We start from the raw sequence: 144,179 nt of genomic DNA on the forward strand, positions 1-144,179 counted from the left end.
CATATTTTCCTACAAATATTTTCTTTACTATTATAGTATATTTAATACACCGCTAGCACAATATTATTTTGACAATCGCATGTAAAAAGGAAAAATTTTAATTTCCAAAGCAGCAAATACATTATGGTTAATAACTGTAGTTAGTCTCCTACCTTCTCTAAATTCCTGGTTCTTTTCACTGCTGGAAACAGAACACCATGATGTGGTGAGTGGAGCATGGACTTTCAGGTAGAGCTGAGCTTCTGGATTTAAGAGCTGTGAAGCCCTTGGTAAATTATGTAACTTCTCTGAGCTCCTGTTTCCTCATTGAAATATAGGATGATAATGTCTATCTACCCTCCAGGGATTTTAAAGGCAAGTGCCTAGTACAGGAGAAGTGCTCAATAAATAATTGCTATTGAGCCAGACAGTCCACTGGTGCTTATTTCTACAAGTCTATTTGGGCTGACACTGTTTGCTACTCCACTTCCAATGTATACATATCTTTCTCCCAAACTGGATGGTGAATTCCTTAAGGGGCACCTCCTCTGGAGTTAGCCCTAGGATGAAGCCCACAGGACATACTCCATAAATATCAGGTGAATGATGGATAGATATCCATTGAGCCCACTGTTAATCGTTTGAAGGGGCAAAAATAAAGGCTGGAAACATCCGAACATTCAGGAAGAGGTTGATGAAATCTATGATCTCCCACAAGAAGAGATTCAGGATGAGAAATAATGACACTACGCTCCCTCCAAAGGCTCTCCAGCTCATTCCAAAAATAGAACAAACACAGGACCCAGGAATGAAGCCTCCCCTCCCCAGACCCCACCCAAGGACCTCGCCTGGAAGGAGAAAATTCTGAGTAGTGGGTCCACTGCTGAGGTGGGTACACTGCTGAGGAAGGGCTGTCAGCCCCACGTGGTACTTCTAGCCCATTTCTGAAAACTTGAGGGATTACAGGTAAACATGGAGAAAATGAAGGAAGAAAAAATGCTAACCTTTCATCACACTCAATCTTCAGCTCCAAAGATGCCCTCAACTCCTTACTTTGAAAACTGGTCATGAAAAGCAAAGAATCTAGTATTTACCCCATCTTTTCAGAAGGCATTGTATTTTAGGGTAATCAGATAGTCCCACGCAATGAGGGAGAATTTTTTTTACAGAGTCTAGGTAATAAATGTAGAAGGAACACACAAAAAAATCAAGAAATCACCTTTTGCAACACCAATGACATAGCTGGTTCAGGCAGGGATGGTCAATGGATGCACAGGTTTGGGGGGGACTAGACAGCATTCAACATGGGACCCAAGTCTCACCTCACAAATTGTTTGCTGGCAGCAAACTCCCACTGCCCCCTGGTCTTTACTCCTAGTTAGACCTCTCATCTTTCAAAAAGCCAACAGGAGGGCAAAGCAATTTTTTTTTTTAAAAAAATATCCTCCTCTCTTCATTAAAAGCAAACTTCCAGGATGAATCCCTTTCTGAACCTCCACAGAATCCGGCTCAGAGTAGAGGGGAGAAGGGCGGTTCTAGACAGACCCAGTGCCTGATGAGAGAAGAGAAAGAGATTCAGAGCTGGAGGCCAAAGAAGCCCTGCCTGGAGTGTCCACCACTGCTGGGCTCTGATTCTGTGAGGTCAGCATCGTTCTCCACTCACAGAGAGGGAAACAGTCTCAGCGACTGTCAAGTAACTTGCCCAGAGCAGCTCAGCTGATGTGCAATAGACTTTAAACAGGCATTTCAGAAAGCAGAGTCTGAGTTCACCAGGTGTGGAAGCTAATCTGCCTCTCCCCTAAAAAGACTGCGGGGCTGTCATCTCTAAGTACATCAGCCCCACGCCCACTCCTGCTACAGGGCTCAAGGTGGGTTGGTCAGTTTAGAAGCACTGACCCCACACTTACCAGGAACTCTAAACTGGGCTAGGCTCTTGCAAGGCTCAGAGGCAGAAACCTGGCCTCTGTCTTAAAGGCACTTAAATCCCTTTGTGGAGACAACACTGAGAAACGTGAAGGAGTAACCAATCTCATTGCAAGGCTCCTTCCCCAACACCAGCTTTTGCACTTGGTTCTTCTTGCTACTGTGCATGTGATGAAGTATTTAGAGGATCTTTATCTCAGCAGTTGATGGCTATGGGCTCCTTAAGCTCAGGATCTTGTCTTATCTCTATACATTTAACACCTGCAATCCTGGGAGGTGTGGGCAATACTGAATGTGATGGGAAAGAGTGTGACAGATGTGCAGAGATGGTCCCAATTCCCCACCTTATCTGTCCTGCTTGGGTCTTAGCCCCCACATCCCAATCATTCCAGAATCCCTCCAAGGAGCCAGGTTCCCTGGATTTTCTCCCCAGATGGAGGGGGGTGCTGTCACTGCTACCAGAGCCATACACAGATGCTAAGGACCTTGCAGAAATCTTTTCTCACTGAAGGTCAACCCCAGGCGCTAAGCTTTGGGGACTGTTCTGTCCTTAAGTAGGTGGGTACCTTTTCAGTGCTGGTCCCCATTTTCCCCAGCCCCTGGCTGCTAGGCCATCCAATTCTCCTTGAGGGATGGGAACTCACCAGGCAGATGGGATCAGCTACCTCCCATCCAGCCCAGAGACCTGAGAAAGGGGGCAGAGAGAGCAACAGAAGCCCCCACTCCCACCCTAATTGGGAGAAAGCCCTGTTTGTGTGCAGAGCAACGCTGTTAAGACCATTTCCTGGGTCAGGCCTGCCCACCTCAGCATGTTCTCTGGGATCTGGTGGGAGAAGAGTGACACACAGCTTCTCGGTGCTCAGGCTCCAAGGACATGGGCTCCCCAAGTGCCCCTAAGCAGGCAAATAACCCCTCCCAGACCTGGAGCCACTGGCTTTCTGTTGGAGGCGGTGGGTGAGCAAATGAAAATCTCAGAAACAACAGTTTCTCCCAAGAAAAGCTTCCTCCCTCCACATCCGTGCCTCTGTAGGCTGGCATTTCATTCAGTGCCACATTTTCCTCCCTCCTTCCCAATATGGCACTGAAAACACACAGTCTCCAGGCTCCCACGTGCTGTAATGATTCTGGTTTTCCTCACCATAGGCTATTCACTGACACAGTTTCTAGATCCTACAGTACACACATACTGCCAAGTACAGTCTTGCCTTCCAAAGCCTTTTTTCATTTTGGTCCATCACGTCAAAATTATTAGTGTTACTGGCCAAATTTCAAGGCAGAAGAAAATCTGGAAAAGCACAAACCTGGAATTCTGTCCTTGTTGGTATTTAAAGTCATACTCCAACTTTCTGAAACACATACTCAAATTTGAGATGCAACAATTCTGACGTTATGTATTTATACTCAAAGATATTCAAACGAAGAGATTCAGTTCAAAATAGTAAACACTTGAAGCTGCATCCTAGCCCAAGATGCCAACACTCAGTGAAGCCTCATTAGTCCTACTTCCTGTTGTGACAAATTCATATAAAACCGTTCTGACAAGGCTCCTTCCAGGACCTGCCCCCATCCTGCCCTGCTCCCAACACTAGTATTTTTGCAAAGCTAGTTGTTTAAATACCACTGAACAAGGGCACTTTTCACAACTTCATTTTGCCCTGTTAACTATAATTGTTCTGTCTTTAAACCCTCCTAGCCAGAAAGCTTTTGTGAATGCTTCCTAATGTGCTGCATGATTGTTTGGGGCATGTTCTGGCTTCTGACCAGGGCTGGAACTTCAGCTCCACTTTCCCTGATCTATGGCTTTGGGCAAGCAACTCAACATTTCTCTGCCTGAGGTTCTTCTCCTGGAAACTAGAGATGTTAACAGGCCTCAGGCTCCAAACGTGGTTCACTACCAGTTTTGTTCTGTTCTTGTCCTGACTTGGCAGTTTTCCCTGCTTGCAATCCCATGCTGCCGAGGTGACAGATAGGGAATACGTGTGGGCAACAAGTAGGCAGGTGGTCTGCATGACCTTGAGGGCCAAGTTCCCCGGTGACCCAGGGGATGCTATTTTAGCATCATGACCCCCAGTCTGGAATAGACCCTAGGAAGGGACCGTAGGAAGGGAAGGAAGACTCCTCCTGTTCTTTCAAGCTCTCAAAAGTCTCCATTTCACTGCCCTTGGCAAACCACCACCCTACAAGCCACATCATCCTGGATTACCCTCGGTTTCCACAACTAATGCCTCACTGCTCTGGGGAGGGCCTGCTTGGCCCTTGACCTCCTCCTGCAGGGTCACCCTGTGTTTTCTTCAATGTGCCTTGGGCACAGTCCACCCTGTGAGGGTCCAGCTCTCTCTGAGAAACCAGTCTCTTTCCCTTCAAAGCAGAGGTAAAAGATGCTGAGCTCAGCTGGGCAGATTCAAACCAGCCAACCCCTTGCCCTTTCAGCCCAAATCCCAATATTTGGGATGTTTCCACAACATTGCCTGAGTTGGGGAGGCGAGGGATGGGAATTCGGACACAATCTAAATATTCAATAACAGGAAATGATTAAAGTAAATTATGAAACAATCAGGTGATGGAATACGACCCACATTTAAAATGATATGACACCAGGCAATGACATGAGATGCTCAGGATAGGCTAAAACTAAAAGCAGGCTAAAAAGAGTTCAACCTGCAGAGTCAAGCAGGTTTAAAGTTGTTCAAAAACCTTTCTCATGCCTGTGTGTTTATGCATCCCACGTCTAGATACATATGAAAGAACCAAAAACATACTGGAAAAAGATGAACCAAAATGTTCTCAGGGCAGTCACTGTGTGGTGGAATTGGGGGAAATAATTTTCTTCCTCTTTTTGCTTATCAACAGTATTTTCAATAACGGTCATGCACTACTTTTGGTAAGAGGAGGAAATTAACTTCAAAAGAACGTTTAGAATTGCCTCACCTCTAGTCTCTGTGGCTGAGTCACATCTTACAGAGAGAAGAGACGAAGCCTGGGCGGAGCTCCCCAAACACGCCTTCCCCTCCAGCGTGTGTCACTGGCGTTCCTTCCCAGGGGCAGAGAATGAGTTTCTCGACAGCAGAGCTGGCCCATCTCAGGGCCAGGATGGTGCTGGCAGGAGTCACTTTCTAACACGTCCCGACATGTGTTTCCAGTAACGCTGTTTGTGGCCGCTTTCTTCTCTTATCGCTCCTCCCGTGACCTTTACTGGTTACAGACTTACTGGCTGGAGCCAGGTGGATTTGTTTGATTTTTGTTGATGGTTATTAGGAAGAGGAAGTGCCAGAAGGGATTACCTCAAGTTTAAACCTATTTCCAGCAGAGTCCCGGGCCTTTAATTACACATCTCAGGTCTGTTTGGTAAAGAGGTGGTCAAAGATGTGCTTTTTATCTCCCTCGGAATCTCCTGTGACTGGCAGCGTTCCATGTGCGCCTGGTGTTCCTGTAAACTCCAGCCACGGGCTCCTGCGGAGAGGAGGGCGGCGGCGGAAGATGGAGGCCAGTGAGAGGCATTTTTTACATCTCTGTACCTGGGACTCCTTGGTCAGGCTGTGCCATTTTGGGGCACAGTCAGCAGAGGAACTGTACCCCTGGAGAGCTAGAATTTTGTTTGCGGAATTGGAGCTATGGCAGCTTCCAGAGAAGAACCCCGAGTCAGCTACTGCCGAACTACAAGGATGAAGACAGTCAGGATGCAAAATGCCCAGGCCCAGTCCAAAAGCAGACTTCTTTTTTCTTCGTTTTCTTGCAGGTTCGTTTTCACATCTTGACACTGAAATATTAACAGCCTGTCTGACCTTGGGCAGGCTGTAACTGTCTGGAAGGTACCACATCACCTGTGGCGCAGAGACCAACGTCACTTCCGGTACAGGTGCCTCTAGTCTGAGAGACTGGAACCAACTGGTCCCCAAAAAGAACCTTTCCCACTATGACTTCTCCAGGCCGGTGAAAGAAGATAAGACTCCCAGAATCCACCACCCTTCACCCACTGCAGGCCCACTTTTGTTTTACTTGCCCGTTGAAGGGATTGCCAAATGACAAAGTTGCTAAAAATCCAAGACCGGGAAGTTTAACACATAAACGGCAAGTTTATTGGAGGGAGGCGGGGGACAGAAATGGGAATGCTCCATTACTGAGGGTCTTAGCACACTTTTGGCACAACAGTCAAGTCAGGAAATGAAGAATTACTCTTTAGCTGCTTGTATTAAAGACACAACATTGTAGGTGAAATGCACACAGAATATCAGAAATAGGACTACAAAATTCCCTTTAATTTATGGCCCAGAGGGTTGGAATTTGGGGAGGGACATTTGGTTAGAATGGAAATGGGAACAAATGGGGTTTGGTTAGAGGCTTCTTTCATCTGAGTCTGGGACCCCTTACCACCCAAATTCTGCCCCTGGCAAGGCTATTTCTTCCATAATCCCCAGGATCCCAACGGTTTACTTTCAGCAGGAGCACATAGTGTTGAGTAGATTCTTGCCTCAGTCTCTGGAATCTTGCAACTCCCTCAAGGCAAGCTAAGTATAATATGTTTTTTCTTGGCACACCTGCCTCACTAGAGCAATGAAAACAGGCCCTGAAAGACACAGAAGAGCATCTTCCCTGGAGTCAACTCAGCCACTTCTGAGGCTCCCAGCACCATGCTCCAAGAGGTGGGCCTGGGCGGGAAAGGCTGCCTGGGGTGGGAGTGGAAAGGCTATTTTAGTTCAGTGGAAAGTTTAGGTTAGTGGAAAGGCTAGTTTAGTTTAGCAATTCTGCAGCAACAGAGACACACAGCCTTGACATCTTACATCAGGATTATTTCAAGGTAGGACCCATACCTTAAGGGTACCTTAAATGATGTGAGGTGGGGCATAACATGTTTCATTTTAATGGTTATGTATTTATTTTAGTGTGAATTTGAGAAAAATGAAATTAGTACATCAGTGGTTATTTCATGAATGTTGCTTAGGATGAGGCTAAGTGATAACAAAGTGAGTAATAATAAAAAAAAATTAAACTACTAATTTAACAATATAGGTGATATAGAAATAAGACAAAAATCCCATGAAACCGATTTTCAAATGACCAAAGTTTGGGACCATTCCGTGCCAGCTGACAAATTAACCAAAGTATATGAAAAGCTCAGACTAGAAACAGCTTTCCGTGATGCTAAGAGCTATGGAATCAGAAAGCCAAGGTTCAGATGCTAGCTCTATCGTTAGGTTAGCTCTGTGACCTTGGACTAATTCCAACTCTTTAAGCTCTTTAAGCAACAGTTTCTTCATCTGTAAAGCAGAAATGAACATTCCTTTCTCATTAGATTGTTCTGAGCATTAAATGAGGTAATACTAGTAAAGTCTTTAGCACAGCACCTGGCATATAGCAAGAACTTCAAAAGTAGGAGTAAGGATTATAAATGTAAAGTACTCATTGCTAAAGCAGGCTACTCATCAATCTGTCCTGAAGAGTTCCTTCCAGGAAGATGCAACACAAATAGTACAGGAACATTTAGCCCTTTGGGTCATGGATCTGCTCCCAGAGAAATATGCATGCAGACACACATGCAAATGCCCAAACTGCATAAATTCTAAGGTATTCACGGCTGACACCTCCTTTAGCCATTTCCTGAGCTGACTGCAGACCTGGTCAGCTAAGATGGAGAGCTGGATTACAAGAGCTACCACCACTACTTCTGCCCCAGGTAGGCCTGGCATCATCCTGTTAAGGGAAGCACACTGATTGAAACCACCCACCCTGGCCAGGCACCATAGTAACCATTTGCATGAGTTGTTTTATGACAGGTGATCCTGATAAGGAATACAGAACTAATAAGCCACCACCAACCGGAAGAGTTCGGGAAAGGTCTAAAGGAGACACTGTGTGTCCGTTCACTTCCCAGAATCCCTCTCGCTAGCATCCATCTTGGCTGAGTGATGCGTGCGCCACCAGGAAAGACTCTGAATTAGAATGATTGGCCAAAGACCACCCGGAAACTAATCGCATAAAACCCGAGACTGCGAGCCACGCGGCAGAGCAGTTCTCCTGGGTTCCCTTACCCTACTGCTCTCCACCTGGGTGCCCTTTCCCAATAAAATCTCTTGCTTTGTCAGCACATGTGTCTCCTCAGACAATTCATTTCCGAGTGTTAGACAAGAGCCCAGTTACGGGCCCTGGAAGGGGTCTGCCTTCCTGTAACAATCCCATTTTCTGGATGCATTCCTAAACAGGATTTTGGTTCTCTCTGACTGCCTCTTAACACAAAGGCTACCACAGGTTTACTCTCTCCATGGGCAGAATGCAAATAAGATCTCAAGGACCTACACACCCCTCTACACTTAGTAACTGGCTTGTTCTCCCCACCCTATCTCAGTGCAGTACAGCCTGGCCTTGCAATTTTTAACTTGGTGCTAATGGAGCTGGGTAAACTCAAGAGACCAGCAAATGTACATGGAAAACCAGGGGCCCTGATAAGCTGCTGATATAGTGTGCCTGTGCTTCCGCCAGTTCTATTTAAACACTGATAGACCCCTGCGCAAACAAGAAACCCTTTGTGCTCTGAGCATCTGCAACTGCCATCCGGAGTCCATTCTGGACATGGCCAAGGCTCGGAGTAGGCGGAGTGGGGGTGGGAGAGAGGCAAAGCTTTTCCTGCTCTTTATCAGACAAGTGCACACGGGGAGGACCAAGCTGATCTTCAATCCTGGGGCTCCAAATCTTTCCCCTGCCCCTCTCACAGCCATTCCTGAATAACTGAGATTGAGAAAATATTTTCTAGAAAATTCACTGCAGATCCTTCAAGCAGGACATATGATGAGCTGGTTCAAGCCATGACTTACCCACATCACACCAGGGGGTAAGAGATGACTGACTTATCTCACAAAGAAGCAAGGAGTGGGAAGCTGGTGAGTTTCCCCAAGTGCCCTAATATCAATCAAAAAAGGAGTCAAGGTTAAGCCCAGAGAAACTCCAAGAAAGTCAGATGCTATGGAGCTAAAGGATAGCAGCTGTTTCTCACAGCTGTTTGAATTTTGGTTTATTTAGCAAAAAAAGCTTGTAAATTTACATTCGGAGTTTGAATTTCTTTCTTGAATATTAAGACGATAAGAGCCTCACTCCTCAAAGTAGGGTTCTTCTGGATGGGTAGTTTGGGCATCATCTGGGAGCTTGTTATAAATGCAGAAGCTTGAGCCTCAGACCCAAACTTCTAAGTCAGAATCTGCACTTTAACAAGATCCCCAGGCAATGCAGATGCCAGTTACAGTTTGATAAGCATTGGTTAGAGTATTTATAAAGCTCTTGGAAAAGTCTGTTAAAGGAAAATAAAATATTATGGATTGTTTCTTTTCAAGTTTGCAACAGATTTTAACCTAAATATCAGTATAAAAAATAAAGTTCAATGTAAAAGAATGAGACTAATAACAGAAGACTTGTTGATATAATTTGTTTTCAGTAATCAGTTCTCAAATCTAAATGAAGACATTTGTTGTTGTTCAGTCATTAAGTTGCGTCTGATTCTTCACGACTCCATGAACTACAACTTCTCACAAATAGCTCAATATATATATCAGTTGGGCAGCTTCAAACACCCTTCTCTGACATGAAAACAGGATTATTCTTAGCAGTCCAAAGATTATATGCTCTTCCCATGAAGGTTCACACCTGTACACATTTGAATTAGTGGCATTTTAAGAAGCTAAAAATGTACCTCAGATTTAGTATTAATGACAGAAGGCAAATTTTACAATGTCAGATTGGAAATGTTTCCATAATCAACATAGATTACTTTCAGAAAAAAACGAAGCAGAGGAGGTTGAAGATGTATTGATTAGCGGCCAAGAGTGGCTGGGTTTGATGTGGAATCTAAATTTAAAAAAATGATACAAATGAACTTATTTAAAAAACAGAAATAGACTCAAAACATAATAAATGAATTTATGGTTACCAAAGGGGAAAGAGGGGAGGAAGGGATAAATTAGGAATTTGGGATTAACATATACACACTGCTGCTGCCAAGTCGCATCAGTCATGTCCGACTCTGTGCGACCCCATAGACAGAAGCCCACCAGGCTCCTCTGTCCCTGGGATTCTCCAGGCAAGAACACTGGAGTGGGTTGCCATTTCCTTCTCCAAAGCATGAAAGTGAAAAGTGAAAGTGAAGTCCCTCAGTGGTGTCCGACTCTTAGCGGCCCCATGGACTGTAGCCTACCAGGCTCCTCCGTCTATGGGATTTCCCAGGCAAGAGTATTGGAGTGGGGTGCCATTGCCTTCTCCGCATATACACACTACTGTATATAAAATAGATAAACAACGAGGACCTATGTATATAGCATATGGAACTACACTCAATATTTTGTAGTAACCTATAAGGGAAAAGAATTTGAAAAAGAATATATATGTAATATATATATTATATGCTATACATATATAGAATATATATATATAATTGAATCACTTTGCTGTACACCTGAAACTAATACAACATTGTAAACCAACTATACTTCAACAAACAAGAACAAAAACAAAACTTGTAAGCCAAAAAAAAAAAGAGTGCCTAGGTTTGGATCCTTGCTTTGTGTGATGTGTGACATTACCTAAGTTATTCAACCTCTCTGAGCCACCTCCCTCAGCATAAGATGGGGATAATAGAACTTTTACTACTGAATTATTGTAGGATTAAAAGATTATTATGCATGAAAAGTGCTATAACAGCACTTAGATACACAAAGTGCTGAATAAATGTAAGCCATTAAGAAGAAATTAGTATTGAAATACTGTCTTAAGATGTCCTTCTGTGTAATCTGAGAGACAGAGTGAAGGGCTTGTCCTGTCTCTGCCTGGCATTAGCTCTAAGAGCCTGCAGGAATCACTTCACTTGAGTAGTAACTAGAAAGACCCACATCATTGGTCAGGTCTGCCTCACTGGCTTAGAGGGGGGATTACAGACTCCTGGGAAATGAGGTGGGGAGCCTGAGGTTAAGGTCAGCCACTGTTCTGTACCTTCAGGCCAGAATCCACCCCCACTCCAGCAAAGGGGAGTTGGCTCGGCTGGGAGCCTGGGGGCACTGGAACAGTAAGTGTAGATCACACAAGGGCAAGGGAATAAAAAGAGGGAATACGGCAGGCGCACTCCCAGGACAGGGGCTTCATCTTTGTCAGCAGTTCACACTCTTACCACCACCAACCCAATCAACCTCGGCCTCACCGCTTTGGAGCTCTAAGGTGGAAGGAAGTCTGTTAACCTCCCTGGTTAAAAAGGGCCTCCGTTTTTTAAAGTATAACGTGAGAATAATAGTACTACCCACCTCAAAGATTTGGGATGATTAAATGAGGTAATATGTATAAAGAATGAAGCAGGGTACTTAGCACATGGTAAATGCTCCATAAATAGTACCCATGACTATGTATCTATGATAGGCGTCTGTAACATAGCAATCTTACAGTAGGTTCTATCCTTAGGGCCAAGGAGTTGGATGTGAATATTGGGTGAACAAAGAACTGGAAATGTTTTGGTCACACTATGAGTGAAAGACTAAGATTATGGGAAGTCTTTGTTAAAATTGTTGCAAAATCCTAGTCAGTCTCTTTAGGAATGAAACACTGGAAAGAAGAGGCATTAGAAGTTGGCTTTAAAGACATTATGTTTTAGGATCCATCAGAACTAGCTGAAAACCAGGAAAAGGCAAGATAATCTCCACTGCAGCGAGACTGTAAAAAGAATTTTTTTTCATTGCTAACAAGCAGAATGGCTTAATAAGAGACCTCATCTCACCAGACTATCCTGGTGGCTAGTACTATACTATGTGAAAATGACAAAGCCACAAAAACAAGGCTGAATAACAAAAACCAAAACCAAACAGTTGCCTTTAGGGGGTAGTGGGATTAGAGCTGAATTTTCGATTTGTTGGTTATTTTTGCAAAATCAGGGTATCTTCTGAAGCCCTGTAAGATCAGGGTGGGGAAATGTATGATGGTCTGATAGTTTCAGGCACAGTGAGAGATGATTTGCTGCGGGGGGAGGGGGTGGTGGTGTGGGGTGTGCAGTGGTTTTCAAGCCCCCTTCCTTTTTTAAGATATGCAACATTTTTGTAAACAAAATCTTATTGAGATCCCATCTACAAAGCAGACAGAATACTGCTTTTATCGAATAAATCCATTTATAGGTTCAGTTTTTCCTTATTCCACTTAGGTGTAAATGAGAGCACAAATGTGTATTGGTTGCGTACACGTTTCAACAGTCATTTTATTTGATTTTTTAATGGTTAGATAAATTTTTAGAAGATAAAATTCCAAATAAAAACACAGAATCCTAGTATTTGTTGGAAGATGGTTCAGGAACATTGAGAGGACTGTGAAGATAAGGGCCAGGCAACTGCCAGGAGCTTTTCCATCTAGACCACGTCTTCCAGAGATGCATGCGTAAGTCATTTGTGTCCATGCAGAGAGGGGAGGAACAGTGACCAGAGGACACCCCAATGTCTTCTGTTTCATGACCAAACCAAGCTAACCCAGAGGGGCATGGAGAGATGAGCCCATAAAGGCCTCATCTGTGCAAAGTTCCCCAGGCCCCACATGAAAGGAGAAAACAGGCAGACATATGGGGTGGGAGTGGATTGGCTGGAAGCATCTACCTGGGGACATTCAGGGATGTTAACTGGTGGGATTCAGGAAAGAAAATAAAGTATGTGATCTGGTTGGGTGGGGCTCAGCAGGAAGGTGAAGAAGGCAGAGAGTAACTAGACACCATGGCCCAGGCAAGATGAGGAGGAAGGCAAGGAGATGGCCCTCACTACAGTGGGAGAGAAGAGACTTGTAGGGTTTGGGACAGGCAAACGTAAAGCCAGGGAGAGTGATCCACAAAGTACTGGAAGCCTTGTTAGGGGGAGGTGCAGAGCGGCAGGTAAAGAAGATCTGGTGAAGAGCTGGGAAAGTAGCAAAGAATTTAAGGCAAGTGCAGAAAGAAATAAGGCAAAGGATAAGGAGTTCAAAGGATGCTTTGAAGACTTAAATCCACACAAAGACAGTGTATGGCAAATCTTGTCACATAATACAAATGGCCCAAGAAAAAAGGAGGCCAGAATTTCAGCCTACAGAACTCAGGAAAGGAAATGAGAATCAGAGTTTATTGGATTTATAGAGTGTTTTGATGTGACTGAGTGTTGAAAAATCATTTGCCAAGGGGAGGGAGACTTTGGTGGCTTGGCAGTAAGGAACGTGCAATGATCCCTTTTATAGTAATCTGTGAGGATCAAATGAACATGGATATAAATATAAGGGCCTACAGAAACACATGATGGTATTACCAGAGAAGCAAGGGTAAGTCATACTCTCATCTGGGCAGCAGGAGTCTAGGCGGAAAAGAGCAATCTGATTTATCAGGGATGGTCTAATGACAGCCTTGACAAAGTGAAGGAAAGAGGAAAGGCAGAGTATACGAAAGCTATGTCCTCAAAAGGAAATGAATGCCCAGGTTTGAACAACAGGTTTGGGCTTTTAACGTCCTGCCCTTGGATCCAGTGCTGTAGCTAGCTGGGGAGCTGTAAAGAGCTGTCTTCTGGTGACTGGCTCTTTAACTACATTATCTTGTTTAGGACTAAAGTGGCCTTGTGAGAAAAGTTTCTGGAACACAGACTAGGAAACCGAACTTTGAATAGGGCAAGCAAATGACCTAAGACCACAACAGCTGGCAAGTGGGGAGCAAGTGGACTCATGAGCGCTTCTCCCCTGGTAGTGGTTTTCCAGGTCCTGCTTCACAAGAGCCCGGAGATGCTTTCTCGCCCACCTTTTTTGGCTCCTCCAGTGGTAAGAGTCTCTCTCTGCTTGGAGGGTATTTGGCTTTAAGAAAATCTTTAGTGCTCCTCTGGTGAAAACTAAGTTAGGAGCAGGTCATCATAGCTTGGAAAGTATAATAAACTTCTTACACCTCTATGCAAATAAGGCAGAGAAGATGCTGGTGTATCATGATTTCTTGCACAGGAAAGCACTTTGTCTTATGTGCTGCCTTCTCCCTCATCAGAACCTCCTTGTGCCCAGGGCTCCCTTGCCCAAATTATGGGTACACCATAGCCAACACAAGGTCATACACATCAAGAAATGAGTATTTATCAGATGATAGCCTGAAACATCTGCATTCAAGAAACCGGAGCGTTTCCATTATACAGCAGTCCCAGCAATCTGCTGTACAGCATAGTGCCCATAGTTAACAACACTATTGTGTACTTTAAAATCTGCCAAGAGGGTAGATCTTCTGCTAAGTGTTATCACCAAAAAAAAGATAATAAAGAGGCAGGAAGAAACTTCTGGAGGTGATGGAAATGTTCATGGCACAGATTGTGGTGGTAACAGTTTCATAGATGTAAACCATTCTCCAAACTCATCAAGTTGTATACATTTAATATGTACTGCTTTTTGTATGTCAATCATATCTCGATAAAGTTGTTTACAAGAAATACAAATTTAAAATCCAGATCAGAAGTATATATAATACATAGAAACCATATTTCTCAGAAAGTGGACTTTATCACTTCTAACACACAGGTGGTTATCTAAATTTCATCTGTGATTCTTTCCAAGGGGAATAAAATACGCAGATGGAGGTGAAGCCAAAGCCACTTGGTATGTGAGGATGCAGGAAAGTGTCTTGGCTTCCCTTCGGGTGTCTGATGTCACCAAAGCAGTGCTGTAGAAGGCCAGCCTGGGTAAACTCATGACCTCTGCTTTGCCCTTGTGTTCCTAAAAGTTTTATGGGAAGTTCACTAATAAACTAAGTGTGTAAATGCTCCATCATCAAATTAAAAAATAATAACTACTACTGAAGCTGACTTGCACTACATATTTTCTGCAAAACACATTTATTTACCTTTCCTTCTAATAAAATACACGCGGCAATAAATAACAGGCAGTAAAAGTATCCATGACTTGCTATTAAAACTTGATATGTTTTTAATGACAATTTTTAGTATACTGTTTTTGGATGGATCTGGTACTATCTGAAAATAAGCACCCAACAAGGACACAATTGAGATTGGCACCAAAGTAAAAAACACAATAATTTGTCCTAAGTACAGTGTGTATACTCAGAGAATTTAAGTGTCTCCCCCAAAAGATCAAACTGCACTTTAAAATGGTCATCATACTTCTACCAGTGAGCAACCACTATAAAACACACTAGTCTCTTTTTTTCTTAAACTACAGCCTAATGAATTTAGTTCATCACACGCTTACATAAATTCTACAGTGGAGGGGGGGGAAAGAGTCTTTGAAATTTCAAACATTTTCTTCTCTTTTAAAGAAAACTTCTCAAGAAGGTATGCAACCACTTCTTGGAGACATAATCATACGTTAAAAAAAAAAAAGACTCGAATAAAAGAGGAATTAAAAAAAAATTTTTAGTCACTCTTTATTCTTCAATTTAGACCAATCCTCTTTTATAGGGGGCTCCCAGCAATTAGTTGGCAATCTTATCCTGTGAGTTTGAAGGATTAAAGCAGAAGCAAAGAACAAAAGGAATGGATTTGCTACACTCTTCTGCAGGTCCCCTCTTAACAAATCAGACTTCATTTCCTCCAGGGCCCTCCCTAACCACCTAATCTTCTTTCTTTCTTCCTCCCATGGTCCTTTAGGAAAAGGAGTCTTAAAGGTAACATTATGGAATGCCATCTTAACTAAAATCCTTCAGAATATGCAAAGGTTGAAAATGAATTTGGAAACTAGAGTGTGCTTTTTTGAGTCCTCATTTTGGGATTCTGACAAAGTACACTTTTTTGATTACTGATTACTGGATCTTAAACCGTAGCAGCAGGTAAAAAGCCACCCAACTTAGGTTTCCCATTAGTTTGAACACAGTCCCTTCTTGCAGGCTATTCAGGACAGTGTTCACAGAAGGTCACGACATTAAAGGGAGCATAGCCTGGGAACAGCAGACGTGACATCTGTAGAACTTACTCTTCCATCTGTCACGAACATGGGCCACATACAAACCTCTGGGGCTCTGGGGGACTTTCAGGGGCCTGCTAATCCATTCCTTTTCCTTCACCCTTAAGCCATTCCAGGGAAGGATTGACCCAATTTTTTAGGACCTCCAAGGAAGAGTCTATGATCACTCTTAGACAGCCAAATATTCAGAAATTATTTTCCCTATGGCTTTTCCCCATGGCTGAGCCAACACATTCCTTCCCATAGTGCTGCCATAAAAAGAAAATATGGTAGCCATGAGCTTTGAGAAGACCTACATGAAGACAAAATAACTCTTAATTTTACTAACAGTCAATGCCATGAAAATACCCTAATGAAAAATTAACTCATAATTTTAAGTGTAGGTATACATGGTCTGGGCTTCCCTGGTGGCTCAGAAGTAAAGAATCCACCTGCCATTGCAGGAGACATGGGTTCCAACCCTGGGTTGGGAAGATCTCCTGAAGAAGGAATGGCAACCCACTCCAGTATTCTTGCCTGAAGAATCCCATGCACAGAGGAGCCTGGGGGCTACAGTTCATGGGGTCGCAAGAGAGTCAGACATGACTGAGCAACTAGACAACAATACATGCTTTTCAGGTTTCTTCCCTGCAAAGTGAAGGTTTGAGATGAGTACTTACCCATTATCCTTATTCGGAAGCTCTGTGGAACTGCAGCAGGAACCAAGCCTGACCATTCGTAAATTCCACAGGATGAGGATTAGAAAAACAAGTTTTAATACCTAAATCTAGAGAACTGCTAAATCACAGAAGCATTTAAGGACAAAAATAATTGGGAGATCTACATACAGATTAAAATGCACCTCACACACATAGCCACAGGGAAAACAAATACAACTATCCCCAAAAGGGCTTTTCTTATACACATGACCATGGTTACGGGGATCCAGGGTTAGACACTCACTGAGCCAAACCCACCCCCTCAAAAAAGAGAAAGCTACTTTTGCTTCTGTAGCCCACCAGTAATCACTTTTTAAAAGAACTACACACACAGTACCAAATGATGCTAGTAATAAAAGGATTGGTGGAAATATTGATCTATCCAGTGGCTCACTTAGTAATTTATTTGCAATCCTAGTTAAAAAGCAAACTGAAAAAAAAAAACCCACGAGTATAAAACCCCTCAATGTCGATAATCAGAGAAAAAACCCAACACTGTAAAACGACCAGAGTGACATCTAGACCTAGTGACTGCCACATACAGCCTAAGAAATGTTCTGTCAAAATAAAATGTGGAATTAGGAAGCAGATGGCAGAATTCTTTCTAAAATCTCACTTAAGGGGACATTTTAGGCATTTCGGACTCTTGTGCAAATGAAAAGAAAAATGTTTCATCATGTGTAACTCTAGCCGAGTTATGACAATAGGTTGCCCCAATCCTCTTTCCTTGGCTCAGGAAGTAACTGGCTTAAATGGAGGAAGCAGCTCTCAGTAGGGGATGTGAATGCAAACCCTAACCTAACTAGCAAGGTGAAAAATCAGTGCAGCATGGGACGAACTTCAGAAGAGTCAGGCTGCGTTTCAGAGTCAGAAGGCAGCCCTCCCTTAGTTCTATAGTTTAGTTGAGAATACTTTGCGGCAAGAAATTACCTTCCCTATATCTGAGTTTTTTATTTTTTTAGGTTTTTGACCCACCGGTGAACCTTCCAGATAACTAATGAATAATAATGAATATGGACTTCTCAGCAGTTCCACACTAATCTTTGTGTAAGATTCAGGGAAACCGCTTTTCTCCGTGTTTTGTTGTCTATAAACCTGCAATCACATAAGGATGGGGAAAAGTCTGTGAAATATTTCATTTCTCACATAACTGGTAAAAACGAATCACTTTTAGAGCAGAATGAACAACATACAAAGCAGGGTTGGGAGATGTCTATTTCACAAAACTACATCCCAGCTTCTGACCTGGATGAAATCCTGTATAAACATACGATGACTCTCATTATTTACCATATTCTATATTCAGGTTTAATAAATAGATTTGCCTTTAAGTTTACACCTTACAAATCTGCCAACTGAATTAAAACTCTCAAAATCAGAATGCAATGCTTTTTGGTAAATAAAACACTTTTAAGCAAAAAGAGCATCAAAACAAAACTGAAGTGATGTATCTATACTACAAGTGACAAAATCTGAGACTAACCGGAGGGTTGAGGGGACCAAAATGCCACGAAGTAGATGGGACTATTTCAAATTTCTAGACAGAGAAACTGTCCTCAGGAGGAAAGCTCTCTACTTAGGTTGTCCAAAGAGCAGGTTCTTTCTATAGGTCATAAAGCTGTACGTAAGAAAGGAACTGGGTTATCAAAGAGCCCCTTTTTAGAACACAAAATCACTTTCTGTAACTCCTTTCCTCCTGAAAGTCTTTTATTTTCGACCTGAACTTACCCTTCCCTCAAAGAATTTTGGCGTCTTTCTTTGAGACGTTCTGCATTTTAGCAGCAGAACATACAGAGAGCCAATACTCAGAAGTTCCCTGTCAAACAGCACTTTTTGTGGGTGCTCTAAATGGGGACAACCACACACCGTACACAGGTTACACCTCCGGTACTTACCTTTAGTACTGGGTGCACCAAATGCTCTCACTTCTCTCACTTTATCGGCCTTAGAGACTGTAACTGCTATTTAGGCTTAATAATGTGCAAAGCAAGAATTTTTTTAAACGCACAAACCATCTACAGAAACATATTTGCATTTTGCTACACCTCTCGTCATCCCTCAAATTATCTTCAGAAAGCCTGAAAAGGTGAAAATCTAACTAGCTAAAAAAATCAGCCAAACTTGAAAATTAAGCTACATCTTATATTCATACATGGTTTTCCTGTATTCATCATTAAGGTTTCACAAAAAAACAGATTCAGGTAGGTGGTAGGACCCACATTACTTTTTCATAAATTATTCTCTCGTATTTTACATAAATGTACAGTTCTGTGTCTATTCTTGGCATGTTTTAAGTTAAAATTTGATTATCGGTGTTTACTACTATTAGGAACAGGTGATTTTTCAATATGGACTATCCAACCCCTCAATAAGGTCAGACATGGGTAAGAGGTGGTAGAGTTGGACTCAAAGCTGAGGCCAGCACTCCATTTATTGGGTACATTTTTCTTGATTCTCACCTAGAACCCTGACATCTCAGGCAACCGCTTACTATCATTTGGCCCTGAAACTCCCTTTCAGGAGTTCTTTCTACCTTTAAATATAGTGTGAGCATATACTGAAGGCCAAAAGAAATTTCATCTGGGTTACTAGCAACCCACAGCGGGACACAGCTCAAGTCAGATAACTTTGTTTGCATCATTCCAATTGGCAACAGTAAGTCAGAGACAAGAGGGACCTCTGAAGTCATAGAAGAGCCCCAGCTGTCCCTCAGCCCAAGGTCAAAGCCAATTTATTCCATAACCTTGTGCAAATGACAGTGGTTCCTCAGTATTCTCTCTCAAATAATTTAAACACTTCTCCTTTATCTGAAAGGGTTATTCTTAATAATGAACCCACCAAAGGGAGACAGAAGAGAGACAGAAAAATAAACAGTAATACTGCAAAACAAACATTTCCACCCTAACAGTGAGGACCCCAGGTAACTCGTGTATCTGCAAAGACTTGAATTTTTAGAACATTTAAAAAAGAGAGAAATCACCATCCTAATTAATTTTAAAGCATACCAACCTTAGGTTTATGTATAACAAAGTCTTAAGGACTTTGCAAAATATGCAGAAATAAGAATTCCAAATATTTCAGCCCTCAAATACACAAAGTCAAATAAGGCATAAGACCTAAAGAGTAAACACAAAGCAAAACTACAATGTCTTAGTTAATGTGATGTAGGGCCCCTCTATTTTGTCCTGTAAGATAATTTAAATAGCTCTGTTGCAATGTCCAAATTTATTCAGACTGTTAGAAGAACATGATAGGCTATAAACTCCTCCAAAGTCTATGTTTGGTACAATCTAATTCAAAATATTAAAAAAAATCTTCAGAGACTTTTAAGACTGTATCTATTGTAAAATATAACTTGTAAACAAGAACATAATGGTATATTATTACTCACTGTAATCAATAAATGAGTTATACTTACTGTAATCAATAAATGAATTAGAATAAGTAGTCTTTGAAACATTGTTCCAGGAGGCACTCAGGTTTCCTGTTTGGCCTTTCAAATAATGCACACTTCTACGCATTACTTACTGGTACCCCTGAACACTCACTTCCTAAGCTGATCCTGCATGTTCACATGCAGCAAACAAATGAACATGTGCAGCTATCATACCATGCTAGTGCTGGTTTGTATAGTTATTTAACCATCTTGTTACATTTTTTCTTTATATATTAAGTGGAGGGGAAAAAACCCAAACAACTGATATCATAAAAACTACTGGTGTCTAAATTTAACACAACTGAGACAAGAATAGAAAACCAGGAGGAAGGAGAAAGCTTTAGCTTCACCTGGGCACTTGCTCACAGGACTTAAACCAGTTGACTGTTCAACTGAGAAAAAGGGCAAATGCAGGGAACATGCAGAAAACATCAGAAATAAATTATCTAACATTATGTCTAAAAATGAAGCATAGTTGGAATTCCAGAATGACTTACAATCTCTACAACTCCTCCCTTATTTTAGTCCATTATCTTTTGAAGAACTAATACATTTTTAGGAATATACTGAATATGATATGAAAGTTACATCCCGTGCTAAAAAAGAAAAAAACTGGCCCAAGACCAGTTTTTGTGTTTATTGAATGACTGTGTATGTATCTATATGAATGAAGATTAGAAAAAACTGCCTAAGTGCAAACCAAGAAATTAAACGGTAATCCACAGCAAAAGTTGCTACACAAGAGACGTTTATTAATGTTCTGTTGTATTTACAGCTTTAACATAGCAAACCAGGGTGAATTACCACTTGGCAGAAAGCACATCACTCTACATTTATAACACATTGGTCTCTGCTAACACATTGTAAAAGCAAGTAGTACAGTATGTTAGGGATCATCTCAAAAGTTTCAGGCTAATTCTTTCTTTGCTCCTAGTACCTAATCCCCTCTCTACTCCTAGCCCCTGGCCTAATCATCAGGAGACAAAAGAAAAAGAAAAAAGGGGCAGGGATTCCAATCATATAGAAAGTGTCGAGAATTGCAATTTATTAGTAATTATGCTGCATTTGTCCTTGTCCTTTCTATTTTATACAGTGACAACACCTTTACAATCCCTTAGGTACACAACACAGAATAAGGTACTGCAAAATTAGAATACAGACTATAAGAAATTAATGCTTATTTTTTACCAATTAAGAACATATTCTTGACCACACTTTAAATGTATTTTGCACTATGAGTTTGCTTCCAGGTGTTCACAGTACAATTAAATAAATTTCTAGATTAATTTTAACAGCAAAATGGATTATGTGCAGAAATGCAGTCATAACAAAAGTTTTTACTTTTGAGAAAACCCCCTTTTTAAATGGCCAGCATTATACATATCTTACACTAAAATATTTAATTCCAAATTCATTTTGAGATGGAGGATGAATAAAAGCAAGATTGCCCCCTACTGACTACAGGGACAAGGCTCATGCTATTTAAAATGACTACAAACAATAGATAAGGCATCATTAATACATCACAGACTTGACTGCGAGAGCTTTTTCAAACATTAACCACTAATGATTCAATGATTACAGAATTTTGCATTAACTATTAAAATTTTACACCTAGGAACAAATAGAGAGAAATGATCTTTGTCAACAGTACTTTATTTTTTTAAAGCAGGTGATGATTCCTCTGTGTTCCGCATCTTGATTCACTTCCTGCAGGTGTTCTCTTGCTTCTTGGGAGAGAATTCATAAATGCAGGAAGGCCTTTGCCAGAAAACATCTGCCAGAGAAGGATATTGAATATTGGAACTCTGGTTAGGCTGTTATTTTGGCTAAAAGAAGGATGTAGTCACAAAAGAAGGCAGGATGTTTGGAGACATGAGAAGTACATTTTAACATAGCTTTAAGATTACTATACACTGACATCATAATATTAAAAAACATTACATTTTTGGTTCTTAAAGTTATCAAGGTCTCCAGAACTAGGAAAGACTTAAATGCTTTCTCTAAATCCCATGAGGTCAGGGATCTCTCTCTCTAAACCTAACACAAGAAAAGAATTCAAGGAGCACTTCATCCCACACTTAACACCAATGGCAATGACTGAAACTTGGGGACAAAGAGACAGCACAATCCAAATGCGTAGGTAATTTTCCAAACACACTTGAAGCTGTTTATCCTGCCAGTTCTGCCAGATCTCACATGAAAGATTTCCAGTAAGGATGCCAGTGATGTCACGCTATCCTTGGAGCACAGCAAAGTTAGAAAACAGCTGTAAATTCACAGGAACCACAGGTACTTCTTCCCAATAACTAGGGGGAGGGGGGGAAGTTACTGTATTTTGGAGGAGGTATCTCTGGTAGACAAAAAAAAGTGTACGCAGACCCAATTTTATAAAGCAATTTACATGACTGAAATAAATACTCTCAAAATGATGTCCATCTATTATAAATGGAATTTTCATATAACACTTTGATGAATTTTTATATTGGCATATAAACTGGTTTGGTTCTCATGGAAAAAATACAAATAACTCCCTGTATTAGTGCCAAAAAAAAAATACTCTAAAGAGATACATTAACACTTAAAAGCTTACTGAGAAACTATGTTGGGGTACACTACACCAAGTGAAAGCTGGACAGGCTCATACGTAGGCCCTTCCATCTTTCAAAATTACTTTAAAAGCCACAAGCAGCCCTTTTATAGACCAATTAGACTGGTGCATACATCTTTAAAAAGTTGCCAAGATGCAGAGAAGCTACAACTCTGGAAGAAATCAACATATTCTTTTTGAACATTAATATTTTCCCAAACTCCAAATTCACTTGGTGTTTTGATCTGAAGCAAACCAATGATACTGATATAAGAGCAACTCTTCTTTAGGGAGATTTCAGAATGTGAAAGGACAAAGACACAAGAATGTAAGGATTCCTGAAGCCAAGTAGAACCAAAAATAAAATCTGTCTGGTAGGCATATGACAAATAAAGATTTCTTCAATGAGGCTAGTTAGACTCATTATAAGTCTAAGCAAATTCAGTTTTATCAGTTACCATTAATAAATAAAAATTGATATAATAATTACTATTAGGTCAAAACACTAGAGTTTTCAAGAATATGAGATACACTCCAGATAACTACCAGGCCACTTAGTTCACGCTATGTGCATGGAGGTAAGTTAGTTTTAGCAGATCCCTCAAAGTCAGAGCCACCCAAAAGACACTAAAAAAATCCATTAAAAGGTCCTACCTACTGTATAACAAAAGGAACACTATTCAACATTCTGTAATATCCTATGTGGGAAAATAATCTGAAAAATAATAGATATATGTGTATGTATAACTGAATCGCTTTGTAGTACACCTGAAAATAACACAACACTGTAAATCAGCTATTCTCCAGTATTAAAAAAAAATCCATTAAAAGGTCCTAGATAGGTCTACTAATGGGTGATCTCATTCACCACACAAACTCCAAACGAAAAAGATTGCTATAGAGGCATTCACTGTTCTCTATGACTCAGAGGCCTGTTGAGATCAATTTGATTCACAGGTTGTTACAAAAACAATGATGGAATGTAAACTGGAAAAGAGACAGGTTTTAGGGACTGTGAATATCACCACTGAACTTTAGATCAGATCACTTAAGAAACAAGGGAATCCAACAGCCTACACAATTTCTTCTTGGACCCTGTGTGATTTTTTTTAAAGCAAAAATTCCACTGGCAATATTTTCTACTGTCTTGCTACTTTACACAGCCCAAATAAGTGAAACTAACTTGAGGTGAATTGGAAATAAAGATGTATTAAGGAGGAGGGGGAAGATTATAGAAAAAAAGAAAATGAAAATATTTATCATCATATGCAAAAAAGGTAAGATATCTGATGCCTAGAATGTATAACTCACCAGATCACAGCGATCACTATCTAATTATGAAGGGCCCCATCTCATTAATGCTGTCAGGGCTTATAAACTTTCTTCCCCTCCTATTTCAGAAGTAGTTAAGATAATAAATTTAAGATCCATTGTACTTTGTATATATAAGTACTTTTGGAGTAGTATTAGGTATCAGGTTAACTGTGTTACCATCTTATAGTTACTATGTATAGCTAACTCCTCAATTATCTGGCAGCATCAGAGGAGGTGGAACTTGATGAAAATTTATTTTCCAGTTAACTGGTAAATAAGATAAAGTATGGACACTTTATATTTTTGACCATTTCAGATAAAGATGTTTCTAAAAGGTATCTGTTTCTTTTTCATACAACATAGAAGGAACATATTGTTTTTCCTGCTTCCTCATAGTCACACACTTCTTGATGCCGCTGTGCCTAGCTCTAGCAGTGTCTTTTGGCTTTTCTGGCTGTGAGGCAGGAAACCAGATTTCCTTTATAAGCTTAAATGAGCTCCAGAAGGGAAACCGAGAGCTACCCTGTGACAGTAGTGTATGAGCTTTAGCGTTCAGCTCTTATAATACCTACTATGGCTGGTAAGAAAGATCTTTTGAGGGTATTTCAAGGTTTGTGTGTGTGTATCCCATTTTTGGGGCAGTCTTGTGTGTGTGTACACTATATTTTGGGCAGTCTAAATAGAAAAGTCACTATTCTTATACATTTTTCCAGTACAATGCCAGACCTTAGCATGGGAATTGAATTATTTTTATCTACAGCAAAGTTATTTTAGCAATTTCCTATCTGTGGCTTTCTGGCAAAAGTAACCCCACAGCTAGCTTTTAACCAGTGAAACCTCCAGTAAAGAAAAGTAAGAGGTCTAAGTGAAAGAAAATCTTCATATCTTACACGATGGTTTTCTACCACATCTTCAAACTAACCTAAATTTCCCCTGAACTATAAAAAGGAAACATTCTAATTTTGGTTCTGGATGGACAGTTCCTACCTGTGTCAATGAATAAAGGAAATTCAGTCCCAGGGGATATTATAGCTTTGTGGATTCCTTCTGGGGATACTGAAAATTAGTAAGGAAGTCATTAAAATTCTAAATGCTGCTCTAAGTCTCTAAACCCCTAATTTAGAGCTCTGAGTCCTCTAGGCATGTCAGGGATGATTTCAAATCAACTAGGATATCAAAGTCAGACAGGAAAGCAACGAAACCCCATTATGTAAGTTTCCGACAACTCCTAAAGCATTGTAATGATTCTGACTCCAAAACACAGAGAGTACCAGGTCTATAATACCCCATTCACAGCTCCAACAGCATTACTGCTTAACTAAGGGCTGCCTACTTCAAATCATAACTCTAAAGATGAGCTGTTTTACATTTAGAATATACCCATAAAACACTTTAGAAATTTCAGTAAGTCAAAACAATAACAACAAATTTTACAAACAAAAAAATCCTCAAAGTCCCTAACAATACAGGAAAACTGCAAAATTCAGGCTTTCTCTCAACTTCCATTGTCACATCAACCTGTCCTGTATTAGATGCAAGATAAAAAAGGTATGCATCCCCTAATGAAGCCAGAGTTGCCTTCCCCAGAAGAATGAAGTGACCAGACAGAGGTGTGGCCTCGGTCATTTAGAGATTCAAAGCCACCAATACACTAGACCTACAGAATCTGTGAAGGAAGGAAGGCAGAGAGGGAGGGAGGGATCTGTCCTCTCAGGGTATTTGTGGGCACCAGTGGATGAGGGGAAATGTGGTGGTGGGTTCAGAAGCTTATCATCAGGAGAACTGTGACTACCCCAAAGACTTAACTTTGAACCTATGGTAGGTAAGAGTTAAAGCTAAGGATCAGAAGTAACTATAAATTATAATCAGACACACAGAAGGAGAAAAAAGATGACAATGGTAACTACATAAACTACTAAAACCACACAAAACATCTGACAAGCCTCCTAAAGTTAGGATGTAACACAGAACATCACAGGGGTTAGGGCCCAGGCGAGTGTGTCAATGTCCATCTGCACCCAGACTGTGTAACCCAATTCAAATTCAGGACACACCACCTCTCAGGACATTTTAGACATGTAATAAAACATTCCTTTTCTTGGGGAAAAAAAAAAACAAAACAAAACAGTCATAAATATAAGTGGTAATCTTAAAGACTAAAACTGTCTCTCAAATAAAAGTACACACTCTTGAAGAAACTGACTTCAACCAAAAGAACCTAGGTTCTTTACATGCTTTAACTTTTATAACAATGCCTTATGAATATACTGTACCATGCATGTATCTGAGCTTATCTGTCACTAATAACCTTTTGTTGCTTATACAAGCACATTGTACATGTATATGCACAGGTACATGTATAATGCTTAATTCAGTATCTGACATACTGAAAAGCTGACAAATATTAGTTATTACTATTACACCATACTTGAAAAAATTTTTATTTCACTTAAGAAGTTATCGTATTATTCTGTTGCTTAAAGACTTTCAACACCCTCTCACAACCTGACAAATTAAATATGATATTTTCTTTTCTAGAAGCATATATTCTGAGACTACCATGAAATCTTCGAAACTGAGAACGCTACTCTGCATCTTAAGACCACAACAAATCTTCAAAACTGAAAACTCCACTCTTAGCATATGATTACTTACAAAAACTATGAAATAACCCAACAGCAAACACAGGCTCACATGGAATCAGCCTTGTGTTGAGCCAATACGTGACTGGGTTTAAAGGGCTGCTCTGTGAGTTCAAAGGTTCCACTGCAAATGGGCTTAGTGCTCAAGATATTTGAGAATGCTCTCAGCTTGACTTTCCAGCCTTAATCCTCAACACTCCTTTGTGTTACAAACTGCTTCCTTTGAGCCAGCTGCGTACTTCCCTACCTCTCTTCCTATTCAACACTGCCTCAGGTGACTCTAAAAGGGTTCCCCACCCAACATTTTCCATATTACATTTTCTAGGTTTATCTCAAGGTCTATCTCAACTGTTACAACCTTCACAAGCCCTAGCCCAATGTCTTCAACTAGCCTGGCTCTACCTGTCCTCAACAGTCTTAAGGAACAAAGAATCAGTTCCAACGAGGTCCATCAGATCTTGTCACTAGAGACCTCTCTCTGGAGTACTCTTTCTCAAGATTCCCTGTCTCCTCCTTTTCGCAGCTGGTGATGCAAGATGGAGCCAGGCTCTGGGGAAAACCATGGGGGAACCAAACAGCCTTGGCAAGGCTTAGTCCTCCTGTTCTAGGCAGGGAAAAGGCCCTTTTCTCCCCTTCCTTTCCTTGGGTTTGACCCTCCCACCAGAATGGTAACATCAGGATGTGAACCTGAAGAAAAAGCCCAGGAAAGCCCCTCACTGATTTTAGGAGATGGAAGCCTTGGTAGGCTTGTCAGTAGCCAAAAGGAGTTCCTCAAATACTGTGGACTCTCCCAGCTCTGGGTTTAGGGGCCCCACAAAAACAGAGCTTAGTGATTACGCCTGAAAGGTTCCTTCTCACTACTTACCTCTGGAACTAGTACAACCCAAACAGTGGTTTCAGGATTCATGATTCAAAGATTAAGGACCCTGAGTCCTAGTCAAGTCTCTTCTGCATTGTCCAAACATGAGATGATGATGTCTCCTGCCTTTTAAGATAGTTTTTTCATAGAAACACTGCTTACTAAACTAGAAACTAAAAGGCAAAGACTATGGCTTCCTTACTGTCTCTATATCCCCTGCCACAGGCTGTATATTCTACTCTAAATGTGAACAGTAATCTACCCATGCATCACATGATTACACTGCGACTGGAATAAAGTTTTTTTCTTTAATACCTTTAATAAATAAAGAGAACTCTGGTCCTGGGGAGATTTGAGAAATTTTCTGGCATCTTCCGAACTTTTGCATAATTGATAAATCCTCTGAGAAACAGGAGAAAGCCTAATTTAAAAAAGAAAAGTCAAGAATGAGTTTATAATTCACATATTAAGCCCAATCCCCAAAAATATCCCTCCTAATACCAAATATTTCATTTTTCTGTTATCAGAAAAGCTATCAAAACATAATTTCCTCTAAAAATTTCAAAGGATTTGATTTTATACCAAGTTTTCTATTTCTCAATGAGAACATATAATCTCAAGAGTCAAAAAGAGTCTCTTTTGCACATTCAGAATCTAATTGGTCTAAAAGAAAACAAAAGGTAAGATGGGGCCAAACATTTACATCATTTGCTTTTGGAAGCCTCACTGAGAAGCATCATCAAAACCTACTCTCCTTACCCACCCCAGGATCTTTGTTCCTCAACCAGGGACCAAACCTGTACCCTAAGCAGTGAAAGTGTGGAGTCCTAACCGATGGACAGCCAGGGATTCCAAAACCTACTTTCTGAGCTCCAAAAAAGTATTCCAAGATAATTAACACTAAAAACGGAGAGGTTATAAACAGTGTTTTTCTCAAATAAAAAAATGTCATCCTTGTTATGGCTTCTTTTTTTTCTGTCAACAGTACACAATGCTGTCCACTAGATGTCAGGCTGTCCTTAACTTTACAAGAATTCTGTCTCAACTCTAAATTCTATTTCTCTATTCTTAATTTAGGAGTCAGCAGGGAAGATGATGAGCTCCCTCCAGTGGCAGCTCACACACTGCTGGCCCTCTTCCTCCAGAGATGGCCCCTGGTCCAGACACATTTTTTTCAAACGGCTTTATGGAGATATAATTGACATATCACAAAGCTTACCCATTTAATGTATACAATTCACTGGCTTTTAGTAGTTAAAACTATAACCCAATTTCAGAATTCTTTATCGTCCCTAAAACTATCTGTACCCATTAAGTAGCCATTCCCCATTTCCTACCCTCCTCCCATCTCACGGGCTCTGAGCAATAACTTTCTTTTGGATATATTTTAAAATATACTCAAGCAGTGGAAGATGCTTTGCACTCAGTCAGAAATGATTTCTGGCAGCAACCAAGAGTCATCAGCACTGAGCACAGTGAAAGCTACCCTGTTTGGCATCAAAATCAGCAACAATACAACCTAACTCCAGTCAAAGGATGGGTGCGATGTGGGAATATAGATCAGTTTTGCTAGATATTTCAATTTTAAAAAGGTAAAAAAAATTCAGATAGTTTATGTGAAAGTTCTTGGTTTTTATATGACGTGTGCGTGCTAAGTGTGTGTGTTAAAATCGCTTCAGTCATGCCTAACTCTGCAATGCTATGCACTGTAGCCCATCAGGCTCCTCTGTCCATGGGATTCTCTAGGCAAGAATACTAGAGTGGGTTGCCATGCCCTCCTCCAGAAGATTTTCCTGACCCAGGGATCGAACCCACATCTCTTATGTCTTCTGCATTGACAGGCAGGTTTTTTACCACTTGTGCCACCAGGGAAGCCCATTTATGATGACAACTAAAAAAATAACTTCTGAAAATAACTATGGAACATACAAGTCACAACTACAGGCTAGATGTAGCTTATGAGCTGCCAGCTCAAGAACTCTGTATAGACCTGGTCTTTGCAGGAAACCATCCCCCCTTAACAACACCACCACCACCAAAAACAGTAACAACAACAACAAAAGATTCTCTCTGCAAGGAGTTCCAAAAATGACTCCAACATTTGATCCAAATGTATGAAGTACATCTGAAGTCTCAGCATTTTCTGCTTACCACTAAGCAGTAAGACAGTAAGAATGATCAATTACTAAGTATTATAAACTCATCTCCCATGAAACTTTAATATAGGAAGGAAATCAGCCTACTGGATTTTTAAAAATCATCTATGTTGTCAACAGTCAACCTAAAATTATGCTTAATGGCTCTTCTTTGGCTTATTCAGGATTTGCCTGGACTTTAGGCTTGGGAGTAGATGAGGAGTCAGACTTTCTCTTAAAGATACAGTCTGGAGACTAAGCAAGTCAAGGAACTACTTCTCTAAAGTAACTCTCCTGTAGGTTGTTTTTCTAAATTATTAAGTTTCTCAGTAATCAAGAGAAGAGGTAAAAATCACTGTCTCTTTCCTTGGAACACTGTGACTAAGAGTAGAATAAAATGATGCTACTGGCGAGGTAGGGGATGGCATCATGAATGACTTGTATTCACTAAGTAAAATTTAGAGTCATCAGTGCAGGACTCTGTTACCTAAGGCGAAGCAGGTAGGCCTTGAATATATTAAGCAGCTTTTGGTCATGGGCTCTACACTGTGCTAGCCAGACCCATTAGCAACCCTGGGAACCAAAGATCCAAACTGAGGAGATAGCAAAAAGGCCTGAGACAGAAGAAATGTTAGGATAGGAGAAAATGATGCCACAGAAGCAGAGTGAGACAATTATACCCTCACAGCCACAAGATGCCCCTTCTATTTTCTTGTAGAATGACAGCAATGATGATGGTCTGCTACTGTATCATACAAACTTTCTCTACAAAGAATGAGGAAGCCAACGGTATTCACCACACTGCTCATTTCTTTAAGATGTCTTGGAAATAAGTAACACTAATAAGTACAATCTTAAGACCAACTACCTGAAATGGCCAGTATGTTTAAAAAAAAAAAATCTTATTCTCATCAAGAGCAAACTAAAGAATTCTGGACAGCCAATGGTGGTTCTTCCAGAAGTTACGCAAGACAATATATTTTCTGTTTTCTACTGATATATTCAACTGAAGATAGGCCACATACACCCATGAGTAGTTCAGTAGGTAACAGTATACCTATAAGCAGTTTGGGGTTGAGCTTGTGAACCCTATGTGGCAATAACTCACAAGGGGGAAAAAAAATCTAAGGACTATAAAAAGCCATCTTATTGGTACGCCCCTCTGGCTACATGGAAAATGTGAGAAGTGTGTATGGATGGGTTAGGAAAAATTTACCACCACTAAGAGACATTCTATGACTACGTATGTTACTCTGATGGTGATAACAGCCTAACCTTTGACATATTTTTAAAATTATACTTATTATCACTAATATATTACTGTATAGTAAGTGAGATGAAGGTTTAATAAAAGTAATTTTACTTCTAAAATTTAACATAATCTTTTCTCTCCTTTCTTTTTTAAAAGCACTTACCTAGAACCAGGAACACCCACCAGAGCCAGTACTGACCATCAAAATATCCAGGGAAGTAAGTGGAAAACTGAAAAATAAAGCAAAATACTTTAGAGAACCTCTGCAGATATTATTTCACATTTTAGCTTAAGAGTTTACAAAATACAATATCTTAACTGGTACACAAATGCTGTTGCTCATTTAGTGCTTACAAAAATTTCTAAAATTTTAGTCAAAGTATTTTATATAGTACAGATTTGAAATGATTACAATATTTGCTAATATACTTCCTTTCATGGAAAAGCAACCTTGAAATATGGTAGCTTTCAGCTTTACATAGTCCTTGTTTTGAAAGTGCTCAAACCTGTTTGTTTTTTAAAAACTATTTTTCCTCTTTTAGAAATACGTCTTTTTTAAAAATAAATTTTATTTATTTTTGGCCTTGCTGGTCTTTGCTGCTGTGCAGGCTTTGCTCTAGTTGTGAGAGCCGGGGCTGCTCTCTAGTTTCAGTGCACGGGCTTCTCACTGTTGTGGCTTCTCTCGTTGCGCAGCACAGGCTCAAAAGCACGCAGGCATCAGTGGCTGGTGGCCTGTGGGCTCAGTAGTTGAACCCTGCTGGCTCTAGAGCACAGGCTTATTAGCTGTGGTACATGGGCTTAGCTGCTCTGTGGCATGTGGGATCTTCCTGGATCAGGGATCAAACCTGTGTCTTCTACATTGGCACACAGATTCTTTACCACTAAGCCACCAGGAAAGCCCCAGAAATATGTCTTGATGATACTTTTATTTTGCTTACACAGTGCCAAACTCAACTATATTTGGCCTCCTTTCTAATGATCCCTGATTTTGTTTCTGCCCTTTCAGCCCAGGCCTTGACCCTGGAACCATGTACATGATGATAATCCCATTCCTTTGCCAGGGACTCTATAGCACATGATACTGTTGTGGCCATTGGGAACTAAGGGCTGCTAGGAAAGCTTCTTAGCTCTTAAAAAGAAAGGGAGAGGAGAGAGTTTCCTTTCTTCTGCTGAGCACTGTTGTGTTTCTGATGTGATGCTTGAAATTGCCATGGCCAGCTGTATAACAGGTTGAGACACCTGTCGGCTGGCCTTGACTATCAGTGAAACATAACTGACCTCCATGTCAGGACTTATTTTCACTGGAAATAAAATTTCCCCAATGTTTTCTAAGCCATTTTTGAGCTACATGTTCTGTTACTCCAAAGACCATCCTAATTGATAAAAGCTGATTAATTCTTTTAAAAATTTAGTAAAAATAAAAAGATTGGTAACTACTTTGATCTTGCTTTCTGTTGAAGACTTTAACACAGTCTAGAGTTTAGCACAGTTTGAGCATTCGAATAGTTTTATTTCTTGATTAATAAGATTTAGAGAAGGAATGGAAACTTCTTCATGGCTTGAGCTCGTAACCTAAAGACCATGTTTTAGAAGAGTATATGTTAGCTGTCTAGGAGAAAAGCCCATAATTTTTATCAGATTCTCAAAGGAACTCGGAATTCTAAAAATGTTAACTGCCTTAGAATAAATAACTTTGAAAAACTCCATGGCTCAGTCAACACCCCTTAGTTAATAATGCCAGTTTATGATAAACAACTTGATTTTATATTATAAAGTTAACAATGGCAGTAACCTTATCTGAAATCAGAGGACACTTAAAGAAACTAGATCTTTTACAACTTTCAATTACTTCATGCAACTCTAACTAACTGGTAACTCCTACATCACTTAAGATCTCTCTCTTATTTACTTTAGAGATAAGGGCCCCTAATGGTGTAGGGCTTGTTGAACAGTTCTGGCTCTCCAAATATCCTGGCATAACCAATGATGCTACTTAAAACCAATCTTGGAAGAGAGGAAGGTTGAGAGGGAGGAAGGAGGGAGAAAAGAACAGAGCGGAAGAGAGAAGAAGGACTCAAACTTCAGCAGCATTAACGAGAGGAATGTCTGCTTTTGATGAGATACCAGAAAGTTAACAGACTCTTATTACAAAAACAACTAATTTCAGAACAAATACATGTAGTACCACATTATAAACATTAAAAACAGAGGAAGCAGCTGAACAAGGATAGATGTCCTAGGGCCACCAATATTTTGTAGATTGACTACAAAACTTGTGTGCATGAACCAACTATAACTGATCTAGGTTCAATTTCTTGAAACCAGACAAAGACAAACAAAAAATCATTTTAAATGTTGAGATAATTCCAAAGTCAAATACTCAAAATTATTCCACTCATTCTTCTCCAGAGACTATCACTGCTGGTGTACAACTTAACTTACCCTCACAATCAGGATCCACTTAATTAGAGAGAGACCAAATCCTGAGATGGCCCCATACCTTCCTGCAGCGGAAGTGGTCAGGCAAAAAGACAGGAAGAACCCAATCCAGTTGAAGAGGAATGCCACTGTAAAAGCCAAGAGAAGAAAAGAGGCAGGTCAGACACATCCTGTTATCCAAGGAGCAAGAGTTCTAAGGGTGCACTCTGGATTTACTTCTGCTAAAATAGCTTTCTCAAGGATAAACGAGCTGAGCCCACAATCCACAACTCTTACCTCACTTCCCCAAAATGGCCATCCTCTGTCTTCCTCCCAAAAGCACACAAGAAAGCACAGTCTCAAAATATCAGGTGTTTCATTATTACACCTACTGCTATACAATTTAAGAAATAACTTAATATCGCCAAACTTCATACTTATGACTTGCACCCTTTACTGTATGTGTTATACCTGAGTAATTAAACATTATTTGAACATTAAATTAATGCCCCTAAATAATCTGATTCAAGTCATTCATCCTCTTGCTTCTGTAAACTCTGACAGGTTACATAATGCGTTACCTCTAAAAGCACTGCATTTCCTACCTATCTTTTTAATACAGAAAATAAAATTTCTGAAATGGTTGCTCACTTCCAAGTCAGGCATATGGAAAGTTAAACGCAAAATAACATCAAGGGGGAAAAATGAGGTTGACTTTGATGTGCTGGAAAACAGAAGTGCTTAAAACAGAATTCATCAGACAAAGGCATTTTCTCCCTATTTTATAGGTCAAGAATGAGTAGGAGGAATGCTTAAGGCGTTCTGAAGATCAGAAAAATGAAGCTCAGCTCAAGGAAAAATGCAGCATCCTCCATAACTGCTTTAATTATATTTTCTATAGATATTCACAGAAATTGAAGACAGAGACAGGAAATTAAGATGAAAGTGTACTGTGCTTTGAACATGTCAGTAAAAGGCATCAAATACATATAATTATTAAAATATTAGCTCAATTAGTTCTTTTAATTCAGTCATATTCACTCATAACCTAAAGTACTCTGGTTTGCAGGAAGGGGCTCTGCTGTGTGTGTATATACTTACTGAAGAAAGTTAACATGAAAATCCCATCGTTTCCTATCCTCATCTGGTCAGGATCATCAAACTCCTCCCGACCTGCAAACTCCTCATCCTAAATGAAAAGAAAAGGTAAGTTCACAATAAGTTATTTCAAGGCAAAGGAAAGACATCAAAAAAAATTGAGAAAGGGACAAAAGTGACTTCCAAGGGGAAAATGTACTACTTTGGCTCAATTTAAAACTAAGAGCATTAAGCTTTAGTATATGTTAATTTTTTCACTGGTCTTCTAAGATAAAATTTTTTCTGAAATGAAAGGAATTTTTTACTTTCTAACCCAAGTTCTTTAACAATATATTTCAAAAATTATAAAGTTCACAAAGAACTATTCATTCTTCCTTATATATATATACACACATATATATATAAACATAAAGAAATATACATATAAAGAAAAAGAAAATTCTCTTACACATTTGGCTTAAATGCTAGAATATCAGTAATCCAGGGCCTGTTTAGCCCAGAACATTAGTAATCCTGGACCTATTGAGAAGATACCACTGATAAGCTCAAGAGTTTTATAAGACTGACTTGGTGGGGGCAGATGGAAGAAGATACTGTGATCATATATGAAGAGTCTAACAGTGCTGCCCATGCTCAACTCCAGAACTATTTGTTTATACTGGTATATAGGTCTGAAACAACCTCACTTCCAGTCTTATTGGCAGAGAGAATCCTTTCCATCCTAACCAGAAAACATAGCGTTGCAAGTCTAGAAGGAACATGATCTTGACCAGCACTGACGCCAACATATGTAGCCTACCTTTTTCTTTTTTTTTAATTTTTAAAATTTATTTATTTATGGCTGTGCTTGGCCTTCGATGTTACACTCGTGCTTTTCTCTAGTTGTGGCGAGCAAGGGCTACCGTCATTGAGAGGCATGTGTTTCTCCCTGCGGTGGCTTCTCTTGCTGCTTCTCTTAAGCACGAACGTCAGTGTGCGCGGCTTCAGCAACTGGTGCACAATCTTAGTTTGCCAGCACCACATGGCTCTTCCCAGCAGGGACTGAACCTGTGTACTCTGCACTGGGACGTGGATTTTTAGCCACTGGACCACCAGGAAAGTCCCCTACCTTTTCAACTAATTGTAGGTATGTGCTGAAATATTGAAAAAGAAAATGAATACACACTTAAAGTGGTAGACTTGTACACAGTCCAATGAGGGTTCCTCAAATGAAAAATAAACAAATAAAGAAAGCTTTAGGGAGAACCAAAACTTGCCCTACACATAAGAGGGACTGGGACATTTCTAATAAGTTGTTAATTCATTCCCCTGAAGAATGGGATCCAAAGAAGAAGTGGAAGTAGCAGCTTCATCTAATTTACTATCTTTCCTCTAATGTTTGAAATTTATACAAGAATGGGCTCTTTCATATATTTTAAAATAAGAAATACCTAGTATTCTGAATTCATATTAGCAGGAAGAACAGGCTTTGCCAAAATAGAAAGTACTGTTTTGTGGGCGTCCCTGGTGGCTCAGTGGTAAAGAATCTGCCTGCCAATCCAGGGGACGTGGGTTCTGGTGCTGATCTGGGAAGATCCCACATACTGCAGAGCAACTAAGCCCATGCGCCCAAACTACTGAGTCTATGCTCTAGAGCCCAGGTGCTGCAACTACTGAGCTCATGTGCCCCAGCTACCAAAGCCAGTGTGTTCTAGAGCCCATGCTCTGCAACAAGCGAAGCCACTGCAATGAGAAGCCTGTGCACTGCTATAGAGAGCAGCCCCCGCTCACGACAACTAAAGACAAGCCGGCACAGCAACGAAGACCAAGCACAGCCAAAAATAAAGATAAACAAAATAAAAAAAGAGAAACTGTTTTGTGCGTAACTATTCAAAATAAACTACCAAAATACATGGAAGTAATGCCTAGTAATACTATAAATGTCTTCTAACCATTCTTTCCATCTTGGTACCTCTAGCCCCAGAATTCTTCCTAAAATTGTCACCAGGTTAATGTTTCTAAAACACCATACTTGTCTTATCATACCCACACTTAAAAACTTTGAAGGATTCAGTGTGACCTAAATGTAAAGTCTAAATGTCTCAGCCTAGTATTCAGAAGATTCTACGACCTACAGTTCTGGCCAAACTCTTTGCTGAAGCAACACCAATCACTACAACCACAGAAACTGCCCTGTACCTGGCTGAATAACATCTGCTTTCTGAGCTTCCAGCTCTGGAATGTTCTTCTCCATCAAAACTCAGGGCCCACTTCAAATCCCATCTTCCCCATGATCACAAGGTTAAAGTCACAATTCTTAATGCTCACTGCTCTTGTGCTGCCCCTTAGATACAGGTCTTTGTGGGCCTGTTCCCCAGTTGGACTTTAAGCTCTTGTTATGGCAGGAGCATTGCCTTATACAAACCCTTCTATCTATCCACTGCAAAATACACAGCAAATTATACATAAAAGTGTTCCATACATATTTGCTGAATAATAAAACCCCTTAAGAAGTTCTTAAATGTGTGTATTTGTCAAATAAAACAGAGTTCTGTGATTAAGCTGCACTAATCTCCTGGTCTATTTCTATGGGACAGTTACCATAATTCAAGAGATCTAGAGAATAGATACAAGGACTTTGGAGTCTAAAATGTCTGGGCTTGACTCACCTATGCTACTTATTAGCTATATGACTTTAGGCAATTTTTAATCTCTCTGGGTCTCAATTTTTGCATCTGTAAAATGGAGATAATATAATCTCTACCTTGCAAGGTTATTCTGAGGACTGAAAATAATATATACTATATACATAAGCACAAAACACAGTGTCAACCGTGTTGTTTGCTTCCAATACACGTTAACTATATAAACACTGTTTTCTCTTTAGACAATGAGCTCCAGGAGGGTTCTTCCTTACACCTGTAAGAACTGAATGCACGTCACCATGCAGAATCAGCCTAGACTATGCTTACGAACTGTAACTTCTGCCAAGCAGTGGTTTTAGGACTGTTACCCCCCATGGAAGATGTGACCTGCAAACAGTCTACTATCCTAAGGGCTGAACTTCTGGGCCTTGTGTCATTGCACTGCCCAGACTGAACTTATATCCTTATTCTTATATTTTACTCTAGCTTCCTGCCAGGCCTAGGGTCTGGAGCCCTGACTGCCCCATTTCCAGGGACTGGATCCCGCTCTCCTTTCTCTCAGTATCAGACCCAAGGTCCCACTTGCACCAGCTTCAACCTGAATCAATACATGTGAAACCACAACTGTATCACTTATAGGTCTGACATTATGAATCATGAGTGCCCAAAATTCTCCACTGGTTTTCATTACATCCCACCTCCACTCCCAAGAAGTAACATCAGGCCAGATGAAATCTGAATTCATTATGCCTCCACAGATGGCATCATCTGGACTGCTGGTGGCACAGGGTTCAAACAGATGATTGTTAGAGCCCCTCTGAGTTTAATGTCATGAAGCTGCACTTATTTATTTTCTCCACAAATTCCTAAGCAGCTATCTACTTAACACCAAAATATTAAGTGTGCAGAATCAAGGCAAAATTGGTATATTCCTATACCAAGATGTTTCAGCCATGAAAGGAGACTTGAGAAAGTGAGGGTAGTAGTAGAGATACAGGGGAAATGAGCTGGTTTGACTAGTGATTTTCTGCTCTTTTATACTGTTTACCTCCATCATCTTCAGGAAAAGATAAGAGTCTATTATCCTAAAAGAAAAACATATCTGATTTTAAAGATTAGTTGTACTTTTACTAATCAATTTAATCTAAGTAATATCACAAAGTTGATAATGCAAAGAACTTAATTCCCATAAACTAGTACCAAATAACAAGGTGTAAGTTGGACTTACTCTTCCAGGAACCAAAGGGATAGTGGCTTCAGCTTTGGTTCTCTCAGCTTCATCATAACTGGGCAGTGTGGTAGCCACATTGTAAGATGGGGGCTTTGGAAACCCAGACTCGTCTTTGTAGTCAAAATATGCTACAAAATAAAAAGGAAGTCACAATTATCCAATGATCAGCTGAAATGAGGAAAAAGGATTTCTGCTAACTCTGGCAAACAAAAAACAACCATTCCTCTAAAATTTTGCTGTTGTTTTAGTCGGTAAGTCCGACTCTGTGACCCCATGGACTGTAGCCCACTAGGCTCTTCTGTCCATGGGATTTCCCAGGCAAGAATGTTGGAGTGGGTTGCCATTTCCTTCTCCAGGGGATCTTCCTGACCCAGGGATCAAACCCACATCTTCAGAACTGGCAGGTGGGTTCTTTACCACTGAGCCACCCGAGAAGCCCTCCTCAAACATTACATGTAGAATAACTGAATCAAAAGATGCTTAAAGATGAACATGGGATTGGGAATAATTTTTAAATTTATTGGCTTTTCAATTATTTAAATTCCAGATTCACTTTACTTTCCCTGCCAAGTGCTTTTGAACACCTTTTCTGGCTCATTTTGTGGTGGCTTCTCAGGTGGCGTTAGTGGTAAAAGAACTTGCCTGCTACTGCAGGAGACATAAGAGACACAGGTTTGATCCCTGGGTGGGGAAGATCCCCTGTAGGATGGCACAGCAACCCACTCCAGTATTCTTGCCTGGAGAATCCCATGGACAGAGGAGCCTGTTGGGCTACAGTCCATGGGTTCCCAAAGAGTTGGATATGACTGAAGCAACTCAGCACGCATGTGGTGTGTTCACAAAAACATACAATATTAATAACAGCATAAGGTAAAGTGTAAGCTAAAAATAATTCACCTGTGTGTTTGGAAATCTGTACCATGGTTTCCTCCTACTTATAAACATCAAAATAAACTTGAAAACAAGGTTAAAATTAATATTTCATAATTTTTGCACTTTGCTTCTTTCACATTGTTTTTACCATGGACTGTGTCCTATGACATGCCTAAGGCAAGAACAGGTTCAGTTAGAGAATCGTTACTGAATGAAATCTTGCATCCTCTCTTTTTAAATGTACATCTTCATTCTCACTGACTTCTATTATAATAGATTCAATATGTATTATTAGAACAGATCTATTTACAAACGGATTAAATTTTCTACACAATTTTTTTAAAAAACTTAAGAACTTTGAAACAATTCCTATGCTTCAAGATTAACATTTTTTCTCCACCTTGCTTAACTATAATTAACTTCCAATTTTACTGTACTACATTACTGAAATTATCAATCAATAGAATTCACCTCATTAACCAAAAATAAGGAGAAAAATTTATTGTCTTCACATGGGCAGAAGGAAGGATTGATAAAATACCTAAAACTGATTCCTTAATCTTTTCACAAATCTCTATGAAAAATCTAGAGTAAATATCATAATTAATGGTAAGTTATTAAAAGCTTTCTCTCCTAAGATTAGAAAATCAGACAAAAATGGACTATTACCACTTCAATTCAAACATTATCTTAGAAGTACTATCAGGTTGGTGCAAAAGTAACTGCAGTTTCCCATAGTTGGACTTTGCCGTTTGATACTGGAAAGTGAAAGTTGTTCAGCTGTGTCCCATTCTTTGCAAACCCATGGCCTGAATTCTCCAGGCCAGAATACTACAGTGGGTAGCCTTTCCCTTCTCCAGGAGATATTCCCAACTCAGGGACTGAACCCAGCTCTCCTGCAATGCAGGCGGATTCTTTACCAGCTGAGTCACAAGGGAAGCCCTTGACACTGGAATACATTCTTAAATAAATGTAGTCATGACACTGGAATACATTCTTAAATAAATGTAGTCATGTTATACATCATTTCTCATGCATTTCTCGCTTTGGTTTTTTTTTTTTTTTGGCTAATGATTTATTACTTGCTGTGTATTTTATATTCACTTTAGACTATGGAAATGATTTTAGACAAAAAGCAAATTCGAGCGATTTTCTTACTTAAGTCGTAAAGCACCAGAGACAATTCATGATATCAACAATGCATTCAGCCCAGGAACTGCTAATGAACGTACCATATGGTGGTGGTTCAAGAAGTTTTGCAAAGGAGACGAGAGCCTAGAAGATGAGAGCAGTGGATGGCTGTCGGAAGTTGACAACGACCAACTGAGAGGATCAGCAAAGCTGATCCTCTTAAAACTACACGAGAAGTTGCACAAGAACTCAACATCCACCATTCTACAGTTGTTCAGCATTTGAAGCAAATTAGAAAGGTGAGAAAACTCAGTTAGTGCCTCATGAGTGGACTGCAAATCAAAAAATTGTGATTTTGAAGTGTCGTCTTCTCTTACTGTACACAACAAATCATTTCTCAATCAGATTGTGATGTACCATGAAAAGCAGATTTTATGTGACAACCAGCAATGACCAGCTCAGTGGCTGGACCAAGAATAAGCTCCAAAGCACTTCCGAAAGTCAAATCTGCACCAAAAAAAGCTCATGGTTACTGTTTGGTGCCTGTCTGATCCAATACACTTTCTGAATTCTGGAAAAACCAATACATCTGAGAAGTATGCTCAGCAAATGGATGAGATGCACCGAAAACTGCAAGGCCTGCAGGCAGCACTGGTCAACAGAAAGGGCTTAATTCTTCACAACAATGCCCAACGGCACATCACAAAACCAACACTTCAAAAGCTGAATGAGCTGGGCTACGAAGTTTTGCCTCATCCGCCATATTCACCTGACCTCTTGCCAAGCGACTATCACTTCTTCAAGCATCTTCACAATTTTTTGCAGGGAAAATGCTTCCACAATCAGTAGGAGGCAGAAAATGCTTTCCAAGATTTCACCAAATACAGAGACACGGATTTTTATGCTACAGGAATAAACAAACTTCTCGTTGGCAAAAATGTGTTGATTGCAATGGTTCCTATTTGGATTAATAAAGATGTTATTGAGCCTAGTTATAATGATTTAAAATTCACGGTCTGAAATTGCAACTATGTTTGCACCAACCGAAGAATTGATGCTTTTGAACTGTGGTGTTGGAGAAGACTCTTGAGAGTCCCTTGGACTTCAAGGAGATCCAACCAGTCCATTCTAAAGGAGATCAGCCCTGGGTGTTCTTTGGAAGGAATGATGCTAAAGCTGAAACTCCAGTACTTTAACCACCTCATGTGAAGAGTTAACTCACTGGAAAAGACTCTGATGCTGGGAGGGATTGGGGGAGAGAGGAAAAGGGGACGACAGAGGATGAGATAGCTGGATGGCATCACCGACTCGATGGACGTGAGTTTGAGTGAATTCTGGGAGTTGGTGATGGACAAGGAGGCCTGGTGTGCTGCGATTGATGGGGTCGCAAAGAGTCGGACACGACTGAGCTGAACTGAATATTAGTTGATGCAGTACGGCAAGAAAAGAGAATACAAGACAAAAGGACTGGAAAAGATTAAGTCTATTAAGTCTATCCTTAATCATGGAAGACATAATTACATATGTAGAAAATCCAAGAGTATCTACAAACAAATGATTAGAATATATGAATTTAGGGAAGTCTCTGAACACACAGTTACTATAAACCATCAATTATATTTTCATGCATCAGTAACAAACAGAGAATAAAATTATACATGGACCATTTACAACAGCACCAAAACAAACCAAATACCTACGAATAAATCTAATTAAAAAGATTCAAGAAAAAAATATGTAAGAAACAAGATGCAAGGTCTCTATATTGAAACTCACAAAATATTAATCAGAGAAATTAAAGAAAATCTTAATAAACGGGAGGGATTTAACACAGACTGGAAGACATAATATTATAAAGATGCTAATTATCTTCAAATTAATAAACAGATCAGCGCAATCCCAACTAAACTTCCAGCAGAGTTTTTGTTTATTTCTTCCCATTTGATGGAAACTGGAAGCTGATTCTGAACTGTAAATGAAAATATAAAAGCCAAGAAGTACCAAAGCAATCTTGAACAACAAAAAAAATTAAAGGACCTAATTACCAGATATCAAGATTATAAAGCTCTGGAATTAAGACTGGAGTCTAGGCACAAAGGTGAATAAACAGACCAAAGAAAGTACTGAGTCCAGAAAACAGATACGCACACACACATATGGTCACCTGATTCATGACGAAGGTGACACTGCAGTACAGCAGAGGAAAAATGGTCTTTTCAGTAAATGGTGTGGGACCAAATGGACATCCATAAGGGAAAACAATCTCGACCACTACCTCATACTGTACAGAGAAAAACAATTCCAGACGGAATGCAGACCGATTTAAATGAGGAAAATAAAATATCAAAGCTTTTAGAATAAAATAAGGAAAATGTATTATTGCAACTAAAGCTGCCACCTAATCCAATTCAAGAAACTTGTTTTTCTCTATGTCAAAATAACTACTTTAACATATGCACACATATACATGCATATATAATTTCCTTAAAATTTTTTTACTTTTAATTAAATCATACTAAAAATCGTATTACAAATTGATGGGTACAATCTGAACTGCCCATAGCCATAGTAATTCTGAATATATGAACAAAACTAATACCTACCACTTTAAGGAAAGCTTTTTTTGGCCACACCACACAGTTTGCAGGACCTCAGTTCTTCAATCAGGGACTGAACCCTGGCCATGGCAGTGAAAGCCCGGAATCCTAACCAACAGGCTACCAGGGAACTCTCCTTACTACCTTAAGTTGAGGGAAATCAAGAATATTTTTATTTCCCCATTTCAAAGGATTTTAAAAAAATGGAATCCATCGATATAGACACCTCACATAGAATTTTAAGTTTCCATGAAAAGTTTAATGACAATTTTTTTCTAATTTAGTACATTCAAAACAAAAATCCAGTATTTGTTTCCCACAATTTATATACCACAAATTAAAACAGGTACACTGAATACACCAAACAATGATTTTTGACTTTTTCCCCTACCAAAAGTGTGTGCTCCGCTCTATTTCTAATCATCAGCCACGTACTTGACACTCTGCCACAGTTCTGTTTCAGAGAATATGGAAGAGGTCCCATCAAAACTGGTCAGTTCTCAGCAATTAGAGCAGAACTGGTATCACAAAGATCTAATTACCAAAAGTCCTAAACTATCACAATTTTCTTTCTTCTCCCCCATCTCTTTTAAACTTGTGTATGAAAATTATAAAGATAATCTGGCATAGGATGGAAAGAAAAAAATTAATTAAAGAGGGTCTGAACTATGAGGAAGAAAATGAAAAAGTTGGGAGACTTCTAGCTTTTTTTAATTAAGGATCTATCAGCTTTTTATTTATTATAAAAGAAATCGAACATATTATATTCCAGGTCATAGGTAATAGAATCAAAGAGCAGAACAACTAACAAGAAAACTATAAAAAGAACAAGAGAAAAAAACAAGTGATCACTTGGTTTCTGAATTCTATCCTTATATTAAGAGTCTGCTGGAATGAAATTAAGTTCCGTAAAAAAGCCACATTGGAATGGGGCTTTTATCTGTTTTTCAGAACAGTACCATGAGTTTTTTTCACCTCAGGCTACAAACTAAAAATAATGTTAGACTTCTTACAGAAAGCTGAAGCAAATACAAACACCAACAAATGCTTAGTAGCCAAAAGTCTCTGGCTAATGCATTTCAAGAGCTCAGCAGTCATCTCACCCTGTTACCTACCTGCACTCTCCGCAGAGATGCTGCTGTAAGGTGGAGGAGCATCCCCAGCAGCTTGTTCAGGTTCTCCAGGCTCTTCTTCATTCTGCAACTAAATAAAAATTTCACATTTTAATGCAAGCATAAAGGCAATTAGACGAAAACCTGAAAACTGGATAGCTTTTCTGGAAAGCTATTTGGCAGTGGGTTTCAAAAGTGTTTAAGTGGGCAGATCCTTTACAAAGTAGTCTACTCCCAGGATTTATCCTAAGGAAATAATCAGAAAGAGGCAAATAAGGTAGTTCAGTTCAGTCGCTCAGTCGTGTCCAACTCTTTGCGACCCCATCAATTGCAGCACGCCACGCCTCCCTGTCCATCACCAACTCCTGGAGTTCACTCAGACTGGCGTCCATCGAGTCAGTGATGCCATCCAGCCATCTCATCCTCGGTCGTCCCCTTCTCCTCCCGCCCCCAATCCCTCCCAGCATCAGAGTCTTTTCCAATGAGTCAACTCTTTGCATGAGGTGGCCAAAGTACTGGAGTTTCAGCTTTAGCATCATTCCTTCCAAAGAAATCCCAGGGCTGATCTCCTTCAGAATGGACTGGTTGGATCTCCTTGCAGTGCAAGGGACTCTCAAGAGTCTTCTCCAACACCACAGTTCTAAAGCATCAGTTCTTCAGTGCTCAGCCTTCTTCACAGTCCAACTCTCACATCCATACATGACTACTGGAAAAACCATAGCCTTGACTAGACGGACCTTAGTCGGCAAAGTAATATCTCTGCTTTTGAATATGCTACGTAGGTTGGTCATAACTTTTCTTCCAAGGAGGAAGTGTCTTTTAATTTCATGGCTGCAGTCATCATCTGCAGTGATTTTGGAGCCCCCCAAAATAAAGCCTGACACTGTTTCCACTGCTTCCCCATCTATTTCCCATGAAGTGATGGGACCGCATGCCATGATCTTCGTTTTCTGAGTGTTGAGCTTTAAGCCAACTTTTTCACTCTCCACTTTCACTTTCATCAACAGGCTTTTTAGTTCCTCTTCACTTTCTGCCATAAGGGTGCTTTCATCTACATATCTGAAGTTATTGATATTTCTCGCAGTAATCTTGATTCCAGCTTGTGTTTCTTCCAGTCCAGCGTTTCTCATGATGTACTCTGCATACAAGTTAAACAAGCAGGGTGACAATATACAGCCTTGACGTACTCCTTCTCCTATTTGGAACTAGTCTGTTGTTCCATGTCCAGTTCTAACTGTTGCTTCCTGACCTGCATACAGATTTCTCAAGAGGCAGGTCAGGTGGTCTGGTATTCCCATCTCTCTCAGAATTTTCCACAGTTTCTTGTGATCCACACAGTCAAAGGCTTTGGCATAGTCAATAAAGCAGAAATAGATGTTTTTCTGGAACTCTCTTGCTTTTTCCATGATCCAGCGGATGTTGGCAACTTGATCTCTGGTTCCTCTGCCTTTTCTAAAACCAGCTTGAACATCAGGGAGTTCACGGTTCACGTACTGCTGAAGCCTGGCTTGGAGAATTTTGAGCATTACTTTACTAGCGTGTGAGATGAGTGCAATTGTGCGGTAGTTTGAGCATTCTTTGGCATTGCCTTCCTTTGGGATTGGAATGAAAACTGACCTTTTCCAGTCCTGTGGCCACTGCTGAGTTTTCCAAATTTGCTGGCTTATTGAGTGCAGCACTTTCACAGCTTCATCTTTCAGGATTTGAAATAGCTCAACTGGAATTCGATCACCTCCACTAGCTTTGTTCGTAGTGATGCTTTCTAAGGCCCACTTGACTTCACGTTGCAGGATGTCTGACTCTAGATGAGTGATCACACCATCGTGATTATCCAGGTCATGAAGATCTTTTTTGTATAGTTCTTCTGTGTATTCTTGCCACCTCTTCTTAATATCTTCTGCTTCTGTTAGGTCCATACCATTTCTGTCCTTTATCATGGGGGACTTATTAAATAAAATTACAGTTCGCCTCACAAAGGATTACTAAGTAACCACAGAAATGAAAATGAAGAAAATTCAATTACTTGAACAGAAAAATTTGTGTTGTACTGTTACATAAAAAAAAAGCTAAAGTTATAAAATCATGCTGCTGCTGCTGCTATGGCGCTTCAGTCGTATCCAACTCTGTGTGACCCCACAGACGGCAGCCCACCAGGCTCCTCCGTCCCTGGGGTTCTCCAGGCAAGAGTGCTGGAGTGGGTTGCCACTGCTTTCTCCTATCAAACCATATGAATCACATAAGTTGGTTTTGAAAGACAGTTATGTGATGGAAAGCCGGTGTATGAGAGACATCTACAGTTTACACTGTTTATCGCAGGAGATGCAACAGAAGAGATTTTTTTTCCTTGTGTATACATATATTCTAATGTTTTGTAATGAACATCTATTACTTGTGTAATTTTTCCAGTTAGAATAATAAAAATCTGTTAAGACAAAGACAAATCACAGTATAACCAAGGTTTACTCAGTTTGCACAAAGATAGTATCTTAAATAATTGAGATATTTACAAAAACATAAAATTCTACATCTTCCTCTTCTGTATTAGTAACTTTCTCACTGGTCAAATCTATAGCTCCAGTTACTTTACATAACTCACGCTCAAAGTGTCTTTCTGCCACTACCAATCTAGACAGTCTACCCAACTCATTTTCATAAACAAAGACAAGTGATTTAATTTTCCACTGTGACAACAGAATACAGCTCATTTAAAAGATGAACTGGCTGAGAGTCAGTCTACTACTGGTGAGCAGATGAGAATATGCTTCAGAGGTGATGGAAGTACTGTTTCCTGATCTGGGTGTTGGTTTTGTGGATGTCAACTCCATTCATGTTTAGTAAATGCTACATAAATACATTTAGTAAATGCTACATAAATACATGTGATTTATTCAGTTTTCTGTGTCTGTATTTTATAAAAGAATTTTTTTAATTAAAAACATAAAAATAAAAGATTAACTGGTTGAGAATGGGAGTCAATCTGTAAAGTACTAACATAGTATTTATCAGTGTAACTGACTTGGGGGTCTGGGTACCAGATGTATACCATCAAGCTATATACAGCTGGACTTCCCTGGTGGTACAATGGCTAGGAATCTGCCTGCCAATTCAGGGAACACGAGTTCAATCCCTAGACTGGGAAGACTCCACATGCAGCAGACAACTGAGGCCGTGTGCCACAACTGCTGAAGCCTGCACTCCTAGAGCCCATGGTCTGCAGCAGGAAAAACCACCACAAGAAGCAGCCCCACAAGCTGCAAATAAAGCCAGCATGCAGCAACGAAGACAAAGTGCAGCCAAAAATAAAATAATAAAATTATTTTAAAACGGCCCGCACCTTTAAAAAAATTTTTTTTTAAGACATACAGAGCCAACTGAGCCAATGGTAAAATACAAATCCTTCTAAACCAACTGCTGCAAAGAACTCTATCTTGAATTGAAACCTAAGAAGAGAAAAGCTGACCTGTCCTCACATGAAGCAGATATTAAATCTGAAAGATCTCAGTCTCCAATTCCCACACTATTCAAAATTAGAAGCAAACAAAACCTTTCTGATTAATACTGCAAAGCATGTGTGCATTTTAAGTTGCTTCAGTCATGTCTGACTCTCTGCGACCCCACAGACTGTAGCCCACCACGCTCCTCTGTCCACATGATTTCTCAAGCAAGAATACTGGAGTGGATTGTCATTTTCTCCTCCAGGGGATTTTCCTGACTCAGGGATCAAACCCGAGTCTCTTCCGTTGGCAGGCAGGTTCTTTACCACTAGTGTTACCTGGGAGGGTAATATTGCAAAGCATTCAATTTCAAGTGAATTCTGCCAAATTTTCAACAACATCTACCATCTGGGCACATTTTTTTGAACACTAGTTATCTAACATTAAACTTAAGGCATTCCCAAAATAACTGTATTGTAATGAAAGATGAATTTCCTTTTCAGAAGTGGTGTATGCATGTATGCTCAGTCGTATCTGACTTTCTGTGACCCTATGGACTGTAGACTGCCAGGCTTCTCTGTCCATGGGATTCTACAGGCAAGAATACTGGAGTGTGTTGCCATTTCCTTCTCCAGGGGATCTTCCCAACCCAGGGATCAAACCCACATCTCCTACATTAACAGGGAGATTCTTTAACACTGAGCCACCTGGGAGCTTCTGGGCAAAATAGCTACAGTAAATCCGAATGTTTCTGGGAGACCAAATCAGTAAATTATTCAAATAGAGTTGCTGGGGCCAGGTTCACTTGGAACAGTTTTAACACCTGCATATCTCCAGACGAAGCATTCTCAGTTTACTCCCAACTTACTACTCTTGTGCACTGCAGAAAGTGCAAAAAAACCCAGTGAAAACAAAGCTGCAAAAAGCAGCAAAAGTCAGCAGCAAAAGCAAAGGCAAATAAGAGTTTTATGAATGTTGCCTTCATCTACTATAGCCAGTCATGTTCTTTATTTAAACCTAGTTTCTCATTTTTGATTTGATTTTTTTTCTATTTCTTGAGGTTGGTCAAATAATCCTGTTACCTCTGCATAATTAAGATTTTAGAAAGAAAGCATGACAATTCTAAATACAGAATTCTAAGAAATAAAGCATAAAGGAGTTTTAACACCTGTATCTGCAAGATAGGTTGCTTGTCTCCTAGCAACCTGGAAATGTGAAATCTGATCATCCCTCACCAGGGTAACAGATAACAGAGCAAAGAAATTCAATTGAGTCAGAAACCCCCATTTTCTCTTTAATGAGGAAAAAAGAAACATTTCCAGGTAAAATTTTTTATTCCATTAAAACTCAACACTTTTGAATCATTAATTAATAAATAGTAATTATTAGTAATCAATCATACTAATATTATTTCTAGCTGAAAAAACAACCAACAAAAAGATGCCTACTATGATTAAGGAGGCTCGACGTATTAGGAAGATCTCAAGCCCTCACTGTACAGAGTTTGCAACTCTGACTTCTTTTCTATAATGCTGGTGATAAATTTAGGCTCCATCAAGAAAGGTGTTTAAAATAAAACACTACAGTGTTGGAGGGAAAGAGGCAATCACCTTCAAGAAGTATTCAGTGACCACCAGAATGTGAAATAATAACATGCTATACAACAGAATCCCTAGGTGTACATCTTTTTACACTTTGGGGGCATCTCCTGCCATTAATTCGGTTCTGCCAGCCAAACAAGCCACACACTCACTCACAGGGATTGTGGGGGGACTGGGAAATACTGCACTAGAACTCAAGCGGGCCTTATCTATGAGGCTGTGAGACTGGTTCCATAGTTCCATAATGTGTTCTTAATGTTCTCCTTTTCTGTCCTTGGACACCTTTCCTATGCAGTCCTAACATATCCCTGGGGCTCGGGGATTCTCAGGCTCTCCCAGGGCTAAGAGAGTAAGTGTCATTGTCAATTTGAGGCTGCCACTGGAAAGATGCCCAATCCCTTCTAGCAACTGGGTCAGTGGAAGCCTGATTACAACCTACCTGTTACAGGTTCCTTTGTAGGGGTCATGGAGAGACAAGTTTGAAAAGTGGTGGGACTTCTGCCCTCTCCCTGAACTATGCTCCTGCAGGGGAGGGTGGTTAACTGTATAAATGTGACAGTTAATAAATACCTTTTGGGCTCTGGATTCTTTTCTGTCACATAATCTTTTTTAAACAATTCTCATCAATTTTACTTATCTCCAAGTAAGATTTAAACTGTGGTTTTCCCTTGGTTATACAATTACCTATACATGCCATATAAAGTACTGAGTACAAAATTGCGTCTTCACTGCTGATCAAGGAATAATTGAATCATGTGAAATTTCAGATGGTCCTTCTCTTCACCACACTCCTGACAGTGCCCTCACTCCTATTTCCTGATTACTTGCATTCCTCCTTATACCATGAGCAGATTTTGTTATGGCTCCCCAGAAGATCCCTAAAACTCTTCCACGTCCCCAGTTTATATACATGGCACAATCTTCTAGGTACTTCTTAGCCTTGACTGTTGTTCACTCGTTAAGTCGTGTCCAACTCTTCAAGACCCCGTGGGCTGTAGCACGCCAGGCTCCTCTGTTCTCCACTATCTTTCAGAGTTGATTCTATCTAACCATCCTCTGCAACCCCCTTCTCCTTTTACCTTCAATCCCTCAGTTAAAAAACAAAACAAAACAAAAAAAAACACCTACCAACAGGAGCTGAAATGTTTTGTCCTGTATATTAAGCCTGTGAAATATAGCACAACTAAAATAAAGGATGTTTTTCCTTGTTACTACCTTCCTCTGTATCCCATCTACACTGTTCCTATTAGAAATAAATACAGAGTGTTTTAGTTAAAGAACAGAATCTCCCATAAAGAAATCATACGTAACTCAAGTTCTAACAGAAGCAAACGTCAATTAACAAGTTTAAAGACACAAACCTTACAAGTTTAAATTATTTGAGCTCCCGCCAGAGTAAAAAGGCTTCTCACTACCCTCCCAAAAGCAGTTCTGAAGCAAGCGTTGGTAGCTCACTCATGTCCACCTCTTTACGACCCCATGGTCTGTCCATGGAATTCTCCAGACAAGAATACTGGAGTTAGTTGCCATTTCCTTCCTAGGGGACCTTCTCAACCCAGGGATGAAACCCAGGTCTCTTGCATTATAGGCAGATTCTTTATCATCTGAGCCATCAGGGAAATCCCAGTAGTTTTAAAGATGAGCTTCAATTTAGAAATGAGCTGTTTTTAAGCAACAGAAGAGCAAGGACTTAGATTAGGCCAAACTAAGGTCAATATTTACAACTGTACAGGATGGCAGTACCTGAAGACACACTAAAGTCATTCTTGGATTCTCTCTACTAAGAATGGAAGAACAATTTAAAAAAAAATTCTATTAAACATCAAAGAGAGCATCAACCCCAAAACTCATAAATCCATGAGAAGAGCTATCAAAGTACACCTCATAATTCACACAAACACAACAAGTATGTGGAAAATAATACTGAGCTTATCCAATAAACTCGTAAAGTTACAGTATTTTCATGACTCATTTTTTTCTTGGGTGAATCCTATTTAAACAGCAAGAAAATTCTGGTAAGTTTAGATACCTTCTGTAAGTAGTAACAGTCTCAGAAAATCCTAAACTTTAGCTTTAAATGCTATTTACACTTCTAATTTTAGCGTTAATTTCGAAAACATTTACCTCAAAATGTAATATTTTAAACCTCTAATGATCAACCCACTATTTTTGCATACTCTTTAAATCCCAACAAATGAGACAGTATAATTACCAAAAAGTAAAAATACATTTCTCTAGGTAAACCACTGGGGGTGCTATTTTACTCTGTTGTTCAGAAACAGCCAAAGTTTATGAGAACTAAAAATTTTCTATTGTATACAGACTATAGTTCTTTTTTTTTAATTGAAGTATAATTGACATTCAACATCATATATTAGTTTCAGGTACACTTTATAGTAATTCAGTATTCATATACATTTCAAAACGATCACTGATATCTAGCTACCATCTGTAACCATTCAAAGTTGTTATAATACTACTGACTGTATTCCCTATGCTATATATCATTACATCCCCATGACTTGAACTCTGTACCCCTTAATCACCTTCATCTATTTCCAATCCACCTGCCCCCCAATCCACCTCCCCTCTGGCAACCACCAGTTTGCAGATTGTATATCTGTATATAATATACTGACTATAAATTATTCCACCACCACCAAATTCTATACATTCAAGAATAGTTTTCTACTAACTATTAACTAAGAGATGATATTTATATAAGGTAATTTTGACAACAAAATTCAATAATTAAAAGACCATCTAATTTTAACAGACATTTCTTCAAAGAAGATATATAGCCAGTATACATGAGATGTTCAACATTATTAGTCATCAAGAAATGCAAATCAAAGCCACAAGATACCACATTGCACCCAAGCATATGGCCATAAACAAAAGGAAAAAAATCAAAATCAAGTGGTGCTGAATATGCAGAGAAATCAGAACACTCATACACAAGATGGAAAATAGTTTAGTTGTTTCTCAAAATAAAGTTAAACACAGAATTAAAAAAGGATCCAGCAAATTCCACTCCAAGACATATATTCAAGAGAACCGAAAATATATCTTCACAGAAAAACTTGTATATAAATGTTCATAGCAGCATTATTTATAATAGTCAAATTATTCATCAAATGATGAATAGATAAATAAAATCTGGTATATCCATTCAAAACGAAGGGCTTACCTGGTAGCTCAGATGGTAAAGAATCTGCCTGCCAATGCAAGACACCCAGGTTCAATCCCTGGGTTGGGAAGATCCTTGTAGAAGGAAATGGCAACCCATTCCAAAATTCTTGCTTGGAAAATTCCATGGACAGAGTAGATTGCGGGGTGCAGGGTGGGGGGCGGGGCTACAGACTATGGGGTTGCAACACACGACTGAGAGACTAACACACACACTTTCAAAAGGATGGACAGAAATAAATAATCCTAACCAAAAAAAAAAAAAACACCAAGAAACAAAAACGATGAAGCACTGATACATTCTAAAATCTGAAACCCTGAAAACATTATGCAAAGAAAAAGGAGCCAATCACAAAACACCACATAGTGTATGACTCCATTTATATAATTTCTCCAGAAAAGGCAAATATAATAGAGACAGAAAGGTTGGCAGATGCCAAGTGCTAGGGAATGGAAAAGTGTGGAGCTGCTGACTGCTAGCACTCTGTTTCTTTGGGGGGTTGTTCAAATGTTCTGGAATTAGACAGCAGCAACAATGACAAAACCTGTGAATGTGGTAAAAATCATTGACCTGCTGCTAAGTCACTTCAGTCGTGGCCGACTGTGCGACCCCATAGACGGCAGCCCACCAGGCTCCCCTGTCCCTGGGATTCTCCAGGCAAGAATACTGGAGCGGGTTGCCATCTCCTTCTCCAATGCATGCATACATGCTAAGTCGCTTCAGTCGTGTCTGACTCTGTGCGACCCAATGGACAGCAGCCCACCAGGCTCCCCTGTCCACAGGATTCTCCAGGCAAGAATACAGGAGTGGGTTGCCATTTCCTTCTCCCATAAAGATGAACTATATAGCATGTGGATTACAATTCAAAAAAAGGAAGAGTATTTTCTAATATTAAAACTGCAAACCTATATAATGCATAATTTATTTAAAAGGACTCTGAAAATCAACTGTTCCGAATGAGTACTTCCTTGCTAAATCAATGTCTATGTCCCTTAATGGGAGGGGGTGGGTCCTGATCCCATCAATATCTTCAGAGTTTAACACAGTACACCTGTAAGTGAATGGATAAAAATAATAAAAGAAAATAACACATTGACTTGCAGACTAATCACGCTTTTAAAAAAACCCTTAATATTTTCCTTCCCTGAAAAGAAAAATATTAGGATCAAGAAATTAAAAGAGTTTGACTAACAATCTCTTTTAAGAGCGAAGAATAAACACGATTATTTTTTTCTGTTGTATACCTAAAGATAATTTAAAAAACAAACCACTAGACTATCCGTAACATATTTAATGGCAGAGGGAAAAGACAAAATGCAAATCCTCTTACCAGGAAAATAAAAACACAATTAAAAAATCAAAATTCACCAAAGCAAAGGAAAAGCAAAGTAATTAGGATAATGCTTTAAATAAGACAATGGCAATAACATGAAAAGAATACCACAGTAAATTTCCTTAGAATGGCCACCAGTTTGTTAAGCTTTCTATTTAAAGATTTTTGTGGTTATCACCATTAAACGTGTATAAATACAACTGATGAATACAATTCGGTTTGGAAGCAGAGAAAATATTCCAAGTCAATATTTATGTTAGTCCTTAGAAATGAGAGCAAATGCTACAAACTATGATCATCAATTCGATGGCTTTTCTTCTCTTTTTCACCTGAGGTCCAAGTAACACGTGAAGGTATACCATGGAGAGAGGAAAGAGGAAGGCAAGATGGTAGCCACTCATTTCCAACTTCAGCTTTTTTTTTTAACAATTCTTTTCTTAAATTAATTAATTTAGCTGCAGCACACAGGATCTTCGCTGCAGTGCACAGACCCTCTCCAGTTGTGGCGCATAGGTTTCAGAGTGTGCCTGCTCAGCGGTTGTGGGAGACGGGTCTAGTTGCTCTGCATAATGTGGGATCTTAGTTCACTGACCAGGGATCGAACCAAGTCCCCTGCATTACAAGGTAGATTCCCAAACACAGGGCCACCCGGAAGTCCCTTCAACTTTCTTAAGAAGCCAAGGCACTGGGAGAAATAACTCATTCATTAAGGCACTAAACTAGCCAACTATGGCTAGGATACTGGCACTGTGAGATTTCTGGGAGGCACCAGAAAACTGCCATCAACCTGTCCACCTCTGGGATCCATATCTTCTCTGTGCACTGTCATGTTCCAACTCTTTGCAACCCCATGGACTGTAGCCCACCAGGTTCCTCTGTCCGTGGGGCTCTCCAAGCAAATATACTAGTATGGGTTGCCATTTCCTACTCCAGGGGATCTTCCTCACCCAGGGATGAAACTCACATCTTATGCGTCCTGCACTGGCAGGCAGGTTCTTTACCACCAGCACCACCTGGCAAGTACACTGTGAGATTTTTGGGTGGCACCAGAAAACTGCCAACCCCTGGGATCCACATCTTACATCCAACTGAAATATTTTCACCACTGATGGCTTCATCAAGACCCTGTCAAGTAAATGGTGCCCAATGTTTCCGGTCACCTAGCTTAGGCAAAGTCTACAGCTAAGAGCCTTCCAGGTTAGTGATAAGTGCCCCCACTCCTTATCACTCTTCATGATTTCATAAAGATTGGGGAAATAAGGAACAATCACACAGCTTTCAATTAGGTAAGCCCCTCTACCTCTGAACATAACATCCTTTAAGAAGTGGCATCCAATCTATGTCTTGAGTATTACCTCTTCTCCACTTTTTAGTTCCATATGAAAACTCGCTTCTTAGTTCAGAGCTCCAGAACCTATTTGGAGAAGGAATTAAAAGCCCCAGCAAAGATAAGTTGAATTGGAGACTAAGCTCCTGCCTGTTCTCCTTGCCTTTGACAGGACAGTTCATCTTTTGCTTACAGAATAAACAATACAAAAATAAGAATTAGACAACAGTCATTTTAAGATGGGCTTTCCTGGTGGCTCAGACAGTAAAGAATACACCTGCAATGTGGAAGAGCTGAGCTGGATCCCCGGATTGGGAAGATCCCCTGGAGGAGGGCATGGCAACCCACTCCCGTATTCCTGCCTGGAGAATCCCCATGGACAGAGGAGCCTGGCGGGCTACAGCCCATGGGATCGCAAACAGTCGGAGACGACTGAGCAACTAAGCACACATTTTAAAATAATTTATATAAAATCTAGTCTGTGAATGGTAAACATTCTTTTGTGTTTTTAAAATCCTCATGTTGTCTTCTAAGGTATATTAAAGCTCTAAAATACAATCATGAAATAAAAAATGAACTCTTAATCATTCATCATTTAATATATTAAGCAATGCTTTATGAAAAAAACTTTGTCCCAACAGAATATGGATTATAACTGGCATCTATTTAGATTTCAAGAACAATTTTTAAAAATTATTTGTTCCTATTTATAAACTCACAACAGAACTGAAACGACTCTGGACTTGGCATACAGAACATTTCTGTTCTCCATTAAGATTTTATACACACACATATATAACCAGAACTCTCAAACTTGGCATGTAAATTTGTAGAACCACTTTAGAAAACTGTTTAGCAGTATCTACTAAAGATGAATTCATATATACTCTATGGCCTAGCAATTCTACTCTAGTTATATATCCCAACAGAAACGCATACATTCACCAAAAGATGTATCAGGGTATTCAAAGAAACAATATTCATAATACTGGAGACTACTCAAATGTCCATTAACATCAGAATGGGTTACTAAATCATGCTAACTTCACACCATGGAATATCACACAGTCACATGAATGAACAAACTATAACAACATATATCACAAATTAATCTCATAAACATAATTATGTTGAGCAAGAGAAACCAGACACAAGAGCTTTTATTGTATGACTACACTTTATATAATAAAGATCAAAACCAGGCAAATCTAAGCTGCCAGTTGAGTCGTTACCCTGGGTAGGGGCACAACTGGAAGGGCACCTGAAATGAGTTTTTGGAGTGCTGGTAACGCTCCTGCTTGAGCTGGGTACTAGCTAATGTGCACGTCTAGCTTGTGCAAATTCACTGAGCTACAATGCACACTTATGATTTGTGCATGTTTCTTCAGATAAATCACACTAACAATTCCAGAAAGGTTGAGAAAAGGAGGCTAGCAGAGGATTTATGAAACTGAGTCACCGTAAAACTGAGTGCCTCTGCTCAGTTTATGATTAATCTCTCTCCTAAACTTTATTTCATTTGTTGTCCTGCCCCTATTCCTCTCAGAATTGAGGGCTATCAAAAAAAGGGGGGGGGAATGGAACAAAGCAGGACCCTGTGGGGCCTTTCTGATACAAAAGCCCCTCTCTGTGTCCTGTTTCTTGTTTGTAGAAAGGTTTAGTCTCCCAGATCTTCCCAAAGTTCCAAAGACCAGACTCAAGCATTTAATGATTAGAATAGTCACAGGACTCCTAGTTCCTCCTGAAGGAATATAGATAACAATCTGATGCATACCTTTGAGCTGTTCTGCAGAAACTAGTAGAATTTAGTGACTATGACATTAGAGTTTGTGATAGTAGACCCCAAACCAGTTGGAACAAGAAGGTCGAAATTCCCAAAATATCACTGTTACCTCACCACCAACCAATCAGAAGGAGGTCCAGGATCTAATCACATACATATCCTACCACCCTTCTACCTAACACCTATCCTTAAAAAGCCATTCCTGAAAGCCATCAGGGAGTTTGGATCTTTTGAGCATGAGCTGCCCAGTGCTTCTTGCTTGAAACCTGCAAATAAATCTTTATTTTTCTGTAAACACCAGCTGTCAGAGCCTCACTTTTTGCACCACAGGAAAATGCACCCTTGCTTGATTAACAGTTAATAGAGTAGACTGTGAGCCCTCTGCAGACTGGGACCTTTGCATGGTTCACTACTGTATTCACCCCAGCACTGAACAGGGAGTGGCATAGCATGGATACTTTGTTAGCACATGCTGACTAAGTCAGGCATGGAGGTGTAGCTTTAACAGAAACCTACCTACAGAAATGGCAGCTAATCTTAATGCCATCTTATCTTACTAGTTTGCATTTATTTAAAAGTACTCATATTACTTTATAAATCACCAAATAAATACAAAGCTAGGTATTAAGCCATATGGGGCTTCCCAGGTGGCTCAGCAGTAAAAATCCACCTGCAATGCAGGAGACACAGGTTTGATCCCTGGGTGGGGAAGATCCCCTGGAGGAGGGCATGACAACCCACTCCAGTGTTCTTGCCTGGAGAATCCCATGGACAGAGGAGCTTGGCAGGTTATGGTCCACAGGGTCACAAAGAGTCATACATGACTGAAGCGACTTAGCGTGCATGCAACAAAAATAAGAAACAAAGGAGAAATAACCTCTCCAATCTTTGGAAATAAAATATTTGGCATAGTGTATTGGGTACAACTAGGTATTCAACAAATGTTTATGGTACATATGAAGGAAAATTGGTATTTTAATTGATCACACTGTAATTCCTAACCAACTGGTATATCAAAAAATGGAATTAAATTAAAATGGAGTCTAAATTAAAGAATATAGCCAAATATACAAACCCTGAAAGTGACAGACATGTCCAGAATCCAGAGACTCGTGCTAACTGCAGCCTTCCTGGCCCTGCTGGCCCCATGAGCTACCAGAGTTCTCTCAGTTATGCTTGCTTATTATCAGATGATGATGCCACAGTAGAGCACAATGGGGTAGAAATTATGGATAGGAAAAGAGTTTGCTGTAATTTAGGCCTCATCTGGAGTTTCCCTTCTCTTGGAAGAACAATGAAAACCAACAGGGAAATGCATTAAGCATTTCATATCTTTCCTTTTACTTCATTACAGAATGTTCTACTATGCAAGTGTGTAACTGCTTGCATTTATAATCAACATCACTCAAAGACTTTATCAGGCCATGAGTGATGCTTTTGACCTGATTAAATTAAAAACTTATCCAAGAAAAGATATCAAAAGAAGTAATTACAATCATAAGGTTCCAGTTAAAAACTGAACACACAGATCTGCCTCTTATCCCTTCAAAAAAAGTGCAAGTGTTAGTCACTCAGTCATGTCCAACTCTGCGACCCCATGGACTGTAGCTCGCCAGGCTCTTCTGTCCACTGGATTCTCCAGGCAAGAATACCGAAGTGGGTTGCCATTTCCTCCGCCAGGCGATCTTCCCGACCCAGGGATCAAACCTGCATCTCCTGCACTGCAGGCAGGTTCTTTACCATCTGAGCCACCAAAGCAGCCCCTTTATCCCTTCCAAAACCCTCTCAAATGTAAATGATAGTCATTTTTAAATTTCTTTTTTGCCTCAAATTTAATAAAACTTTACTAACAGGAGAGGAAGCAACAATAAAATCCTGCAAGTTAGAAGCAGGATAGGTGACAACTGACACAGCAGACCCAAGAAACCTGAATCCTAAACCAGAAAGCAGGAAAGCAACCTCTCTTGCACTGTACCCTCTCAAGGCTTAAGAACTGGTGGTAGCAGGTACCAGAGAAAGTAAAAGTAAAAATGAGATTTAAAAGCAGGAAGAGAAGTTGGACCCAGTTAAACACACACAGCCCCCAGAATCCCCATTAAGAGACTGGAGGTTTACTCTCTGGAGAGTGTGAGGCAGTGGAAGTCTGAACTGGAGACACCAGAGATTTGGAGAAAGAATGGATTGTTGGAAAGGAGTGATTAAGTGAGGGACTTAGGTACTAAACCTTGAGATCTCCTAGGCTACCTCTGCCAATCAGCTCTTAGAGTAGGAGCAGCCAGGCCTAAGCTCTGGGGAAACTGACCAGCCCAAGAGAGACAGAAAAACACTGCCACTCAAAGAAAGAATCTAGTTAGATTAAAAGGCAATAAGGCCTGTCAAGCAGCTCCATCAACCATAGTGAGCTTCCAAATTGCTCTACCAACTGTGTACTTTTAAACAAGCAAGCAAAGATCACCTACTTCTAACTCAAAGATCATAAAAGACCAAAGCAAGGAGAATAAATGCAACACAGAGGAAAGAACCATGTAGGAAAGCATAAACTTTAGAAAGAAAAAAATTTCAATAATTTCAGAGAAACCAGAGAAAAAAATTAAAACCATAAAACATGGACAGTGTGCTACTAAAGGAAAGATTCTAACATTTACTGAGCATCTACTATATGCTGAACTCCATTCTCTGTCCTCAGACACTGCTGTGCCCGACTCTGATTCCATGGGCTGTGGCCTGGCAGGCTTCTCTGTCCATGGGATTCTCCAGTTAAGAATACTGGAGTGAGCTGCCATTTCCTGCTACTGAAAAAAAAGGTGAGGGGGGCAATTAAAGAGTTTTGAAAATTTTTTTAAAATATTAAAATTTTATCAAAGAGTTAGAAAATTGAGACTATCTCATAGAAAGCTGAGAAAAAGGTGAAAAATATGAGATTTAAAAAATTTCAACAATCAGTATAAAAGAGTCAAGATTCAAAGAGAGAAAAGGGGGGAAAAAAGGCAGAGAAAAAAAAGTCAACCAAATACTTTTTAAAATTTCCCAGAACTGAAGGACATCACCTTTTAGACCAAAAGGGCTCACTGAGTGCCTGGCACGATGGACATACACAGATCTATCCCAAGGTACAACACAGTGAAATTTAACGACACTGGGAACAAAAGAAGTTCCTAAAGGCTTCCAGAAAAAACAGGAAGTAGGCCACATTTAAAGAACCAGATGTCACAACTGGCTTCAGTCTTCCTAATAGTGGAACCCAGAAGGCAATGGAACAAATGGCTTCAAAATTCTAAAGGAAACTGTTTTTAACCCAAAAGCCTAGAAATCAAGGTAAGGGTACAGACTGAAAACAAAAAAATTCTTAGATGTTCAAAGTCTCAACAACAACAACAAAGTTTACCTCATGCATTCTTTCTCAGAAAAGTACTAGAAGGCGTGTTCTACAGAAATGAGACAATAAATCAAGGGGAAAAAAGTGTGAATCGAGGCAAGGGGCTTCAATTTTAAAAACTGGAAAAGGAAACCTTAGGATGACAACTGAACAGCAGACCCTGAAAGCAGTCTTATAGTACAGGTCAAAAAAACAGGAAAGGGGGACTCCCCTTGTAACCCAGTAGTCAAGACTCCATGCTCCCACCACACAGGCCTGGACCTGATCCTGAGTTGGGGAGCTGACATCTGCATGCAGCCGGAAACACCCCAAAAAGAGCCGCAAACCCCCACCCAGCAATGGAATCAGCAAGATACCTGCTGTGTTTGAACACATCAAAAATTGAGATTGAGTGAGAGTCTGAGGATGATTCATGCGATAAGAACTTATGGTATATACCCAGAAAATTAGGCAGACAAAAAAAATTGTGGTTAACTTTAGGGAAAATAAGGTACTCTCAAGCAAGTAAAACTAATCACAACATACAATGTATCTCAGCTGTGAACATTATTTATTAAATTACTGTAAATATTGAATATTGATCTAACTATAATATGGATATACTAGAAAGTGGAGAAGGCAATGACACCCCACTCCAGTACTCTTGCCTGGAAAATCCCATGGGCGGAGGAGCCTGGTGGGCTGTAGTCCATGGGGTCGCAAAGAGTCAGACACGGCTGAGCGACGTCACTTTCACTTTTCACTTTCATGCACTGGAGAAGGAAATGGCAACCCACTCCAGTGTTCTTGCCTGGAGAATCCCAGGGACGGGGGAGCCTGGTGGGCTGCCGTCTATGGGGTCGCACAGAGTCGGACACGACTGAAGCGATTTAGCATACTAGAAAGATACAGAGACAGGAAATGGGAGCATATGCAGTTGTGGTAAACAAGAGGTAAACCCTTAAATCTCCTAGTGTTCAATTTTTAAAATGCTGAAAACTGAAATCAAGAAGTAATATCTTATGTTTTTTACCTTCACAAATAGTAACAAAACAGCAAAAGAAAGAGCTAAGAAACAGGCAAAAGTAAGCAGGAGACTGCTATTTTTGGTAACAAGCCTGTAATATCTGTAAGAATAACTGTATGTAAGATATGAAAACAAAATATTTCGGTTGGTGCAAATGTAACTGCAGGGCTATATTCTTGCCTGGAAAAACCTATGGACAAGGGAGCCTGTTGTGCTACAATCCACGGGGTCGCAAAGAATCAGACACAGCTGGGCACACACACAAATGTAACTGCAGCTTGGGACTGTGAATTTTAAATTATTATAACTAAGTTCTATATAGTTATATGTCATTATAACTGTGACAAACCTAGACAGCATATTAAACACCAGAGACATTATTTTGCCAACAAAGATCCATCTAGTCAAAGCTATGGTTTATCCAGTAGTCATATAGGGATGTGAGAGTTGGACTATAAAGGAAGCTGAGTGCTGAACAATTGATGCTTTTGAACTGTGGTGATGGAGAAGACTCTAGAGGGTCCCTTGGACTGCAAAGAGATCAAATCAGTCAATCCTAAAGGAAATCAGTCCTGAATATTCACTGGAAGGACTAATACTGAAGCCAAAACTCCAATACTTTGGCCACCTGATGTGAAGAACTGACTCACTGGAAAAGACCCTGATGCTGGGAAAGACCGAAGGCAGGAAAATAAGGGGACGACAGAGGATTAGAAGGTTGGATGGCATCACCAACTCAATGGACATGAGTTTGAGCAAACTCCGGGAGTTGGTGATGGACAGGGAAGCCTGGCATGCTATAATCCGTGGGGTCATAAAGAGTTAGACATGACTGAGTGACTGAACTAAACTGATAACTAAGTTCAAACACATCTTTATTAATCAAAATAGGAACCATTATAATCAGCACATTTTTGTCAACGAGAAATAAGTTTATTTATTCATGTAGCATAAAAATCTGTGCTTTGGGATTTGAAAAACTCTCAGAAAGCATGTTCTATCTCCTGCTGTTTGTGGAAGCATCTTTTCTGCAAAAAAATTGTCAAGATGCTTGAAGAAGTGGTAGTCAGCTGACAAGAGGTCAGGTGAATATGGCAGATGAAGCGAAATTTCGTAGCCCAATTCATTCAACTTTTGGAGCATTGGCTGTGCAACATGCAGTCAGGTGTTGTCATGCAATAAAACTGGGCCCTTGCTGGGCCCAGCATCTGCTGACCAATGCTGGTTGCAGGCACTGTACTTTTTGGTGCATTTCACCGATTTGCTAAGCATACTTCTCAGATGTAATGGTTTTGCTGGGATTCAGAAAGCTGTAGTGGATCCCACCGGCAGCAGACCATGAAACAGTGACCATGACCTTCTTGTGGTGCAAGTTTGGCTTTGGGAATTGCTTTGAAGCTTCTTCGAGGTCCAAGCACTGAGCTGCTTACCACTGGCTGCATAAAATCCCTTTCTGTCACAAGTCACAATCTGATAGAGAAATGGTTTGCTATTGTTGTGTACAATAAGAGAAGACAATACTTCAAAAGGACGATTTTTTTATTTTCAATCAGCTCATGAGGCACCCACTTTTCAAGCTTTTTCACCTTCCCAATTGGCTTCAAACGCTGAACAACCATAGAATGGTCAACACTGAGTTCAGCAACTTCTCGTGTAGTTGAAAGAGGACCAGCATCAATGTTTGCTCTCAGTTGGTCTTGTCAACTTCCAATGGCTGGAAACTATGCTCCTCATCTTCAAGGTGCTCATCTCCTTTGCAAAACTTCTTGAACCACCACTGCACTGCACATTCATTATCAGTTTGTGGGTCAAATATACTGCTGATGTTGCAAGTTGTCTCCAATACTTTATGACTCATTTTGAGCTCATATAAGAAAATAGCTCGAATTTGCATTTTATATAACATCATTTTCCTAGTCTAAAATAAATACAAAATAAACAGCAAGTAATATTAGCAAAAAAAAAGTGCAAAATGTACATTAAAATGATTCATAACAATCACATTTAAGAATGTATTCCAATATCAAACAGCAAAGTCCAACAATGCAAAATTACAATTACTTTTGTATCAACCTAATAAACAGAAAAAAGGTTTAAAATGTGGTTATAAAATGTGTCATGAAAGGGGAATCTAGTATTCATGGGAAACTAACCAAACTGAGGGAGAGGGGAGGAACTCAAACTCCCCTTAGGACAGACTACCTAAACTGAGAGGGTCACTGGGAAGAAGGCAGCATTCCAGGCAGAGGAAGAGGAGGGTTCCTGGCCAGAAAAGTTGAGAGGTGATTTTTCTAACAAGTGAAACAAGTTCCCCAGGGAAACAACAAATCATGAGAGTCCACCTCTACCCTCTTCTCCCATGTCCTGGTCTCCCCACCTACCTCTTACTCATCCTTCAAGGCCAAGCTCAAGCTCCATCTTCTCAGAAGCTTCCTGCAAGTCTCCGGAAGAGATGATCTTTTCCATCTCAAAATGATGCCATTTATCCACCATATTATTCTCTTAATTAATGTAATTAATATTACATACCATAATACATTCTCAGGGACTTACTATATGCAAAAAAACTGTGCTGGTTACTAAGAGTAAGGGAAGGATGAAAAGGAAGGAAAAAGGACAAAAAAAGCAGCAGTCTCCAGGTGCAATGAACACAGACCGTGGTTTCTAACATCATTCTCCAATAAAAGGAACCAGGGTTCTTTGGAGAAACAGCTGATTCCAGTATGGCTCAGGAACTATACATGGTAAGTCTGGTGCCAAAAAGTTAAGAAGTGCTTTAAAAACCACAAAAATGGAGCTCTCTCAAAGGGATACAAGTACCAACTGAAGGAGATCCCAATGGCAAAAGCTATAAAAACCTAACAAAATAGTGCTAGCTTATAACTCAAATAATAACATTAATGAGCCCATATCAGTATCAACGAATAAATAAAGTAATGAAAAAGAGACAAATGTCCCACGCAGAAAAATTCCAAATAACTTAATATAGAGAAGGCAATGGCAACCCACTCCAGTCCTCTTGCCTGGAAAATCCCATGGGCGGAGGAGCCTGGTAGGCTGCAGTCCACGGGGTCGCTTAGAGTCAGACACGACTGAGTAACTTCACTTTCACTTTTCACTTTCATGCACTGGAGAAGGAAATGGCAACCCACTCCAGTGTTCTTGCCTGGAGAATCCCAGGGACGGGGGAGCCTGGGGTCGCACAGAGTCAGACACGACTGAAGTGACTTAGCAGCAGACACATTACTCTCAATGAGGTGGTGGAACTTAACTCCCCAATCCTTAAGTATAAGCTGTACATAGTGAACACAGTGACTTCCTTCCAAAAAGCACAGTACAAAAGGGGAGGGGGAAGGTGGTGTCATTTTATATAGAGAGATTTGACAAACACTACTTTAGCCAGGTGAAATGGCAAACCCACTCCAGTATTCTTGCCTGGAGAATCCCATGGACGGAGGAGCCCGGTGGGCTACAAAGAGTCAGACACGACTGAGTGACTTCACTTCACTTCACTTCAGCCAGGTGATCAAGGTCAACATCAACCTCGATAAGTTGTTGATAGTATGCTGACATACTGTTGACAGTATGCATTCTTGATATGATGTGATGAAAACAGCAGTTTATCTCTGTGTGGCTTCTTCCCCAAATCTAATTATGAGAAAAGCATCTAACAAATCCCAAAGAAAGGACATCCTACAAGTAACTGACTAATACTCCTTAAAAATGTCAAGGCCATCAAAAACAAGGAAAACGTGAGAAACTGTCACAGCCAAGAGAAGTCTACGGAGATATGATGACCTAATGTGATGTGGAATCTGTATAGACTCCTGAAACAGAAGACACAGATAAAAACTGAAAATCTTAATAAAGTATGGACTTTAGTTAATAATAACATATCAATATTGGTTCATTAATTGTCAACAAATGCACACTACTAATATGTTAGTGGGAAAACTGGGTCTGGTGTATACAGAAACTATACTACCTTCAATGTTTCTGAAAATCTAAAAATGTTACAAAAAGTAAAGTTTACTTTTTAAAAATATTTTTAATTTTTTTTTTTTTAAGGAAAGGAAAAAATCCTAAAGAACACACACCAAACTTGCAAAGCAGTCACACCTCTGGGGAAAAGAATGGGAGGGAAGTCAAGCTTTCCTTTACAAGTTACTATTTGACTCTAGAATATGAAGACTGTATCTGTGTGCTATTCTGTAACAAGAAATGTTCAACGTTATTGCCACATTTAAGTACTGAATAACAAATAAAATGAAATTGTTATTAAACAGAAACCACTCCTTAAACCTTTGTACTTTCTTTATTTGGCTGCATCATGTCTTAGTTGTGGGAAGAGGTATCCTCACTGCATCTCGGGAGATCTTTCGTTGTAGCCTAAGGGCTCTAGTTGTAGCCTGCAGGCTCAGTAGTTTCAGTGCGCAGGCTAAGTTACTCTACGGCATGTAGGATCTTAGTTCCCCAACCAGGGATCCAACCCACGTCCCCTGCACTGAAAGGCACAGAGATAAACTGCTGTTTCCACTGGACCACCAAGGAAGTCCCATCAACCTTTATGTTATGTTTCTATTCATAAACTATCCAATCTCCAGAAAGACCTCCAAATCACATTCAAGCCACTGATTAACTGATAATACTGCAATACACAAATTTAAAAGAAAAACTGTCAAAGATTATACTAAACTGCTAGGGGAGAAATATATAATACAGTAAGAAAATATTTCACTAGAAATGTTCTTAAATTTGATCAATACTGAGAGCTAGTATCTAAAACTTTAAATTGTGGTATTCAGAAAAAAAAGTCCGTCTAATTGTAACAGCAGGACATGCAAAGTTAAGTCTGTTAACACTCAGCTGGTGAAGGCAACATACACTACACATCTATCTACACAGCCATGAGAAGCAATTAATTACAACTGGACTGTGTAAAATTCAACAGATTCAATACATGATATTCACCAACTGCCTGGTATATTGGCAAAAGTAACTTGAAAATAAGGAGATCACCAAGTTGATTCTTTCCATTAATCTCTAATTAAAGTGTTAAAAGTTGTTTTATCTAAATGAGCATTATCCATTACTACAAGAATATGGTTCCACTAAAGTTATACTGTTCAAATATAAGAATAAATTATTAAGAAATCAAAGTAATCATTTTAAAGCCCTAAGAACAAGTAAATCAGAGAGTGTCACGTGAATTTCTCTAAGTCTTTCTTCTTTTAGTTAGCAAAATACAATATTACTCTCATGGTGGGGTTATTTAATAATCTAATTTAATGTAGAGTAATGTAATATTGGTGGTATTCAGGATAAAGTAATTTGAAGTTATACGCAGGGAAACCAATGGGTGGCATCAGTTTAGACAATGCTCGATTTTCCTAGAGCACTTCACGGAGAGTCAGACCCCACAGATAGTTGAAGATCTGCAGCTCCTGTCACTCACAAATCCTGGTTCTGCATTCATGACAAATTATACAAAAGTGCTTTCATGACGTATTTCCTGATGTGATAGTATCTGCTTAAAATATCATACCATTGCCTTTTAGAGTTATGCACAGAAATATTTATGGATGAAATGACGTGATTTCTAGAATTTACTACAAAAAATAGTATAAATGAAAAAGTTAACTATTTGTTGATTGTTGAAGCTGAGTGATGGGTGCATAAGTTCTATTACACTAAATTTTTGTAAATGCTTGAAATTTTTCAAAGTAAAAAGTTGAAAATATAAATAAATACTAACAAATTACTCCTAGAAGCAACCCAAGTGCTCATCAACAATTGGATTAAGAAGATGTGAGATACAAACACACACACCCCACACCTTCTTAATATATACACACAATGGAATATTATTCCACCACAAAAAAGAATGAAATACTGCCATCTGCAGCAAGTAGGTGAACCTAGAGAATAATATGCTTAATGAAGTAAGTCAGATAAAGACAAATACTGTATATCACTTACATGTGGAATCTGAAAAATAATACAAATGAATGTATATGCAAAACGAACAGACTCACAGATTTAGAAAACAAACTTGTAGCTACCAAAGGGGAAAGGGAAGGAAGCACCAACTAGGGGCGTTAGATTAATAGATACAAACTACTATATGTAAAATAAATAAGCAACAAGAATATACATATACAGGGAATTATACTCATTATCTTGTAATAACCTATAATGGACTATAATCTAAGAAAATACCAAACCACTATGCTATACACCTTAAACTAACACAGTATTGTAAACCAATTACAATTTCAATAAAGAAAGAAATTACGCCTACAACTCAGTAACAAAAAGCAAACAATTAAAAAATTTGAATGTGTGAATTTGCCCAATTCAAAAATTGGCAAATGATCTGAGTACACATCTCTCCAATATGTACAAATGGCCAACATGCACATAAAAGATGTTCAGTTTCACTAATCATTAGGGAAATACAAACCAGAATCATTATGAGACGCCACTTCACACCCAGGCTTTATCAAAAGCAAAACACAAACGGAAGGCGTACATGTTGATGAGGAAGTGACAAAACCGCGATTCTTACGCATTCCCGGTGGGAATATAAAACCGTGCACTGCTATGGAAAACAGCATGGCGGTTTGTCAAATAACTAAAAATAGCAATACCATAGTGAAAGTGAAAGTCACTCAGTCAAGTCCAGCTCTTTGTGATCCCATGGACTGGAGAGGGTAGCCTTTCCCTTCTCCAATGGATCTTCCCAACCCAGGGATCGAACCCAGGTCTCCCGTGTTGCAGGCAGATTCTTTACCATCTGAGCCACCAAGGAAGTCCAAGTAAAGTGGAGTGGGTAGCCTATCCCTTCTCCAGGGGATCTTCCTGAACCAGGGAACAAACTGGGGTCGCCTGCACTGCAGGTGGATTCTTTACCAGCTGAGCTACCAGGGAAGCAATACCACATAAACCAACAATTCCACTTCTGCGTATATATCTAAAAGAATTCAAAGCTTGGACTCTTTTGAAACTTATTAACCCATTATTCACAGCAGCTTTATTCACAATGGCTAAAATGTATTGACAGATGAAATAAAATATAGTATACACATACAATGGATATTATTTAGCTTTAAAATGGAATGAAATTCCGACACATGACACAATGTGGATGGACCTTGAGGACATTATGCTAAGTGAAATAAGCCAGTCACAAAAGGATAAATACTGTATTACTCCACCCATATGAGGTACTTCAGAGTAATCAAATTCACTGATGGAAAGCAGAATGGTGGCTTGTCAGGGGCTTGGGGAGGGGGAAATAAGACAGTTACTGTTTAAGGGGTAAGGATTTTCTGGAAATGGATGGTGGTGACATGAAGGCTGCACAACAACGTGAATATACTAAACAAAATAAAAATGAAAAAAAGAGCCACAGGGGCACCATTCTCACTCCTTCCTCTAGAATCCTGACGTCATCTAACACTTGAACATGCAAAATGTTTGGCCTGTCCAAGATGAAATTCTTTCCCTCATTTCTCAAAACCTTCCTTCACAATCCTGAAAGAACTTACCCAAAGCTGATCTACAATACAAACTTATTAGTGATGCCACAAGCAACTCACTTATTTAGCAGACAGGGAGTCATCTAAAACAAACATTCTGCAGCCTGTTTTTAAGCAGATACAGCAGTGTCATCATTGCCTACTTTCACTGGTTTTAAATCCAAATATCTCAAAACATTTCAGGAAGTAAGTATTTGGGAAAATGCACAATATAGCCCATGATCTACTACAGTGAGGCAAAGGTAGCTTGGAATGGATGAACAGGGTAAATGGCCTCAGAGAGGGCAGCACACAACAAGGTTTTCAACGCTAGGCCTCCCTAGAGCTTTCTGAAACAGCGCTTCAGAATGTATGGACACACAAGCTCACGTTTCAAATCGCAAAAAGAGAAAAAAATAAAGCCACAGGAAATTTATGAGCCCAAACTATCTGTGTAGTTTGGGGTGATGCTAAATTCCAATTAGGGACATACTGCTCTTCCAATCAAAAGACCATAAACACAAAACCATTGTTTGCAGTTATAAATGAATCATAGTTTTCTCCTACATTTACTTCATTAGAAGACCAGCTCAATTTGACTAACCATATCAAATAGAAGTCAGAGGTCCCTTTGTGACAACCAAAAAGTACCATGCTATCAGGCTGCCTAAACAATTCAACAACATTCCATAATCCAAAAGCCTTTTAAATATGTATATTCTCTGGCCAAGCATTTCCACCCACTAGAAATTTATACTAAGGAAATAGTTGAAGATGTATGTGACTGAAAAAAAATTATAAACACCTTTAGAGACCAACAATAGGCAACTGATTAAATTACGGTCTAGCCGTAATTGCATGCTATGCAGATGTTAAAAGATGAACCCATCTCATTATACAGCTATAGTGTCTGCCTTTCTACATATATGTGCTCAATACACACACATGCAAACTTGAGAAGGCAAATGTGTTTCAGAACATGTGGGTATGTAAACATATATGTACACATATGCACAAAGTGTGTGAAAGTATCATCAGGGGCCCATTAAACTGCATGTATGTACAAAGATGTGCCTGTGTACGTATGTATGGGTGCATAAGACAACACAAATGTATATGTATATATCTGCTAATGTACATGCTTATATTTGGGCCATAAGCCTGTGTTTAAGTAGTTGAGTGTATATTTACCCTTGTAATCACTACTTAGAAGCGGTGACCTTGAGCAAGTTACCGAGCCTCTAGAGAGTCTTGACTTCGTCATTTAACGTCATCTATACAACATCAAACACTGTCTCAAAGGGGTTCTGTGAGGATTAAGTGAAATAATGGATGTAAAGGTACTTAGTACCATGACTGGCACAGAGTAAATGCTCAATCAATATTAACTTTCCTTATCTGGACACATACACTGATCTACCCTTGCGTATATTTACACAGCTGTAAGTACACAAAGATACACACAAAATATTAACTTTGGTTATCTATAGGTGATAGGTTTTTGGCGTGGGGTTTTGGTTTTGTTTTGGGGTTTTTTTTGGCTTTCGTATTTTGCAAATTTTCTAGGAAGGTCAGTTCTTTTTTTCATTCTTTTTTTGAAGATTTCTTCAAAACAATGATTTTTTTTTTAAGTAAAAAAGATGGCCTGTCCTTAAGATACCTCAATTTTGCATATTTAAAGCTATTAACCACTACACCAAGAAATACGTAATTTTAATACTTCACCATTTTTTTTTTGTTTCTAGCAGTATGTCAACATTACCTAATAGCTCAAGAAGATGGCAGTACAAAGGAAAGCCTCAGCTTTTTGCTTGTTTGCTTTATCCTAGGCAGGATGAAAGAATGAACTAGATCACAATATGGGACACATGTGATCTGTGAACACCTCGGTGACAGTTAAGTGATACCTGTCATTCGTATTTTACTAAAGCAGAGAGGAACCCAGACTCTTGCCCAAGGTCATACAAAAAAGCACGTAGCCCAGGCTGTGAGAAACTAAGGACTAGACTGCACTGCCACAATTTGAGCGTGCTTATGAAACCAAAAAGCTAAATTCTTAAAATTAGTCATATGAGGAGTCAGGCTGTAGGAGGGAGGAAATTACAACACAGAGCTGATGACAGCAAAAAAACCCCAGCAACTGGCCCCACCAGGATTAATCTACATGTTTTAATCATATTGGTTTTCCTCACTTATAAAACATAAAACTGTAGATCATCTATGATAGGACATTTAATTTCACAAAAGCACAATTCCATTTATATGCAAATTAAACTGAAAGCATCTGAAAAAAATGCACGCAGATACCTGCGGTTCCAGTCAACATCAGTTAGCCACCTGGATCAGTTCCCACAATTACGATGTGTTAAATACCTCCAAAAACCCTGCAAAATGTCTCCCTCGAATTTCCGAGGGAAATCAGGCTACAGACAGGCGAGTAAAACAAGCAGCTTTTTCCCCTAGGGCTTCAATTAAGAAATTATACCCGAGATAATAATCCACCCATCTCCTATACATTTTCTCCCCAGCTATGCTATTCAATTTCTTTAAACGTCATTTCCAAGCTTGGAAAACACACAGCGGGCACACGCCCTGCAGCCTGCAACGTTACGTAGTTCGACATTTTAGGGGCATCACTAGTTAAACATTGCGTTTTCCAAATCTGCGAACTGGGACTTGTCCCTCGTATCATTTTGACTTCTGTTTTTAAACACAGGCGAGGGGAATGGGTTTTGACGAGCAGACTAGGCTCTGAAACCCTGAATAATCGCATCTCACTGCGGAGAGCTGTCGGCGGCGGCAGCAGCAGCAGCGACTTTAATCTTCTCTCCACCTAATTTCCTTTACATTTCACGTTCTTGGTTTGGTTTTGCCCCCCCCCCCCTTTTCCAGTGACATCAAATTCAAGGTGGAAAAAGGCAAACTGAATGCCCTCAGGTCAAAGCCTCCGGAGACTCTCGGCTTCTGAGCCGGCGACCCGCCCGCCGTGGGAAATGCGGCAAACACTGCAGGGCGGAGGTTTTTCCACCGTCCGACTCCCGCCCCGCGTCGCGGAGGGACGGTCCCGGCCCGCGGCCGCCTCGAATCCGAGCCCGGGGCCCGCCCGGACGGCCCAGGCCCAGCGCGGCCTGGCAAGCCGCGGCGTCGAGTTGGCTACAGGCGGGGCCGGAGAGCAGGCCTGAAGCGGCCAGAGGGCAGGGCCGGACCGGGGTCGGGGTGAGGGGGGGCATTTGGGCGCTGCTCACCTGCTGGTACCGGTTGCCGCAGGCTGGCTCCACCGCCGCCAGAGCCGCCAACGCCAACGCCATGGCGCAGCCGGCTGCAGGGAAGGAGGGCGAGCGAGCAAGCTGAAGGGGCGCGGGCGCTGCGGCCTGGGGGCGTCGAGAGGCCGACTGGGACGCGCCTGGGGTGGGTCTCGGTGGCCGCCGCCGCTACCAGGCCAACCGCTCTCCTCGGGTAGTGAGCGCCGCCGCCGCCGCCGCCGCCGCCGAGGCTCAGACGCGGTCCCTGGGGAGGAGGCGGGGACAACGACGACGACGCTGCGCCGCCGCCCCGCCCCCGACTCGCGCAGCGCAGCCCGGCCCGTCAGGCCCGGCCTCGCCCGGCGGTGCTGCTGCCCGCCGTGGGCTCCGCCTGTCGTTCCGCTCCCCGAGGCTGAGGCGTCGGAATCGGTTCCTTCCAAAACAGGTTGCAGGTCACCGCAGAGAGGGCGACGCTGGTGATGGGTGCCTGGTTCTAAGCACCAAGCTTTCTCTGCGTGCTACTTTGAACCCTCCTCACACACCCCAGACAGACGCCACAGCCTCATTTTAGACGTCGTTGGTGCCCAGGGAGATTGACAGTCTCCCACAGCAGCCATCTGACCCCTAGTATCTATCTGGGTGCAGCATCTCAGTTCTTATCCATTTCCTTCTTGTCTGCCATCCTCCGTAGACTAGGGGTCAGTTCACTACAGGGCAGAGGCTAAATCCGGTTCAATGACTGTGGAAAGCATGTGAAATTCACCTTTCTGTGTCCATAAATTATTTGGAACACAGCCGCTCCCGTTTGTTTACTATGGCCTGCAAATCCTAAATTACTTACTGTCTGATAAGTTTGCTGATCCTAAATCCTGGAAAACTTCTTGACCCCTGGGTGATCATAATAGCATCCACTATTTTTATGTAGTCCTTTTGTGTTTTAACAGCCTCCGTGGATATAGACACGTTTTCTGAACCAAAGCTCTCTGAGGAGGTGTCCTGAAAGGCAAAACTTCAAAGATGTAGACTTGTGAAGAGCTTTCCAGGGAAGAGGAACATATATGCAAAGATGGTGAGGAAAGTGAGAGGTTGCCTTGTGGAAGAATGGAAAGGAGGCGTGGAAAGGCCATATAGGAGATACAATTATTGATGTTTCACAGATGGGGGGAGTTATGCTTGAAGACATTAGATATTTTATTCAAGAACACAGAGCTGGTAAGGGGTAAAGTTGGGTTATAAACTCATCAAGCTAGCTTTCTTAACCATTATCATACAATCAAATTATAAACTTTGTAAAGATGACACTATTTATCTTTGAAATATTTTGGTGTCTCCCACAGCATCTAGCACAGTATAGTTATTGATCCTGGAACAGGCATTTGAGGTCTGCTGTTTCTATCATACCCAGCCATCTGGAATTGCTTCTACCCACATGGCCAACACAGAAAAATACTTGATCTCTGAAGCTTGTTGTTATTCCTATTTCTTCTTGATTGCCTTTCCAAGTTGGCAGTCTAGAGTTGGCACTACTATCACTATTGTTTTATCTTCTAATATTCAAATTTAGGTAACTACATGTTTTAAACCACAACTGTGTGTTTTGAGCCTACCCTGAGGTCTCTGTATGTAGGAACCAGTCATAATCGACAAAAATTCTGTAATTTCTCTTCCTCACTTCTAATTCTGTGTGTGTGTGTGTGTGCACGCGTGTGTTGTTTGTGTGCTCAGTCGTGTCTGACTCTTGCTACTCCCATGGACTGTAGCCCACCAGGCTCCTCTGTCTATGGGATTTCCCAGGCCAACAATACTGGAGTGGGTTGCCATTCCCTTCTCCAGGGTATCTTCCCAACCCAGGGATTGAACCTGCGTCTCTTGTGCCTCTTACAAGTATCCAAGCTCCAAGAAGTCAGTCCCTGTTTCCAAGCACTGGTCTCACAAATTTTCACTGTGGGAGAGTGAACAGATCCAGCAAAATGCCAATCTGAGTGTTTCCAAGTGGTCTGCTCCTTAGTCTGTCCCACAAATGTTATTTTTTATCTGGAAAAACAACTTTCAAATGTAATGATGTACAGTGAATCAATCCAAACATAATCCTACCTTGTGGTCTTATATAAGGGGAAAAAAAGAGTCTAATTTGAAATTAAAAAAAAAAAACTCATCAATGGAAAGTAGAAATCCAGACTTCTTTGCCCAGATTTTCTAAATTTACATGTGAGAAGGAATTAAAAAAAGAAGATGTCTGTGCTGAAACATATGGCTATTGGAGCAACAGCTGCCATCTTCATGCGTGTCTGCAGCACTTTTGTGGCTTTTGTGGAAAAGAAGTTGCTGTCCTTCCCATCTATTTCTTTCCTAAATTACTTTCTCCTTCAACAGCTATTAATATATACTCCCTGCATGTGGACATACATATTTATCATAAGATAAATACTGGGTTTTCTCACAGGAATATTTTCTCTCAAAAGAAAAAAAAAAGTTGATATTCAGCTTCCAATCTCCCTTTCCTACTCTTTTTCTGATGTCCTGAACTAAGATGTTTTGTGTTAACCATTAAGATGTTTTTTTTTTTCCTCTGAGTTCCCCCAAAGCCCTTTGTAAGTAAACTGGGAGCTCCCTGGAGATCCAGGGGTTAGGACTGCATGCTCTCACTGCCGAGGACCCAGGTTTGATCTTTAGAACTAAACTCCCATAAAAGGAGCACGGTGTGGCCAAAAAAAAGAGAAGACTTTTGTAAGTAAACTGAGGTGATGTGTGTTGATTCAATGGCGGGGTGAGCTGGGGAACTGAGGAATTGAGTCACCGCTGTATAAGGTCTGCAGTTGGCAAGCAAACTGTACAGTGAAGGGGAAAACTCTGAATTTCTGACTCACCGATCCATGCCTGCTGCCAGCCAAGCAGACAGAAAAGATAATCCAAGGCTGTAAAAATTGCAGTCTTTGGCTTTATCTCGAGGTGTTGTCAAGAGAGTTTCCACACAGAAAGTTATTAATTTCATATTGCTGCAGTTAGAAGCTTATTTCCCCACAGAACAGCAGTAATACTTTCCATGTGCAATACTTTTTATGTGAACTGCTGGTTCTGAATCATCCATCCTGAGAGAGAAGAGAAAGATTATGGACAAGTAAGAACACAGCTCATGTCTGTTTCCCCACCCCTACCCCAGTTGGACAGGGATGCCTGGCGTGCTGGGGTTCATGGGGTCGCAGAGTCGGACACGACTGAGCAACTGAACTGAACCCCAATTTGAACAAAAATCTCCACGATATAGTCTTCTGTCTTTCACCTGAGGCCTGTCCAAGGCAGTACTGAGCTCAATGAGTAACCAAGAAGGGTTTGTTAAATTTTAAACAAAGTCTCACTGGTCTAATATCTCATTTCAGGCCTTGAATATCTCCAGTTAATCTTTTCAGGGCTCCAGCTGAACAATGTATTGCCATTTCTACTGACTTACTATTTCTTTTAATTCTCACTACATCACAATGAGTTTCCTTAAGGGCAAAGGTATTGTCTTGCTATTGCAAATAAAGAAATTATCCACGGATAATTACTACTGCTTGTGGAGCACCTCCTGGGTCTTGGACCTTTTCATACATCATCTCTGTAACCTTCATAGCTAAACCCTCAGCAGATGAAGAGATTCAAGAAATGTACATCACTTGCTCAGCTAAGGTGTTGTGGAAACAAAATGCAAATTCAGATCTGTCTGACAACTAAACTTGAGCACTGCTCTGTGTGTGGAGGGAAATACAGGACATAGAAGAACCTTGGAGTCTTCACAATGAGATAGAGAAGATAGGAAACATATTCAAGACATAGTTTTAAATATAAAAATCTCAAGTTAATTATAGTTGTGTTGGCGCCAGTCTATGTCTGATGCAGGATACAGCATGCTTGGAGCTGGTGCACGGGAATGACCCAGAGGGATGTTGTGGGGAGGGAGGTGGGAGGGGGGTTCATGTTTGGGAACGCATGTAAGAATTAAAGATTTTAAAATTTAAAAAATAAAAAAATAAAATTAAAAAAAATAATTATAATTATAGTTGTGTTGGCCTATATTAAACAATGCCAAGAGTTGAGGAAGAGAAGTGTGTAATCAGGTGTGATAATAAGGTAAGGATTGAGGAGAAAGGGTTTTGAATAAGAATAAGGATTAGTCATGATGGAAAGAGGGAAAGGCATAGCGAGTCATGAATATGCTAAATACAAAAGCTTAGGAACAGGAGGACACAAAATAATAGTAATATGGGCTAATAAATATTTGGGGCTTTGTGACAAGCTTTCAGTCACAGCTACTCCACTTTGCCATTGTATCATGAACACAGTCATAGACAATACCGGACAAATTGGTGTGGCTATGTTCCAATAAAGCTTTGTTGATGGACATTGAAATTTGAATTTATTATTTTCATGTGAAATACAAGATATTCTTCTTTTGATTTTTTTCAACTATTTAAAAATGTAAAACCTATTCTTAATGCAGGTCATACAGAAGCAAGTGGTGGACTGGATTTAACAATCAGGCAGTGTCCAATCCCTAGCTTCACAGAACAAAAAAAAGAACAAAAAAAAGTTTCTGTGCTAAGAACTTGAGAAGGAAGTTTAAATCTCAGAGTAACGCAGAAGACCCAATGGGGAAGAAAGGGAAAGAGTGAAGAGGATGGGAATTTATAAAAGCTTTTAAAAAGTAAATGGCATATGAAAAAAAGTAAGTCAGAGGAAAAGGGTTAGTGAAGTAAGAATCTAACATGAGATATACTCCCGATTCCTTAGTTTACCTTCTGGTCACTGGAATGCAACTGATTGATTCATTCAACAAATATTAATTTAGCACTAATATGGGCAAGTACTGAGGCTTTCTGCCTAGAACTTGAAACTATAAAAGAACAGTTTTTCATTTATTCTCTAAAATGATATTAAGAAATGCTGCTGCTGCTGCTGCTGCTAAGTCACTTCAGTCGTGTCCGACTCTGCGCAACCCCATAGATAGCAGCCCACTAGACTCCTCTGTCCCTGGGATTCTTCAGACAAGAATACCTAAGTGGGTTGCCATTTCCTTCTCCAATACATGAAAGTGGAAAGTGAAAAATGAAAGTGAAGTTGCTCAGTCGTGTCCGACTCTTAGCGACCCCATGGACCGTAGCCTACCAGGCTCCTCCATCCATGGGATTCTCCAGGCAAGAATACTGGCGTGGGTTGCCATTTCCTTTTCCATAAGAAATGCTAAGAGTGGTTATTTACTTATTTTAGTTAACAGCTAATAAGTTTTGGTATGTTGTGGCGTTACTTTCATTCATCTCTAAGGATTTTCTAATTTCTCTTGTGATTTCTTGGACTCATTGGTTACTTAGAAATGTGTGGTTTAATTCCTTATAATTGTGCATTTCCCAAGTTTCTTTCTGTTACTGATTGCTAATTTCACTCCACTGTAGTTGAAGAACATACTTTGCCTTATTTCAGTCCTTTTAAATGTATTGAGATTTGCTTAATGCTGAACCCACTCCAGTACTCTTGCTTGGAAAATCCCATGGATGGAGGAGCCTGGTAGGATGCAGTCCCTGGGGTCGCTAAGAGTCAGGCACGACTGACTTCACTTTCACTTTTCACTTTCATGCATTGGAGAAGGAAATGGCAACCCACTCCATATTCTTGCCTGGAGAATCCCAAGGAGAGAAGAGCCTAGTGGGCTGCCATCTATGGGGTTGCACAGAGTCGGACACGACTGAAGCGACTTAGCAGCAGCAGTAGCAGTAGCATATGGTCTATCCTGGAGAATGTTCCATGTTTATTTGAATGTATATTCTGCTGGTGGTGGGTGGAGTGTTCTACCGATGTCTATTAGGTCTAGTTGGCTTACAGTTAATTCAGACCCTCTATTTTCATGTTAATCTTCTGCCTAGTTGTTCTAGCTATTATTAGAAGTGGATTACTGAAGTTTTCAAATATTATTGCTGAATTGTCTAGCTCTCTTTTCAGTTGTGTCAGTTTTGCTTCATGTGTTTTAGTGCCTTATTGTTAGGTACATAAATATTTACAGTATTCACTTATTTTTTACACTGTCTTGATCTAAAAAGGATTTAAGTGGTTATGGTACAGCAAGAAATCATAGATTAGAGTAGATCAGAAAGAAAAAGCAAGACAAGAGTAGCAACATGAAATAGAGTTTGCCTTCTTGTTCACTGTTGTCTCTGTGTGAACAGAGCCTGATGCATAGTAGGCCCTTGTAGGATTGAAATAACATCAAGAATGAGGATGACCCCAAAATGAAGTAATACACATTTTACAGGTGAACCATTAATTTGGCATCCAATTATAGTGAAGATTTCATTGGTTATACAATTGATAGTAAACTTGAGCTAAACAAAAAAAAAGAAAGATACTGAAACCAATGGAAAAATTCTCCCAAGAGCCTTCACTAATATTTAATTACAAAGATGCTAAACTGATCTACCCCTCTGTCCTGAACAGAATATATGCTTTAAGTTTTGGGAATCCTCCCTGCTATGAATGATGCTACAGCTGGTCCATATATTTACTGTCATACCTGACTGTGCAAATCGGGCACTGCCCTACTTCAGGAATGGCTATCCCATTGTATTCTATGCAGTTGACACCCCCAGCCTTCATTTGGGCAATATACAATCTGTGCAACCATAGGAGGTGACCCCACAAAATCTTTGAGTGATTCCTCCCATGACAAACGGCTCACAATTTATTTAGGGGCCTTGAGGGTGGCAAAGGAATGAGGAACAGCAAAGCGTCCACAAGGAAATCAAGTGACTGATCTTCATCTTTGGACACAATGTACCAACCAATTGCATGAACTAGTTCCTTGAAAAAAAGAACAAGGTAATTAGGGAAAATGCTTAAATCTCTAACCCTCAGGGTGATTGGAAGGGTAAGAGAAGGGCTTCTCACATTTCCCAGGCTGGTAGTTTCCTCACTGTGTTTAGGGAGTATCATAAGAAACACCATTACACAAGGGAAATACTAAAGCTCATATTTATGCCTGTGGTGTGTCAGGGGAGAAACAGTGTGTGCTAATTATGAAAAGAAAAGAGAAGCGACCTGCGGGGGTGGTGGGGGGTGCCCCTCTGTTAGACACTGATGGTGGTTTAAACTCAGCAGCAGCTTGTAGGCCTGCATGCTGGTTCCTATAGGTCTTGAGGAAACTTCCCAGGTGACTTAGGGCAGGCTGCAGGCAAAGTGCAAGAGAGAATCTCTAGTTCTAAATTAGATTACATACAGACCTGGGAATAATACCTTGGTTTTTAAGCAGTGTTGACATCCTGGCCAAATTATTCAGGAGCTCCTCTCTAACATTATGCCTGTGTGGGTCTCGCCCACACCACCACATCTTCAGTAACAAAAGCTTGTAGATAGAACAAAGACAAGCCACCTTGTATGCCAAATTCCTTGCCTTGTGTCAGCAGTGCTCCAATAGGATGGTGGTACTAGGCGGGATGGTACCCGAGGAATACAGCCTTTCCAGAACTGATGATGACAAGACAGGTCACAAAACCTCAGATTTTGATTTTAAATGGTCTAACTGGCTGTCTAGGGGTGGTGGAATGGAAGCTGTGCCGTTGACTCTTGAAACACCATTCTCTTACCTAGTCTTTCTTTTACCTGTTAAGCCAGTGTCCTTCCACTGGCAAATATGGTCAGTATACTCATCTGTAGGCCATCCAGAATACCAGCTTAAATTCCCACTGCTGTTTGTCACCATTAAAAAGTCTTCAGGCTCACTTTTTATTGTCCACTGGGTTAACAAAACTCCCTGTGATGTCACTGTTCACATGAACATTGCTTTAATAACATTTACTGAGCACTGACTTTATGCTAGGGAGTGTGTCAAGCAGCTTACATTTATTATCTTTTTTTTCCATTCACAGTAAATACATGAGGTAGAGTCTATATCCCTCTTTTCTATGGATGAGGGAACAAGTTGCCTGAAAATTATCTTGCCTATGTGTGTGTCATAGAAGACTGGGGCTAAAAGGATTTTAGAAATCATTTGACTTGATGCTTCACTTTAAAGAGGAGGAAAGTGAGTTCAGAGAGGTTAAGTCACATGCCCATAATCACATAGCCTGGAAGTGGCAGAGCTGATACCCGATACAAGATTCCTTCCATGTTGGAACTATACCATCTACCATTAGGGGTTAACACACATCACCTTGGCCTCTCTGTGAGTCTGAGGCCCAGTCTTTTGTGATTTGAGAATGTGTGCCATCTCCAAGTGTGCTGTCATCATGCAACCAAATATGATTCAAAACAAGGCTGGGGGCGGGTGGGGGTGGGGGGCATTTTGTGCTCTCTGTGCATCAGATTGATGATGAAGTCAAACTTCATGACTCAGAATACGCAGAAGCTCTCCAGCCCTTAACAACTTTCCCTACAGGAAACCTGCCAGGTGCTTGGTTACCTTTTGAGTTCTTTGTGGGTGGCAGAGAACGCCTCTAAAAATAGATCTGTCCTCAACTCTCCCAGAAGCGGCTTGCAGCCTAAAAATGTCACTCCCTTTCCCTTCCAAACACAGACATCACTACCCCAGGTATAGCCCTTGCTTACTAACCCAGCAGCTGCCTAAACAGAAGCCTGCCTCCCACCTGAAGTCTAGATTTCCCTTATTGGGGAAAGGACAAAAATGTCTTGAAAGCAGGAGGAAACAACCTTTCACATGAATTTTGGCAAAAACTGCTCTTCTAAAACAGACAGATTTCAAGGAAAAAGGTGTGGGTCTCTGGCTTAGTCTTTTACCTCCTGAAGATCAACTAAGAGGGACGATGTACGTAAAAGTACTTTGTAACCTGCAAATACCAGGGACTATCACGGGCCTCTGCCTGTGTTCCCCGCATTTTCAGAACTGCAGTGAGTGGAAGAAATGACTTCTCTAGCGATACCTCTGGTGAGACAGATTTTCCGGCCACAGAGACCCAGGGAGTTTTCCCGGCCTGTGCTTTCTCTGGCTAACTCTTTGTGTGCTGAGATGAGATTAAGACCAATCATTGCAAAAAAGCAGTCCTGAGGCTGGGCTGATGCCAGCTAAAACAAGGTGCAGGGTGCCGGAAGGAGTAGGAATGAATTTCAACCAACCAGCAGAACTGAGGAGACAGGGAGAGAGCTTTGCTCAGCTGTGGGCAGACCTCCCCACTGAGTCTCTGCCTCTGTGTTAACCTGGAATTGGTCTTAATACAAAGACCTGTTTGCTAGCTTCTTGCCAGAAGCATGTGATGTTGGAGCTCCATGGAACACCTTGTCATGTTAGAGCTGTTTTTGGTTCTTTTATTTTATTCACATATTCATTCATTCAGTAAATAGGTTGTTAATTCTTACTTCATGGGCAGCTTTCTCTGTTTCAACAAACCCTTTCATTTCCTGCCCACATACAGAGCCTGCATGCAGTGGGTATAGTAGAAGGTAAGCAGGTTTTGTTTAAATAAAAAAGTAAAGATGTGCCCTGACCAGCACACCCAGTCCATGCCACCCTCCTGGCCCCCACACCATACACTAGAGGTCACTTGCGGGTATTTTCTGTGTTTGGGAACCACTCAGCTCCTGGAAAGCACAGGTTTCAGAATGCCATCATACTCTATTTATAGTTGCCTTTTTTTTTTTACAGCATCATTACAGTATTTGTTGGGCACTCTTGTACGTAGCTCCACGAGAGATTCTGCAGGAATATAAAAGCAATAACAACAGCAGCAACACAAAGATATATCACCAAGAACAAGAAGTGTGGGATTTCCCTGGCAGTCTAGTGGTTAAGACTTCGCCTTCCAATGCAAGGGGCATGGGTTTGGTCCCTGGTCAGGGAGCCAAGATCCCACATGCCTTGTGACCAAAAACCGAAACATAAAACAGAAGTAGCAAAATTCAAGACTTAAAAAACAATCAAACAAGAAGTCTAAGGTATGGCTCCCTGAGCTTTAGGAACTTAGAATGGGATACTCAAAGGTGGACAAAATGCAGTGACTCATGCCACCTACCCCAGGCCCAGACAGTTAGTGACAATCAATTCCATCACTCACTCCCACCAAGGTCAACACAACTCAGAATCCTCAACACAGGGCTCTGAAAATACAACCCATCCACCTCTTTTTTCCACCCCTGTATTTCTGATCAAGTTCAACAAGAGTTCAGGAGAGGAAGAAATGATGGTATGTGTTAGAATGGTTGGGAAAGATACCACAGGGGAGGGAAGTTTTAGCTCTACCCTGAAGGACTGATCCAATTTGAACAGACTGAGTAAAAGAAAAGAGAGAGGAAGGCTATTCGCTGTATTGAAGTTCTTTACATTTTTTAAAAATGTAGTCAAATCTATGTCTCCTTAAAAAAAAAACAACAACTTCTTGCTTTAATTAGGGTGGATCTTTCTCACCCCCAAGATCATGAATACATTCACCTATATTTTCTTCCAGTACCTTCATGGTTTTCTTTTTAACATAGACCTATTTGATCTAATTTAATTTACTTGGGAACAAGGAATACGGTAGAAATTCAGTTGTTGGTGGTGGTGGTTTTTAAATGGCAAGCTAGATCTCATACCATTTGTTTTGAATAATCATTTAAAAATTCTTCTTGGGACTTCCCTGGCAGTTCAATGGTTAAGACTTCCAATTCAGGGGGCACAGGTACCACCCCTGATCAGGGAACTAGATCCCATGTGTTCTAGTGAAGTGCAGTCGCTCAGTCGTGTCCAACTCTGCGACCCCGTGGACTGTAGCCCACCAGACTCCTCTGTCCATGGGACTCTCCAGGCAAGAATACTGGAGTGGGTTGCCATTTCCTTCTCCAAGGGATGTTCCTGACCCAGGGATCTAACCCAGCTCTCCCCAATTGTGGGCAAACGCAGACGCTTTAACCTCTGAGCCACCGGGGAAGCCCATGTGTTCTATGGTGTGGCCAAAATAAATAAATAAATAAAATTTGGGAAAAGATTTTTTTTAAACATCTCCTTTATCATATACAAAATCCCCTTATATACATATGTTTGTTTCCAAACCCCTGGTTCTTTTTTCAGTCATCTGTTCAAATGCTTATTGTTAGTCCTGCATTTTAGAAAACTCAGTTCACAAACTCAGCACACAAATTAGATAAACTAAGGAGACAGGATTCTTCAAGCTATAGATAGTAAGCTACCCTAATTATCCCTGAAATGATTCAATTTTTCAAAAGCTTAAATGTATACATCCCTTTTTAATGTAACAGCTTTAATGACATCCAACACACATACCATACACTTCAACCATTTAGCACATACAATTCAATGGTTCTAAGGATATTTGCAGCGTGGAACAATTTTACAACATTCTCAGATCTCTAGTCCTGTGCAACCATTATCTATTTTCCGTCTCTATGGATTTGCCTATTCTGGATATTTCATTACAAATGTAACCATACAAATGGAATCATACAGTATATGGCCCTTTATGTCTGGCATTTTTCACTTAGCATGTTTTCAAAGTTTATCCATATTTTAGCATATATTTCTACTTAGGTTTTCTAAATTGATATACTTATATAACATGAAATTAACTCTTTTTAAAATGTACATTTAGTACCCTCACTATGTTCTGTAACCATCACATCTATCTAGTTTCAAAACATTTTCACCACCCCAAAAGGAAACCCTGCACCTAGTAAGCAGTCACTCCTCACTTCTCTCCCACCCCTAGCAGCCTCCAGCAAACACTGATCAACTTTCCATCTCTATGGATCTGCCTAGTCTGGACATTTCATATAACTAGATCATAAATGTGATCTTTTGTGACTGGGTTCTTTCACTTAGCATAACATTTTCAAAGTGCATTCATATTATAGCATGTGTATCCTTACTTCACCTCTTACTGTTAGTGAATATTCCATGGCATGGACATAACACAGTTGGCTTATCCATTCATCAGTTGATAGACATTTTGATCATCTTCACTTTTTGGCTATTAGGAATAATGTTGCTAAGGGATTCCTTGGTAGCTCAAAAGGTAAAGAGTCTGCCTGCAATGCGGAAGACCCAGGTCCCATCCCTGGGGTAGGAAGATCCCCTGGAGAAGGAAATGGCAACCCACTCCAGTATTCTTGTCTGGAAAATCCCATGGATGGAGGAGCCGGGCAGGTTACATACAGTCCATGGGGTCACAAAGAGTCAGACACGACTAAGTGACTTCACTTTCACTTTTTTTGTGTGAACTCTGCACTTCTTTTAAAAGGGGCATTATCTTCTGTATAAAGTCCTATTAAAGTGAAAGTGAAAGTGACTCAGTCATGTTTGACTCTTTGTGACCCCATGGACTATACAATCCATGGAATTCTCCAGGCCAGAATACTGGAGTGGGTAACCTTTCCCTTCTCAAGGAGATCTTCCCAACCCAGGGATCGAACCCAGGTCTCCTGCATTGCAGGCAAATTCTTTACCAGCTGAGCCACCAGGGAAGCCCAAGAATACTGGAGTGGGGACCCTATCCCTTCTACAGCAGATCTTCCCCACCCAGGAATCAAACTGGGGTCTCCTGCATTACAGGCAGATTCTTTACCAACTGAGCTATCAGGAAAGCCATATAAAGCCCTATACTTTCTTCTCATACTAATCCCATGCGCCATCTTTTCAAGATACCAAAAAGTTTATTTCCTCTGAGCCTTGTTTCTTTCCTTTGGCTTTCAGGTTCCCTGACCAAAGATCAAACCCAGGCACCCTGCATAGAGGTGCAGAGGCCTAACCACTAAACCACCAGGGAATTCCCTAGCCTCATTTCTTTAAAGCCAAATATAATTTCATTAACAGAGGCCTTGATCTTGTCAGTCTATGCTAATCTGAACCACCACTAAGCAAAAGAGATTTAAGAAATTAATTAAGAAAATTGCAGTCTGGTGAAGGACATGGCTAGGTGGATTCAAAAGGATATGGTGATAAAGATGGGGATGATGCTGAAGTACAGTGTACAGACTTATTAAAACTACCGCTTTTAAGTTCTTTTCTTTGCAGGAACAGGACCCAAGTACCTTCATTCACTTATTTATGTACTAGAGGTTCAAATTTTAAACTAGCTTAAACATTCAATGCTCAATTCATTCATTATGCTCCCCTGGAGACCCTGGCTTGACCCAACTCTAAGGGACAAATCATGGTCTCTCTGAAGCAGAGGAGATGCAGGATTATCTCTAGCATTTTCAGGAAGGGATGGGACATCCATAGTAGAAAATCAAGCAACCCTGCTGACTCATCTTTCATCTGCCAATTTTGAAAGAAGAGGGATTTTGCTGTTGTTGTTATCCTTTGCTGTTTGTACTGAGAAACAAAAATAAAAGCAAACAAAAGAGTTTAAATACTAAATCAAATCAACTTGACGAAATTCCAAAGGTGCCTCTGGAGGTGAACAGACCTAGCCTTGTAAGCTCCCAAACCTCCTCCCAGGGCTGCCTGACCCCTCAGTGCCAGCTAATTGTAGCTCTGGGAGAAACAGGATAAACAGACCACTCAGTGCTGCTATATTAAGCAGCACTAAGTCCAGTTAGTCAGTGCTGGCAGCAGGCAGCGCAAGAAGCACCTTCATGGTCCAGACAGCCGTGTACTCCACCAGACACACTGAAGAAAAGCTGCACCAAAGTCCAAAAAGTCCCTTTCAGGAAATGCCTCTTTGCCCTTAGTGAAAGCTTGGCAGTCTTGCCAGGCCGGAGGTGACATGCTGATCTGGAAGTGCCTGAGAGATCCCACAGCACCTCAAGCTGAAGCAGCAGTCGCGCTGCCTCGGTGGCTGGCTGCAGTTCAGATGTCACCTCTTCAGAGGGGCTATTCTGGTGCCTCACACATACCTGGAGACCCTAGAGATGAAATCGCTGGCTCAGCCCACACAGCACCCTAGTTATATCTCCTTCGTCATCAAAGAAGCTCACTAAGGATGAGGGATGTGGCAGGGCCACTATCTGAAAGGGGGTGTTGGCCCTTTTGATTAGTTGGTACTCAGGTTTTCTCTGGCTTTAGCTCCTATTGGCATGAAACAATGGTGATTTTCACCCTATCCTAAAACAGACAGAGCTGTGACTTACGTTTCCCAGTGTTCACTACTAATTTCATGCACCATCAGGTTTCGTGTTCTCTCACGTTTCCATTAAACCTAGCTTCTCCCCTTGGGATGTTGGCACATTGTGGTGAGCACATTGTGATGGGCTGGCATGCTGGGTGTTGGGAAGAGGCTAGAACTAACTTCAGGAGAACTTGTCCCTCAGCGACAGCCACCCATGGGAACAGCGACAGCCACCCTCAGCGACAGCCACCCATGGGAACTCTGCCCTCCTGACTCCCACCCTCACCCCCAGGGCAGCCACGGCTCACCAATCACAGCCAAGCCCGGACACAGCCTCTAAGTTCCCCCCATAAGGTTAGGGACGCCACTACCACTGCACTTAGCTGGCGCTGTTTGGCTGTCCTACTTGATTTATTACAATAACTGGAAAAGAAATACATGAATCTGTTCCCCAAATTGCATTCAGTTACACTGCTTCTCAGACTGTTCGTTTGGACTGTTTTACCAATTTTCCCATTCTTTTAATGAAAGTGTTGGTCCCTCAGTCATGTCCGACTCTTTGTGACCCCATGGACTGTAGCCCATCAGGCTCCTCTGTCCATGGGATTCTCCAGGCAAGAATACTGGAGTGGGTTGCCATGCCCTCCTCCAGGGGATTTTTCCAACCCAGGGATCAAACCCAGGTCTCCCAAATTGCAGACAGATTCTTTACTGACTGAGCAACCAGGGAAGGAGGAAGGAAATCTGTCTGAAGAGATCTTTTAAAAATAAGTTTGAATATTTTTTAAGCATGGAGAAGTGCAGAGAAGAAAACATTTAATGACCCCTATTCTCACTGTCTAGATCACTCCTGTTGATATTAGATAATTATTATAATATTAGACTAGTAATACATGCATAAGGTTCAAGATTATAAATATTAAAGTATAAAATAATATAAAAGTATGAAAATATAAAATAAAGTATAGAATAACAAGTGATAACTTCTGTTCAGCTTTTCTAATGGTAAAAATTATTAGCTATTAATAATTTTTATGAGTCCTTTCAGAAAAAGTATCTGTATGTATACACACATTTTTAAAATTTTACCAAAAAAAGGGAGAGAAATAATGTTCTATCTTATGTTCTGCACCTTTTTTTTTTCTTCTTACTAAATAATACATCTTGGCATTCTTTCCTGATTCACCTCATTTGTTTTGCATATGGTTTTCCAACATATGGACATGTCATAATTTAATCAGTACCCTATTAATGGCAAACCATCTTTTAATGACTTCAGTGGGCCTCTTGGAAGTTGATAAAGCTATTCAGCAAAAAGAGAGGAGGGACCCTTATTTCATTCATTCACTCAAACTATAGATCCAAAGATTATTTCAGCCTGGTCCAAAACATCTGGCAGATACAACTACAAAGCAAAGCATCAGCAGAACTGGGGGTGGGGGAATGCTATGAAAAAAGCCATCTGTAATGCACCAGAGTGAAGATGACTAGCAAAAATCATAAGCAGGAAACGGTGACAATCCTAGAAGACTCAGTCACCTGATGGGGCCAGGTGGGGTCACTCTGGGTGACATCAATGCAGCACTGTTTCACACAGACTTCTGATTATCATGTCTCAGAAGTCTCTGGCACTGAAAATGCTTTATTTTATTCATAATGAGTTATTCATGACAAGAGCTGAGTCTACAGAGCCAGCTGTGCTTTCCTATCTATCACCAAGGTGCCTTGATAGTTTGGCAATCTATCTATTATCTATCTATCTATATTTTAAAAATTCTTCAGGCAAAGAGACTTTTGCTTTGTCCAATTCTAAATCTGCCAGGGTTTTGGGGTGGTTGGTTCAGGTAAAACTGAAACTAGCCTTATTTTACCACTTGCTAACTGTGTGTCCTGGGGCATGTCACCTAAATATCCTAAGCCTATGAAATGGAGATAATAATACCCAACCCATCAGTTCAGTTCAGTTCAGTTGCTCAGTTGTGTCTGACTCTTTGCAACCCCGTGGACTGCAGCACACCAGACTTCCCTGTCCATCACCAACTCCTGGAGCTTGCTCAAGGAGTTGTTATATCCATTGAGTCAGTGATGCCATCCAACCATCCCATCCCCTGTCGTCCCCTTCTCCTCCTGCCTTCAGTCTTTCCCAGCATCAGGGTCTTTTCCAATGAGTTAGTTCTTCACATCAGGTGGCCAAAGTATTGGAGCTTCAGCTCTAGTCCTTTCAATGAATATTCAGGACTGATTTCCTTTAGGATGGACTGGTTGGATCTCCTTGCAGTCCAAGGGACTCTCAAGAGTCTTCTCCAACACCACAGTTCAAAAGCATCAATTTTTCAGCGCTCAGCTTTCTTTATGGTCCAACTCTCACTTCCACACATGACTACTGGAAAAACCATAGCTTTGACTAGAGGTTGTTGGAATGATCAACTGGGACAATTTATGTCTATAGGAAAACATGGTCTGTTCCCATACATGTATTTAAACACGCATCTAATATGTGAATCTGCGAACAGGGATGTCTGGGAAGATGTTTACCAAAATGCTAATCTTGGTTTCTTCTGGGGTTGAGATTTCTTTTTCTTTCTTAACATTTATTTACTTGGTTGCACCAGATTTTAGCTGTGGCATGTGGGATCTTTAGTAGCAGCATGTGGGATCTAGTTCCCTGACCAGGGATCAAACCCCAGCACCCTACACTGGGAGTGTGGAGTCTTAGCCACTTGATCAACAGAGAAGTCCTGGGATAGGATTTCTTAAGATTTTTTTTCCCCTTATTTTTCTCCATACTGCTTGGGTTGCTTTGTTTTGGGGATTTAAGGGGCTTTTTTGGTGTGTGTTACTTTGCTTTTTACAATGATTAAGAATATTTATAAAAAACATATCTCATAAAATGAGATAATGCATTTAAAAATCACATACAGTAAGTGCTTCTGCTGCAGCTAAGTCACTTCAGTCATGTCTGACTCTGTGTGACCCCATAGACAGCAGCCCACCAGGCTCCCCCGTCCCTGGGATTCTCCCCCGTCCCTGGGATTCTCCAGACAAGAACACTGGAGTGGGTTGCCGTTTCCTTCTCCAATGCATGAAAGTGAAAAGTGAAAGTGAAGTCGGTCAGTCGTGTCCGACACTTAGCGACCCCATGGACTGCAGCCTACCAGGCTCCTCTGTCCATGGGATTTTCCAGGCAAGAGTACTGGAGTGGGGTGCCATCACCTTCTCTGACAGTAAGTGCTTAATCAATGATAAATGTTTTACTGCGAAAATCTATCTTGAAAAGATAGCTTTTTCAATTCCAGAAAAATCACAATTTAACTATATCTAAATCTCAGAAAGCCTAATTTTTAAGAAATTAGGAATTAGTCAATGCTGGGTTTAAATCTTAGTTCTATGTCTCTTTTTTCTCCTTTCAATCTGTTTAGATGATATATCTTAAGCAAAACACTTTGCCACTTATAATCTTAGTTTCTCCATCTGTAAAATAGAATGTTTTCCCCTAATCCAATCACCCAAAATTCTACACAAACTTCAGAACATTTTGTGTTTCCATTTGCCTTGAACACACAGAATACCTAGAGTACATGTGACTGTCACTCTTCAGAGCATATAATAACAGAACCTTCCCATGCCAACACAACTAATTCACTACATAATATCTACTTCCCTTTCTGTTTACCAACAGAACTTGGATTTTATCCAGGGCAGCAATGCGCCCAATTAAAAATGCTCCCCTTGGACTTCACTGGTCTAGTGGTTGAGATTCCATCTGCCAATGCAAGGGACATGGGTTTGATCGCTGGTCCAGGAATATTCCACATGCTGTGGGGCAACTAAGGCAAAACACCACTACTACTGAAGCCCATGTGCCCTAGAGCGCGTGCTCTGCAACAAGAGAAGCGACCTCAATGAGAAGCCCATGCACGGCAACTAGAGAGTAGCCCCCACTCACTGAAACTAGAGAAAGCCTGTGCACAGCAATGAAGACCCAGCACAGTCAAAAACACTCACTTCTCAGATTTCCTTGCAGGTAGGGGTAGCCATGTGACCCAGTTTGACCAAAGAGATATAAGCAGTACTCATATGTTTCTTATATAATACAAGGAACTTCTAAGAAAATTGGTATATACCTGATCAAAAGGGAGATACTCATCTGATATATATTCTCTGCCCTTAAATATTCCCTCTGTTCCCACCTAAAGCATGGAAATGACATTTAGAGGAGCAGTAGCCATCTTTCCAGCTACAAGAGCCACACAATAAGAATGATAGAGCCAGAAAGCAGAAAAAAACAGATCCTTGATGACTTCATAGAGATGCTGTCCTAATCCTGGACCTCATAACTCTAAATTTCATGTTGCATTAGAAAAACAAATCTTTAGTGGGTTAACCCACCATTGTCGGGATTTAGGGGTCGCAAAGAGTCGGACACGACTGAGCGACTGAAATGAACTGAACTGAACTGAACTGAACCAAATGTAGTCTCAACCAAATATACTATCTTATAGGGTTACTATGAGAAGTCAAACAAGATACAGTTTGCCAAGTACTCAGCCCAGTGCCTGAAACATGGGCATAACTTAATATTTGACGAGTTCCAATCTTCTTCCTAGTAAGAGGGAACTGGAAATCTTTCAGAAAGCATGAATTCATAACAGAAAACTAAGAACTTTATTTGTTCATTTGTATAGTTCTTAGTGGGCTTCCCTGGTGGCTCAGGGGTAAAGAATCCACCTGCCAAGCAGGAGATGAAAGTTCAGTCTCTGGGTTGGGAATATCCCCTGGAGAAAGAAATGGCAATCGACTCCTATCTTCTTGTCTGAGAAATCCCATGGAGAGAGGAGCCTGGCAGGCTACAGTCCATGGAGTCGCAAAAGAGACGGACACGTTAGCAACTAAAACAACAACAACAAAGCTCTTAGAATGATGCCTGGCACATAAGAAGCATTTTATAAATATTTGATCAAAAAATACAATCCTAAAAAATGATTACTGAATGCCTACAATGTACCAGGGACTGTTCTAGACACTTGGAAATACAGACATGAAGACAACGTTCCTGCTCTTAAGGTACGTTCATTTTAGAAGCAGCAGCAGGAGAAGAACAATATAGAATAAATGGTCATGAAAACAAAGAGAATGATGTGATAGAGTTACAAGATCTCCTCAGGTGGGGTATACAGGGAAGGCCTCTTGCAGGTGGTGACCTTGAAAGTAAAATCTGATCTGTAAGGAGCCAACTCTGTAGAGATCTGGGAGCAGGGGGCGGGGTGGGAAAAATTGCTGACAAAGGGAGGTTTATCAAAAGAAAGCTCTAAAAAAAAAAAAAAAGAAAGCTCTAAGGTAGTTAGGTATGGGTCTGGCATTATGGAGAAAAAGTCAAATGAACTTATCTATGAAATAGATTCAGGCTCACACAGAGAACAGATAAGTGGTTGCAAAGGAGAGAGGGAGGGATGGAGTTGAAGACTGGTGATTAGCAGATACAAACTATTATATATAGAATGGGTAGACAACAAGATCTTACTGTATGGTACAGGGGATTATATTCAATATCCTGGGATAAACCATAACAGAAAGATAACATTAAGAAAAAAATGTACATATGTATAACTGAACCACTCTGCTGTAGAGCAATAATTAACAGTGTAAATCAACTCATTGCAATAAAAAACAAGAAAAATAAATTTTAAGAAAAAGTAGATTGAAGTATAACTTATTCAGACTCTTTTGGTAGTCAGAAGCCTACTGAGTTAGAAGGAGTGAAAAAAGTTGACATTTATGCTAAGAATCCAGGATGACAGGACCCAAGGATGAACATCCAGCTGGACCAAATCTGTACTGCATCCAGAGACTTAAACACCAGTAGGACTCCTCACGCTTCATCTACCTCTCTAACATGGACATGTGTTTCATTCTTATCTTCCTGCTGGAAGATCAGCTCCATCTGCTCTTCTGAACCATAGGGCAGAAAACCATGACCAGTCATGTTACATGGTATAGCTCCAATCATGAGCTCCTAGTCCAGCTTCCCAGGGAAGCTCTCTGATTGACAGACTTGAGTCAGGTCTAAAAACAGCACCAGTGCTTCTAGGAGGCCACTGAACCCTGAAGTCAAGACAAAGGTAGTCTTGGAAAAGGGGAATCACTGTGAGCCAGGGACAAAACCGAGAGGCATCTGCTTAACTTGTAGAGCAGCAGTGCCCAAGACAAATACAATATCAGACACAAAGGTAAACCACACACGCTATGCAAAATTTTCTAGCAGACACATTAAAGAAGTACAAAGAAGCGGATGAGATTAATTTTAATAATATAATGACTTAATCCAGCACACCCCAAATATGATTACTTTAATATACATAATATAAAGATATTTACATTCTTTTTAACATTCTAAGTCTTTGAAGCCAGGGCCTGTTTTACAATTGAGGCACATCTCAATTCACATCAGCCACAATTCGAGGGCTAAACAGCCACACCTGGCTGGTGGCTAGCACAGTGGACATGCAGGTCCAGATTTCTTGGCTGAGATCTGGTGGATGCTGCTACCCACGTCCATCTAGCAGACCCAAGGCCGTAATGATCAAGCACAACCTTCTCTTGCCTTCTGTGGTTGTCATGATTGCGTGTCTGCTCTTGGGCTCAGATAAATGTGCAGGATTAATCATCACTGGCTTTTAGAGCACACACAGCACAAGCACATTTTGCTGCCAAGTTGCAATTACAGAGTTCTTTCTCTGATGGATTCAGAGTTAATGTCTTTGCACTTCCTTTATTCCAGAAATGAAATTAAAGCCACTCAAACACACACACACAAAAGGCCCACAGCAACCTGCAGCTCCATCAGCAAATTGTTCAGCCTTGGTAGGAAGGTCATTAGACTGGTTTTAGATAGAACCCATAAAGCATCAGGAAAACAGATAAATGTCAAAATACTGGTTGCTCAGCTATACTTCAGCTCAGCCTACCCAAAGGTAATAAATGCATCTCTCCAAAGGGGGTCTGCTTTCTCTTCACTTTGCTATATTTAGGTACTATAATACCCCTCCTTCATCACATACATGTCTCCCCCAAGTGTTAGGCAACACATATGTAAATAGTTCAGATCTGCTCCATGTCACTTTGATAGGTTGGTTTCTCTTCTATCTGTAGATTTTTCAGGTGCATTTTGTTGAAAAGACCGGATGTGACTGATTTAGAAGTCTTTTATTTCTCTGTCCGGAGGCAATTTGTAATGGTGGCTTTGGTATAACTTGGTAGCTACTACACATCAGGCTGACATGAACTTGGGCAAACTTCGGAAGATGGTGAGGGACAGGAAGGCCTGGTATGGTGCAGTCCATGGTGTTGCAAAGAGTTGGACATGACTGAGCAACTGAGAAACAACAGCAATACATCGAGCACTTATCATACACCAAGCAACGTGCTAAATCCTTACACACACAACGTCATTTAATTTTTGCAATGTCACCATACCTATGTAATATTATTAACACACCCCCACTTTCTAGCAAAGGAAAGTGAGGTTTGTGAAAGGTTAAGCATGTCATTTGAACTGATATGGCTAAAAAGTAACACAGCCAAGGTTTGAACCCAAGTTACCTGACTCCGAGGCTGTAGCTATTGATGTCTGTGCATAAATTTGGCATGGGTTTTGAGATAGAAGGCCATCAAGTCTTGCTTTCAATGGCAAGCACTTTTTACCAAAAGGCGTCTTTGAGGCAGGGTATTCAAGAAGAGAGGACAATTGGAATGAGGTCACCAGTGGACAGGGCTTGAAGGTAGCAAAAGGAAACTCCTTTTCTGTGGGAAAAATAAAGACAGATGTGCCAATGCCTTTGAGTGCATTGGAAGAGTGCAGTTGACCAATTCTGGCAAAGAAGAACTGAACTCCAAGCCTCCTCCATGGTAAACCAGCTCTGACCTTACTCCCTACAGCCTCAAGCAAAGCCACGTGGCTCCCAGAGATGTAAAGATAATGGCTCTGCCAGGCCTCCCAGAAGACCAATTTGGATTAACTAGTTAATGGTTATACACTAGTTTGAATAGGCAAAGGGCCCAGTAAAATCTCTACTCAGGCCTTTTTAGCACAGTACTGAGCCCCTGTTGATGACAAATATTAAAGTCAGATTAAGCTCTCTTTAGTTTTATGGCTTAAATTGAACCATTTGGCAGTACTAGGCCAGACAAGCAAAAAACAGTTGGCTGTTTAATGCCCACATTAAACAGGCAACTCAACTCTGAGAGACAGCACCAGTAATGTTCTCAGATCTTGAATTCTTAAAACTTTATTGATTTATGGCTGTTCTGGGTCATGTTGCTGCTCAGACTTTCTCTAGTTGCAATAAGCTGGGGGCTACTCTTTGTTGTGGTTCGCAGGCTTCTCTGCTGGTTTCTCTTGTTGCAGATCGTGGGCTTTAAGGTGTGTGGGCTTCAGAGTTGCAGCTCCCAGGCTCTAGAGCACAGGCTCAGTGATTGCGGTGAGTGGGCTTAGCTGCTCTTAGGCATGTGGGATCTTCCAGGCTCAGGGACCTCCTGCACTGGCAGGCATACTCTTCACCTCTGAGCCACCAGGGAAGCCCGGGTCCTGAATTTAATGTTGGTAATTTCCAGTGGAGGGCAGGCAGCAGATCGACACCTATCGAATGACTAAATACAAAGATTTGATGTTTATTCAAGCACCTACAATGTGCCAGACAATGGATTACATCTCTCTGATCCATATTTCGCCTGGACATTGGGAATGCTGCCACGTCAGTCTGAACATGGATTTCTCCAACAGTAAGTGCAAAACGAACAGTAAAGCAAACCAGCAAACTATCAATCTTGCTTGATAGCAAACTGTCAATTTCGTAGAGCAAAAGAGAAACTGAACATCCAACAATTGTTCTCCTGAAAGGATGACCCTGGAAGATGGAAATCTTCATTAGCCAAACATAGAGTAAGTAACAGAATTTTTAAGAGCTATTTTGATAACAAATATAAATTGAAAAAATACAGAATATTTTCATCCTTTAAAAGGACCACATCTTAAAAAAAAAAAAAGTGTTTAAAAAAAAAAAAAAAAGGACCACATCTACTCAGATTTCCACAAGGCAAGAATAATAACTTCCAGTTAGAGATAGAAGTCACATGTCAATAACCTCTCCCTCCCACAAGTCTTTTTTTTTAAAGTGAAGGCAAGTTTATCTAGAAAGAGAAACATTTCATAGGCAGAATGCGGTCCATCTCAGAAGACAGGAGTGGCCTTCCAACTCTTAACTGCAAAAATGTGAAATGTGCAAGTTTCTGTACAAATAACCAGGCAATTGTCCAGCTGGTCTCAAAAGCGGCTAGACCTTGTCAATCATCTAACACCTTACCTCATGTGCGATAAACACAGGAGAAGTCATTGTCAGGCTACAGGACTGTCTCACACCATGTTTCATTCATTTATTCTTTTATTCATTTAACTAAAATATATTGAGGGTCTACTGTATGCCAGCACTGTTCTAGACATCAGTGAAGAATGAACAAAACAAAAATCACTTGTCTTCCTGGAATTTACATTTTAGCAACTTCTTTCAATTCACCAACAGAACCCAAGGACACTGCAGTTTGTAGTTTAACAAAATGAAATAGCCCTTTAGGTAGTATTCAGATTTGTTTACATTGATATGTTCTTTCAGCAAATATTTAATAGGTTACTGGGCTACTCTGGAGCAATACAAATGTGAATGAAGGTAGCACTCTCTGTCTAGATGGGAAAGTACAGCATTTATAGAAAAAAAATAAGGAATGAAACACCATGAACAAAGCAGAAAGAATGCTGTGGTAAAATCAGAGAAGAATATTCAGCTTCATGGAGGAGGTAACTAGGTGGAATTTTAATTAGGATTTAAAGGATGAGTATGATTTGCACATGTAAATGAGAGGAGAGTTCAGCATATTAGGATGAAGGGCAGTCTGTAACTGACCAAAAGTAACTGACCTTATTTTCTAATATACATTGTGGTAAAACAAAGTCCAAAAGCTGCTACAGACTGAATGTTTCTGTCCCCCCCAAATTCATATGTTGAAGCTCTAATTCCCAATGAGATGGGGGCTTTGGGAAGTAATGAGGTCCCGTGGGTGGAGCCCTCATGATGGGATCAGTGCCCTTATAGGAAGAATCCTGAGAGGTGTTATTCTCTGCCGTATGGGAAAACAGCAAGAAGGCACCATCTGTAAGCCAAGACGAGAGCCCTCACCAGAACCAAATCATGCTGGAACCCTGGTCTCAGACTTACAGCCTCCAGAACTGAGAAATCTTTGTTGTTTAAGCCACCCAGCCTATGGCCTCTTGTTCAGTTTGACTAAGCAGCTATATAGCAGTCTAAACTGACTAAGACAAAACCAAAGATTTCAAAGAAGTTTTAAACTTCTTTATCCAAATGAAGTTTTAGAGCATCTAGTACCTTCAATTCAACTGAACACTCAAGGTCTACCTACAATGAAGTCAAAGAGTAGAAAATTGATTTCATCTCATATGCCCACTGTGAAACTGGCTGCTAGAAGTGTTATGTTATAAATAATCCTGAGGCTTTATTAAGGTTCAGCAGGAAAGGGCCTGTGATTGATTAGTGATGTCTGCCTCAGGCACAGGATTCAGACATGGTTGTTGACTTGCTTGCCATCCCTGGGTTCAGGTCACACACCTGAATTACCCAGTGAGGAAAGCTCTGTAATAGAGGTTTTGAAGCTGTTTTAGCAGCAGAACTCTTTGTGAAGATGAAATCTTACTCAATGGTCCAATTTTTTTTAATCTTTTTTTTTTTTTTTTTTGACTGTACCTCACGGTATGTGGGATCTTAGTTCCCCAGCCAGGGGTCAAACCTGTGCCCCCTGAAAACAAGAAGTCTTAACCACTTAACCAGCCTTAACTACCACCAGCCAGGGAAGTCTCAACATTCCAATATTTTGGAGTGAGGCTGCCCTCCCTGAAACAGGGAAGGGAGTAGTCTAGAGCCCACTCGCCCTCCTCATCACTCATCAGAGAGGTACTAGGAGCACAGCCTGAACCACCACCACTTTATGAGACTGTGGCTTTCTATGTTACCAGAGAGCATTTAGCAATTTGTTCATATTAAATTCCACAAGAGGGATGATCATCACCATTTTATAGATGCTGAGATTCAAAGAGGTGAAGTGCTAAGCCCCGGGATCCTCCCTTTTATTTAGGCTGGGGTCTCAAATGTCTCTCGCTCTGCGGCTCCATTAGAGCTTGTCTTCTGAAGAAGAGAGCTGGGTTGAACTGAAACAAATGCAAGGAAAAGGGGGGATGATCCTGCCCCTCTGCGTCAAATTCTGTCTCACTCCACCTTCACCTGTGTATCAATTCCACAAGCCCCTTCACCAGTGCCACATTAGAGGTCTGCGACCCGGAGCCACTAGGGCTCTAGCATGACTTACATTTCCTCCTCGCTGCAAGAGCTGGGGCAACCGGAGCACACCCTTCCTCCCCACTCCTTGGCTATTCAAGAGAACCTGTCATCTCTACCCGGAGGAGAGTGTGGGGTGGAGCTGCAAAGGGCTGACACAGTGGTCAAGGTGAGTCCCCACGTAAGGCATTTATAAATGACAGCTCATTCGTTATCTCACCATGCTCACTCATCATCCCCACAACACTTCCAGCCTGGGCCGCAGCGGGACCTCCCCTCCCACCTCTTCTCCCCTCCTACCTTTTCTCCCCTCACCCACGCTGGCCTCTCTGTAACCCCTTTCATTTTCTGTGCTGCAAGCTGAGATCTTTTAATAACATACATCTGACTGGGTCACTCCTTCACTCAAAACCCTTTAATAGCTTCCTGTTGTCCTTGGTACCTGATGGAAAGAGTACTGACTTGTGAGAGTGTGTGGAAGTGTGTGTGTACGTGTATACACACACACTCCTGCAAGGGAGGATGGCTTATGATACTTAAACTGGGACATTACAATAGTATAGGCTCCATTTGATGCACAGCAGGGTATACGTCTTGTTCATGTATATTAATGTAGGTCCTGACTCACTCCACCAAGGGACTGGAGTGGCTGAGTATTCAGTGTGCTTCCTGGGCAGGCAACAATGGGAAGCATTCTCAGCTATGCTTTGAAAACTTCAACCCTGTTATATAAACCAACTACAATGCAAAATAATGAGTATTTTATTATCCCAAAAACTTGGACAGGAAACTAATGACCTGCCTGAAGAGGTGCTCTATCACAACCTCCAGAAGATTCCTGGATCAATGAAAGAGTATTCTGAGGAGCACTGGGAGAAATTGAGTCATTACCTAAAGCAGTCACATTACTGCTCCAGCCTTCCTCTTCATGTTATTCAGGGACACTTGTTTATTTTTAGAGATCTTCATCATTTTCAATTACACAGGAACTATACCACTGGGGAGCGGGAAATTTCTCCTTCTACCCCTCTTGAGTTCTTGTGGCTGGACTAAAAATAAAATTCACAAGAGAGATTATGGGAGAAGAAGAAACACATTTCAACTCACGCACATGGAGGTCCCATAGAAATGGGACCTGAGAAGTGGCCAAAGCAGGCAGCTTTCATAGGTTTTAGACAAACAATAATGTGTAAGGAACTGACAGGACAAAGAAAGTAGGTTTGGGGTGATCAGTTAGTGAAGAATCTTAAGAGCCAGTTTGGACTTGGGGCAGTAAAGGAGCAACACGGTTTGTATATACAGGCTTCTTAGCCTGACCTTCTGTCCTTGGTGATAAGGGCGTCCTTCTACCTCCAGATGCAGGAAGGGCACCTTTCACGTGAAATGGATTTCCTGCTTCCAGGGAGACAAAACAGGAAAGTTAGAGTGTCCCTCTTGCTTTGAAAGTGAAAGTCGCTCAGTTGTGTCTGACTCTTGATGACCCCGTGGACTGTGTAGTCCATGGAATTCTCCAGGCCAGAATACTGGAGTGGGTAGCCTTTTCCTTCTCCAGGGGATCTTCCCAACCCAGGGATCAAACCCAGGTCTCCTGCATTGCAGGCAACTTCTTTACCAGCTGAGCCACAAGAGAAGCCCAAGAATACTAGAGTGGGTAGCTTATCTGTTCTCTAGCGGATCTTCCTGACCCAGGAATTGAACCAGTGTCTCCTGCATTGCAGGTGGATTCTTTACCAACTAAGCTATCATGGAAGCCCCTCTTGCACTGACTGTTTCTAAAGTAATTTCAATTCAAAAGAATCAATATGTGATAGAGGCACATTTGGGGGTGGCCGTCTCTGGATCGCAACAACATGAATATATTTTTTGCTAGAAAAAAAAATGTTAAACAATATCCACTCTCTACTCAGAAGTACCCACTATAGCCAATTTGGTATTTTGTGTCTGTTTTATGGGGAAGTTGTTTTTGCTGTTTTCCTACAGGGGATGTATTCTCTACAACCTGCTTTTCTCATTTGACAGTTTTGTCTTGGCCTATTTCCCTTTCCGGGTGTGCAGATCTACACTGTTCTCTGTAATCACCACCTTCTGATTCCACTGGATGGGTGTACCATACTTTATGGGTGGGCTTTCCTCTGAATGAACATTTAGGCTGTTTCTGATTTTTTGTAATTACACCCAATGCTGTATGTGAAAACTATGCACAGGTGAAGACAAATTCTCTAAATCAGACAAGAGGAATTTTTGAGGTAAAGCATATATACACACACTTAAAATTTTAAGAGATACTCCCAAGTTGCCCTCCAAAAAGAAAGCTCAGGGATCTCGACTAGGCAGTAACGTGGTTATACAGGACTGCTGTGTTCATACTCCTGGAGATTGTGTGGCCTAAAACTGATAAAATGTTCACAAGCAAAAAGAGGCAAGCAAATTCATAGACGAATACAAACTCTAAAAAATAAAGCACCATTTTCACTGTCATCAGGGATTGGGGGCAGAGAATGGGGAGCATAAAGGATTTGTCAGAAGAGCAACCCCTTCCTCACCTTTTCCTCCACCAGGCTCTGCTCCTCTTCCTTCCCATTCAGTTCAGTTCAGTTCAGTTCAGTCGCTCAGACGTGTCTGACTCTTTGCGACCCCATGAATCGCAGCACGCCAGGCCTCCCTGTCCATCACCAACTCCCAGAGTTCCCTCAAACTCACATCCATCGAGTCGGTGATGCCATCCAGCCATCTCATCCTCTGCCATCCCCTTTTCCTCCTGCCCCCAATCCCTCCCAGCAACAGAGTCTTTTCCAATGAGTCAACTCTTCTCATGAGTCCTTCCCATTACCTGGTTGAATAAAGCAATATGAAGGGGGGGGGCTTCAGACAGGGCAATTGAGAGCAAACATTGGTAGGTGCTGTAACACTGACTTTGGGGCTTCCCTGGTGGCTCAGTGGTAAAGACTCTGCTTGCCAATGCAGGAGAAGCAGGTCTGACCCCTGGGTCAGGAAGATTTCCTGGAAAAGGAAATGACAATCTACTCCTGTATTCTTGCTTGGAGAGTTCCACGGACAGAGGAGCCTGGCATGTTGCAGTCCATAGGGTCACAAAGAGTTGGACATGACTGAACAACTAAGCAACTAACCCTGATTTCAGGACGCTGCCATCCCCAGACTCTGTGAGCAAACAGCCAGTGGCTGATTGTACTGACCCAGGTGGAAGTTTGCATGCCACGGGCTTCTCTCTGGAGATGCTCTGCTCCTCAGCTTGTGATGTAATAGAATCATGAGCATCCTGATCTCCCCAAGTCTTCTAGCCTTCAGACATTACCTTTTCCTTCAGTAACCAATGAAAATGGCTGCTTTCCCCATTTCACATCCTGTGGCAAAGACACCTCCCTTCTCAGGATCTCTATGGGTTCCAGGGTTGCTTATGTGTCCCTGGTTACTTCCTGTCCCTGCCCTACTCCTGAATCTGCTCCTGGCCTCTTGGCTCTCATACCTCTGTCCATGCTCATCATTGCTGCTATTCCTTCTTTAGTTTTCCCAAATACCGTAGTGCTTCTGCAGTTTGTGGGTAAAGGAGAAGGGTCACCACACAATGTCAAACAGAAAACAGTACAACAAATACCAGGCACCACTCTTCTGAACAACTCCTTGACCACTGCTCCCTGGGGGAGCTGCTGACTGAACTTCTCAGGCCCTTGCCTCATGGTAACTTGCCAGGTCACCTCCTCTCTCTGAAGGCCCTCTGCCATCTCCCCAGATTTCTTTCAATTTCACCATCCAGCTGTTGAGAACAGCTTCTCAGCTCCTACTGCTTTCTTACTCAGCCCCGTAGTTGACCTCTCCTGGTCTTGTGGAGTGGTTGACAGGCCCTATCTGTACACATCCCGGCTCTGCTACCACTGCCTATGTGGCCTTCGGCATGGTACTCAGCCTCTCTCAGCTCCAGTTTCTTAGTATGTGACAGGGATTGCACCAAAATGTATTTGAAGTGCTTAGCACAGTCCCTGGATATGCATCTGGGCATACATCACGACACCATCTCTCATGCTGGGAAATGATGCATTGAGGCCTTTACCACTCAGAAGAGCTGTTACTGCCCTGAAATCTGCCACCACCCTGGGACATGTGCTGTGCTGTGCTTAGTCACTCAGTTGTGTCTGACTCTCTGCGACCCCATGGACTGTATAGCCTGCCGGGCTCCTCTGTCCATGGGGATTCTCCAGACAAGAATACTGGATGGGTTGCCATGCCCTCCTCCAGGGGAACTTCCCAACCCAGGGATCAACTAGAAGCTGGCTTTTTAAATATTACTTTCTTTCCTATTAGTTGTAGAAAAGCTTCCTTCAGTTTAACTTCTTAGAGATCTTACTTGCGAAATGCACTAGTTCTCAGGGATTTCATGAAGAATGGTAAAAGAGGTACTTGGGCAACTTAAATGCTCTTCCTCCAGGCCACAAGGCAGAGATTCAGTACAACCTTTCCCCTCTTTGCCCTCTGCTACCCATCCTTTCACAGATGGCACCTGCACACAGCCAGTTCAAGGCAGATACCTGGGAGTCCATCCGTGAGTTCACCTTTCCCTTATCTCCTCTCCCCACCCCCATCGGACCCCCAGCAAGCCCTGTTGGGGCTTCTCTATACATACTCCTCCCCTAGGCCAGCGCCATGCACCGAGGCCACTGCAGCCAGTCCTTGCTGGACCCCTGGCTTCTGCTCTTGCCTTCCTGCATTCCCTCATCTAGTAGGCTGGCAAACCCATTTGAAAATCTAAGTCAGATCACTTCCCTCTCTTACTTGAAACCCATCAGAGCTTCCTGTTGCCTTCAGAGTACAATCCAGGCTCTGAGGAGAGGCTGTGATCCCGCAGCTTCCTCTCAAGCTCCATCCCCTGCTGCCCTCACAACTCGCTTCCTTTCTCCTCCTCTAAAACACTGGAACATTCCTCATATCCTGTGACAACTCCGTGGCTCCTTCTCAGCCTGACAATTTCTGCTTCGAAAGACCTTCCCTAAGCACCCGCTCGAGCTCAGCCGACCCCCTCCAATAGCTCTGTATCATCTTGCCCTGTTTACCACCTTCCAAGTCTTTCTGTATTCATTTGTTACTGTCTTCCCCCCCAGAAAACTGTGAGCTCCCTGAGGGTAGGTGCTTTGTCTTGTTCACTGTTTTGCCCCCTTCCCCTGGCACAGTAGGCACAAAATATATACTTATTGAATGAATGAACAAACATGGATGGACAGATCAACCAGGAAAATGAGGAGGAAATTTCCAGGAGAATGTATGGTCTATGGAGACACTCCAAGGGTAGGGTCCCCAGGGAGCTCTCTCTCCACACCGGAGCCTGGCTCCTCCCTGTGAGACAGGTGTAGATGGGAGCCAGGAGTGATAGCCCTGAAGTCTCGGGGGCCTCTGGCGGCTTCTGGAGAGGGCAGAGGGAACAGCTCCCCATCACTCAGAAACGCCTATACTGCCTCAGGGAAAGGGCAGAGCTGCTGTCTCCAATGCTGATTACCACACAGCGGCTGCCTTCCTCCACCCACCAGAGAGCCCCCTGAGTTGCCATAGCAACAGAGGACTGTGCCAGAGTACAAACAGGGATGTCTGCATCTCCCAGCATGTCTTCTGAGGAGGGCGAGAAGGCGGGGCGGGGGGTGGGGAGGGGTTGGACCACAGTCGTGCCCTGGTCTGTCTGCTTCTGGTCTGTCCTGGTCTCTAAGCAAATCACCTCCTCTGCCCCTTACCCCCACCCCCCTTCAGAGCCTCCTCCTCTGTGTTCTCTCTTCTGTGGGGGAAGGAGAAGAGAGGGATGGCCTCATCTTTGTATCCCATCCAGGCCCACAAATTGGCCAGCAGAACAAAGGACAAGGGCTCTCTGAGGGCTCACGGCTCTCAAGACTGCTTTAAAAATGTTTTCTTTTTAAACATCACTTTGTTGGTCTAACTGGTCACCTCCTGGAGTTTTTGAGGCTTTGTTGGCTGCCTTTTTGGTATCCCTAAAGAAGCAAAAACCTCGCTTTTACTCCGTAGAAGCTAAATGGCCTTTGGAGAAGCTGCTGAGAAGCAGTTTGTGTCATGTGTCAAAAGGATGACAACAGTATCTACCACTCGTTGAATGTGTGAGTAGATCTCTTCTCTCAATCCTCACAACTGCCCTGGAGAAAAGGTGCTATAGTCTCTCTTTACATGTAAGGAAACTGAGGCTCCCTTGTTCCTGGAGTCACACTGCTGCTAACAGGCCAAATTGCCATCTGACCGCTGCCCTTTCGGATGCTGAAACCCAAGTCATGGCCACTGCTCTATACTGGGAGGTACCAGCAGCTCCAGGAAATGACCACAGTGAGTTCCACTGGCCCCAGCCAACACGCTTGGGTCCTCACGTGGCCCTGTCCTGGCCCCAGCGGTCAGCACTTGTTGGCTCAGGCCCCAAGTCGCATCACCCCCACCGAGATCTTGATGGCAACTCGCTCAGAGTGGGAACAAAGGCAGCTTTTTTAGCCCCTTCTTTAGAAACCTTGAGTCCACGCCACAGAAGCAGCCCCTCAGATTGGCTGCTACCATGGCAACAGGCTGCTGATCTCTGTCCAATTATGTCAGCCCAGAACTGCAGTGCCTCTGTGTCCATTTCCTGTCCAGCTCCCCAGCCTGCTAGCCCAGCCCCTCTGACCTCCAGGCAGCTTTGAATGCCTGCGCTTTCTAATTACAGCTGTCTTTCAGTTCCCTAGCCCTGTTGGAAACCTTTGTAATCTTCATTAAAGGACTCTTCCTCCCAAGAGCCCATTTTTCATACTTGGCCTCTGGCTCTTTATCTGTGGTCTATGAAGCACTGATTGTATTACCCAGCCGGGCCCCCAGCATATGCACTCAGTTGATGCTCAGAGAGCTTGGACACAAATTTCAACTGAACTGTCTGGCACCAAGATCTTTCTGCTGCAATTGTGATCTTGTATAGGTTTACAGTGGCTTGATTTCAAGTCCAATTTCTTCATTCATTCATTCAATGAGCCATGAGCACCTACTACGTTCTAAGCAATAGGGTTATCATGTTAAACAAGACAGAATGGAACTTTACATTTTTCCCAGGGGAGAGGGATGATAAAGCACACAGGTAAACAAATAAATGAAATTTGTGGAAGCAGGAGCTGTGATGCAGGAGCTGAGGGGCTCCAATCCTAGGCTGGACGTTTCCCTTTGTCCTCATCTAAGCTCCCAACTTGTGGAGGGAGGGGCCCTCCAGAGGAGGGGGTGGGCAGATGGTATTTGGTGTCCAGTGGGCACTTCTGGATGGAAGTGGCAAAGACCAACCTCAGGGAGAGGGGTTCTTTAGGCAGTGACACAGCTACAGATCTGAGGCCTGACAGTTACCAGGACTCCATCCTCACTTCGTGTCCTCTCAGGACATCAGCATTTTTCCTTCTCATTGCAGTGGCTTTTCCCACAAGACAGGAAGTGTGGCTGCTGACATAACCTATGAGTTTTACTTTTCACAGCCTCAGTCATGGAAGACAGCCTCTTCCATTTCAAGACCAAAACACCAAGAGCAGAGACTCATTGCCCCAGGTGAGAGGTTCCCAGGCCTGGTCTAACCAGTGAAAGCCAAGGATGGGATCAGAGTACGACAAGGGGACTCCTAAGTTCCTGGTTAGTGCTCTGTGGTTGGGGGAAGGCAGACCATCCCAGGGTCTTCTAAACCACTCTTCAAAGTGAGACCCACCGCAGTGTGTGCCCCTCCACTCCCTCACCCTCACCTCACCCCACCCCATTTCATATTTTAATGGCCTCAGTTCTATTTCAGAGAGGGAGCTTTGTGGGCTGTGCCCCAGCTCAGTCCCAGCTCTTAAGGTCACCCTCTGATCTGGGGGCTTCTCTGCCCGCCTCACCTGTGTCGCCCTCATGTGGAGTCCCACACTCTTCATGCATGAGAATAAGTCACCATCAACACTGGCAGGGACAGCAAGTTTTACTCCAGGTCTGAGGGTGACAGAGACCAAACAGCCCATTGCTCGGAATAAGAGCAGCCTGTGGTCCGATTCTCATCGTCTTCTACCCTTAGAGCTCAGTCTGAGGGTCTTATCTGCCTCCCCTCCCTCTTGACCTCACATCGCACACCGAGCTCACAGCAGGCACCTGCAATTTCCTTATTACTTTCTACTGCAGAGGTGTTCAGCTATCTGCTTCCACTCAAATCAGGTTCCCAAGCCAGCCCTGGATATCCTAAGAGCACACTAAGGTAATTTGCTCAACTAAAAAATCTCCATGCTGAGCCTTCATAGGACAGGAGAAGCTTTGGAATTGCAGTTACTGGTTTAACTTATCCACTCTCAAATGCTTAGAGCTCCCATCCCCAAGGACCAGAGCAAGGACAAGAGGTGGGGGCAGAGGGGTTCACCTGCCGACTCCGATTTGACCCCAGGATAAGGCCTGTCCTCCTCAGCGCTGAGCTCTTGTAAGGCTGACTGGGAAAATTTACATATGGTATATTCCACTAGGCCTTCCTTGAGGTGACATCTTAAAAAAGATGCGCAACCTGAGAGTTGTGAGTTAAGTTTTATTTGGGGGCAAAATGAGGACTGCAGCTGTGGAGCAGTCTCTCAGAGCCATCTGAGGTGCCACCTCCCAGGCTGCAGTCCTCATTTTGTCCCAAATAAAACTTAACTCACAACTCTCGTGTTGTGCATCTGTTTAAGGTGACAGAGGTTAGATGGGGTCATGTGCTTGGATGCCAGAGACTTCCTCTGGGGATGGGCTAGCAGGTCACACACTACTCAACACCCAGAGGGGGACACAGAGGAAGGACCAGTGGCTCCCAGACTGCAGAAGTTGGGGTTGCCTTAGCAAGGGACATAAGATTGCATTCAGGGAAGAGAAGCAGTAACATGGCTCCGTTACCAGGGTTATTGCCCCAGAATCATACCCTCCCTTCCTCAAATAGAAGCCAGTTACTCTTATCTAAGGTCAGGAGGAAGCTACAAAGAGGAAAAAAACAACTAGTTAGAACCAACTAAGCCCAAGATGGCAGAAGACTTGACTTTCAGTAGACCTTGAGCCTCTATATTCTCATTTTAATACATTAGCATGCTAAATGACATATCTGTCAGTGCCACAACAGTCGACAATTGCCATGACAACAACAAGGGCTGAAGAGCTGCCTTCTGGATCCAAACCACACTCCTGTTCTCAGATAACTCATGAATATTCCCCACTCTTTTCAATTCCCTCCCGTTTACCTCGACCCTCCCATATTTGGTGTCTCCTCTGAAAATGGGGTGAGAATTTGATTTGTGAGCTACGTTCCTGCTTTTCCATTCTTTGGCTGCTGAATAAAGCTAGAGCTGCTCCAGTCTCAGCATCAATTTCGTTATCAGCTACATGTATCAGATCAGAAAAAGAACTTCCTGGCTGGGTCTTGGTCTGGGCTAGGACCCCAGCACGAGTCCAGTTGACCTGCCAATAAGACTGCCAGCTGAAAAAGTTCAAATCTGTGCCTGCGTTTCCAGTGCCTGCACTTTTCACCCTCAGTGCCATGGGGCTCAGTAAATGCTGACCGACTTGCCTCCTCTACAGCTCTCTTTTGGATCTGTCTTCACAGATCCAAAGATGACAGTCATCTGGAAAGATGTGCCTTACATGTTTCCAGCTGCCTGAAGCTGTTTCTGTGAATAACCAGAGCCTTCCCTGTGACCTCAAACATCTGTGCAGAGGTAGAGTGCCCACAAAGGGCCCTCGTGCTCAAGTGCCTTGACTTAGAGGCTATTTTTAATCTTCTGGAAGGGTGAGGGGCAGAGATGGGGAAACCAGCTGCCCGTGCCACTTTCCTCCTGTACTCCCCCCTGGAGAGTTCATATGAGGAGTTACCAAGATCCTGGTGCTCATTCTATAGAAGGCTGGTTCCTTCTCATCAGCTCAGTTTCCTAGAGCCTAGTTTTATTATGGACTCCTCCAGACTTTGTGGCCTGAGCAGACTGAAGGAGGTTTCTGGAAATGCATCTGACTTTGAATCCAGGGGCCAGAGACATGGCCTTGAGATCACTTTCCCGCCTTACATGAGGGAAGAGCAGGTCAGTGGAATGGGCAGAAAGCAGGCAACTTGGGTGATCTGGCCTAGCTCTGAGGAAGTCTGACGGGGAGCAGGTCACTGGCATTTCAGGACCTTGCTTTGTTCATCTGTCATATGCATGGATTGATAGTTTTCTAAATCGTAGCCACTCATCTCCACCTTCATACTTTTTGTCACACCTGTGTATCTCCTGTCCTATTATATACTTCATCTTTTTTTCTGAATAATAACTTGGCTCCACGCTAAGCAATACATCCATGAAACCATATATTTATGGTGCCAGTTTTATTTTCTTGACTATGTGCTAAAACAAATATTTATTTTTAATCACAATCACCTGTAAAATCCCTGAAACCATCCTGAGTACCCAACACATGGAACACCCTTCAGGAACACTGGATTAGAGCGTCACTTTGATTCCTGATATCTTTGCCCCTATCATGAAATTCTAATAATCCCACAAAGGAAAAGCAATTCCAGAAAGGGAAAATATATTATTCCTGAGCCAACAGTCAGCATGATCCTTGAAACAAAATTGCTGTTGTTTTGACAGCTTCTCTTCTCCTATCATGGTTTACAGCACCCAACTCTTAACTCTAACTTCTGAGTCTGAAGAGTATTCTGGGCCCTGGCCACTGCACTTCTCTTCGAGTTTCGCGTGGTTTACTAAAGGCCTCAGTGCCAAACGGCCCCTGTGTCAGGCGGTGGGATTGCTGTGGCCCAAAGGGAAGGGGCTAACTCTCCCATTCCCAGGGGGCTTAATGGTTGGCCTTTCATCCTGATCAAGCGATCCCAAGGTTAGAGCAAGTCTTTGGTAGGCTGGCAGCCTCATCTGACTTCCTTCACACCCTCAGTGCTTCCTGGAACGCTGGATGACATAGTCAAAGGGATCCTTGGCTGGGAACTCTCTTCTCTGGTAAGAAATTGGCAAGTGCGGGAGAGGAGAACTAGGCAGCCAAGATGGGGAATACAAGATGCTTCCCTGGTGAGAGAAGTCATCTCTGACGCCTGCACAGAGAAACAAAAGCTGAGCAGGTCATCAGCCAAATCACCCAGGTTGATCTTTTGCCACCTTAGGGGTTCTCAAATGTGGCTGATCATCAGAATCACTTGAAGGATTTTTTAAAAATAAAGTAAAAATGAAGTTCAATGCTGTTACATAACAATTCTCCTCCTAGGTGTTTACTCATGACAAAAACATATTTATAGCAGCTTTATACATAATAGACAAAAACAACCCTAAAAGTTGCCTCAGTAGGTGAAGAGAGAAACAAATCAAGGCACTGCCATATGGTGGATACTCATGCACGCACGCCTGCTCAGTCGTGTCCAGCTCTTTGCTACCCTGTGGACTGTAGCCCGCCAGGCTCCCCTGTCCATGGGATTTCCCAGGCAAGAATACTGGAGTGGGTTGCCATTTCCTCCTCCAGGGGATCTTCCTGACCTAGAGATCGAACCCACATCTCCTGTGTCTCCTGCACTGAGGTGGATTCTGTACTGCTAAAGCATTGGGGAAGCCCCATGGTAGATACTACCCAGCAACAAAAGGTAATGAACTGTTGATGTGATCCACGCAACAGCATGAATGGATCTGGAAAACACTGAGAAGTAAAAGAAACTGGATACAAAAAAGTGAATACTGTATGATTCTGTTGATATTCAAGAACAGGCAAAACTCACCTCTGGTGACAGAAATCAGAACACCGGTATCTCTGCAGGGTGGGGATTGATTTAACTTTCTAGGACCATGGAAGGACTTCCCTGTAGCTCAAGTGATAAAAGAATCTGCCTGCGATGCAGAAGACCAGGGTTCAGTCCCTGGGTTGGGAAGATCCTCTGGGGAAGGGAATGACAGTCCACTCCAATATTCTTGCCTGGAGAATTCCATGGACAGAGAAGCCTGGTGGGCTACAGTTCGTGGGGTCTCAAAGAGTCGGATACGACTGAGTAACTAACACACACACCGGACCATGGAAATGTTCTGTATCTACACATTTGCCAAAACCCATCCAGTTATACTCTGAAGATCTGTGTATTTCACTGTAGATAAATTTTAGCTTAATTTCAAAACAAAACTAAAAAATATATCCTCCAACCCCATCCATTATCACTGAATCAGAATCTCCAGAGGTAGAATTTGGAAATTTATATTTGTAAAAACATCCCTAGGTGATTCTGCTACACAGCCAGACTTGGGAATCTTTGGCTCCAAAAGCTTTGGTTGACTCTCTCGTTGTTTACCAGATTTAAGGAAGTTCTACTGCTGCTACTATAAAGAATAGCTACAGTAACAGCTATTGCTTATTTAGCACATATTATGCTCTCAAATTCTTCCAACAATCTAGTAAAGCAGGCATCATTTTACAGATTAAAAAAAAAAAACAGAGCAAGAAACTTGTTCAAATCATACAGCTGATAAGTAGTAAAACCACTTAGCCCAAGTCTTCTTCACTACAAATACCTCATTCTTTCCACCATTCATTCATTCATTCAAACAATCAAAAACAAACTGGTATGGCGTGCCTTCCCAGAGCTAGCCCATCTGCTAGGCATGATGTGGTACCCAACCTCCTTGAGAAGTCTCTAAGAAGGAGTGATGAGTGAGTGAGACAAGTCTATAAGGCAGCATTTCCCTTTGCTCTGAAGACTTAAGGAGGAAAAGCGATCCTAGGCCTCTTTTGATTTTAATTATTTAGGTGGTTTGGGGAAAGGTAGGAGGTTTATGGCTATATAAGCGGAGCTAAAGGAAGCCTCTGTTGCTTACTTTGGGAACTTTCCAGAAGCTAACACCAATCGCCAGTCACGTTAAAAATGGGTTAAAATCATTATCGGATTATGAATAATTCACAAGGCACCCCCTGTTACCCATTACATTTTGTTCTACATAATTGCCTTCTGGAAATATGCTCCCAGTGAAGGGAATTGGGAGTATGCATGAAATTGAATATTTCTTCCTTTGACAAGTAAATTTAAGCAAAATCATGAATTAGTTTCAGTCCACTGCTGCCTACCTCCTCTGAGTTGATAAGACTGGTCTTGTACCCCTGCAAAATAACTGAGCAAGGAGAAAAGAGTCCAGCTTCCCTGAAAGGAGAGTCAGCTCCAGCTCCTGTTCACATCAGGCAGTGTCCCAAGGGTTCTAAATATTGCAGAGGATTCAGGGTGGGATGGGGAGATGGAGGAGGGATGTCTGGGGAGAATCAGAGCTAAACCACAAAATGAACTCTGGATAGTATGATTCAAGGATGAGAATAACTGCGGTAATAATCTTTTTTAAAAAACTGATGTAACTCATCCTTTTAGAGTATACAAGACATTGTACTCTGGCCTCTGGCAACCATCAATCCACTTTCTGTCTCTATAGATCTGCCCGTTTCAGACATTTCATATAAATGGAATCACGTAACATGTGGCCTTTAGTCACAAGCTCCTTTAACTTAGCATAATATTTTCAAAGTTCATCCATGTTGTAGCATGTATCAGTACTTCATTCCTTTTTATTGCTGAATAGCATTTCATTGTATGGATATACTACATATTTTTTATCCATTCATCACTTAATAGAAATTGGTTTGTTTCTCCTTTTTGGCTATTATGAATAATGCTACTGTGAACAATCATGTATGCGTTTTTGTGCAAGACTTATGTTTTCAGTTCTCTTCAGTAGATATATAGGAGTAGAACTGCTGGTTCGTAAGGTAACATATGTTCAATTTTTTGAGGAAGTATCAAATGTTTCCACTGTGGCTGCACCATTTTACATTATCAGCCCCCTCCTCCCCACCCCGCAGTGTACAAGGGTTCTGCCCTTTTCTAGCACTACCTTTCTTTCTCTAGCAATACCCTTACTTTATCTTCCTGGTCTAAAGTTATCTGTTCCAAGTACTAGTCACAGCTCATCTAAAAACCTAACCTACAATACTGGTTTAATGTGTCATCTCTCTGGATAACATATTCACAATTTAAGAAAAGTTTCCCAGAGATACAATAATACATTATTCAGGACACATCCAAATTCAAAACATCTGAAGCAGAAAGATGATTTATTTACTTGTATAGCTGGGAAGATAGTGAGGCAGCTTACAGACTCTAAGGGAGAGTTACCAAAGCTTCAGCTTCAAGGTGAATCAGTCAATCTCTCTCTCTCTCTCTCTAATAACCTAACAGGAAGGTTATTCCCACCCCCACCTTTCTAAGTCTCCTTCTTACTTCTTTGGTTCCCTCCGTCCATGATTCTCTCTCCATATCTCAACTCTGTAGCCTCAGCCTGGTCTCACTCCACACCAGGTTCTTTCTGTGTGCAAGAATGATGGCTGCCAGCAACTCAGACTTCCGTCCTCCTAGCTTAGCAGGCCCAGGGACAGTTTAGATCAAGGGACAGGGACTCTCTCCTAGCATCACGTGTATTATTTCCATCTAGATCAATCATGTGTCCAGGAAAATGAAATCTAATGTTTGGCCTACTCTGGCTTCACACCTACATCTGTGGCCAGTTCAGAAGGGGAATAGGGAAATAGATGAATAGGGTAGGAGGTGGGAGGGACATGCTGGGCAACCAAAAACAATCACTGCCAAAGACCTTCATTCAAAGGGGAGGTGCTAGTGTTAGACATTTCTGGCATCATGGAAATTCCAAGATCATAGGCAAATGGGTCATTGTGGGGGAGGAAGGACCCGACAACAACCCCAAAGCTTATTCTGTGTCAAGAGCCAGCCCTGGTCTGGACAGTCTCCTGGGTTAACAGAAGACACTGCATCCCTGGAAAGCCAACAGGCACTTTTCAAATTACAGGGCAATACATATCACTGCAGCCCACGTGGAGACTGGGGCAGACCTACCACTTAACCTGATTACTGCCTCCTTGGTTACTTCATTCTGTTGCAATTTTACTTTTTCCAAAAGAGTGGAATGGAATCTTTTTTAGAAAATGGAAGAACAACTTCAGTAATTGAAAACATTTTCTATTTTACCCTCGGTGGGTTCCAAAATCTGAAAAAAAACTCTCAAGGGACTTCCAAAACCTCTCAAATAAAGTTAAATGGCTACTAGGGCCTACACGTTCAAAAGAGAAAATGAGCTGAATCCTTAGATGTGAAAATTGGAAGACCCTGTGGGGACCACCTAGTTCCCCTACTCATTTTACTCAGGGAGCAACTGAGGCCCAGAGCTTGTAAGAGGCCTGTCTGGTCATACAGATAAGAAGCAGCAGAGCTACTAAAACCAGCTCTCCCCGCCCATGCCCCTTCTTGACCGGGCCTCCTCTTGTCTGCAACTCTCCCTTAGGAGCACAAACTTAAAAAAAAAAAAAAATTAGCATTTCCCCGGTGGTATTGTGAATAAGAACCTGCCTGCCAGTGCAGGGGACAAGGGTCTGATCGCTGGCCCAGGAAGATTCAGCATGCCTTGGAGCAACTAAGCCCCTGCCGTAACTACTGAGCCCCTGCACACTAGGGCCCGTGCCCCGAACAAGAGAAGCCACTGCAAGGAGAAGCCCATGCCCCACATCTAAGGAAAGCCCTCGTTGCAATGAAAGACCCAGAACAACCACCAAAAAAACATGGCTCCAGACACATAGTAAGGGCATAAGAAGGAGGTGCTGAATGGTTGCAGAGAATTTCCAGTTTTAATTCTTTCTTTGGACATTGCAGGAATCCAGCCTATGCCTGGAGGAGGCTTCTTGCTGAAATAAGCACTGCGGGTGCCATATTCCAGCTGTGAGTCACAAACAGCACAGGAAGCATCTTAATGAGGTTTTTCTGAGTGAGAAGAGAGTTCTTAAGGGCGAGGAGAGGAAAGAGGTGCATTTTTGAAACTGCAATAAACAGCTGAAATGAACAGAATCCACTTGAGTACTAACCACGTGTAATGTCCTATGGGCAGAACAGAGACATTTCAGACACAATTCTCTCCTTGCACACTTAGAATCCAGTCCCCCAGGAGAGGAGACATGCTTCTGGGACACGTTTTGCAGTCTGTGAGTGTGGGTGTGTGTGTGTACACGTGGGCACACATGTGAATTTGTAAGAGCCCTTTATGCTAAGAGCTCTTAGTTCCTGTCTATCTCATAAGCTGCAAATATTTCTCTCCTGCTTTCATTTGTCTTTTAATTTGTTTTTCTCTTCTGAAGTATTTCATTTTCATATGTGATCATATCCATGAATCATTTCTTTTGTGTGGTCTAAGTTTTTGTGTGATGACTCAATATCCTTCTCTACTTCAGTTTTCATCAGAATTTTTTCCTAATACTTTTGTACACTTAAATATTTAAAATATGTGGAATTTCTTTGGGTATAAAATGTGAGGTAGGGATCTAAGCTTTTACTGGCTTTTTTTCCCCCCTCGAAATAATTAATCAGTTATCACAATAACACTTGTTGACTAATTCCCTTCACACCCAGTAATGTTTTACAGAGTTACAGGCTGGGAGGATATATACTTCCTTGCTGTTGCTATTGAAAAATATATGTGCAAATTTATGACCCTCTTCCCTTCAAAAGATGGAATTTAATTCCCCTCCTCTTGAGTGTCAACTGCATTTGTAACTTTTAATTGAATAAATTGTTTTCTAAATTTTCAGTCCCACTTATTTAGGACTCTGACCCCTGAAGCCCTTGGAGAAGCATTGTCTCTATGCAAACCATCACAGGAGGCCAAGAGTTCTTCTCAGCCCCAGAGTAGAGTGCTTCCCGGGGTTTGGGGGTAGAATTGGCTGCCCCTGACTACTACTGGACCTTCATATAGATCTGCTCTTCCCTGAATCTTGCAAAGTGCCTCTTGAATTGTTTCATCGGTGTCTTGCTATAAGCCCCCTCTCTTAGGGTGCTCAGGTCCAGGCCAAAGGAGTGGACAGGAGGCACAAGCCCATCTATTTACTTATAGACACTTATTCTTCCTTCACAGAGCAAATGTCCCACATAAATGGATGGAGACCTATAGGGTCTACTGGGGGTGTGGATTATCAGCATGAAGAGCAGCTAAGCACAGTGCTCTGCCAGCCTCATTCCTAATCTAACCTGAGAGCCCTCTGGTCTCTCTGACTCTTTGAATTAGCATTTGTCTTCTCACAGAGCTTTTCTGTCCTTGTTCCAAGTACCCTTGGAGTATCTAAGTATCCCCAGAGTCCTTGGGAACCCAACAGCTCTCCCTCGTCCCCAAAGGACCGTGACCTGGCTGTGCTTTTGCATTATAGATGATCCAGCATTCTTAGGGAAGCAGCGCCTTCTGCACTTTACATCTATCTAGGAAGGAGTAAGTTGTAGAGAGGATTCTCTTTCCTCTAACCTTGAAACTGGCCTTCATTTATAGCAGGTTTTTGCTGTCAAGGGTGGAGAGGGAGCTGCTTAGGGTGACAATCCGACAGCCTTTAAATCATGCATATCAGTCTTTTAACAAGCAACTCCATGGTTAAAGAGACAGAGCCAAAGCAACCAAAGAATTTAGGTTTTCAGTCCCACTTATTCAAGACTCTGACCCCTGAAGCCCTTGGAGAAGCATTATCTCTCTGTAAACCATCACTGGAGGCCAAGAGTTCTTCTCAGCCCCAGGGCAGTGTTTCCTGAATGTCCAAACTACCGCACAATTGCATTCATCTCACACACTAGCAAAGTAATGCTCAAAATTCTCCAAGCCAGGCTACAACAGTACTTGAACCATGAACTTCCAGATGTTCAAGCTGGATTTAGAAAAGGCAGAGGAGCCAGACCTGAATGAAGTCGCTCAGTCATGTCCAACTCTTTGTGACCCCATGGACTGTAGCCTACCAGGCTCCTCTGAGGAACCAGAGATCAAACTGCCAACATCCACTGGATCATAGAAAAAGCAAGAGAGTTCCAGAAAAAAATCTACTTCTGCTTTATCGACTACGCCAAAGCCTTTGACTGTGTTCAGTTCACTTCAGTTCAGTCACTCTTGAATTGTGTCCGACACTTTGCGACCCCATGAACCACAGCATGCCAAGCCTCCCTGTCCATCACTAACTCCCGGAGTCCACCCAAACCCATGTCCATTGAGTTGGTGATGCCATCCAACCATCTCATCATCTGTCGTCCCCATCTCCTCCTGCCCTCAATCTTTCCTAGCATCAGGATCTTTTCCAGTGAATCAGTTCTTCAAGTCAGGTGGCCAAAGTATTGGAGTTTCAATATCAGTCCTTCCAGTGAACACCCAGGACTGATCTCCTTCAGAATGGACTGGATGGATCTCCTTGCAGTTCAAGGGACTCTCAAGAGTCTTCTCCAACATCACAGTTCAAAAACATCAATTCTTCAGCGCTCAGCTTTCTTTATAGTCCAACTCTCACATCCATACATGACCACTGGAAAAACCATAGCCTTGACTAGACAGACCTTTGTTGGCAAAGTAATGTCTCTGCTTTTTAATGTGCTGTTTAAGTTGGTCATAACTTTCCCTCCAAGGAGTAAGCGTCTTTTAATTTCATGGCTGTAATCACCATCTGCAGTGATTTTGGAGCCCCCCAAAATAAAGTCAGCCACTGTTTCCCCATCTATTTGCCATGAAGTGATGGGACCGGATGCCATGATCTTAGTTTTCTAAATGTTGAGCTTGAAGCCAACTTTTTCACTCTCCTCTTTCACTTTCATCAAGAGGCTCTTTAGTTCTTCCTCACTTTCTGCCATCAGGGTGGTGTCATCTGCATATCTGAGGTTATTGATATTTCTCCTGGTAACAGATTTCTCTCAACCTGTGTACAGATTTCTCTTTGACGGTGTGGATCACAACAAACTGGAAAATTCTTAAAGAGATGGGAATACCAGACCACCTGACCTGCCTCCTGAGAAATCTGTAGGCAGGTCAAGAAGCAACAGTTAGAACCAGACGTGGAACAACACACTGGTTCCAAATCGGGAAAGGAGTACATCAAGGCTGTATATTGTCACCCTGATTATTTATCTTACATGCAGAGTACATCATGAGAAATGCTGGGCTGGATAAAGCACTAGCTGGAATCAAGATTGCCAGGAGAAATATCAGTAACCTCAGATACACAGATGACAACCACACTTATGGTAGAAAGAGAAGCAAAACTAAAGAGCCTTTTGATGAAAGTGAAAGAGGAGAGTAAAAAGGTTGTCTTAAAACTCAACATTCAAAAACAAAGATCACGGCATCCGGTTCCATCACTTCATGACAAATAGATGGGGAAACAATGAAAACAGTGACAGACTTTATTTTGCGGGGCTCCAAAATCACTGCAGATGGTGACCACAGCCATGAAATTAAAAGACGCTTGGTCCTTGGAAGAAAAGCCATCACCAACCTAGCTGCTGCTGCTGCCTGATGCCAAGTCGCTTCAGTCGTGTCTGACTCTGTGCGACCCCATAAACGGCAGCCCACAAGGCTCCCCTGACCCTGGGATTCTCCAGGCAAGAACACTGGAGAGGGTTACCATTTCCTTCTCCAATGCATGAAAATGAAAAGTGAAAGTGAAGTCGCTCAGTTGAGTCCGACTCTTAGTGACCCCATGGACTACAGCCCACCAGGCTCCTCTGTCCATGGGATTTTCCAGGCAAGAGTACTGAAGTGGGGTGCTATTGCCTTCTCCAACCTAGACAGCGTATTAAAAAAGTAGAGACAGTACTTTGCTGACAAAGGTCCATCTAGTCAAAGCTATGGTTTTTCCAGTAGTCATATATGGATGTGAAAGTTGGACCATAAGGAAAGCTGGGCTCCAAAGAATTGGTGCTTTCGAATTGTGGTGTTGGAGAAGACTCTTAAGAGTCCCTTGGACTGCAAGGAGATCCAACCAGTCCATCCTAAAGGAAATCAGTCCTGAATATTCATTGTAAGGACTGATGCTGAAGCTGAAGCTCCAATACTTTGGCCACCTGATGCGAAGAACTGACTCATCAGAAATGGGTAAGATGCTGGGTAAGACTGAAGGAAGGAGAAGAAGGGGACGACAGAGGATGAGATGGTTGGATGGCATCACTGACTCGATGGACATGAGTTTGAGCAAGCTCTGGGAGTTGGTGATGGACAGGGAAGCCTGGTGTGCTACAGTCCATTGGGTCACAAAGAGTTGGACGCGACTGAGTGACTGAACTGAACTGAACTGATAGGTTATTAGAAGATACTGGGTGTAATTCGCTGTGCTATATAGGGCTTCTCTTGCAGCTTAGTGGTAAAGAATCTGCCTGAGCAGGAGACGGAGGTTTAATTCCTGGGTCAGGAAGATCCCCTGGAGAAGGATATGGCAATCCACTCCAGCATTCTTGCCTGGGAAATCCCATGGACAGAGAAACCTGGCAGGCTATATAGTTCATGGGATCACAAAAGAGTCAGACATGACCTGGCAACTAAAACAAACCAAAATGAAAAGCCCTGTGCTATACAGTAAATCCTTATTGCTTATCTATTTTATGTACAGTAGTTTACATCTGTTAATCCCATACTCCTAATTTGTCCCTTCCCCACCCACCTTTCCCCTTTGATAACCATAAGTTGCTTTGTTGTCTGTGAGTCTGTTTCTGTTTTGTATATAGACTCATCTGTATTATCTTTTTAGGTTTCACATATAAGTGATATCATATAGTATTTGTCTTTGTCTGGCTTATTTCACCAAGCAAGTATTCTCTAGGTCAAAGATGCCCTTTATAACATAGTTTACAACAGTGAAAAATTGCCAAGAGCCTAAATGCTCAAAAGTAAGGGGATTTCCACACCTATGGTCAATTTTTCTTAAACCAAGGAGGCAAGAATATACAATGGGGAAAAGACAGTCTCTTCAGCAAGTAGTGTTAGGAAAGCTGGGCAGCCACATGCAAGTCAACTTAGAACATACTCTTACACTATACACAAAAATAAACTCAAAATGACTCAAGGACTTAAATAAGAGACATAACATCATAAAACTTTTAGAAAAGAACATAAGCAAAACATTCTCTGAGGTAAATCATACCAATGTTTTCCTAGGTCAGTCTCCCAAGGCAATAGAAATAAAAGCAAAAATAATGTGGGACCTAATCAAACTTAGAAACTTTTGCACAGCAAAGGAAACCATAAACAAAATGAAAAGACAACCCACAGAACAGAGGAAAAAATTTGCAAATGATGGGAATGACAAAGGGCTTCACTTCCAAAATATAAGAACAGTTCACACCAAATATCAAAAAAGCAAACAACCCAAACAAAAAAATGAGCAAAAGACCTAAACAGACCTTTCTTCAAAGAAGACATACTGATGGCCAATAGATATATGAGAAGATGCTCATCATAGCTAATTATTAGAGAAGTGCAAATCAAAACTACAGTGAGCTACCACCTTGCACCATCACTGGAGAAACAGCAGTGCCAAGTCCACGACCCTACTCTAAGAAGTTACTTATGCCAGAGGCTTCCCTTGGGCCAGATTTGGGTTTTAAACCTACTTTTCATTAGATGACTGACCAGTAGCCCCAGTGGGCCTTAGTCTCTCCAGCTAAGAAATTTACAAAGAATTTACCTTAAAGGTTTGTGTGAGGATTAAATGAAACAAAATGTGTAAAGTTCTTAGACAGTGCACAGGACCCAGTAAAGGCTCAATAAATACTGGCTGTTATCTATAATGCTTTACATAGGTATCCTTACTTATTGTCCCTGTTCTTTTCTTTCTTTGCTGTGGTGGTAAAATATACATAAAACATCATTTTAATAATTTTAGAGTAATTAGTTCAGTGGCATTAAGTACAGTCACACTGGTGGGCAAATATCACCAGCATCCTTATCCAGAACTTTTTCCACCTTTCCAAACTGAAATTTCATACCCACTAAAAAATAACTTTCTATTTCTCCCTTCCTCTGGTCCCTGGCAACCACCATACTGCTTTCTATCTATGGATTTACAAGTCTAAGTACCTAATAGAAAAGGAATTATACATTTATCTTTTTGTAACTGGCTTATTTCACTTAGCATAATATCTTCAAGGTTCATCCATGTTGTAGCATGTTCTTTTTCAAGACTGAATAATATTCCATTATATGTATATATTACATTTTGTTTATCCATGGACACTTGGGTAGTTTCTACCTTTTGACCATGGTGAATAATGCTGCTACAAAGATGGGTGTCCAACCATCATTTCAAATCCTTGCATTTAACTCTTTGGGATATACACCAAAGGGTGGAATTGCTAGTTCATACAGTGATACCATTTTTAATTTGTTTGAGGAACTGCCATACTGCATTCCCATAGCAATACACCATTTTACATTCCCACCACAAGAGTTCTAATTTCTTCCCATTCTCACAGAAACTTACTACTTTTTTTTTTTTTTGTTAAAGTAACCATCCTAATGGGTGTGAGCTGGTATTTCACTGTGAGTTTGATTTGCATTTCCCTACTGGTTAGTGATGTTGATCATCTTTCATGTACTTATTGGCTATTTGTGTATCTTCCTTGGAGAAAATGTGCATCTAAGTCCTTTGCTCACTTTTTAATTTGAGCTGTTTTTATTGATGTTGAGGATAGCAAGGTGTCTTACATGAGTTTATTCCTTTCTTCCCACAATGCTCTCAGAGCCTCCTGTTAATGCCGCAAGGCACCTCAGACTGATAAATGAAATCTGCAACAGTAGCTAGAAACATGAAATAAACAAATGCAGAAAGGAGGGAAGGGAAGGCCAGCTAAGAAGATAAACAAACTAGCTCTAATTCTCTCCAGCCAGTCCTTACTAAATTAGCCACAAAATGTCAGCACCTCAGATTCAAACGTGAAGTGATTTATATAAATTTCACCTTTGAACTTGACAAGAGGAATGAGTCTTTGCACATTAGGAGCACCCTCCCTGTTCTCCCCACAATGGAACAGCAGCAGCAAGCACCAGAAAACAGGAGAAAAAGAGTGAGGGGCCTGGAAAGATGTTAGGTCCTGTACAAGTAGCTTTCAGGATGCAGAAACACATCTGGGGGAAGAAACAGAAAGAGTGATTGCTCCCCCATCACGTTCTCCAGAGGCGGAATCCTAGAACACAGCGTAGGAAGGTGATGTTAATAAGGCAAGTGAAGCCATGATGAAAAGTTGTATAGGGAAGACAAGTGAGAATAAAATCAGGAGAGCCCCTAAAATGACAGCCATCCACGAGACAGTTTTTAAGCATACTTGCTCTTCTGATAGTAACCCCAGCCTGCCCAGGTTCCTTCCTCTAGAGTTTGAATAAGACTATAACTCTACACCAGGAATCACACTAAATGCAGGCTCCCAGGCATCATATTTAGAGATGCATCCTTTGTGGGTCCAGGTGGGGCCTGGGGATCTGTATTTTAGCTTCGCTGCCCATGATGAAACCTCAATGAGTAATGAAGATAATATGAGAATCACAAGCCAAAGGTACAGAGAGAGAATAGGATTTTGTTTGCACGCTTGTCAGGAACACATCCTTTGTAACTGTAATAATGATGACTCTTGAGCCAGGCCCTGTGCTAAGTACTGTACTTGATTTAAACATATATTTACATAAGTAAACATGAACAAAAGAAAAACTGAGGCTGTATTTACAGATGATTACAAGTCAGTCAAGCAATGTAGCCTTGTGTTTTAGCACGAGTTCCAGATAGCCTCAGGTTCAAGTCCTGGCTTTATCATTCATTAACTGTATGACCTTAGCAAGGAAGATCTCCAGGTCTTAGTGGGTACATCTGAGAAATAAGGCAGCATGTACATCACAGGACTGTTCATCCAATTAAAGAAAATGATATGTACAAAGCTCTTAGCATAGTCCTCAGTATGTGGTAAAACCAACTTATGAGTATTTTTAATGGTTTCTATTATCATTGTTGCTACCTGAGTAGAGTTTGAGCCCCCTATACTAAAGGAGGGCAAGAGTTGAGTCTATAGCCAGTTCTGACTTCACACATTCCCACCAAGATGCAAAGGAATATAGGGGACACTGTCAGGCCAGTGTTGTCACCAAGGTGTACCCAGAGCTGGAAACAACCTATCACCAGTTATTCATGCCGGATAACTCCCCCTGCACAGAGAGTGCATCCTAGAAACTGCAGAGTTCCATAAGGTAGATGTGAGGTCACTTTAAGAATGAAAGGAAGTAGAAGAGAGCACAGTACTGAGCAAATATTCAACCATTATTAGACATTGTTATTATCCCTAATTTATCAGATATCTGCTATGGTGTCTCTAAAAAACACATGACCTCATTAATAATAATTCGCATTGAGCACCTATACCAAGAGCCATCTCTTGGGTCTGCATGCCAAATACCTTCACCTTTTCCTGATGAGAGGGTCTCACTTTTCTCTGGGGAACTTCCTCCCTCCATCCTAGTAGGCAGACCATCCTGTGGCTCTAGTAAGGCTGCCCATCACAGTGCTCTATTCCAGCTTCTGACAGTCATTACTAAATCATTCCAGGGCTTCCCTGGTGGCTCAGTGGTAAAGAATCCATCTTTCAATGCAGGAGACACAGGTTCAATCCCTGATCCGGAAAGATCCCACATGCCAAGGAGCAACTAAGCCTGTGCACCATAATTACCAAGCGGGTGCTCTAGAGCCTGGGAGCCACAACTACTGAGCCCATGTGCTGCAACTGCCGAAGCTCGGGCACCCTAGAGCCTGTGCTCCACAGCGTGAGAACCCACCACAATGAGAAGCCCGTGTACAACTGAGAGTAGCCCCTGCTTGCTCCAAGTCAAGTCCATGCAGCAATGAAGATCCAGCACAGCCCAAAATAAAAAAATATTATTAAAAAAAAAAAAAGTTCCTGACTAACCAGCCAGAGGTCACCAAGCAGCGAGGTGGGGCATCCAGAGGACCTCAGGAAAGACTGCAGCTCTTCTGTGTGAGTTTTGGGTTCCAGCTCAAGGAGTCCAAGGAGAGTCGAGGAGAAGTGAGAATCAGTTCTGGACTGGTTGCTGTTTTGGTCTCAGGATTAAGAAAAGCAGAGGTTAACTAGGGATGGAGTGCTGTCATGAGGTGAGGGCTCGGAGCAGCTAGTTATTCTCAGTAAGTGATGAGAATAACAAAGCAGGCCTTTGCTTTTGCCTTTTGTCAGAAGTCAGAAAGCAGCAGTCATCCCAAGAGAGGTCCTTGCAGCATGTCACAGCTGCTGCCCGACTGTGGGAGAAACACAAAGCTGTGGCTTTGCAGCTGACTTTATCTTCTCTGTCCTCCCAGCCAACTTTTTTACTTTGCAGTCCAAGCTTATCTTCACTGTCAGCCCCAACTGTGACTTTGTACAAAGACACCCATCCTCAAAACATTTGACTGTCATTTGCTAGAAAATTGAGAATTCAATCCTCTGATGACTATAATGTGAAGGAACCCCCTGGTTGCAAAGCTCAAGCTGCTGTGATAAGGTAGAACTCTGCCACACCAACAAGGGTTGCAGCTGGATCGTCCAAGGCAGAGCCTCAGGGGAGGCCCCGCTACAAGCTGCTGGTGCTGAGATGCCCATCACTGCCTGGCCTTTCCCAGCCTCCCAGAGGACTGACTGTTTAAGTTATTATTTCCATTCCAGGAACTATCCCAGTCTTTTTCCAGTAATCTTTATTATACCAAGCCACTGAGTTACTGCTTCTTGCCACCCTAGAACCCTAAGTGGCCTATCTCTGTAAGCCCTGTGTTGGCTGCTGGGGATAGAGAGGAATAAGATACAGGCCTACCTGGATGTGCTCACTGACTTCTTGTGACTAAAGGGAGTGATTATTCTCATGACGAAAAAGATTCTTCCCTTTGCAAAATAATTCACTTCTGGGTCCTCCCATTCCTCATTCTGTAAACTTCGCGATGGCTTAATCTGTCCCCAGTGCCTGGCCCACAAGAAGCCCTCAGTGGATTCACTGAATGAATGATGGATGATGTGATCATCTCTATTTCAAAGATAAGGAAAAAGAAGCTTATAACTCATTTGGTGGTGGTTTAGTCGCTAAGTCGTGTCTGACTCCTGTGACCCCATGGACTGTAGCCCGCCAGGCTCCTCTGTCCATGGGATTTTCCAGGCAAGAATATTGGAGTAGATTGCCATTTCCTTCTCCAGGGGATCTTCCCGACCCAGGAATCGAACCTGGGTCTCCTGCACTGAGGGCAGATCCTTTACCAACTGAGCTATGAGGGAAGTAGATGCTATCAATAAGTGGTAGAGCAGAGATTCAAAACCAGATCAGCTTGTGTCTTCCCTCCACTACACCACACTATGTTTCCCTTGTCTACCCCAAAATGGAGCTCTCCTCTTCTTAGATAGGAGAAATTCCAAGATACCAAGGAAATATTCTAATTTCAAAACATCACACCATGATTTGGCAGGTCCTCTAAGAGCTAAGCAGGATTACCATATGACCCGGCAATCCACTCCTAGGTATATACCCAAAGACCTGACCACACCTACCCAATGAGCACAGGTACACACATGTTCACGGCTGCACTATAGCCACAAGAAGGAAACAGCCCAAATATCCATCAATGAATGGATGGGTAAACAAACTGGCAGATGCATACAGTGGAATCTGTTATTCAGCCATAAAGAGAAATGAAGCACTGACATGTTACAGCGTGAATAAACCTTGAACATATATGCTACAGGAAAGACACCATACACCAAAGGTCACATGCTGTATGCTTTGATTTCTATGAAATAGCCAGAATGCTATGTTGGGGGTTTTCAGTGTTGAGGGGAGGAGGAAATGGAGCAAAACTGCTTCATGGGTAGGGAGTTTCCTTTCGAGGGGATAAAAATGTTTTGGAACTAAATAGAGGTGATGATTACATAACAAGATGAGTGTTCTAAATGCTACTGCATTGTTCACTTTAACACGGTTAATTTTGTTATGTGAATTTTACCTCAATTAAAAAAAATCATATTCCAGGAGATCTGAGGGCACTTAGGAACACCAAATGTTTCCTATGGTGCTTATGCTTGATGCTGTTCATATGTAGAAGAAGTCCTCTTTTGGAGGAAGTATGGTCAAACAGCTGGAGTACAGACAGCCTCAATTCAAACCCCAGATCAACTACTTATGTCATGAACTTGGGTGAATTTCTAAACCTCTGGATGCTGGTTTTCTCATCAGTAAAACTGGAATAAGGGTATCTACCTCGTAGGGTTGTTTTAAGGACTAAGTGAGCTAATAATGCATGCAAAGCACTTGAACAATTCCTAGGACATGATAAATGCCCAGTAAATATCAGCTGCTATAATGATGACGATGGTCTGCTAGAGTGAGTTCACTGCTTCCAATCCCTCCATTTTCAAAAGTTTTCATCATACTTGCTCTCTAATACATTTTATGCTACAGAGATGTTTCTGCCAGGAAAGGAGCTATTCTCCTCAGAGCAGACTGACTCCCCAGCGAAGAGATCTCCAGCAATGAAATTCCAAATATGTTCTGGAGGACCCTTCCTGGTTTTTATCTCCATCAGCGGTGGAGAGCTCCCAGGAAGTGAGCCCGACACAGAATCATTAGAGCAGTCCCTGTTCTCTTTGGCTGCCTGGGTAATTTAGTGCATTTATTGTTAGCTCTGTTTTTCAGTCATTTGCTCCGTGGGATGACAATTCTCCCCTCCCAGCACCAGGCTATTTCCTGTGCTCTGTGATGTGGAGATTTGGAGCTGTGGGAGACATCCCACATAGCTGGTTGGCCAACTTCAGATATCCACCCTGGTCCAGATGGGTCACTAGGCTCAAAAAACATCCTGTCCACACCCTAAGAATATCAAACCTGTGCCTCTCATCCACGCCTTAGGGCATACATTTGATTTTTTAAAAATAATTATTTCAAAAATAATTAATAGTGTTTAATATATAAAAGAATATGCCGTGAAAAGGAAGCCTCTTCTGCTCCCTGCCCTTCAGCCTCTCAGCCTTTCAGTTTTCCTCCTCCGAGATCATCATGACTGTTTCCTGTATACCCTTCCAGAGACAGGTTGCTCATACAGGAACATATATTTATTCCTCCTTCTATGATGCCCACGCATACTCTAGCACAAATGATACCATACAAGGAGTTGTCGTCTTGTTTTCTTTTTTGAATACCATAACATTTATTAAGGAAATTAAATTCTTATTTTTCCAAAAGACAAAAAAACTCTTCCCAGAATTACAACTACAGGTCTGAATGGCTTCTCTAAGGAATCCTTGCAAATATTTAAGAAAGTGATACACTAATCATCACATCTTGTTTTCTTTTTAAAAATTAGCTATCATGATAGTATTCATATTAGTTCATGGAACTCGATCTCTTTTTAATGGCTGCAATGTATTTCATCTAACAGGTATCCAAAGTTTATCCAGCCAGTTCACGACTGATTGATATTTAGGCTGTTTCCAGTACTTTCCTTTAACAAGTAGGTTACAATGAATGCCTTTCTAGAAGGAAATGAAAATTCAACTTCCTTCTGTTGAGGTGTGGCTTCCTCCTGTTCCCTTAGCACTTTGCTTATACAGTTGCCTATACAGACCGGACATGTTCATTACTTTGTCCTGTGTCCTGTACTGTCAGGACACCCTGAATGTCTTGTATTCAGCTTTTTTCAATAAATTACCAAAATACGTCAGAGCTATTTTTCCTCCACAGTAATTGGTGCTTGAATCACTTAAATGGCAACACCAGCTGAAAAACTTATCTCCATAAATAAAGATTCAGGCAACCTCTTACGATCTCCTGCAGGTTTAGTGGAGGGAAATAAAAGGGGTCACTGAGAATTAAATGTATTTATTTGCACATTCAGGAAAGGAAAACACTGTTCTTTGGCCATAGTCCCATGCCGTGAACAGTAACCACCGTTAATAAGAAATAACTGATTTTTTCCCCTGAAAACCAGCCAATCAGCGACACCCTCACTTCAGTAACTAGGCTTCTGCATGTGAGCAAATCCAGGCCGGCCCCAAGCCTCCAAAAGCCAGCCAATCAGTGACAGTGTCCATGCTCCTAGACGACAGCCAATCAGCAAGCGTCTCACTCCCAGGACCTTTCTGGAAAGCCAGCCAGCCAAAGGCAGCCTTGCTCCACGGATACATTAACACAACTGAAAAGTCCTTACATCCTGAAATCCTTTCTCTTCTGAAAATCCACCAGACCCCGCTCCCGGGCTTCCTAGACGCTTTCATAAAATCAGCTCCGGCTTTGCTGGGGGGACTTTGTCTTAAAATTGTAGTTCCCACTTTTAGGCAAACAGGAAGTTCACCTTAAAAAAAATCATCAGACGTTAAATTCAATGTATGTTAGTTTGCAGTTTTGCAGCCCTTTTAACAGTTGGACCCAGCTGTTTATAGTGAGAGTTTGAACCTGTGAATGACAGATGTACTCTCTCACAGCTGTGAGATTATCAATCTCTGATTCTTGCAGTGGTTTTTATTACTTTTTTCAACCTTCCAGAAATATTTTTTTTCTTGAGGTGTAAGAGACATATAACATTAGTTTCAGGTGAACAACAACATATTTGCTATCTATAAATATTGCAAAATGATCGCAAGTCAACGACTGTCACCAGATAGAGAAATTTCTTTGTGATGACGACTTTTCAGATTTACTCTTAGCAACTTTCAAATATGCGATAAAGTTTAAAGTCATCAGGCTTTACATTACCTTCATGCACTGGAGAAGGAAATGGCAACCCACTCCAGTGTTCTTTCCTGGAGAATTCCAGGGATGGTGGAGCCTGGTGGGGTGCCATCTGTGGGGTCGCGCAGAGTCGGACACGACTGAAGCAACTTAAGCAGTAGCAGCAGCCATGACTTATTTACTTTATTGCCAGAAACTTGTACTTTTTTGCCCTTTTCACCCGTTTCTCTTAATCCTTACTCCTTCACCTGTGGCAACCACCAATCTCTGCCCTGTGTCTGTGAGCCTGGTTTTTTGTTGTTTTAAATATGTGTCATAGGCTACTTTGTCTTTGTTTCAGTTAGCATAATGCCCTCAAGGCCCATCCATTTTGTTGCCAATGGCAAGATTTCATTCTTTTTATGACTGAATAGTGTTCCATTGTGTAATCTATGCTGCATCATCTTTTTTCATCCATTGATGGACACACAGGTTGTTTCTGTATCTTGCCTATTGTAAGTAATGCTGCAATGAACACAGGGTTGCATACATCTGTTCAAATTAGTGTTTTCATTTTCTTCAAATACCTTGGAGTGGAATTGTGGGATCATATGGCGATTCTGTTTTTTTATTTTTTGAGGAACTTCCATACTGATTTCCATAATGGTTGCACCAATTTACATTACCACAAACAGTGCGTGAGGATTCCCTTTTCTCCGCATTCTCGATAACATTTGTTGTTTCCTACAATAATAGTCATTCTGACAGGTGTGAGATGATACCTCATTGTGGTTTTGATTTGCATTTCCTGATGATTTAGTGGTATTGAGTATCTTTTCATGTACCTATTGGCGATCTGTATATCTTATTTAGAAAAAAATCTATTCAGATCCTCTACCCATTTTTTAAATGGGGTTGTTTCAGGCTTTTTTGCTATTTAGTTGTATGAGTTCCTTATATATTTTGAATATTAACACATCATCAGATATCTATTTTTGTGTATATGGTGGTGGTGGTGATGGTTTAGTTGCTAAGTCATGTCTGACCATTTGCAACCCCTTGGACTGTAACCTACCAAGCTCCTCTGTCCATGGGATTTCCCAGGCAAGAATACTGGAGTAGTTGCCAGTTTCCTTCTCCAGGGGGCATTCCCAGCCCGGGGATCAAACTGGCATCTCTATATCTCCTGCATTGACAGAAAGGTTCTTTACCACTAGCACCACCTGGGAAGCCCTCTTTTATGGCAGAGCCAAATGCAAAGAATCACAGTGCAGAAATTATTTTTGTTTTGTACAATATTTTTCTAATGAGAAAAGCTTGTATATAAGGCAATTGCAAGTAGAACTGCCTTCCAGATGAGACTACAAAAACAGTAGCAATTTTTTGTAGACAGTCTTACTGAGTTGAGTTAATCACACACACACACACACACACATACACACAAACCAAAAGGACACAGGAAATTTTTGGAGGTGATGGATAAATCTGTTAATTGTGATGACTGTTCCCCAGGGAATGCATATGCCCATACATACTCATCAAATATATACATTAAATATATGTAGTTTTTGCATATATATTAAAAAGTTACTAATACAAACCAAAACCACAGTGATCTGGAAGCAATCTAAGTGCCTACTGATAGATGAATGGATAAAGAAGATGTGGTATATATGTATATATAATGGATATTATTCAGGCATAAGAAAAGAATGAAATCTTGCCATTGGTGACCATATGGATGGAACTGGAGGGCATTACGCTACTTCAGACACAGAAAAACAAATACTATATGATTTCAATTATATGTAGAATTGGAATCTAAAAGCAAAACAAATGCACACACTTAACAAAACAAACAGAGTCATAGACACAAAGAACAAACGGTGGTTGCCAGAGGGGAGAGAGGGGAGAGAATGAGAGAGATGGGTGAGGAAGATTAAGAGGCATAAACTTCCAGCTACAAAATAAGAATCATGGATATGAATGTACAGTGTGAGACATACAATCAATAATAATGTAATATGTTTATATGGTGACAGATGGTAACTAGAGTTATTGTGTAACAATCATTTTGTAACATACAGAAGTATCAAATCACTATGTTGTGTACCAGGAGCTAACACAGTTGTAGGTCAATTGTACTTCAAAACCAAACAAACGTGCACACTGCTATATATAAAACATAATCAACAAGGACCTACTGTATAGCACATGGAACTCTACTCAATACTCTATAATTACCTGTATGGGAAAATAATCTGAAAAAGAATGAATATATGTATATGTATAACTGAACCACTATTCTCTACAACTGAAACTAACCCAACATTGTAAATCATACACCTGAAACTAACATAACATTGTAAATCAACTATAAAAAAGAAAAGTGAAGTCGCTCAGTCATGTCCAACTCTTTGCGACCCCATGGACACCAAGCTCCTCCGTCCATGGGATTTTCTAGGCAAGAGTACTGGAGTGGGTTGCCGTTTCCTTCTCCAGGGAACTTCCCGACCCAGGGATTGAACCCAGGTCTCCCACATTGTAGACAGACGCTTTCTGTCTGAGCCACCACTTGATCTTAGCCAAAAGGCCAGTATAAAATAAAGGGAAGGACTTCCCTGGAGGTCCAGTTGCTTCCCTGGAGGTCCCATGCTTCTACTGCAGGGGGTATAAGTTCTGTCGCAGGTCAGGGAACTAAGATACCCACAAGCCACACAGCCAAAACATGAATTAATTTAATTTTAAAAACTTTTAAAAATCCAAACTATCTTCCCTCTTTAAAAAAAAAAATTATATGTGAGTGACAAGCAATTCCAAGATCATTGCTAATTTAGTAAACACAACATTTTTATCATGAAGCTGTGATTCACCAAAATACATATTTCTATTGACACAACAGAACAATTTTATCTTCAATGCTGGATATTTTAACTAAATTTATAATTGTGTTTACGTTACACTGAGCATGATTTCTCCTTAGCGAAAGTTCAACGGCCAAGGACAAGTTAACTTGGTTGGGACCACTAAGGAAATCACGTTAAAATGTAAATAGGACTTCTCTGGTGGTGCAGTGGTTAAGAATCCGCCTGCCAATCCCACATGCTGCAGGACAACCAAGCCTGCTTCCTGCAACAACTGAAGCCAGAGCACCTAGAGCCCATGCTCCACAAGAGAAGCTGATGCGCCACAATGAAGGAGTAGACCCTGGTTGCTGCAAATAGAGAAAGCACTGAAGACCCAGGACAGCCAAAAATAAATGTGTAAAATTTTATAAATGTAAGTGAAACATACATAGACTGTCACTTTGGGGAGTTTTATAAGAAAATCCTGCAAAACAACAAGCTATTAACAGCCGAATCACCACGGAAATATAAAGAAGGAAAGAGGTCTCTAATTTAGATGCAATTTATTTCAGATAAACAAAAATATGCTTTTAGAGACACTTATCTGTTAGTACAGGAGGTAAGAATCTGCCTACCAATGTAGGGGACATGAGTTCGATCTCTGGCCCAGGATTCCACACGCCGAGAAAAAACTAAAGCCACAACTATGGAGCTCACATGCTGCGACTGCTAAAGCCCACGCAGTTAGAGTCTGTGCTCTGCAATAAGAGAACCCACTAAGATGAGAAGCCCGTGCATCACAACTAGAAAGTAGCTCCCACTCCCTTCTACTGCAGAAAGCCCCATGCAACAACAATGACGGCGCAGCCAAAAAGAAAACCTTTTAGAATATCTCATGGAGGATTTTCTTTTATCTCAAAGTATATATGCATAGGAAAGTAGAAATGATTCAAATTTAACTGGGTCTCCTGTTTATATTTCTTAAATCTGGAAACACTATTCCTCCAGCCTCTGTGGCTTCCTGTTTCTGATCATCCCTGTCTATAATGCCACCCTCTTCCTCTTCAGTAACCAAATCCTAACTGTCTTTCAAGGCCCATCTCAAAACTCTAGTAATAATAACAACGATCCCTTAGTGACAGCTAACTCCGTGCCAGGCACTGTTCTAAGTGCCTTCAGTTCAGTTCAGTTCAGTCGCTCAGTCGTGTCCAACTCTCTGCAACCCCATGAATCGCAGCACGCCAGGCCTCCCTGTCCATCACCATCTCCCAGAGTTCACTCAGACTCACATCCATCGAGTCAGTGATGCCATCCAGTCATCTCATCCTGGGTCGTCCCCTTCTCCTCCTGCCCGCAATCTCTCCCAGCATCAGAGTCTTTTCCAATGAGTCAACTCTTCGCATGAGGTGTTCGAAGTACTGGAGTTTCAGCTTTAGCATCATTCCTTCCAAAGAAATCCCAGGGTTGATCTCCTTCAGAATGGACTGGTTGGATCTCCTTGCAGTCCAAGGGACTCTAAGTGCCTTACATGTATTAAATCATTTATTCCTCCCTGAGGTAAACTACTCTTGGCAATCATAGTACATACCGTAAGGTAGGTGTTATTTTTCCTATTTTATGGATGAAGCAATTAAGCAGAAAGAAATTAAGTGACTTCCCAGAAGTTACAATCAGTAAGTGGTAGAGCTGGGAATCAAAGTCAAACAGTGGCTCTGGCCTGCATTCCTGGATATGCCCCAGGTCTCTCTGGCTTTGATCTATGTGGCTCTCTTGGGGCTCTGAGCTGCTTTCCCATCTAATATCTGAAGCACATGATCATGCAGCTTATTATACTGTCATCTCCTTGTGAAGGAGCCTGAAATTACTAAACTTGTCCACATTTCTCTGCTTAAAAGGAATTCTGCAATAGCCAAGAGGTAGGAGCAACCCAGTGTACCTGGACAGATGAACAGATTAAAAGGTATGTATATATGTGTTTATACACAACACACACACACAACGGAATAATTTTCAACCTTTAAAAAGAAGGACATTCTGACACATTCTACAGTGTGGATGGAACTTGAGAACATATGCTAAGTGAAATAAGTCAGTTGCAAAAAGTCAAATGCCATATGATTCTTTGTATATGAGGGAACAAGAATAAACGAATTGGTAGAGACAGAAAGTAGTGGCTGCATGGGCTCAGGGCAGGAGGAAATGGGGAGCTGTTGTCTAATGGGTATGCAGTTTCAGTTTTGCAAGATGAAAGAGCTGTAGAGACGAGTTGTAAAACATGAGTGTACTAACCATACTGAGCTGAACACTTAAAAATGATTAAGATGGTAAACTCTATGCTGTTTTTACCATAAATATATTTTTTTTAAACAGAGAAAAAGAAATTTTGCATTTGCCTTCTTAGTCGCTCCCCTCTCACCTGCTCTCTAGGAAGCCAGTTTTTGGCAGTATCATATCTGGGTTTTTGGAATGAGACAGAGAGGAAAAGAGAACAACTGGGAAGCCAAACTCTGGTATCTGCATCAAAATGACAGAAATTTACTGTAAGGAAAAGGAGAATGGACGTTAAGTTGAAGGAAGGGTGAGGCGGTCACCTGCTTTGGCTGGTTATGTGCGATGGGGTGTTGGGGCAGATTTTTTTAGTTAGGAATTTAGAATGAGCAGTAGAAAAAGGTTTCCTGGTTAGCAGTAAAAGGAATGAGGCAAGGAGAATTTTAAAAGGTGCTCTGAGTTCTGATTTGGATTGTCTTTGATATTCCTCTAGAGACCTTAACAACAATTCTAATTGCTTTTGGTCACCAGACTGTTTCTCTGAATATAACTCTGATGCAAGAACAACAACAACAGCAATAATAATATGGGATTAAACTATGTAAAATGGACAGTATTTGGTTTCTAATCCATAAAAATGACAATTTTGTATGAGTCAACCTAATAAGTGATATTTATGGAGCAGCTGCCATGTTCAGGCATAGTGCCAAGTACTTTACATGTGACGGTCTATTTTAAACTTCATGACAACCCCATGAAGGAGTTTCCCTACTTCACAGTTGAGGAAACTGAGGCACAGAGATTAAGAAAACGTCCCAGCTAATAAGTGGGTGATCTAGTATCTGAACCCACTGGGGTCTACAGCCAGTGCTCTGAAACATGGGGGGCTTTGACTTTTATACGCAAGCTACTGAGCTAGGTGGTATGGGAAATGCGAAGATCAGTGAATAAGCTGTGAGATCAGAAAGAAAGTGAGAAAGAGCTATAGGAAATGGAGATTAAGACATGGCCTCATAATGAGAAGACAGAGAATAACAGCAGAAGCCTTGGCGAGGGATTCACAAACACAGCAGAAGGCAGCACAATTTGGGAGTGTGGTCTGAGGAATGGAGAGTCATTGCTGGGTCAGACGATGCACCCCCAGGCACGGGGGAGAGAAAACAGGGGTTGGATCTCTTGCTCAACATCTATCCCACCTGTGGAATTTTCCTGAGTGTGCTAGATATCTACTGTAGCAAAACAAACTACTTTATAATGCAGCAGTTTTAAACAACAAATGTTTATTTCCTCACAGCTTCTGTGGGTCAGGAATTCAGGACTGACTTAGCTGAGTGATTCTGGTTCAGGGTCTCTCATGAGACTTCATTCAATATACTACTGATCAAAGTGGTGCACTTGTTACAAGTGATGAACCTATACGTTATAATCACCCAAAGTCCAGTTTACATCAGAGTTCAATCTTGTACAAGGGTTTAGACAAAAGTACAGTGAAGGACATGTATCTATCACTACAGTGTTACATAGAATAGTTTCACTACCCTATAATCTCTGTACTCCACCCATTCATCCCAGCCTCCCTGTTGTTTCCATTTTTTCCTGTTAATTCCTGGAAAACATCTTTTTTATTGTCTCCATACTTCTGCCTTTTCCAGAAAGTCATATGGTTGGAATATTATAATATGTAAAAATCCTCAACAAAATTCTAGCAAACAGAATCCAATGACATATTAAAAAGATCATACATCATGACCACATGGGCTTTATCCCAGGGATGCAAGGATTCTTCAATATTTGCAAATCAATCAATGTGATACACCACATTAACAAACTGAAAGATAAAAACCGGATGATTATCTCAATAGATGCAGAGAAAGCCTTTGACAAAATTCAACACCCTTTTATGATAAAAGCTTTCCAGAAAGCAGGTATAGAAGGAACATACCTCAACATAATAAAAGCCATATATGATAAACTCACAGCAAACTATCCGTAATGGTGAAAATTGAAAGGATTTCCCCTAAAGTCAGGAACAAGACAAGGGTGCCCATTCTCACCACTACTATTCAACATAGTTTTGGAAGTTTTAGCCACAGCAATCAGAAAAGAAAACGAAATAAAAGGAATATTATAATACATAGTCTTTTCAATAACACACATTTTAAGTTTCCTCCAGGTCTCATGACTTGATAGCACATTTCTTTTTAGCCCTTATTGTGATTATTGTTTTCAGCCACTAAGTTTTGGGATAATCTGTTATGCAGCAATTGATACCTCAATATTCTTCCAGAGTATCTCATAACTAACCTCAGGGGAATAAAGATATTTATTTTTGTATTCAGTTATTCACCCAACTTAAACCCAACAGAGTATATTTGGCTTCGGATATGGTTAGATCTAGACAGCTCAACTGATGTCAACAGGGCTTTGTGTCTGTTTTCTATTGGTTCTAAATACCTCACTGACAGCTCTAAACTTTCCTGGATTTTATTAGAAGAAAGATTCATACAGAAGAAAGGTATCTCCTTTCTTCTGACCTGAGTCATCTGCTATAACAGTGAGTCATGTTTTTGATCTTAAGTCACAGGAAACTCTACCAGCGGTGGCTTAAATAAATATCCCACACAGATACTTATTATTTCCTTAGAGGAAGTCAGGAGTAGGAGGTCTGCTGCTGCTGCTTCTAAGTCGCTTCAGTCGTGTCCGACTCTGTGCAACCCCACAAACGGCAGCCCACCAGGCTCTTCCGTCCCTGGGATTCTCCAGGCAAGAACACTAGAGTGGATTGCCATTTCCTTCTCCAATGCATGAAAGTGAAAAGTGAAAGTGAAGCCGCTCAGTCATGTCTGACACTTAGCGACCCCATGGACTGCAGCCTACCAGGCTCCTCCATCCATGGGAGTTTCCAGGCAAGAGTACTGGAGTGGGGTGCCATTGCCTTCTCCGGTAGGAGGTCTCAGTTCATTTCAGTTCAGTTGCTTGGCCGTGCCCAACTGTTTGTGACCCCATGAATCGCAGCATGCCAGGCCTCCCTGTCCATCACCAACTCCCGGAGTTCACTCAGACTCACGTCCATTGAATCAGTGATGCCATCCAGCCATCTCATCCTCTGTCGTCCCCTTTTCCTCCTGCCCCCAATCCCTCCCAGCATCAGAGTCCTTTCCAATGAGTCAATTGTAGGATGTCTAGCACTTGTCAAAGACTTAAGTTCTTTCTATCCTCCAATCTAGCTTCATGCTTGTTGCCTCACAGTTATAATATGGCTTCCCCAGCTCCAGGTATCACAACTGCCTTCACGACAGGAAGGAATGAAAAGGAACAGAGACTATATAGATGAACTCACAAACAAAAAAATTGGGGTGAGGGGTGTACTCACAATTCTTTTAGTTAGATAACTTTAGTTCCAAAACAAGAGGATGGAAGGATGAGTATGGGTAACAGTTTAAACCCAGGCATGGAGTGGGAGGCGTCTGAAGAGGGCAGAAGGTTAGATTAGAGAGTATTTAATTGTGCTCATCTCATACACTAGTAAAGTAATGCTCAAAATTCTCCAAGCTAGGCTTCAGCAGTATGTGAACTGTGAACTTCCAGATGTTCAAGTTGGTTTTAGAAAAGGCAGAGGAACCAGAGATCAAATTGCCAACATCCACTGGATCATAGAAAAGGCAAGAGAGTTCCAGAAAAACATCTCTTTCTGCTTTATTGACTATGCCAAAGCCTTTGACTGTGTGGATCACAATAAACTGTGGAAAATTCTGAAAGAGATGGGAACACCAGACCATCTGACCTGTCTCTTGAGAAACCTATATGCAGGTCAGGAAGCAACAGTTAGAACTGGACATGGAACAACAGACTGGTTCCAAATAGGAAAAGGAGTACGTCAAGGCTGTATATTGTCACCCTGCTTATTTAACTTATATGCTGAGTACATCAAGAGAAACGTTGGGCTGGAAGAAGCACAAGCTGGAATCAAGATTGCCAGGAGAAATATCAATAACCTCAGATATGCAGATGACACCACCCTTATGGCAAAAAGCCTCTTGATGAAAGTGAAGGAGGAGAGTGAAAAAGTTGGTTTAGAGCTCAACATTCAGAAAACTAAGGTCATGGCATCTGGTCCCATCACTTCATGGGAACTAGATAGGGAAACAGTGGAAACAGTGGCTGACTTTATTTTTGGGGGCTCCAAAATCACTGCAGATGGTGACTGCAGCCATGAAATTAAAAGACGCTTACTCCTTAGAAGGAAAGTTATGACCAACCTAGATAGCATATTGAAAAGCAGAGACATTACTTGGCCAACAAAGGTCCTTCTAGTCAAGGCTATGGTTTTTCCAGTAGTCACGTATGGATGTGAGAGTTGGACGGTGATGAAAGCTGAGCGCCAAAGAATTGATGCTTTTGAACTGTGGTGTTGGAGAAGACTCTTGAGAGTCCCTTGGACTGCAAGAAGATCCAACCAGTCCATCCTAAAGGAGATAATTCCTGGGTGTTCATTGGATGGACTGATATTGAAGCTGAAACTTCAATACTTTGGCCACTTCATGCGAAGAGTTGACTCACTGGAAAAGACCCTGATGCTGGGAGGGATTGGGGGCAGGAGGAGAAGGGGACAACAGAGGATGAGATGGCTGGATGGCATCACCAACTTGATGGACATGGGTTTGGGTAGACTCCGGGAGTTGGTGATGGACATGGAGGCCTGGCGTGCTGCGATTCACGGGGTCACAAAGAGTCGGACACAACTGAGCGACTGAACTGAAAGAGGGGAGGAAATAAGGGGTATCATGGATCTATGATAATACAGTCAGCCATCGGTTTCTCAGGGGATTGCTTCAGGGACCCCCACAAACACCAAAATCCACACCAGCTCAAGTCTCTTACATAAAATGACACAGTATTTGCATATAACCTATATACACCCTCCTGTATATTTTAATCACCTCTAGATTATTTATAATCCCTAAGACAACCTAAATATTATGTAAACAGTTGCCAGGTACACAGCAAAACACAAGTTTTGCTTTTTAGGAACTTTTAGAAATTATTTTCCGAATATTTTCTATCCAAGTTTGGTTGAATTTGCACATGTGGAACCATGGACATGGAGAGCTCACTTTTTCATTTAATGCTCACAACAGCCACATGAGGTCAGTATTACTTAATTTCCACTCAATCTCCAAGTTCCAGAGAAGAAAATTAAGAATTGGGGAAGAGGGATTATTGGCTTGAGTCACTCACTCAAGAAGTGGATATTGGTGAGAATAGAATTCAAATCCAGGCCTTTCTGATTAGTCCCCATGCGGACTCCAGAGTTAACAGACACCCATACTGGTTCCCTACAGAAAGGGTAACTGTGGGGTGGTGCTGGTGGCTTAGTCTCTAAATTATGTCTGACTCTTGCCCGCCAGGCTCCTCTGTCCACGGAATTCTCCAGGCAAGGTTGCCATTTCCTTCTCCAAGGGATCTTCCTGATCCAGGGATTGAACCTCGGTCTTCTGCATTGCAGGCAGATTCTTTAAGGACTGAGCTACGAAGGAAGCCCAAATCTGGGGAAACAGGCCCAATTAAGGTCACTTCCTAGACCTATCTGAAGGCAACTGACTAGCTGCTGACTAGCAGCCTATTATCTGAAGTATTTGGAGATACAGTGGGAACCTCACTGAGAAACATCTGCAATCCTCAGGCTGAGATGAGATTTCTAACTAAATAAAAAATAAATAAAGCAAAACAAACAAACAAAAAACCCTACACCAACAGTGAAGCCAAAGAACAAGTACCCAGAACTTGTGTTAGCTCATCAGGGTCTCACCAGAAGATGGAGCCGCAGCAGGGCCCAAAAGGAAAGGGCGAGGAGAGTCAGGGGAACTGCAAGACATGGGCGCCCAGCTGCCTTGGGATGGCCCGTTTGGTATGTTCTCATTTCTGTAAAATATAAGGATCTTAAGGAAAATTCACTGAGGATGTAGTCTAAACCGTTAACATGATTATCTCAGGGTGGAGGAAGAGAGGAGACCAAGAGTTTACGTTTTTCTCTAGTTTATACTGCTGCAAAGATTGATCTTATTTTTTTTTCCCTAGAGGTAGAAAAAAAACCAATTATATTGAAAACAAAAAAAGCAGTACTAACTAGGTAAAGAAAGGACATCTAAAAACATAAAGGTCAGAGACAAGCTCAGCCCTAGAGGAGGCGATTCTGCTCTTCCTCCCCGGCCTCACCCCCAAAACTGAAAACCTGGTCCCAGAACCCCCGCCCAGGGGACTGCATCCCTGGGAGCAACCTGGGACCCCCTCCCGTCTCTCTCTTCCACGAAACCAGTCTCCAGATACCCACCACCCTCTCCGCCGCCACCCGGGCCTACTCCGCCCCGGAACTCAAATGAGAGTGGGCGGCCCCTGGCCCGCGGGGCAGAATCTCCCGCGGCCCTTCAGAATCAACCCCGCCGACCGACCGCGCCACCGCGTGACCTGCAGCCACATGACCCGCGCGGGGCGGGGCTGCCGGCGCAGTCGCTGTAGCCGCCGCCGGGAGGCATCTGCGTAAGTGGGGAGCGGGGTCCGCAGGGACCCTCTTCGCGGGCGGGGTCCGGGTGCTGCCCAGCCTCCGGCACCCCAGGGCCGGGATTCCTAGCGATCTGCTTGGACCTCCTCCCTGGGAGGGCGATGGGATTGCCATTGGGTGGGGGGGGGACTTCGGTTCGTGGGGAAAACCCCATGAATCGCAGACCCAGCCACCTTCAGCCCCGGGCCTTCCCACTCTGATTTGACTGCAGTGCTGGGGGAGGAGTAAGCGCCCTCATTCCTGAGTGATTGCCTTTACTCGGTGTTTTTGGTGGAAACTGAGGATTCACAAAGCAAGGCCGGGCGGTAGGAGCACCCCTCTCTGGTACTGAACGAGAACACACCTCTCCAGTCCGCCACATACTCTAGTGATCCAGGATGATCCCATGACCTGTTTAGTGAGTTGTTGCTCAAGGGTAGAGCACAGCATCTAGCCAGGTGAGGGTTGTCAAGAAGGGGAACGGGGGCCTGGGTCGAGCTACAAGATACTAGCCAACATATTATGTTGAATACTATGTGGTTTACAGGCATTTTCTCATTTAATATTCACCATCATGAAATCTCTCAGGTAGGTGCTGTTGTCCCCATTTTCACGTTAAGAGAAAACAGGCTCAAAGAACTTGGATCCTTAACCAAGGTTCTGCAGTGATAAATAGAGGAACCGAGATTGGACCCCAGGTCTGTCCCGCAGCAGCGCCTCCTGCTGGGTGGTGGAGGCACTTGGCCCAGCTTTTTGATATTCCTGTGAACTAAAAGAGCCTTCCTCTTCCTGGCTCAGCCTAGAGAAAGGGGCTTACCCCTCCATCCCAACCACCTCCACCCCTTTCTCCTTATGTCTTACCAATGAGTCTTTCTGTCACCTGCCTCTGCAGGACACGATGAAGCTCATCATCCTGGACAACTATTCTCAGGCCAGTGAGTGGGCGGCCAAATACATCAGGAACCGCATCATCCAGTTCAACCCAGGGCCAGACAAGTACTTCACCCTGGGGCTCCCTACTGGTGCGTTGTGGGGTGGGGAGAGTGGGCAAAGGCATTAGGGGCTCTCAAGGGTCCAGGTAGGTAGGCTCATTCAGACAAGGAACTGCAAGGAGGGCTCTGAGGTACTGCCCCTTATGAATGAACAACTCCCCTGCGCCCTGAGCATACAAAACAGAGGACCTAGCTTCCTCGGGTTGGTTTTGTTGCAGTCTGCTCCCGAAGAATCCTGGAGTAGAAGGGATCTTGGTTAGGCACGAAAAACTGATTTTTAGGCTATATTCTAAGTCAGCCTTGGGAGCCAAGTGTCCTTAACAGAATTAAGTCCAAATACCTTAAGACATACATTTTATGTAATGAATTAATTTCTCTTCTCTGCACCTATAGTGCTAGTAACTAAGCACCATCTTTGGGAGAATTGAGAAGATAGTCACTCAAAGCAGTTTCTGTAAGGCTTAATTAAACATAGAACCCAAGTGAAAAACAGTCCCAATTTCTTTGCGGAAAAAATCAGAATGGTGCCTTTATCGGAGGATATTTTGACTAGCTCGTCAAGGCAAATGTTCTGATTATTTCTTTCAGAGGTGGGGTGAATTTGCCTCAGTGGCCCATATACTATTGGGTGAGTCTTCAAGCTTTCTCTATATACAGCCAAATAGTAAATATTTTACACTTCACTGGCCATACAACCAGTGATTGCAATCACTTAACTCTGTCCTTGTAGCTCAAAAACAGCCATAGACAATACATAAATGAGCATGGCTGTCTGCCAGTGAAACTTCACCAACACTGAAGTTTGAGCTTATATAATTTTCATATGTCATAATATTCTTTTGTTTTTTAAACTGTCCTTTAATTTATGAATGCTACAAAAACAGGCAGTACGCTAGATCTGGCCTGTGGGCTGAAGTTTCCCCATCTCTGCTCGAGAGGTTTGTGGAAACAGTATATGCAGGTGCCTGTGAAACCACTAACATCTCAGACTAGGATAGGGCTGCACTAACATCTGTTTTCTAACTGTACAGCCAGGCTAGGTTGGAGTCTGGGCTTCTGCTGAAACCCCTCCCCATTGCCCCGTCATTTGCAAAATAGATCCAGCCCCGTCAGAATGGTATTAAGGGCCATTGAAGGCCTGGCCCCTTCCTTACTATCACGCTTGAACCAGCACAGCATTTCCATGTGGGTTCCTTGGAATACTCCTTCTATTAGATGAAGCACCAATCAAGGATTTGGGTGGAAGTTACCAAAACCTACTCTAGCTAATTGAAGAAGAAAAGGAATTTATTGGCTAGATATTGGGGAGCTCACAGGATCAAACCAGTCAATCCTAAAGGAAATCAACCCTGAATAGTCATTGAAAGGACTGATGCTGAAGCTGAAGCTCCAGTACTTTGGCCACCTAATTCGAAGAGCTGACTCACTGGAAAAGACCCTGTTGCTGGGAAAGATTGAAGGCAAAAGGAGAAGACGGTGTCAGAGGATGATATGGTTAGATAGCATCACTGACTCGATGGACATGAGTTTGAGCAAACTCCAGTAGATAGTGGAGGACAAAGGAGGCTGGTGTGCTACAGTCCATGGGGTTGCAAAGAGTCAGACACAACTTAGTGCCTGATCAACAACAATACACAGGATTGATGGGAAGGCTAGATTGGAAAATGGACATGACGAAGTTCAGGGGGAGGACAGGGCTGTGTAGCTCAGGCATAGCTAAGACCATGTCACAGGGACAAGCTGGTCATTTTGTGTGAATGGGGCTGCTGCCATTCATTCAGCAGATATTTTTCGAATACCTGCTGTATGCCAAACTGTTCTCAATGCCAGAGATACAGCAATGAATAAAATTCCTGCCTTCCTAAAGCTTATAGTGGGAGAGACAGATCATAAACAAGTGAATTAGCAAAATACAGAGGTGATAAGAGAGAAGGAGAAAATGAAGCAGGGAAAGTGATAGGGAATGTTCAGGAAGGGGTGGGAGTTACAGTGTTGGATATGGGGGCAGGGAAAGTCTCTGAGTAAAGGCCCTAAAGAGGTGAATGAGCTGTGCAGATACTGGTAGGGTAGCATTGTTGGCAAAGGGAACAAACCCCATGTGCAAAGGCCCTGAGGTGAAACTGCTTGAAGCAGGATTCCTAAGGCGGGTGGGAGGCAGCCAGGGGCCAGGTTATATAGAGCCTTTGTTAGGACTGGTTATTATTCAGAGTGAAATAAGAAGCCATTAGTGGGTTATGAAAAGAATGACTTGGTTTGGGTGGGGCTTTTTTCTTTCCATCTTTTTATTTTTAGCAGTTTCACATATTCAGAAAAGGTGAAAGAACAGGTACCGTTTACCTGGTTTCACCAGTTGTTAACATTTTGCCACATTTACTTTCTCTTGTGGCTCATCTTCTGTCTATACACACACACTCCTTATAAGCCACTTGAACGGTCCAGAGATCCTTTAAGTCTTTTACCTCTAAGTCCTTTAGCACGTAACTCCTCAGAACAAGGACATTCTCTTATATAACCACAATACTACTGTCATACCTAGGGGAATTAAAAATCATTTCACAGTGTCATCTAATACACAAACTATATTAATTTTCCCTGTAATTGTCCACATTTATTTGTAGTTTTAAAAAAGATCCAATGTCCAGTCAAGGCTCCATGCATATCTAGTTTCTTAATCTACAGTAGTCCTCTTGCCTCTTCATGGGTTTATGATTGACTTTTTAATGAGACTGCACTTGAGTTTGCTGCTGCTCCAAGGGGAAGTCTCCCCGAACCCACAGGCTGGCCTGTACCACGGCTGACGTTATGTGGTGTAATGTGTCCCCTCTCCTAGACAGTGAGCTCCTCCAGGGTGGCTGCTGAGTCTCTTACTTCTCTGCATGCCCATAATGTACCTCTCACGTATTGGTTGCTCAGGGAATATCGTGTTGGTAATTAAGTCTGACATTTACTCAGGTGCTAATCACAGTCATTTCAATCATCAGTGTTTTCAGTGCTAGGGATTCAGCAGTGAACAAGACAAACATAGCCCTGCCCTCCTGGAGCTTGCAGTCTAGGGAGAAAATAGGTTATTAAACCAGCAACTTAATGGATGGCAGTTGAGATTGAGCATTGGGTAGGACTTCAGATCTGACAGGTATTCCTAGTGAAGCACCCCTGATTCATTCCTGGTTGCCCTCTGGGCTTCCAGGAGTGGGAAGCTGAAGGGGGTTCATTGCTGTGGCCTCTCTTGCAGGGAGCACCCCACTTGGCTGCTACAAGAAACTGATTGAATACTATAAGAATGGCGACCTGTCCTTCAAATATGTGAAGACTTTCAACATGGATGAGTATGTGGGTGAGTCTTTGTCTTTCATGGTCTTACCTGATTCCAGGAAAGTCGTACTCCTTGCCTCACAGGATCAGCCAGGAGAGGACTGGGGACATCTCGGAACCAGTGACATTTGGTGGTAGGCTCAATTGGTGATACCATATCCTTCAGGCCTTGGTTTCTTCAGCTATGACATGAAGCTAATGAAACTGACTTTTGGGCTTAAGTGATATAACAGATGTGGAAGCTTCTTGTATAGAGCAGACACTTGATAAACTTTAGCACATTGCCCCCCCTGTCTCCTCCCCAACTCCATGCCCTTTCTTTCTGGAACAAATGACTGCAAATGGGATCTGGGGTCCCATGGCTGGGAGGTGTCCCCCCAGTGTCTGTGTCTGGACTTTCTATTGCATCTTCCAGTCCCTTTCCTGCCAAGTATACCAGGAGGGGAGCTGAGACTGGTGTCCTTCCTACTGATGAAAAGTGGCACCTTGGACTCCTGTCATCTCTGTGCCACCTACCATCATCTTGTAATGGTTTCACTTGAAAGGTTCTTCTGTTTAAATTGTGGTAAATTACACATAACATAAAACTTACCATCTTAACTGTCTTTCTGTGTACAGTTCGGCGTTAAGTACTTTTACACTGTTGTGCAACCAATTTCCAGAACTCTCTTTATCTTGCAAAATGAAAACTCTAGCTATTAAACATCAACTACCCATTTCCCCACTCCCCCAGCCCCTGCTGCTGCTGTTGCTGCTGCTAAGTTGCTTCAGTTGTGTCCGACTCTGTGCGACCCCATAGAAGGCGGCCCACCAGGCTCCCCTGTCCCTGGGAGTCTCTAGGCAAGAATACTGGAGTGGGTTGCTATTTCCTTCTCCAATGCATGAAAGTGGAAAGTGAGAGTAAACTTGCTCAGTTGTGTCCGACTCTTAGCAACCCCATGGACTGCAGCCTACCAGGCTCCTCCGTCCATGGGATTCTCTAGGCAAGAATACTGGAGTGGATTGCCGTTTCCTTCTCCATATCCAGCCCCTGAAACATGCATTTTAAACATTCTTCTTGACTGAAAAATATCCTTTTTGGGAAGCCCTGAAATTAATTCTCACCAGCCCCCTGGTGTTCAAGTTGGGGTTCAGGCTGAGCAGGGTGTAACTAGGAATGAATGGTGGGGTAGGAGGCATAGGGTAAGGGGTATGCTTGCTTCCTTCCCTAGATGGACCCAGTACTTACCCCCTAGGAGGCTAGCCCACCTCTAGTGGCCCAGAATGACCCTGGCCTGCAGCCTCTGGCCATTCCGCTGTGAAAGGAGATCAGAATGAGGGCCTAGTCTCATGGTCTTGAGCAGACAAGGATACCAGCTCAGCCTATCCTGAGTGGCTGGGGGTAGAAGGGCTGGGGCCCCAGCCTCCCTGATAGGCTCTTCCCTGAAAGTGTCTCTGGGGGTCAGGAGGTATCCTGACATCTTTGGGAGGCAGACTCTGGCTCAGCCTGGCATAACTGAGTACAGCCATGGCCCCACAGGCCTTCCTCGAGACCACCCAGAGAGCTACCACTCCTTCATGTGGAACAACTTCTTCAAGCACATTGACATCCACCCAGAAAACACTCACATCCTGGATGGGAATGCAGCTGACCTGCAGGCTGAATGTGATGC

The 144,179-nt window shown here is 41.8% G+C and overlaps 2 protein-coding genes and 1 pseudogene across 2 annotated transcripts in view; 1 reads left to right on the plus strand and 2 right to left on the minus strand.

Moving 5' to 3' along the window:
- Nucleotides 20,670-71,887, minus strand: NDFIP1 (Nedd4 family interacting protein 1). The gene is made up of 8 exons (XM_018050211.1): nucleotides 71,630-71,887; nucleotides 43,818-43,905; nucleotides 38,099-38,229; nucleotides 34,250-34,337; nucleotides 33,173-33,297; nucleotides 30,894-30,960; nucleotides 27,659-27,764; nucleotides 20,670-21,715 (listed from the first exon to the last, which is right to left on the minus strand). The coding sequence occupies exons 1-7, from the start codon at nucleotides 71,690-71,692 to the stop codon at nucleotides 27,661-27,663; spliced, it is 666 nt and encodes a 221-aa protein (XP_017905700.1). The 5' UTR covers nucleotides 71,693-71,887; the 3' UTR covers nucleotides 20,670-21,715; nucleotides 27,659-27,660.
- On the minus strand, nucleotides 61,743-62,794 carry LOC106502341 (annotated as a pseudogene).
- Nucleotides 138,111-144,179, plus strand: part of GNPDA1 (glucosamine-6-phosphate deaminase 1) — an 11,261-nt gene continuing 5,192 nt past the window's right edge. Inside the window, exons 1-4 of the mRNA XM_018050212.1 lie at nucleotides 138,111-138,222; nucleotides 139,116-139,245; nucleotides 142,448-142,549; nucleotides 144,047-144,179. The exon at nucleotides 144,047-144,179 is cut by the window's right edge and continues 50 nt beyond it. Of these exons, the coding sequence (XP_017905701.1) occupies nucleotides 139,122-139,245; nucleotides 142,448-142,549; nucleotides 144,047-144,179 (359 nt within the window). The 5' untranslated portion in view covers nucleotides 138,111-138,222; nucleotides 139,116-139,121. The remainder of the gene's footprint in view (nucleotides 138,223-139,115; nucleotides 139,246-142,447; nucleotides 142,550-144,046) is intronic.

This window comes from Capra hircus, chromosome 7, assembly GCF_001704415.2.
Source record: "Capra hircus breed San Clemente chromosome 7, ASM170441v1, whole genome shotgun sequence".
Taxonomy (NCBI): Eukaryota; Metazoa; Chordata; class Mammalia; order Artiodactyla; family Bovidae; genus Capra; species Capra hircus.

Bases quoted from the DNA above. Each gene is read 5' to 3' on its own strand.
- NDFIP1 (XM_018050211.1), bottom strand. From the start codon at position 71,692: ATGGCGTTGGCGTTGGCGGCTCTGGCGGCGGTGGAGCCAGCCTGCGGC. The intron at 38,230-43,817 runs GTAGGTAACAGG...TTTATTTTGTAG, and splicing joins CATCTCTGCGGAGAGTGCAG to CATATTTTGACTACAAAGAC. The intron at 33,298-34,249 runs GTAAGTATATAC...TGGCTTTTACAG, and splicing joins TTTCATGTTAACTTTCTTCA to TGGCATTCCTCTTCAACTGG.